Source organism: Camelus dromedarius, chromosome 1 (genome assembly GCF_036321535.1).
Source record: "Camelus dromedarius isolate mCamDro1 chromosome 1, mCamDro1.pat, whole genome shotgun sequence".
NCBI lineage: Eukaryota > Metazoa > Chordata > Mammalia > Artiodactyla > Camelidae > Camelus > Camelus dromedarius.
Window position 1 is genome coordinate 45,505,624 of NC_087436.1, and position 144,179 is coordinate 45,649,802.

The window sequence follows — 144,179 nt, forward strand, 5'->3', positions numbered from 1 at the left end:
TTTAACATAACCCCAAATCCATCTTAACCCATAACCTCCCAAAATAAACAGGTAAAAACAGACATTATTTGGATAAGAAACATAGTAAGCAGATGGTAATTTCTCATACTAGTTTAAGATTGGCATGATGACTAGTGAGAACAGTACTCAATTTAAAAATGGAATCCTTTTAAAGCAAATGTTGGACTTACCTTGAAAGTTATAGCAAAATGTTTGCTGGATTTTCTCACACTTGATTCCTCTCCCACTTCCCTCCCTTCTTTCACTTATTTAATCTCTTCACTTTACAAATATTTATTGATGACTCACAAGCCCAGGTAATCTGCTAACATCCCTACCGCTCATCAGGCCACACCCACCTTCCAGCCCGCCCAACCCTGCCAAGTCTTTTGACTGAGGTTTTACCTTCAAATTCAGACTTGTACTGCAGAAATCTCTAGAATTGAAGAGATGAGAAAAGGCCATACATGGAATGTTTGGGAGCATCAATTTATAAATTAACTTATAAATTAATTTGCTAAATATATAAATATTTGTACATATATGTATAATTGTATTGATTTTTAAAGCTCTTTATTTAACTTATTATACCACCCTCATTTACAGAGATGTTTCTCCCAGTCTCCCTTTTCTCTGGTTCTGGGCACCTGATTTTAAATGAAAATATCCTCTCTTTGGACGCCCAGGGAGGTGGGGAGCTGGGAAGAGAGAAAGAGAATGTTCTTCCTACTCCTAATGGCCACCTAATTTTTAAAGCATAAGTCCCTTACTATTATTACACTTTAACTTTACAATTACATGGACAGATTAGATGGTCAGATGTCGCCATGTCTCTTATTTCATTTTTCGTAACTTGTGGAGTGGAGGGACGTTCAGAATAAGAAAATACTTTTCCCTTGGAAAAAAGAAAGAGGAATGTATATGGAAGCTGAGGTTAAAACGTCACTGTGAGACTGGGGGCTCAGCAGGGGTCAACATTACATTGACCCCTCTCCTCAAACACGATTCTGTTGCATCTACTACCCTTAGCGAAATTTCTCGTGCAAACAAATAGTTTCTGCATTGGAGCAGTTGGTCCTGTTCTCCTATTTGCTAACTTCCATTCCCTCTTTGTCTCAGTTCATTAACTCCACACCTTCCCGTACCCAAACCCTCCACCTAACCTCCCCCGCTCTTGTGGCTACTAGTCAATCTGGACTGTCCACCCGCCTCCGCCTCCGTCTCCGCCTCCGCAGCTCCAGCTGGCACGTGATTGGGGAGCTCTGCGGGCTGGCAGGCCCCAGGTTGACTTAAGTCAAAGCCGAATCCCTGAGGTAAGTGACCCGGAGGGTACGGCTGGGGCGAGGAGGTAGGAAGTGCGTTCCTTTCACGTGGGATTTCAATGCAAATTTGCCTGGACTTCCTGCGAGAGCGCTGTCAGGTTTTACTATTTATCGTCTACTTGCCAAGCTCTCAGGTCCACGCGCTTTGGGGCTGCACTCTGTACGCCGAAACTTCATTCAAAGGCCAGGCTGGGCGGCCCATGAGGTCGGGATTGAGGGGTGCAGATGATCTCGAAGCCACTTCCTCCCTTTCCGCGCCCTTCCTCCACTCCCCCAGTCACCTTCGCGTAAACAAAACGGCCCCCAGGGCTAGGGAGGTCTCGGTTTCTCTTGCTCTTCCTCGCAAAGGGTTAATTTGTCAGATCGCACGAGGGGGAGGAGATTTCCCTGTAGACAAGTAAAAGGGTGATGGACAAACGTGCGGGCACTAAGACCGCAAGGCATTCATTTCCTCCTACGGTGGATGCGGACGCCGGGAGGAGGAGAGTCCCAGAGCGAGGAGCCGGGCGCGGAGGCACAGGCAATGCTCAACCCTCAATGTAGCTAAGAGAGGCTGGGAGAGACCGATTGCCGGAGACCAAGCAGCGAGGGGAAGACCTAGGGGGGTGGGTGGGGGAATCATACAGGAGAGCACTTGAAATCAAGCGCTTTACAGATAATTTTATTTTGTGTAGAGTACACGTAGCGATTCCGAAGATCAGCCCCAATGAACATGTCAGTGTTGACTTTACAAGAATATGAATTCGAAAAGCAGTTCAACGAGAGTGAAGCCATCCAATGGATGCAGGAAAACTGGTAGGTGATGCTTTCGCATGATACTATTCCTGGGAGCCCTGCGCGTCTTCCTGGTGTGCCTTAATGTCGGTACTCCCTTTCTGGGGAGTGAATGGAGCGAGGAATCGCGGGCAGCAGCGAGCGGGTCTCCCGGGTTCAGGAGACACTGAGGCTGCATGAAGCGCGTGGGTCTGTGGGTGCCCCTGTGTGAACCGTGGCTACACATGCATCTTTAATATAGATTATATAACATAGAACATATATGTGTACATAGAGTAGATGTCGCGCGGCAGGGAAGGCGGGAGAGATGTCACAGCCCCTACCTGTGCTACTCCTCTAGATTTGGCTTTTCTTGCTTGGCCTCCTGCAAGCAGAGTGAGGAAGGCAGTGGAGGGAGGACCCGGCCTCCTGCTCCCTTTAACCCTCTCCCGTCCGCCGTCCTCGGCTCTCTGGTCCTCGCCCTCTTCCCATCCCTCGTGTCCTTCCTTTCTCCTTGCAGCTCTCCTACTTCACTGCCCTCCTCTTTTCTGCTCCCCAGCCGGATTCCTCCTTTCCTGGACCTCTTTCCCCACGCGGATCTCTTTCCGGTTTCATAAAGAGACAGGGGCGGGGGGTGGGGGAGGAGGGGACAATGAAAACAGTAATAAAAATGAATGAACCCGAGCGAGTGGAGCCACGCCATTATTAAGTTTGTTTCACGGAAACGCCTTTTGGCCACACTCCTTTCTAATTTAGTGGGAAGCTGCTGACTGGAGTTGATACACTGATTAAAAACCCCTCGGTTCGCAGAGTCCTTGGGGGCTCCTCCCCAAACTTCTAATCCAGGAACGCATCTTTCTTGTTTACCGTGTTCCCTCCGCCAGTCCTTTTGAAAATCCCAATGTGGGAAGCGATCCTGTGTCACCTTGCAATATTTAACAGGGGAGGGTGTGTGTGGTCACCTCGCTTGTTTCTTGTAGACAGAGCTGCTGTGGCAGACATTCTCCTCCTCCCCTTAACCCTGGGTCTGGCGATTGGTAAAGAGCAAACCCCACGCACCCCCCGAGCTGGAAGGGAGGGTCGGGCCGAGAGGGCTCCGGGGCGCTGGGGGATCCTGCCCGCCGCGTGCACGAGCGCGTGCTCTGGCGCCCTCACGACCTGCCTTCCTCCTCCCACCTCATCAATGGGAAACCCGAGACGCCGGCACGCCGGGGGCTGGGGCGGGTGGGTGCAATAGGAGGGGGTTGCTGCGGGCAGGAGTGGGGGAATAGGGGTTCAACTTCTTTTTCTCCGGCCCCCAGGAGTCGCGACTGGTCTCGGGAGGTTCGGCTACCTCTCCCCCCTCCTCCCTCCCGGCCGGTCCGCCCTGGACCAGCTGGTCATTTGCGGCCGCAGCCGGGCGGAGCCCGCCCCCTGCGCCGTGCGCGCCGGCTGGGCCCGGCCTGTTGGTGGGGGAGCGCAGCCGGCCCCGCTCGGTCACACTCGCTGCGGCTTGGCTGTGGGCTTCTGAGGGCGCGGGGGCCGGAATGTGGCGGAGGGTCGGAGCCGGAAGCCAGGAGGGGAACGCGATCCGCTCGGAAGACTAGGAAGTGCGGCAGCAGACGGAGACAGGGCTGGGGTCCCTCCCTGGCCGCCGAGGCCGAAAGGGCCAAGGGTGGGTTCGGAAGATGATTGTGCACTGGGAAGCTCGATCCCGTGGGAGTTTAGACATTGAAAGGCCTTGGCGTTCCGGGGAAGCCTAGCCCCCTCGGGCTCCGCCGCTTGGGGACCTTCTCCAGATGCACTTCCTCCTCCCGCTTAGGGGGTGGCGCTGAAGGCGGGGTGGGGGCGGTGGCCAGCCGAGGGCCCGGGTCTTCTCTGCAGCTGTTTGTCCTATTTCCTTGCCGCGCAGCTCGGGCCCATCTTCCTAACCCCGGTGGCCTAGTGTGCTCTGTGTTCTCTGACGTCTACCGTGCCTCCAACTTGCTGCATCCTTGTCGAACCTGCCTCTAGAGCCGGCTTCCCCTCCCGCGGGCTGCCCGCGTTCACTGTCTGCCAGCCCTCTCTTGCACCATTGCGTTTGGTACTGCCTCTTAATCACTTGTTGCCTTTTCTCTGAGGCTGCTTTCTGTGCCTCCTCCACTTCCAGGTACCGTTTTCCCGCCTCTTTTCCCCATTCACTCAGCAAGTACACACTGAATCAGACAGGGCCTAGCCCTCTGGGGACTGAAAATGGGGAAAATGCGCCAATTTATCTTTGCCTATTGGGCTCTACCACTGTTTCCTCCTGGCTCTTTATCTGAACCTTATGTCTGGCAATATCTTTCCTGGCTTTTATTCATATACATGAATATTTACCTATATGTCTGTGCCTCTTACCAGACCACCATCTCTCAGGGCATGGTTCTTGTCTCATTCCACTATTGATTATGTAGAGCATCTTGAAGGATGCTTTGTACATGGCAGATGCTGGGGAAAATGCTTATCTAGTGAGCTAAAGTGACAATGGGTGCCCATTTTATTGCCAGCCCTACCTGTTAATACCTGAAGCTTAACTTACTTGGCTTCCTTCTGCATTTTGAGTGCTATGTCATAGTCACATACTAGAGTTTCCCCTTCCCGGCCTTTTCTCTTTTGTTTGTTCTTCGTGGCTTACCTACTACAGCACAAAACCCTGCTGTTACCCTTTCCTTGCAGGTCTTCTGGACCCTGATTGTCTTGCTTTCTTCTTTTACTCCAGAGTGTATGCATTTCTCCCAATATCCTTGGGGCCCAGTTTTATAAACCTCCTCCCCAAAACCCCTGATAATACAAAGTCTTGAGCCCGGTGTATAAGAAAATGAAGATTTCCTTTTCATTTCCCTTGTTAACAGGAGAAGGGACTCCATACCAAGGCTTATACCCTCTTGGGGTCAGGGGAAGTTTAGGAAATACAGGGTCTTGCCTTTCCCAGACTCATTAACTTAAAATGGCTTGAAATAGCTTCTGGAGGAAAAACACAATGTTGGGAAGCTTCTCTGTTTTTTGACAAATCATTTTCAGTTGTTCTTAAAAATCTGTATACATAGCCTCAAATGAAACTCCATTTAGAGAATTATAACTCATGTCTCAAAAATGAGCTACACCCACTGTCTTTTGAAGAATTGTAAGGAAGGCTAGGAGTGCTGTCTTGTCAGTATGCTGTCTGCACTACTTTTTGAGTATCATTTAAGAGGACCTTTATTAAACTTACCCTATAATCCATGTTCATTACCTTATTACATATTAATGTAAAGGGGCCCCCTTTTTGGAGTGATGTTTGTATAAACTCTATAAAGGGTTCAACTGAGGCAAGTTTATCAAGTTTATTGCTGTCTAAAGAGTAATTAACCCTGTATTCATTTGTTACAGACACGAGATAAATACCGCAGACCTTTTTACTTTTCTAGCAAATAGTTTCATATATAACAGATCAGCAAAGCTACAGAAATGCCAAGTAATAAATATTGTGCCTTGGAGGATCCTCCTGAGCCACATCTTGAAACTATATGTCAAATTAAAAATATCCTGAGTAATACTGTCTGGTATATGAGAGTGTGTTGCATGAGGCAGAGGAAAATGCCTGCTTTTAGCTCAATAGCATTTTTGAGTTCTGATTTTACACTGAAAAGCCCTTGTGATTTTACAGCGTCGAAAAGAGAGGCATTTTGTTCTTTTATGAGACATCTGGCCTTTACCTGTTATTTTCACTAAGAGCTGACTTATAAGGGCTGCTAGCAAGGGAGCAAAATCGCCTAGTGATTGGTAAGGTGACATAAAATTCATTGAGTGAGAAGGGCAGCTGGGCTCTGCGTTCTCTCTCAGCAGCCTGCCGGCTCTGTGCTAGCAGTGCTGTATGCTAGCTGCTCCAATTGTAATTGTCTGGCCAATGGTGATTATCTTCTGATGTCGGCTGACACGGTGTTCACCAATGAGAAAACAGGAGGCCTGTGAGGTGATGTCATCACAGGGCTTGCCTAGAACCTCAGGAAACCCTCCCCCGCTCCCCTCTGGCCTCTTCCATGTCCAGTCTTTGAGTGTTTTGTATGTTTTTCTGACTCCCCCCCCCCCCAGGCTGTGGTGATGGTTATAAGGGTTTTATTGTTTTTATATTTTTGTTCTGTATTTTGGGTCTATAAGATAGTGTAGGCATTTTCAGAATTAAATACTGTCTGGCTCAGGAAATGTTTTATCCACAGATTGTTTTTATGAAGGACAAAATTTAAAAGAAACAGTATTTAAAAGGGATTGTACATCTTTATGTTCTTTCTTATATGTGAGGTTTAGAAAGTAACATGTACAATTTCAGTAATAAAGAATATAAAAGTATTATAAGCCTGTGTTAGTTTTTTTACTCAAAATATAGCATCATAATGTCTATCAAACTTCAGAATGCAGGCTGTTGTTTTTCTTGTAGTGACAGTGGCTTTGCATTGATCTCTGAAATCCTCCCTGTGACCTGTTGTATACTTTTATTAGAAAAATAGTGCAGTCTGTGGTCATGGAACAGAAAAGGCCAAAGTCTCCTTTAATCAGCGACACTACAGCAAATGCAGATTTCGTCAGCCGTCTAGGAAACTACTGTGTCCACACTGTGCTCAGTATGTTGCTTGCCACTTATTTTAGAGAATCACAGTTCATATTAGCCTTAGGACTGAAAATCCTGAGTGTGAGGAACTTAACGTTTCATTCAATAAACCTTAGAAACTGCTGAGATGTTGGCCTGTTACGTACTAGGTTAAGAGTGAGAACACTGAGAAAATGTATACAGAAGAAAACTGATCTATGTTATGATCGTAGAAAATAATGAAATGTGTGGGAACTTTAACCTGAACTTTTATGTAGCTTTTAAAAAATGATGTGTATTCATGCAGCCTTTAGTTTTTAGGATTTCCAGGGAGAATGCGAGATTATTTTATGATTATACATCTCGATATTTGCATTTGTAATAGACAGTATGCATATGATGGTAAAATGTTTACATAGGCCTTTTGTTAAATTGGAAGTTGAATTTTGTGGTCTAGAAAAGACTCCTTGTTGCTTTTGATGTTAGATGATAATAATTCTGTCAGAATTACTTTGGAATTTAACTCCAAAGTCAACCCACTCCAGATCTAAGAGTTACTCTGCATACTTCCTTGAAAGAAGAATCTTTTGGTTTAGACAGTAGAAAAGCTGTGAGAGGGATGGAGGCTTAGAAATACTTAGGAGGGCATAGAATAACCATCTAGTCGGTCTTTAGCAAATGAAGTACAGTGAAGGACTATTCAGGCAAATCAAGAATTCACCTTTGCTCCAGTGATCTGGGTATTTCAGTTCTAGTATTTTTCTGAGATGAGTTATCCAAAAATTGTTGCAATGATTCACTGAATTTTTCATTTCTGGACACAGGTGAACTGCGCTGTCCTTTGTTAATAGAAATCAGACAACAGTCCACAAAATTTGCCTTAGCTTTCTTCCTTTATTCTTTGTTTTCTAGTCCTTGGCTTCAAATCCATCTTCTCCATTTACTTTCCATTTATGTTTGTTAGAAGAGCACAGGCATTTACCTAGGAAAGTTTGCCTAGAAAAATTAACCTATACCACATTATTTCTATTGATAACCCAAAGAAATTGGAATAAAAATATAACATGGCTTTATTGAAAGGTTAAAGTCTTGTAACTTCATTCCTTTATCTGTATTCTGATCATGTGTGTATCCAGACAAGCACAGATGTGTACTGTTGGCATAGTTACTCAGAACTTTAAAAAAAAAAGCATCCTTAATTAGATTTAACTTGACAATAATTTCATTTTAGAGGTAGATTAATCCTGTTTAAAAAAAAAAAAAAAACGATTGCCCTGGAGTCAAAAATGAATTTGTAATTTGAAGTTCATTGAGCAAAAACCATCCTAAAGTACAGATCCTTGTAAGACATCTCAGTTCAAGCTTATGATTTTATCATGATTCATTTCTGTACTGAGCACTTACGATTTTTAGTTTAAAGATTCTTTTTTTTTTTCCTTTTTTTAAAAAATTGAAGTATAATCAGTTTGCACTGTTGTGAGTTTCAAGGTTATCTTAGCATATTGGAATGACAAGTATTTTTAGGAACCCTTTTGTTTGGTCAGTCACCCTCTATGAACTTCTAAAAATTTAACTTTAAGCCTATCTGCACAAAGCAATGTACAGGTGAAAAAGATTTACACTTATCTTTGCTGAGATAAATAGACATGCTGATTAGAAGTAATTTTGCTGGATACTCATATAGTTTTCTAATACTTTTATTCTACTTCCTTCAGGATTTCATATTTTAGGTTTTTTCTTTCTAAAGCTTTTTTTGTGTCCCTGATTGTAATATAATGAGAACATCTAGTATACTGTATTATAGAGAGGGGGACCCCTACTGTTTTTAATCAAGTTCGTAATCGCATATTTTAAGTGAAATAAGTATAACTTAATTTTCTTAAAGATAAATTTCAGATATTTTAGCTCAACCCTTAATTTTATTGATACTCATCCTTGGACTTGTTTTTTTGCTTGTCTTATTTGTTTTGTTTTGTTTTTTAATGATCCTATGAATTCTGAGGCTGAATTTTTGAATTGACTATTTGTTAACACTTAATGGGCGGTATACAAGATCATTCTTTGAAGACTGGAAAAAAAATCAATGAAATGTATGTTTATCGTTTATCTTTGTTAGGAGAGTACAGGCATTCACTTAGAAAAGTATATGTTTATATATATATACACACACATATATATACATAAACATGGTAAAGTGACTTTTTTAATAAATGAAAACTGATACCACATTAAAGATCATTTTTTGTGTATTTCCTGCTGTTCAAGAAGCATCTTGCTGTACCAAATGTACTTTTCTAAAATTCTGTGCAAAGTAGGCCCTAACTGAATGAACTGTTTCATCAATTTTTTTAAAACTAGTTCAGTAATAAGATTTTAGTGTCTTAAAACTGCAAAATTTGAACATTTAGTACTTGGATTTACCCCCAATTATTAGTAATTTTTTGAAAATCTTCAATGTGGATAATAATAAGTGAAACCCTCAAGTTTTCCTATCTTTAGGCCAAGCTGCCCAGCTGCCCAGCTGCCCAGCTGCCCAGCTCCTTTTATTTATAAAGGTAGCATTAATACCATGTAAAAGTTTTTAAGACACTATGCCCACTCCCACTGGGGTAATTCACTTTTTCAGGTGAAGTGAGTTTAGTGGAAATGAGTCCTTTGAAGTTGAGAATTTCATGATCTTGTTTTGGGAGGCTCAATGTAGGGAAAAAGGGCCTGATGAAAAGGTTTGCTCCTGAAACTTTTTAATGTGTGAGTGTTCTCTTGAAGTCTGTGGGTGCCTTAAGCATTTAAAAGCTGGTCTAGCAGTGGGTATCATTACAATCAGAGGGCAGGAAGCTCAATAACAAGGTACTCTAAACATCAGTGTCTGTAGTTTCCTCTCAGTTTTATGACTTTTTGGCACGGATTTAATTTAAAGATCTTAGAAGGGAGGGTAGATTTTCTTCATTCTGGAGTAATGATAGTAATTGTTGATACATAGTTGTTTACTGGTCGCAGGCATTCTTTTAAAATGTTTTATATATGTTAATGGTTAAATCCTCCCAACCTTCCTTTGATGTATACAAAACAGGAAATGAGGCGCAGTGTGGTTAAACAAGTTGGCATTTGTATGTAGGGACAAAAAAAAAAGACATGGGCCCCAGGCTAAAGCTTAGTCACCCAGGCCCAAATCATCCCGCATTTGTGTAAGAATAAATATTCAGTCAGTAAAATAATGCACTTGGACACTGGGCAGCACTGTAAATGTGTAAGGTACCTGTGGTTTTAGTCTAGAATCTTACAGTGTCTTTTATCTTTCATTAAGCGTATCCTGAACGCTTCCGGCAGGAATAACGACAAAAGCACCTATTACTGTTACACTAAGCCTTGTGCTACGAAGAGATAAACACACTGGTCATTAGGATTAGTGTTTTCTGAATATTACTTGTTCAAAGTCTATCAATACTTTTATAATTATAAAAAGCCATGTCATCTTTACTAATGCTTCTATCATAAGAGATTTCAGTTTTTCTTAAACAAACTGTGACACACAGATTTGGAACATTTCTTATAAAGCATACTTTCTGTCTGTTTCTCCATGTCATGACCTTTGACCACTGAGCTTGGGTCTAGACCCTGGGAGCTTGTGTTTCTACCTAGTGCTGCGTGCAACCTAGCTTTCCTTCAGGCAGGTTTCAGTAGCTACTGGTAAATAGCCACCTGCTATTGATAGAAAAACAACAACAATAACAAACAAACAAATATATATGTATATGTGGGTTGGGGTTGTCTCTGTTTATAAAGATCATCTCCTATAATGTGAAGAATTTAAAGAGAACCTTTGTCGTTTTGTTTATTAGTTTTAAATCCTTCTCCTGATTTTAAAGTAAATATTTATTATTATAGAAAAAAGAAATGAAAACATTAAAAAAAAATAAAGATGCAGGAAAGAAAACACCTTTAATTCTTATTCAGAGGCCACATTTCCTTCAGCCTTATTTCCAAGATTTTTATATACTTTATTTACTTATTTATTTATTAGTATTCAGTGCATATCAACAAGGGATTGAGTTCCGTATGCTGTGCCAGGGACTGCCCTGGGCACTTCCATTCACCTACTATCGCATAACAACTTTTTATGTTGCTTTCTTCCCTCTTTGCATTATAAATGCTTTTCATGTCACTAAGACATCTCCCTAAGTATAGTTTTTAGTGGCTACTTAGTATTGTTTTGTCTAGACTTACTTTATGTCACTATTCCCTTACATGTTAAGTTGAACATGTTAAGTTTCTAATTTGCATTAGAAATAGTCCTCTGACCATTGTTGGAGGAGGCCATCAAGAGGTCGTGACCGCCCCCCCACCCAGTTGACCTGAGAGTAGGATGCAGGCAATCAAGTCTCCTCACCATCTTCCTGCCCTTGAAATGTACCTTCTGCCCACTGTTCCTACAGTCAGAGCCGTTTCAAGGACACAGCCTTGAAAGAGTAGATGTGTTGTTGAGACCATCTGGACGGTATACGTGACCTGTTAAGGCCACTATATCCTGTGGGTGGATGTGGAAATCTACTGGTCTTGCAGCCGCCAAGACAAGCCTCATAATTAAGTCCCCTTGCTCATTATACCTGCCACCTACCAACCTGGAGAGGCTGCCTCTTCAGCCTCCACCTGCGTTCCCGTGTAAGGGGGCCAGTTTCACATTTTACCCAGGAACTCCTGGGGTTACGAACCAACAGCTCTGTGCCCAGGCCTGGAGTTGGCATTTCACTGGGCGGCTTGCAACACTCTTCATGATGGGAACGCAGGTAAAGCATGCTGTGCTATTAGAGGTGTTCTATAGCTAGCCTGTAACTAGTAATATTAAGTCATAAATCTACTGACCCACTGGGCTCCAATCAACTGTAGAATGTTTTCCCTTTAAGACCTAGTGTTGCAGTTCTTTAGAATTTGTTGTTTTAACATTAGCAATTTTGACTTGGAGAATGACCCAATGGTCTAGAAAATGAAGCAACTTTTTTTTTTTTTTTAATTTTGCTGAAGTCAAATCTGAGAAGCATTCATTTGTCAGAACAGTGGATTTTTTTTTGTTTTTTGTTTTTTTCCTTTTATTGTCTGGTAGGTAGGAAATCTATGAAGAGGTATGCCCTTGTGAAAAATGACCCCACAAAGGAGTGTAAGACTAAGTACTGACTATGAGAGTAAGTGAAGATTAAGAGATCAAGAAACACTGTGAGGTTATAAGAAAAAAAAAAGGTGTTTGTATGGAATTTTCTAGAGTAAAGGAGTGTTCGTCAAACTTTTTTGCTGACATCCTCCTGAAAGAAATTTTTAAAACTATGTACTGCCTCACATGTTTAATATTTTTTCAATTATAAGTTGAAATAAATTAATTTTTAATATAGAATAAATGAGGATTGGCTTGTCATAATAAATACTTCATGACATGATAAGATAGATTTATCTGCTTAATTGAGTAATGCACAACGAATCTGTAATAAATGACATAACATTTTTATCCATGATTTTATTCATTGGTAGCTCCAGAAAACAGTCCACATTCCACACTGATAGATACATTTAAAAGACTCAGTTGCCCTAATCCTATATTGTTTCTGGTTGTTCTGAATTCAGAACATCTCAACATTCAGAATTGTAGGGTCTAATCAGCAGGAAAAGAAAATGAAGATTATCATTCTGCCTCACATCATTGTTTTTACTCTGTTTCAGGGGCTGGAAGGAGAGACCTGGGTGGGCTATCAAGTGTTTTAAACTGTGTTTTCTTGACTGTGGAGAAGGTTACCACTGTGTATGTGTGGTTTGTGTGCGTTATGGTCCCTAGGACTAGTCTCCTAACTGGGTGAAGCAGTTCTTTATTCTTTACTTAGTGATCCCTTGTCAGACCCTGGGAACTTCCTTAAGAAGCTCCTTTTAGTCCATTCCACTTGGGATGGCTCTGATTATTTGAAGACTGTTCTACATATTAAAGTGAAAGCTGTGGTCCTGCGCTGGCCCTAGGTCTGGCTCCAGCTGTATTTATTCTCACTTCTGCACAACTGTCTTGTATGCACCTGAAAATGACTATTCTATCCTCTCTAGGCTTTGTTTTTTAGAATAGCATCTACAGCCCACTGGTAATCCTCATGGACACTTCTGAAAAATAAAAAAATTAGGACTCCTACGCTTTTGAACAATTAAGTATTACCTACTAAAAAACTACTAAGAAATGTATTAAAGCTTACTAAAATTTGGCACTTACACATTAAAATGAGCAAGTCTATATTAGAAAGTATGGTGAGGGAGGGGGGAATTCTAATTTAATATTCTGCTAAGAAGTCTGCCACATGGTGCTTTGGAACATTACAAAGCTTTTATTGTACATGACATTCTGGAAATTTTAAGGACTCTGTTAGCACTGAACCACCAGGGTTGTCTTGAGTTGTAGCTGATTTTCAGTTACTGTTCCTGCATTCATTTCTGCAGAAATACTTTTTTTGAACTTATTTTTTGTGATTGCTGATGTTGTTTGATTGTACCGCTTTGGCTGGTACTTGGTTCTTCTCCAGTTCTCTGTAATTACTGAGTTTGTTTTCTACAGACAAGAGGGTAGTTTGGGGTAAGAACTTTGAGAAGCACAGGCTATGTCCTTGATCCTTAACCAGGTATTTAGGGCAGACTCACCTGGAGAGTTGATTTTCCTTAGAATGCAAGTGCACACGCTTCATCGCAGAGATTCAGAATTAGCAGGTCCATGGAGAGGCCCAGGGGCTGGGAAAGATTTTCCCAGGTAATTCTTGCCTAAGCGGAAGCGCTGCTCTGGCTGAGGCTGATTCCATCCCACATTCTTAGAGTCCGTCTTCTCAGACCGTCGATTTCACAAACTGAACACCTCTTCCTCTTCCAGCCTGCTCCACCTCCTTTGTCATCTACATGGGACAGGGACATCACTCTGCTCAGCACCTTCTCTCCCTCCTCACCTCTAATTCACAACCAAGGCTTGTGTGATCCAGCCTTCAATTCTGCTTCTCCTGGTTCATGTCGGTCGCCACTGGACTTCCTTCAGGCCCCCCTCACTACCTCTTGTCTCCTCACTCACTTGTCAGCATTATCTAAGTCACAGATCCCACTATGTCACTCCCATGGTAAAAACTTCCCATGGTTTTCCATTGTCTATAGTACAAATCCAAATTTTTTTTTTTAAGAAAAAAATTTTGTGGGGGAGGGGAGTTAGGTTTCTTTTTTTCTTTATTTTTAATAGAAGTACTGGGGATTGAATTTAGGACCTTGTGCATGCTAAGCACATACTCTACCATTGAGCTGTACCCTCCCCAATCATTCTTTTGATTGGTTTGAAAGACCATTCAAAATCTGGCTCCAGATTATCTTCCCAGTATTACCTATTGAAGTAACCCTCATCTCAGGCCTGTCTATTCAAATACAAATTCCAAATCCTTTCTCTTCTCCACCCACCAAAACCTGTTTCTCCTTTCTTTGTGGTTTGCTAGCACTTGGCTCATAGATGGATAAGTATTTTCTCTTCTGTCTTTGAAATCAGTGCCTATCCCAGAATTTGGCATACAGTTGCACTCAGTGTGTGTTGACTAGATGAATGCAGTTATGCATGAATACAGAAGGCTGTCAAATAAATGTATCTGATTTATTATCCAGTACCTCTTTATATGGTCCTTAAGTGAATTATGGGAGACTGTCTAGTGTCTTATTGAAACAATAATAAAATACTTCTTTTTTTCATCTAATTTTATTTTTAAGAGGAAAGATATTAATTTAGCATGACTGATTTTTAGTGAACTCATGTTAATTGTTGTATATGTTAATTATTACTCCTTTTCTAGGCACTCAAATCAACTACTCCAATCAGAAAGAAGTCAAAAGCTTGCCTAAAGTGAGGGGAAGGTGGGATTGTATGCACAAGGGAAAAAAAAATCAGGAAGAAAATAATACCAAAATGGCAGAAAGTAGCTATATAAAAGTGGTAAAAATGATGCTTATTATTTCTCCTTTTGCTCTTCCAGCTTTCCATAATCTTTTCCTATTACATTCTGGGTAGGCATAGGTGGTGTGATTTTGCATATGGTCTTATTTCTTCATTTTTTGCATTAACTGTAATGTACTTACTGTTTTTATAGTAAAAGATAAATTTCATTTTACAACACTGTATTATCTAGTATCAGCTAACAAGTGCTTTTAAAAAAAACTAATGCATATTTTAATGAACATTCAGCAACATAGTTAAACATAAAGGCAGTTTGTGAGGACATGAACCTGCACATTCTTAGTTCAGGTGAATCTGCTTTCTCAGATTGAGGGAGAGATGAACCATACTGTTGATGTCACAATACATTTCCTTCTCTTTCTCCAAATATAAATTATACAGTTAGATTATGTTTTAGTAGGAAAGGGTCCTGGTCCTTTAAGGGAAAGTGATAACAGACATCAATTTGACTTGAACGTGATAACTTCTACGTCTGGGTTTCAGGAATGTATCTAGGAGGGCAAAGGTTCCCCAGGGAGAGTAGTCCTCTAATCTAATAGCAATAAAAGATTAAACATAAACTTGTCTCTAGAGAGCAAAAAATGAATAGGATAATTAGCTCAGGGACCCTGTGGCACCTGGAAACAGATGCTGTGCACGTACCTGGAATACATCATTAACAAATAGTCCATTACTGCTGAATGTCTGGGAGATCAAGTCTGATTTCGAGGAGCTAGAAGGATTTTGGTACTCTCTGAAATGAAGGTTATAAAAGGTCAGTCGAGTCAGGAGGCCAGGCATTGTGGAGCCAGAGATCTTGATGTGTCTGGTCTGGTAGGAAGTCCCAGGGATCTGGTTGAGAACTGTGTCACAGAGCTTTTTCACAGGACTGCTTTGTGGAGGAGATCTTATCAGTCCTGGGCGCTGCCTTGAACTCTTGCTTCTTCTGAACTTCCTCTTAGAAGAGAAAGATGGAGGATTGCCATTAATGTTGCAGAAAGGTGTGTTACAGCTCAGTGTTACAGCTTAGTTGTGACAGCAACCTGGATCCGGGAGAGAGACCAAGCAGCACTCGGAGAGTTGGAGAACTCAGGTTTATTACCGCGGTGGGCCCAGAGGAGTTAACGTTCCAAGCTCTACACAGGCTTTTATAGGCCACCAGTCTAGACTTTGCAACATTTTGTAACATCATATGCAAATAAGGTATAACAAAGGTGACTAATTAGGAACAAGCTTTGTAGAAATGGACCAATCAGGAGTGAGGAAAATGGACCAATCAGGAGTGAGGAAAATGGGCCAATCAGGAGTGAGCTCCATGCAAATGAAGTGCTACAAATGGACCAATCAGAAGTTAGCTCAGGGAACCAATAGAATCTTAGGGGTAAATTCTGCTTTCCTAGAAGTAAGCCGTTTCAGAGTTTAAAAAGCGAAATAATGCTGCTGGGCCAGGGAGCCGAATGGTGCTGGCAGGAGGGTAGCGGCCTTGCCTGGGGGGTCCCGCCATCTTTTTCATGGGGCTTCCCACCTCATTAAGATCGTAAAAAGTAGTGTTTGTTTTTACGTTATCTGTGTCTAGGAAGACTTACATTCTCTGCTAGTCTTTGCATTGTCTCAGGCAGCAACCAACAGGGCACAGGAGCGGGAAAGGGAGGTTGGAGGAGAATGGTTCCAAATCATGTGGGATATAGTTTTTAAAATCTCTGTAATTGATTTAATGATGATCTTTTGGTTTATCCTTTCTATAAATCCGGAAAAAGATCCTCTCTTAAGCTACAGACAACTTAAATACGTATTCTTTCTGGGTGCAAGAAAATAAGCAATAGATTAGAAATATACTAAAGGAGCAAAAAAGAAAATATTGCATATTTAATATGTTTTAGTTACATTAGTTAGACTTGATTTTTCTAAAAGAGTGTTAAGGTACTATTTCCTCAAAAAATAATATTTTTTGAAGTAAATTAAGAAATGTAATCTGCGAAACATTTATTACCTTCTTCTGTAACAGCAGAAGAAAAGGTTCATTTATCTCTTTTCAGGTAATTTTTGAAGGGAAGTTTTTCCCTGTTATAGAATTTTTTTTTTTAATTTGAAAACTACCCTAAAATAGAGCATAAGAAATTATACATCATTTTATATTCTAGAGCAACGTGTTTATGAGTCCAATACCAAAATTACAACTTACCAAGTATAAAATGTTCTGACTAGCACAATCTCTGAATATGTGGATGCAATTCTGGCCAGTAGAGAGTCAGGGCTATCTGATTTTACTTGACTTTGTGAAACATTAAAACAGGAGTTTTCACATTATAAACTTCTGATAAATTTCTAAACATTCAAACAAATTTTCACATACCTTAAATGGTTTATAAATATTCACACTTCATTTATTTTGAAAATAGGCTTCAATTTCAATGCCATATAATATCAATATCGTGGTAATTAAAAAAAATAAGTCTTTATTAGTTATTGGGCTTACTTTGTTTTTTTCAGTTGAACAAATGTTGATGCTAATTCCTCCTTCAGTTCTGTTGAAGCAGGTAAGAAGTGGTCAACACCCTGTAACTGGTGTGTAGGCCCAGATTGTGGATATTTTATGTGAATAATGCAGGCAAACCACATGGCTGGCTTTTTGAACTTGCATTATTATTACACAGATGAAACAACACACTCACAATGGAAAACTACGTGGAGCAAAGGAAGACTCTGCCGTGTTTTTAAGAGTTATATCACGGCTAAGTTACTGAAAGCTTGATGTCAGATCTACTCCATCACCGGACTAGACTTTTTGCGGAGATTGTTTCTTCCCCACAAAGTGTTTGGTGTCCAGGGGCTCCTTTTTTCCCAGCAATGCTAGAGAGACAGGGTCTCGGGACCTTGAAGCTGGTTAATTCTGCTTGTCCTACCCTCTCACGGTGGAGTTAATGACTATAACCAAAACTGGTGCAGGTGGATGCCCCTTTCAGGATTGCATTTTGCTTAGTGGGAAGGATAGTAGGCTTTTTTACTTTTATGGTCTGTCATATCTAGATGTGCCGTAATACATTTAAACTGCTTTCCTTAGGTAGTTAAAGTATAGCAGCTCCAAATGTCTTGTTTATATGCAGAGTCTAGGACATCTGGGATGTAGCAGTTTTCCGAAGTATTACTATAAATTATGTTTTCATTGATCTTGGGCCAGACCATCAGTAGTTGCCAGTTGTCTTCAGTAGCTGGCTTAAATTGATTTTTCATGTGAAAATGAAAAGAAATACTCCTGTTTTCTCATAAGTTCAGCTGAGTGTAAAGATTTAATATTTCCACCCATTTTCAGAAATTTATGTATAGTTTTGACTCATCAAATAAACTGTATGCAACTGGAGGCCTCAAATTAGGCGATATGCATACAATCCTTACTTTTTTCTTCAGATTTTACTTGTGTAGAGAAGTATTAGGATTCATCTTGATAAAGCAAAGATGTGTACTATCACAGAAACATTTTTAAAAGGAATAAACTCCCATCATTTGTAGTTTCTTCATTCAGTGGATAGGCCTGGAACTTTAAGTTACGTGTTGTAGAAAATTTAGGAAACACAAATAAGCAAAATAAGAAAGTAAATGTTACCTTGAGAGCAACACTAACATTTTAGTGCAAATCTTTTAAAACATCCCTTTCTTTCTATCTACCCATCTCTATGTTTTTAACAAAAATATTTTCATAGAGTTCATACCATATTTTTCTGTAACTTGCCTTTTTTTCTTTATATAGAAAGGAACATTCTTCCATGTTCTTAAATACTTCCTTCACCAAACTGTAAATGGGAGAATTATGTTGCTTTAATGTAAGGTTCTAGCTGACAATAAAATTCATTTTGATACTTTATACATGACTCCAGACAAACAGAATGGTCTTGTTAAAAAGTGGAACGTTGACTTATTTATGGTAATATTAAATGTAAGTTATTCTGTGAGTTACTCCTTAATCTTTAAAGATAGAGCTTGAAATACTAACCTTCTAATGGAAGTGGAAGAATAACTCCTAAACAAAGTCCCAACACATGATTCAGAAAGAATAGTTCTACACACTGCATGGCACGAGAGTACTAAAATTTGACCGAGCATTGACAAAGTACTGGGCTCACTGACGTCAGGATGTATCATTCATGGTCACTCACTCAGGTACTCAGTTCATAACCTCAATGCAGATCTTACCTCCCCCTCCAAAACATGGCATTACTTTGGAATGAGTAGTCATTATTGTCTCTGTTGGATCGAATAACATGTGCTAGTGATACCATATAGAGGGATGGATGACAGTGACTCTAGGGCCAGACACTGCCTGGGTTGGAATCCTTATTCAGACACATACTAGCTCCTTGGGGAGGTTACATATCTTCTTTAAACCTTAGCTTCCCTATCTGTAAAATGTGGAAAACAATACTGACCTGATAGAGTTGTTGCTTTGATTAAGTAATTCACTTAATGTACGTGAAGTGTTCACGAACGCTATATGCTATGTAAGTTTTAGGTGTGCTATCATGATTGACGTTCAGTGTGTCAATATTGAACAGTTTTATGCAGTACATTAACACTGTCTCGTGGTCCCCTCACTGCAACCCTGTGAGTCAGGAATTTTCATGCCCACTTTATAGATGAGAACATTATATATACTTTTATGTCCCAGTCATGTATTGAGCCCAACCATGGTTCTGTCTCTTATTAGTTTCTTAATTATAAATTTTATTTATAGTGTAAGCAGAAATTATGATATAAGTGGAACTTACACATTCTCAGATTGTATAGGCCATAAGATTACTTTAGAAAGTATGAAGAAGAGAAAAGAATGATTGGTTAATAGACAACAAGTAGCCTAGGAGTTAACTGTATGCAATAGAAATAATTATGTTCATTCACTGCATTAAATTCTTGGGATTGATTTAGGTGCATAGAGGTACCAACTCTAGAGTGAAATAAAAATACAGGTAAAGCTCATGGTATATTATATGACAGCTTCCTGTGCTTTAAATATATTCTGTACCTATGGATGTTGCATCCACGACTAAAAGGTCTAACAGGGGAAAGCACATCCCATCTGATGAAGATGTGTTGTCACTAGTAAAATCCAGCTCAGTGCAGGAGAGAACCCAGTGTCAGTAGAAAACTCTCAGTAAGTCCAATCTGATTCAGTAGGACCACAAGCAAAAAAAGAGATACCATCTGAACTTTCAATTTTTTTCTTTTGATTGACGTTCAGAGGTAACAGCATTTGTCATTAAGAAGATAATATATTTTTAAAAAGCTGAGTGGCTCTACATCCTGATATTTGAGATGGCTTTTAATTTTTAGTTTGCAGTGAAAGTAATGTCATTTCACTGTATTTTTTGCCAAAGCATCTTGCAGGAGGACCAACTAGTTAATCAAGAAATTTCTTACAGTTTACCAAGTTGTTTTGTGAGACTGCAGCCATGGACTATTTAATAACAGCAGGGTGAACTACATTCAAATGGTTTCCTGCAGATCTAGAAATCAGATAATGAATCTGTTCTCATCAAATCTAATAGTTTTTTTCTCTTTCTTTCTTTCTCTCTCTCTCTCTTTCTCTCTCTTTCTTTCTTTCTTAAAGGGAAATTTTTTTCTAAATTCAAAAGATACATCCATTGAAGAAAAAAGTGGAATTAGAGTATGAGCTATTGTCCCTTCTTACTGAAAATATTTTTAAAATCCCATTTTGTAAAGGTAGTTTGCTCCATCAACCAAGTTCACCTGCCTAATAGAAGTTTGGATGATGGTCAGGAGTGTTTTGAAGTGTTTCAAATGTGGATGCTGTAGCACGAGAAAATGCCTGGTTGTAGGTATCGTTCAGGGCACTAACGGAACTTAGAGCAGTTATTGCCATCCTGGGACTAGCGCTCGGAGAGCAAATTGGTCTGCTGGGATCACATTCTGCCTGCTTCTGTTACTGCCTGCTCCTGGGCCTTGACAGCCTGAGTTTACATTTCTCTGCTTGTGTTCATTCTCACGCTTGACTAATTCACACCCAGCAATTTGTGTTGTCTGGGTGGAGAAGCAGGTCAGAGGTGCCATCTGAATATATAGATAAGCAGGTGTTGTAACGGATGAAATTGCATACTATTATGGTGATGCATGGTGTGCTTTTTGTACTTTTTTACACAGACCTATAGGTTCAGTCTGCACAGGGCTGCTGGGAGGTGTCAGCTGGACGTATGCATTGTGAAAAGTCACTGTGGCTCCAGATTCTGCTTTCCCTCTTGTGCGTGGGACCTGAAGAAAAAGCAGGTTTGGGCGACCCGGGGAGTGTTCTTAGTTTTCATGCATTTCCCCTGCACTATATAGCAGAAGGTTCAGATTTAAAAATCCCCATATTCCAGGGAACATAATGTCCATTTTCTCACTGTACAAGACTTAAAAGCTCTTCGTAGAATCCGCAATTGAAAAAAAAAATCATCACGAATTTTAAATACTTCAGGATAATGCAACTATTTATTTTTGCAAGGATGTATTTTAAATTAAGCAAAGTCAGATCACATTTCTCAGGAGGAAAGGTAATCACTCACCTAAGCAGCCAGTAGGAAGTACGTGTGATACTTCAGCAGGGTCTTCCTTCACAGGGTCTAATCCATTACCTGGATGGATTAGTACTGTCTACCTCTAACGCACACTCCTTATAGGAAGCACAGTTGATTCTCATTACTTGACTAGTTATGTTCTATAAAGTCACTGGAAACACCGAATTAGCAAATTCTGAACCATTGCTCTTAGAGGAAATGATAGGGTTAGGTTCCTGCAAGCCTCTGGTCACAACATTTTCATCAGCCAGTCAATGTATAACCTTGCTTTATGTGTGTTTCTGTTTAAAGACACCTTATGTAATGCATAGTTGATTCATTAACATTGAACTCACAACCAACAGGACCATAACCCGTGCCTGGATGAAGCTTATCCAACACATGTATTTCTCTGTAAGACACAACACAGCCTTCTTGTAATTAGGTACACTCGATGGCATTTCAGCACTGGGGTGGGGAGGGGCATTTTAAACAGTGAAATCACCTACAAAAAGCACAAAAGTGCAAAAAATGTGACACTAAGTAGACTGAAAAAGGACACCGTTTACAGGATGAGTTGAAACAAGAAGGCAAAGTGTTACCTTGTTTGACCTCAGCCTGGAACGCAGGCATTGGGCAACTCAAATTATCCACCGCTGTGTGAATGACCACGAACGACTGTGAAAGCCCTGTATGTTTAGATTTGGGGGTGAGAAACAAATTTTAGTGAGTAGGTGAATTTGCAATAATGAGGATCAACTGTATTCCGTTGTAGGAAGTAGCATCCGAAGTTCAAGTCCTGGATAACACTAATTCATACTGTCCTGAACGACCCTAATTTATAATGGCAGCCCTCACCTATGCTTAGCAGTGAAAATACTTCTTCACAGAACGCTAAGAAGGCAAGGCTCTCTTTGTACAGAGAAATTGTCTTTTCAGATTTATATCACAAAGCATGCCTTTGAAGCTAGAGATATAAAATTTTATTAAAGGAGATAATAAGGGGGGAAAAAAAACCTGTTGTGGTTTCCTAAGGGAGAATCCAGAGAGAACTGGAGGGAGAAGGATGGGTAATTGAAAACAGCCCACACACGCGCTCACACACGTACACAGTGAATCTTGTGTTGCATTGATGAAGGTGGAAGGGGACTGAATCATGTTTGCTAGAAATAGTGAGCAATCCTTATGTGAAGACTTCTACTGGGCATTTGATAAGGATATTAACTAACAGTTAATGAGCATCTATCCTGGGCCTAAGAAGAGTTTTATGAACATTGACTCATATAAGCCCCTGTTTTACAAAATATGCTTTGTGACTGGGTCTGTTTTGCAAGCTGAGGAACCTCAGGCACAGACAGGATAAGTAACTTGCCAACTGTCACGCGACTGGTAATCAACAGAGCTGAGCTTCTAACCCAGGCAGGCTGGCTCCAGCCACCGTGCTGTCCTCTGTCTCTCACTTTGGCCTATGACATCAGACCTTAGTGGGAAAATCACAGAAACCATTTTCAAAGACATTGTATTAAAAGGGTAGGGTTGGGTGGGAGAGTGGGCTTCATTTTGTTAAGGCAGGTCCCAGACCAATGGAAATCTACCATATGAAATAGCAGTCTTTGAAAAAATTCTGATTGTAACTTTTGAATTAGACTCTTACACTGATAATTTACAGCAATGTAATGCTCACATAACAAAGCTAAAAGTGCAGCTCAAAAATGCCGATTCACTCTTGAAAGGTTTTGTTTTGTTTTTCTTTGAGTCACCCTTCTATGTTCACTTATATTCTGGGCTCTAGACATAAGGTGAAGTGAAGGCAGAATTTCTCCTGAAACATTAATCTTAACTAATAAGCACTCCCTAACGAGACCTGCCAGGTGGAATCAAGCACTGAATCTCAACCTTTGTACCAAAAATACAAGAGGGAACTTCCTTAATTGGCCTGATACTTGTTAGCACCTAAAGGCCTCAAAAAGTTCTACACGAACCATTAAAACAGCCTTAAACATTGAGGTGGGTATTCTATTCTTCTGCCTCTAAGAAAATAAGAATTCTACGTATATATTCAGAAAAATAATGATGTCAATGAGCTACCTGTGTGTTCTTCACAAAAATCAACTCTAGTCAAGAATGCTCAGATGGAAAGATCCTCCCCCACCAAAAAACCCAGGAAAATCTTTAATAGACACTTATATGCCCATTAAAATGGCTTTACTGAGGCATATGTCTTCACAGAATACGTACATCATATATTGCTACAGGGAAAAAAATACCTGCCTAGAAAACAGCCTGGCCAGTTTGTAAAACACACATTGTTTACACCCATATGTACAAACATGTCCAGTTAGTACAGTTTTAACTGGGAATGTACCCAAATTCTAATCATAATTATCTTTTGAAGATGGGATTAAGTTTTTACTCCAGGAAACCAAAATTATGTCTCAGTGCACCTAATATTTTGCTAGTGGAGAGACTTCCAGATGCCTCGGTCTTCAGCAGCTGTGTGCATCCAAGCTGATCAGTCTGTTCTTGGGTCAAACTAGCTGGTAATGACTGAAAGATCAGAGTGTGCCTGCCATACAGGAGACAGGTGAGAAGACAGAGGGGGAAGGCAGACAGACCCTCTATAGATATCTCAATCCATTGGAATTACAGTCCAGTCAGGAAGGCAAATAAATGTCCATAGAAAATACAGATACATGCCAGATGGCAGACCAAACATTCAAGTGCCAGCATATAGGAATTAGAGTAAAGGAGAAAGGAACGTCACAGCAGTGGATGTAGAGACAGACTTCATTAGGAGGCAGCGAACTTGAGAGCTTTTAATATGGTTGGATTGACAAAGGAGAACTGGGAGTTTGCTTTTAAGGTGGTAGCAAGAGAAAAGTGCATGTTCTCTGATATGCCAGCCATGACTGAGTACCAAGTGCTGAGATTGAGTTGTTCAGTTGCTTTCTGTTAGCCAGGGCAAAAGTAGAAACACAAGAATTTAAGAGAGTTCTTATCTGGAAAGAAAGGTGGGCATCCTAGCATCTAATTATTGCTCAAGAGAGTGAGCTGATCTTTTTGGCAGGAAGTTAAGGACAAGCCAAGGTCCTAGACCAAAGACTTAGAGCAATCTTTGGAGGAAAGTCAGTGATGTAATGTCGAAGAACACTACAGCCCAGGGGCTGTAATTCTTGTGGCCCCAGCCACTTCCTGATCTCACCAGACAGCAGGCTGGAATTCACAGTACCCAAGGGAATGGGTAACGCTGACACTGTCTTCTGTGAGAACCCGCTCTGAGTTGTGCTTTGTCGATGAACTGGCCCAGGAGCGCTGGGGCTCAGTGCCATGGACAGGGCAGGTGGCCAGGTGTGTTGAAAGCAGGATCACTGGTTGGTAATTTGTTAGGAACTGGTCTTTTTGCTGAGAGAAGACCACCCTTCCTTGGGTGGTCTTCCCTGGTAGATCACAGGCTACAGGCAAAGGATGGTGGTTGTCCTTGGGAATTCATCTTGGATTCTCTGCAATGCATGGGTAAATGTTTGGTTTTTTGAAGCAGGTGTTACCTGTCAACCTCTATATACCTTATTTCAGAAATCCTCCTGGTAATCCCGACAGGAATGCATAATAATAATGGTTGTTTGAGAGCTGAGGAAACTGAGTCTCAGAGGGGTGATTGTTAACTCACCTCTGCCCCATAGCAAGTATGTGATGTGGAATTACACCTTCAACAGGCCCAGCTCCCGAGACCAGAACCCTGGCTCCTCCCAGCCCACGTCAGCCCCATGTGTGGAGGACGACAGCTGAAGCGTGGCTCTGCTGTGACTCTGTGAGCTGGGCCAGCCAAGCTCATTTCCTACCCACTCTGTTTCTTGCAGGGCTATTAAAACACAGGATTTGATCAGCAATAGTGGCTGAGAGGAGACTCGACCCTGCCTGAGTGAGGCTTACTGGGGTTGTTGTGAGGAATGATGTTGGGCACGTGAGGGTGGACCAGCAACTTGGAAGCCAGCCTGAGGAACTGGGGTTGCTCCAGGAGGCAGGAGAAAACCACAGTAAATCAAGTGGGAACATAGCAGTGGAAGCGCCCTCTTCTTTCACAAACCCAGATAGTCTTTAGGATGCGCTATATGAAACGGCCAGTACTTAAATATTTTGACCTATGAAATGACAATAGGATATGGTTCATCTAAAACAGGTTCCCTGGTATTTTAATCACACTCTTATTTCACATCTACTTTCACCTGAGAGGGTATTGGAGAGGGTTGCTGTTTTGAATTTACTATTGTTTGCAGACATTAAGCAAACCATCTGTATTGCTTGTCTGACTAGTTAGAAGCCAAGTTCTCTTTTTGCAGAATAAAAGTCAAACCTGCTGCACAAGCTTATATGTGTGCCATAATTTGGATAAACATTATAAAAATTAAATGTACAGAAAGGCCGCTCGTTGTGTTACTTTTCAGAAATCCTTCCTTTCCTCAGAAAGGAGCAGCCTACCTTCCTGCCTTCCATTGTGTTTTCAGTCTTTCAGCAAACCTTCATGGCATCTCTCTGGCAGACTTGGTATAGTTGAATAATCTAGAACCACTTACCTAGTGCCTGGGTCATAATAGCCATGTTATCAACACAATTTTCCTTTTTCCTTTTTAAAACCATGGCTTCAACTCCCTTTCCCTGAACGGGGCATTAGATAAGCAGCAGGTGAGAGCCTGGCACCTGCGGGTGCAGACACACTGAGCTCCAGATTCACCTTGGCCACCTGAGGGTTTGATAAACTTGGGCATTCACTAACCTCCCTGGGCCTTCATTTCTTAGTGTGAAATTGGAGTAATCAAATGAGGTTCTGGCAAGAATTAAACTAGATAAGGTGTGTAAATTGCTTACAATAGTCTCACACTTTAGAAGTTCTTCTTAAAAGGTAGCTTCTACTGGCATGTCTATGAGCCACCGTTTTGTTTTTGCCTAGCTTTCCACACAAGGGAGTTCCTAATCCAACAATGCTTTTTTAGCTTCTCAGTGAGCGTTCAGAAACATTATGCTGCAACATTGCCTAAAACATTTTCTTCACTCCCGCGTTGCCATTGAGTCAAATTTCCCAACCTGATAAATAAGATTCTTTGCAGTATGACCTCACCTCACCATTCCTGTCTGAGTTAGTGCTGCCTTTTTTCTGTAGAAAGCTTATGACCATTGCAGACTGAAACACTTTTTGGTTTCCCATGTGTTTCCATCCTATCCTCTTCCTCTTGTTTCTGTCACCTGGAATATCTATCCCCTTTCCTGCTTTGAACACTTATTCAGAAAGCCCAACTTGATAAGACCTTTAAAGATCTTCTAAATAGTTTTGATCTTTGCCCTCAAAACCCCTAATTCTTCCATTTGGTATCTGCCTTTAAAACCCCTAAATTCATATTTAGCTCTGGTGGATTTCCTCATAATAAAGTTAATTGTGACTTATGTTATCACCCTTAAAACATTTTATACTAATTGATAAGACGACTTTCAATCAAGCCCGCTACAATATACAGGAAGTTCAAGAACTGTTTGCACAATTTCATTTACTCAAATCAATGAATGTTCAAGAAGGGCTTGGTGTCTGTCAAACACTGTTTCAGGGCAAGACCCCTGCTTTCATGACTATACATGCCGCTGGGACAGAGAGGCATTAAACATGTAAGCAAATACATAAAATAATGATGGATGTTGATAAGTGGGGCCAGAGGGAGCCGTTTTAGCTAGAGGTTGAGGGAAGTACTTTATAAAGGAATCATCTGAGATGAACCAAATGAGGAGAGCAGGCTAGTTCTGGGAGCATCTGGGAGGAGAGGGTCCCCGACAGGACACGACAAATAGAAAGCCCTCATCAGATGAACTGTGACTTTGCACCAGAACAGGCTTCTGCTTTCTCTTTTGTTTTTGAAGATACTGATTGAACATTTGAGCCCTAGCTGATAGTTGGGAGTTCATTATATTCTCAGTGTGATTCTAAATGATTTGGTTCATTTGCATTCACAGGGAGCTTGTTTTTTCCTAGCCTTGGACCTGTAACATTTAGTTCAAATCCTAGCTCTTCCACTTTACCTGAATAACCTTAAGTAAATTATTCACCCCTTGAAGACTCAGGATCCTGTCTTGAATGAGTATCACAGTGACTGCCTTTCAGAGTTGTGAGGGTCCAGTTAATGTCTCTCAAGTGCCTGGCAAGTACTAGAAGTTCCGTAAAGGGTAGACTTTGTTAATACAATGCATTATGCTTTGGGTATTTTAAAATATATTATTAATATGGTATGTAAATCTAGGTTCTGCCCTTGTGTTTCTATATCATTGCAATTAATCCCAGTGGTTAAATGTTCATTGTTGTTTTATTTTAGTTTAAAAAAAAAAAAAAAGGAGCTTCTACATTGTATACTGTTGTTGAGGTTGGGTATCATTCCAGTGCGTGAGCATTTGTGTTGTTGCCAATCCTTTATTATCAGCAATACTGTATATCTCGGGTATATGTGGATCAAACTGCACTGGAAATGCTGATAGATATTGTCCAATTGCTTCCATGTTGGTGTACACTACTCCTTACTATCACTATTACAAGCCAGGATGGCATTCTCTCACGTAGCAGCATCCTTTGCTGGCTGTACTGGATAATGACTTGAATTATATATTTTAATACTAGTCTCCTGTCGGAGCAACCAGCTTACTAAGTTTTCCAATAAGAATCTCCTCAGTAGGAAAGCAAGTTAAAACCTCAAAGGAGTCAGTGTGTGAGGTACTCACATTCCTTCCCTCTCTGTTTGCCTATTTCCTAACCTTTTTATTTGGTGCATGACTGTACTTAGTGTTTCCCATGAAGCAGTTTATTTCCCATTCTAGTTACACTTCCTACCGAAAATAACATGTTTCAAAAATCTGCACACACTGTAGCAACATGTGCACAATATGCATGATTATTTTTGTTACAACAGCCTCCAGTAGATAATTTGAATAAATTTAAAATATCTGAAGCTCTATTACCATGATGTTGGTATGCATAAAAGCTAGTAAAATGGCACAGCTGTGCAAATTATTTAATAAGATACCATTTTTAATCCCTGCCTTCATGAAGTTTATATTTTAGTAGCAAGGGATAGATCTTAAAGAAATAAGTTAACCATATGGTATGTATTTATGGTTTATATATATAGCATGTCTAATGGTGATATGTGCTGTGGCAAAAAGCAAAGCAGGAAGGCCAGGACGGAGTTGGAAGGTCTGGTTTTGCAGGGATGCTGGGAAAGACAACATTTGAGGAAAGACTCTAAGATAGTCAGGGTGAGCTATGCAGCTTTTGAAGTAGCAGACTGAGGAAAGGGCCGGAGATGAAGCCCTATTTGGCTGTAAAATAGCGTATCAACAAGGAGCCAGGGTGGCAGAAGCAGATGAGATGGGGGACTAGTAAAAGGAGACGACTCCAGGTAAAGAGTCGAGAAGGAGCTAGATTTTAAAATTTGGTCAGTATCAGTGTCTTGAGCGTACAGGAGAGCCGGCAGTCATGTGTACTGTTGGGGGACTAGCAGTGGCTACAACCTTGCAATAACTGTCAAGATTTTTAAACTGTATGTACATTTTGCCCATGACTTCCCCCCTTTACGTATATGTACAGAAAGATGCATGTGCAAGCATGTCTTTGGAACATTGTTTGTAATAGCAAATAATTAAAGGCAATCTGAACGCTTTCCAGGAGAGAACTGGTATAATACAAAGTGAAACGCTACATAACTGCAAAAACAATGAGGTCAAGCTCCAAGTGCTGTGATGGGAAGATCCACAAGATACATTGTTTAAGAAAAATCAAGTGGGCACCTGTGTGTGTGTGTGTGTGTGTGTGTGTGTGTGTGTGTGTGTGTTGTCTAATAGTGGAACAGGTGATAAACACTTATTGTATTGTTTAAGAAAAGGACTTAAATTTTCTTTAAGTGTTTGCTTTGGGTGCCAATTTCTCTCACAGTAAAAGAAGTCTTACAAATCAGTAAGAAAGATAAATAGTTCAGTGGTAAGATAGATACTAACAGCATAAGTAGAAAGTTCACAGCAGAGGAAATGTTTCTTAGCAGGTAACGTTGCATTCTCTATAAGCTATTAAAAAGACTGAGGTAGAGTCTCTTGCTGATGTGAAAAGATCTCAAAGGCACTCACTGTGAGTAAAAAACATCAAGGCATACAATAGTATTTAAAATATGATTAAAATATATATATATATGCCTATACTAATACACAGAAATATGCATAAAATCTGATGAGTGGAATTGAGAGTCAGTGGGAGAGGGAAGGAGACCTGGCTTGAGTTTTCCACTCTTCCTATATTATTTGACTTTTTTTTATCATGCGCATTTCTTGTTTTTATAGTAAAAATCTAAATGTCACTAATTTAAATTGAAAACATTTATTTTTCTTCATATGATTAAGCAAAATAACTTTAGTCATCAAATTTTTCTATTGCCCTCATATATATTATTGACTAGCAGTCCCCCTATATTACAAATCCCATGACAGTAAAAGATTTTGTCTGTCTCGTTCCCCTGGGTGCTATAGGGAGCCTGGCAAAACTGGTAAAAGATGCCCCCAGATGCTCTGGTATCTTGGCACATGGTAGGCACTCCATACAAGTCTGTTGACTAAATGAATAAAGGAAAAATTTAATAAAGCATCCAGTATTGCAGCACTACCATAATTCTATTGGGTACATGATTGCCTCCATTTTATAGATAAAGGAAAGAAAAAAACTGCAAATAACAAAGTAAGTCTGGAAGTGATTAGAATAGATAAAATAAAGCAACAACATAAGTAAGTTTAGTATTAGAGCTGAAGCTAAGGTTTTGTGAGTCATGACTATTTGTTTAACTTAGTGTATTATCCAACTTCTTGGTCACTAACTGCAGAATGGTTGTTATATTTTGCCCTGGTTCTTGACAAGGAGCGCTCCAGGGTTACAGAAAGATGTTAATAAGAGTGGAAGTGTTCTATCAGAGCTGAGTTTTTATCTCAGTAAATAGGTTATGATGGGACAAAATGTGTAGGTTGATCCCTTAGGTGGCTTGAAATAAATTACATCATCTTTGGTTTAAAATTTTTGTGATATTCAAAATGAGGTTACTTGAATTATGGCCCATCTGTACAGTGGTCACTAGGTAGCCCTACATCTGTTTCTGTGGAGACAGATGAATATGTGGTGACATGGAGAGATGCACCCTTATATAACATTGAGTAAAGCAGGAAGGTGTACTATGATTAGATTTTTAAGTAATTTATGTTAATAAATGCACCAGCTTATAAGTAAGTACAAGAAGATAGTGTAATGGTTTGCTTAAACTATGTATGAAAGCATAATTAACTGACTTGGTAAACTTAGTTTTCAGTGGTACTACATCCATCAACTCTGGATTATCATTGTGTTCATATACAAAGTAACTGAGTATCTAATCACTATTTAAATGTATTTGTTTAATCCTTACTGTTCCTAGAAAAGGATTTGTGGTTAGATGTCAAAATATTAAGCACTGGTCTCTAGTTCATTCTTCGCTTCATGGGTACATATTTCCTACTTCTCCTTTAAAAAAACTGTACTTAACATAATGAAACAAAGTGTCATTAGGCTAATTCAACATGTATAACCCCAGTGAGGGCATTTTTATATCCCCCATACAGACAGGTAATTCCTTGAGGTACTCAGTAAATGTTTACTGAACTGCTGTTGGTTTTCTTTCTAAAGTTAAAATAGCTTTATGAAATATTTTACAGGTTATTCGTTCAGTCACCCCCACCAATACTGTGTAATATTATTTGGCATCTGGCTCTTTTTGCTTTACGTTGCATTTTCCAAATGATTTTCCTATTATGCTTCAGTCAGCAGTAACCTGTGGAGGGAACAAGGGAGGTTAGTGGTTATTTGAAAGTAGGGGTGAATAAAATGTTTGAGCCTTTCCCTCATGAACATCTAACTCCTCCTGGGCTTTGGTCTTGCTACAAGGAAACCAAGGAGACCCAGGCCTTTTACTCTTGGACCGTCCCCCTCTCCAAATCTTTGCAAAAAACAGGTCCGAAAGAGGATAAACCCCTTTGCACAGGTTGTTACAAATTGGTTAAGTGAGTGAGGGAAGGGGCATCCAGTTTTGCCGTGGCTTGCGATAGCCGTAAATATCCGGCCATGGGCAACCATAGGAACATTTTTTTGAGGAATAATTTTATGCTTTCAGTGTGGATGCTGTTTTTAGTTTTGTGCTACATTTTCCTCCAAGACAGATATTTATTAATCAAGTGTTTATTTGTTTAACCAAGGAAGTACAAAACTAACTGCTTAGAGGAACTAATTCAATCCTTCTGTCCTTTCCCTCCTGAAAAGAAAGCATGTGTTTCATCACAAAGGGAGCCCTTTTCTTCCTGTTCATGAACAGTAGTAAGATTTTAGACTGAGCACAGTCAGGCATGGAAGCGTCTTTGAAACGCCCTTACTTTCGCTACGCCCTCTGCATGGTTCTCTCCTGCGGGGAGCATCACATCCTAATTCCAGGTCACTTGTCACCTAATCCTCTTTCCTGACACATCTCCCACTCTAACAGCATTTTAACTTCCTGAATATTTAGATTGTACCCACTGTGATAACAACTATTTGTCTCTTGCATTTTCATAGTGGCTCTGATGGAATCTTCCTTTTTCAGTAGGCTCTGGTTTTCTTTTGTCTCCTTAGTGTTCTGTCCTTTTTTGGTTGTTGTTTCTTGTGGAATAAGTATTTAAAGAAAAGACAGCAGACACGTTTGGAGGTATGCCCACTAAGGCACTATTCTTAACAGAACGTGTATTCAGTGTCTTTCTTTCTTTCTATTTTTTTTTTTTAATGCTTTTGTGCTTTACCATTCCTGCACTGCATTGTAGCCATTCTCATTATTTAGGATAGTTGGTTCTTAATTTGACTTGCATTTCCCACATTAGAATCACCTGGGAGGCTTTTACTGTCACCAATGCAAAATCACCTTAACATCTCTGGAAGTGGGGATTAGGAGGTTTAAAAACTCCCCCTGGAGATGAGGTAATGAGAACCTGTGGTTTAGAAAGATAAAAGAGCCTCGGGTCTGTTTATCTGCCCAAGTGATTCTGATTATTTAAAATATACCTGGAAAATGTAGGCATTCTGCCATGGCTTTTTGAGCTACCTCTGGGTCTAGATATGAATATATGACCAGGACAACATGGATCTCTCTGACTGTCTGAAAAGAATGAAATTGTATTAGAATAAAAATCATGTATATTCCAACATGCATCTAGAGCATAGTCAAATCCTGATACTTGTACAGATTTTTAAACTTTGATTTTGTAAAATATTATCCAGTTTATAATAAAATACACTTAAATATTTTCAGTAGATTTTATAGCCATCATTTTTTGTTTTTGTTTTGGCTATAGGTAAGAAAGGTTTCTAAACACTAAGGTCTCGGGGCAAATCATTATTTGTGCCTGCATTTTTAAATACATTTTTAATGATGTGTCAGTACTATTAGCACACGAATAAATATGTGTGACTAAATATAAGAGGGTTTCTAACACCACGAAGTCATTAAAAAATACATTCGGATCATGGTTTAATTTTAAGCAAGCAATGAAAATAATTTATCATCTGAAAACTTTGAAGAAGTAAAAGTTTTTGTCTAGGTGAGTGTATACATGCAACAGTCAATATAGACTTTAAAATTCTATTTTCATGGACTTTTAAAAATATATTATCAGTTGTGCCCCAAATTTGCTAGAAATTTATTGGGGTTAATAAAGGATATTAAGTGCCCATCATGTGCTTTAAATGTATTACTCATTTAATTCTCAGAATAATGCTGCCATGAAGATATTCTGTCCATTTGACAGGTGAGAACCTGGGGCTCAGTCACCAGATTCATAACTGTCAAAAGGGTAGGATTTTGAGTCAGATCTCTCCCCCTCTCCCTCTCTCAAAGCCCTTGTCTTTTCTACTTCTACCACATTTTTGGCCTCCCAGCAGCCAGAATAGCATTTCTCCTCCAAGGTAATTACAAGTAAGAGATGGAGCTTCATTGTTAGAGACGGCATGGCATGAAGGCCCCTATCTTGGTCATTCCATTGCTGCTTCCTTTGCATTTCTGTGCAGCACAGGCCACCTCTTCCACCCAGCAGTGACGGCACAGGACGGAAGCTGGCGGCTGATAAGAAATTCAGACAGTTTGGGTCTGTGGAAGAGATAGACTAAAAAAATAACTGGAGAGAGGCAAGTCAGAGGTTAAACTTCACATTAAAAATTGCTATTGATGACACAACACTGATACTCTTTACATCCCTTAGCTTTTCTAAATAAAAGAGGAATTGGTGTTTTTCATAAAGTCTGGGCCTTGGTGTAAAATCGTGGTTGGAGAAAAAACTATTTCTGTTTCACTGTAAATGAAGTAAAGAATGCTGTTAGGTCAGCGGAGACAGCTAAGCCCTGTAAAGCTGCTTACTTTGCATTAAGAAACTACAAAGTAAGAAACAGCCCATTATTCCATCTCTAGAGTTATTTCAGGAATGGCATTGGAAAGTGCAGGGGATCCCGTTTTAGACAAAGATCTGCTAGTTTTGTTTACATCTGTAAAACCATACTGAAAATTTTTAAGATTATAATGCTTTCCAATTCCTTTTTCACTTGGGAGCGTAAGATTTAAAGGTTTAATTTTCAAAACATCAGAAAGAAAACTTTCTTTTTTAAGAATGAGATTTACACGGAGAATAAAATTTGTCAACATTTTATGAATCTTAAAGGAGCATTTCTTACACTTTATTTTCTTTCCATGGCACCATCCACCCAACCACTCTTGTGGATTTTAGATCAACAAATGAGTTCTTTAAGAATTGCCATGCTTACAGAGGATATTTCTCATCTTGTTCCACTATCAATTAAGTTTTGGCCCACTGTCTAATAATCATGTATTAAATTATCCCAGTATCTCTCAAGAGAGATAGCTAAGTGGTAAATGCTGTCATTCTGTTTCAAAGATAAATATGTTGTATGAGCAATTAAGTAAGTTCTTACATAAGGTTTCAAAAGGCCACTTATTTTCTACAAAATGGTATTGTTTCCACAAATTTACTGACTATTACAGCTGACTATTATTATTATTAAATTGGAAAAGTCTTATCTATAACTCCAGGAAATTTTCCCAGTGTACATGCATTCTGTTTGTAATTTTCTGCAGAGATGTCAGTGCCCTTACAAGCTAACACAGACTGATTATGACATATGAAGGTGACAAAGAGTATGTCAGAGAAGTAGTTCATCAGCTGCTGTGTCCTTCCTGCTGCCTAAAAGGCTAAGGTCTTTATTCAGGGAGGAGGTCACGTAGGTTTGACATCCTCATTTTGAGAGACAAAAAATTGTCTTTGCCAGTTTGAAAAAGCAAAATTTGGAAGAACCAAATGCTCATTTTGAAATAAGGTTTCTAGGACAGTGCAGTAAGTGCCTCCTCCTTCTTCATCTAAAAATGTCTGAAATATTTTTAGCCACCCAACACACACACACACACACACACACACTATAGTGACCTAGTTGTCATAATCCTCACTACTTAGAGTTTGATTTATGTGTGGACTGGCAGCATCACGGGGGAGCCTGCTAGAAATGCAGCATCTCAGGTCCCACCTAAGACCAACTGAATCAAAATCTGCATTTTGACACGATCTCCAGATGTTTCATTTGTTCAAATATGTTCAAACTTAAGAAGCTGGCACTCCCTGGCAAAAAGGCCAAACATGGCGCTATCTGTATTTTCACTGACTAAATGGTCTTTCTGTGCTTGAGAGAATTCTGCTGTTTTCTAGACGTGTGTGATCCAGAACTGGGTGGTAGAGAGCTGAAGTTTAGGCAGATAAAGATTTTATAACCGTAATAATGTGACAATCGCAGCTGTAAAATAATGTCTGGGAAATAACTGATGAGAATCCGTTGTGACAGGTGAATTTTTTGCTCAGCAGTTTCCTCTTTGATGGTGTCTTCAGTTAAAGATCAGCAAAGAGAAAGGTCCACAATAGGGACTGGGATGATGTAAGATGTGATCTTTCAGGAATCTCTAAGGAAAACTGTTTCTTATTATAGTAATCCAACCAGTATTAAGCTGTAAAAATGTTTTAGGGGGGTGAGGGTGTGCCAAGAACTAAATCAAGAGGAGTCCACTATTTAGAACTGAATACATCTCATGTGAATATTCATTTTGCTGTTATCCTGTATTAGGTTAAGTTTCCTTTTTACTGCTAGGATTTCTATACAGTTTAGACTTTAGAGATGTTCATATTTTCAGGTAATGACTTCTTATTGTTGACTGCTACAACTTCTCTAATAAGATTAGTATTCATTAGCTGATTATCATATGCATCTAGCGCAATCCATGAAGTTAATCTTCACAATATTCCTAGGCAACCAGGGGCTCATTATTTCCTATTTACTGATGAGGAAACTGAGAAGCTAAGTAATTTGCCACAAAATTGTACCACTAGTAAGTGGCAGAAGCAGGTATTAAGTCCAGGATCTCTCATTCCAAAGTCCCTCTTCTTAATGATGACAATATATTGCCTTCTCGACTTCTTTATGGCCCCAGAGTGCTGGCTCTTATGAATGGAAAGCATACCAAATCTCATATTGCTCTAATTAGTAAAAAAACTTCTGGTAAATAATTACATATAAATCTCCTGACATACCCAAACACCTGTCTTATCATTCACACCCAAATACTGGCCTCATGGTGACTCATTACTATAATAATGGTATTAGAAGACCTCAGAATCTCTCTTGTAATGTGGAACTTACTGCAATTAAGAGGTATAGAAATTTGGCTAAGAATTTCAGTTTCATTTTAAAGTTCTGTTTTTATTTTTAAATTGTCAATATATATTATTACCCAATAATAAGATTAAAGTGTCAAAATAAAAGGATCACCCAGTGAAAGAGTATCCAAAATCATTTAAATTATGTCAGGGAAGATGTTTTAAGTATTCTGCTTTTAAAAAATTTTTTCCCACATTTTTAGCTTTTTAAAGTGCAGAATGGAGGATTTTTGAAAATGGTTGCTTAACTTTCCTTAATTGTTGAGAAATCATCAGTTTTAGATATTGGCTATTGACAAGTGGTCCTGTGTGAGATTCCCTTTTGTCAGACAATATAGTGACATGCAATAAAATGGAAATTACCAGTATCTTTGGGTATTTATAGAGAACCATCAAAAAAAATCTAGATCAATCTACATAAGCAAAGAACACAAATCTTATGAGTTTAATTTTTGCAGCCTCTGTGATCAAGGTTGGCAATTCAAGCAGTGAGAATGTTACGTGAACTTGATTATATGGATTTTCCAGTTATTTTTGAAAGTGTATGGAGCATAATGCAGAAATGAAATAGTTTCCACTCAGATTTTTACTTTTTCACAATTGTTCACTCACTTTATGATGTGCTTGTTTTAAAGAAAAAAATAAGGACTCAACTAAGAATATGATTAGAAAGTTATTAACCTCTCTAAAATCCATAGGGAAAAATTTATCAATTTTGGGGTGCTTATAACATATTTTTCTATGGAGGTCTTTTCTAAGTGGAGATTTTTCTATGTCGGCAGGTAAATATCAGTCTGAGAAAGACACTTTAACAGGAAAATAGCAGAAAAATGGTCCAGATACAATTCAAAACCCTATCTGTTTTATTCCAAAATCTTTTTCTGCCTCTAATAATTGTCTTTTTCTGTCTCATCTTTATCCTGATTTGTGGTCACCTAGATGTAGATAGACTGATTCACTTCTTTTCTAGAACCAAATCAGCAGCCTTTACTGTGGTAAACTGCTCAGTTTAGGAATGGCTTTGGTGACATTCTTCACATCAGCATCTTGAGTAGGGGGCTGCTGGCCAGGACCCCATCTGCCTGGATATCCTGTATGTTTATTTGGGTTTCTCACCTTGCACAGTGGGCACTGGAAATGGGTAGCTGGGAAATAATCCTTTCTTGGTCCCAAGAGGCTGTTGTGGTTTTGTTTTCCCTCTTTATCTCTCTTTATTTCTTGGGATGGATTTTTTTTTTATTTGTTTGTTTTCCATGTTTGTTTGTTTGTTTTTTAATGGAGGTACTGGGGATTGAACCCAGGACCTCGTGCATGCTGAGCATGTGCTGTACCACTGAGCTATACCCTTCCTGCCATGGAATGGATTATTTTTATACCCTGCTCTAAATATCGTTCTTCTGAACCTGATTTGCATTTACTCTATAAATACAAAACATGAAATCAGTGTGAAACTTTTGACCTTATCCACAGATTCAGGAGTGCCATTAAAGAATAATTGAACTAATGAAGGATTTGGGAAACTTGTATTATACTGTGTATAAGTATAATATAATATGATATATTTATAGAAAAAAATGTACTGTAAAGATAAACGGAAAACACCACTGCAGCCTAGTTGGAACCACCTCGCACTGCTTCTCTGTCTCTCCTTTGTTCTTCGGTCTGCCTGGTCTGCTGCCCAGTCCCCCTTTCCCTCTGCCTTGAACCACCCCAAGTTCCTCCTCCAGCTGACATGGACTCTCTTACACTGTGGCCTGCTGGGCACCAGCCTTCTCAGATAAGCATTTTAATACACTTCGGGTAGCTTGTGTTGAAAGTGAGAGTACAAGTCAGACCAAAACGAATGAGGCAGTGCCTCATGACAACATGAGAGAGAAAAGTTTCAACAATTGATGGATTCTGGCACCTAAAATTAGCTCTTTTGAAGTGCTAGAATTTCCATCTTTACCGATGTGTTTCTTGGCAGAGGTCCTTTTCATAGTGATTGCAGTTGTTCCATTTGGAATTAGTTCAGGTCTTCAAAGCAAGGAGAATCTGTTTAAGGACTTAACTACAAACGGTGCTTATGTTGGCCATGACTCTTGTGCAACACCCAAGCAGGGAGACAGTAACTACATCCATCCTGGCTCATTATGTGTCATTAAGATCCTTTCTGCAGATTAGGTACCTGTGTAAGTTTGGAAAGAGCAGCACCATAGCTGACTTCTGATAAATGGCTTCTTGAGTCACCTGTACTCTCGGGCTCATCACCCCACTGATGATGATGCAAGTTCTCTTGGGGGAAAGTGATATTAATATAAAGTGTTCACATTTGTCATCAATAAATTGGAAAAGGACGTCAACAAATACAGTCTTAATGCCATTATAGTACTATGTGAATATACTATAAGCTTTGTGCCAATTTTATTGGTTTATAGTGGAAGATAGCCTTTCCAATATCTGAAATATTCATAACTACTCCCTATGGCCCTCATTTCTTGTAAAAGTATCTACATAAGGATTGTGGGTTGGGGTGGAATCAAAGTGCAGGGAACTACCTTTGTTTTTTTTAGTTGCATCTTTTCATTTAATTTAATTTTTATTTAACTTTTAACCTTTTTTAAATTGAAGTATAGTCAATTTCTGGTGTACAGTTTAATGTTTCAGTCATACATATACATACGTGATATTCCCTTTCATATTCTTTTTCATTATAGGTTACTATAAGATACTGAATATAGTTCCCTGTACTATACAGTTAGTATAAACGTGTTGTTTATTTTATATATAGTAGTTAGTATCTGCAAATCTTGAACTCCCAGTTTTCTTGATAGAGAACTAAACTTTCTACTACACTGTTGCTCAAACTTTAATGTGCATCCAAATCACCGGAGGAATCCTAATAAATGAGAACTCTTTTTCAGGAAGTCAGTATTTAGAAATACAGATTCTTAATCTTAGATGATGCTGGTTGTCACTACCCTTTGAGGAGCAAAGCTCTTTGTCCTCCTAAGAAATGGCTGAGATTTCTTGGGATGGGTTATTTCTATACAACCCTTCCCTTTTCTTCTGAACCTGGTTTGCATTTACTCTACAAATGTATAACATGAAATCAGAACATGAAATTTTTGACCTTATCCACAGATTTAGAAGTCCCATTAAAGAATAATTGAGCGAATGAAGTAATTGGAAAACTTGTGTCATATATATTGTATTATATTCATAGAAAGAAATATTGTAAAGGTAAATGAAAAACAGCACTGGAGTCTAGTCTGCATGAAAATTTCACTTCTATTTATTTGAGCTGACATTGGTGAGATTTGCCACGTCTAGCAATGTCAAAAGAGGTTGTTTGTTTTGTTTTTTAATGATGCACCAGATCCTGGAATTAGAAGTTTGATGTCCTGATATAATATTATGGTCCAGCCTACAGTAAATACCAACTTGACAGGTACATGGTACAGAGATAGGCTATTAATTAGCTTATAATTAATTTAAGGGTCTAGGAACTTGACAAAGGGACAGGCCATTCTGTGCAGGCAGAAAGGTGGAGGGGAATGTCAAGGAAGGATAATCAGCAAGTCATAATAATATGTTTAGAAGATTGAGCATTGGTATAATTAATAACTTCTTCAAAGTGTAAAAATCACAATTTAAAGATGAGTTATACTGAAGAATCGGTATGCTATAGTATTGGTGAAAAATGGAAAAAATGGCAACACAGCCAAAACACTCCCAGCCAAGTAATATGAAAAAGAATTAACTAGAAGGCAGTCATTATGTCGTTTACCTATTCAGTATGAGAAAAATGCCATGATCTACCTGAAGGAGGAAGGACTAGTTGGACTCTCAAGAGCACAAGAGTTCATTCTTACTGTTGGAGATTTGAACTCCATGGTTATTAACTCATGTAACTGTGTGTCCAAAAAAAGTCTTAGGCAGACTAAATGAGTAGGCTGATTACATCAAACGTCAGGCATTCCACAGCTTAGACAGTCATAGCTGGGAATGTAAGCAATGTTCATAAATTCTAGTTAGAATGAGAGCAAGATTAACCCTGTTAAATCCTGTTAAACAGGTCAGGTGAATTTCTATAACCCAAGACAGTACTGACAGTTAGTGAAGGGCAGGATGTCCAGGGTGAAGTTCTCGGACTGCAAAGATCCCAGAAATGAATGACATTTCTGCAGCTGGAAGACGGGCTGACAGTCAGATATGAGACCACCCACCCATGTGTCTGATGCATTGTTGAGTTCTAGTTCATGAGAGGAATGGAATGTCAAATATGTGCCACCAAATTGATAGGGAAATTACAGTGGCTTCCCCTCATCTGCAGGGGATATGTCCTAAAACTCCCGGTGGGTGCCTGAAAACTCGGATAGTACCATATCCTACATATACTATGTTTTTTCTTATACATACTTACCTATGATAAAGCTCAATTGATAAATTAAGCACAATAACTAATAATAAAAGAGAACAGTCTACAATGTACTTTAAAGAAGTTACGTGAATGTGGTCTCTCTCTGTCTCTCAAATATCTCACTGTACCGTACTTACCCTTCTTGTGGTGATGTGATGTGACACGATGCCCACGTGATGAGAGGCAATGAAGTGAATGACACAGGCATCGTGAGGTAGCGCTGGGCTGCCACAGTAGTGATGCTAAGTCAGAGGGAGGGTCTTCTGCTTCAGTTGATCCTCGGTCATGGGGCCATAACAATGCTGATGACTGGATGTCAGGGGCAGATGATGTGGATGGTTGGGGGTCTTGGGCAGGATGGAATGAGATGGTGCTGAGATTTCATCATGCCAGCTCAGAATGGCACACACAATTTAAAACTTATGAATTGTTTATTTCTGGAATTTTCTATTTAACAGTTTTGTAAAAAATATTTGTTGACCACAGTTAACTGAAACCTTAGAAAGCAAAACTGCAGGTAAGGGAGGATTACTGTTTTTTCACAGTGAGAGTCACCCGTAGAATTTACTACGCAGTCTGCATGACAGAGGACTTTATTTAAAAAGCAAAAACAAACAAAAAGCAAAAAAACAAACAAAAAAAAAACCTGGAGTGAAAACTAGAAATGAAGTCAATAGTCTTAAAACATACACATGATGGGGGTGAGGGTATAGCTCAGTGGTAGAGCACATGCTTAGCATACACGAGGTCCTGGGTTCAATCCCCAGTACTGCCACTTAAAAAAAAACAAAACAAAACACACATGGAAATCGAAAGCTTTTGGTTTTGAAGTCAAGTTCCATGCTGTTAAACACAAGCCTGGGAAAAAGTAAGAAGAGAGTAACTCAACAGTGAATTCTAGCAGCATCACCTCCAATTTATACACCACATGGGTCCAGTAAGCACTGAGCCCGTTTCCTCATCCTCATCGATGTTCCTGATTTGATAACATCAATACAGTAGATTATGTGGAAGCTCCTTTCACTCAGTGATAAATTTTTTTAAAAAGATACAATACCCATACAAGAAACTTGCAGAAAATAGGTAAATTCACAGCTTAAACTGTTTGTATCCAACAACTGACTGTTTCTCTGGGATGAAATTCTCCAGACTGAGTAAGCTGTTTCCCAGGTGAGTGAGTATAGGCAGCTCTGTGATGCTGCGTCACAGCCAACTGAGACATGCATTCCCCACTTGCCATGGCAGAAGTAGCAATTCTGGGAATGTGATAACTTATTTTGTGATTAAAAAGTTAAAAAAAAAAGCTGTTAGTATGGGAATGATAATACCCATTTTGAGAATTCAATCAGGAAGTATCTTTGAGTATCGAAACTTCCTTCTATTTCTGTTAGAGATCAGGACAACTCATTTTAGAATCGGTAAGTTTATGATATCTGAATGAAAAAGGAAGGAAATGTATAGGGAACAAAGTGCTTCTCTAATCTTATCGAGTTTCTGTTTTGGTTGTCTGCCAACTCTACTGGGCTGCGAAGAACAAAGGGTGTTGGCATGTGATAAAAGCTGGAAAGAGACCATCGTACCACCAATAATAAGTGATCGGACACAGACAGGTGACAATCGTGGCTTACAAGGCACTTTCCCAGAGCCCTTGCCACAGCTGCTGGGAGGTGAGCCACTGGAAAAAATGTTGGTCATTTGGGGGCATGTTGCTAGTTCAGAAGTGGACAAAAGGAAGATGATCAGAAGTGCAGGACCAGCTTATGGATAATTTGGGACATGAAGATACCACAGCAGAGCTAAGCTACCTATATTCTAGTCGTTCTGTTGCAAAGTATATTCTCCCATGCCAGCTGAGTTTCTTGTAGTTTTAAAATTTCTGCCTGAAATTCCAAAGCACTGCAAGGTTATTTTATATTACTAAAACACTAATTCATACTGTACTAGTAAAATCCAAATACTTCTGTAAGGATCACAGTGACTCCAGATAAGGGCTACTCCCGCCCATGTGGGTACTTACCAGTCATCTATAGTACTTCTTCGGATCCTCCACTCCCCCACCTCCAGATCATCTGATAGACCCTTTTCTGAGTATGTGGTCCCAGGGAAACACTGTTTTTATTGGATTCTTCAGATACATCATGGATATCCGTCAGATGTGCTGGGCAGCTTTTTTAAAATACCAGTTTCCCTTACCCCAGACAAATAGGAGTGTCTAGGAGGCAGCTCTCAAATATTGTATTTCTTAAAGCTGGCTAGGCGATTTTAATGTGCCCCCAGGGCTCAGAACCCTGCAGCTTTAGAGAATTAAAAGTGAGAACTGAGTCAATCATTCTCATAGCAGGGCGAATCAGCTTCCATGGACTGAGTTTTTCCAAAACTAAGAGGTATGAAAATGACTTGAATGAGAAATTTTCATTGTGGCGATGAGCCATCAAAAAAGCAAACATTTTAATAATCTGTAAATTTGGGGATAATAGAACTTAGTAGTTTAAGTCAGTGTTTTGTTCAGTCAAAATTGTAAGCTCTTCAACTGGTCTCAAACCATTTGCAGAAAAGAATCTAAGGCTTTGCATTCTTCATAGGGCCTGGAGCGTGGGCTACTGCTGTTACCGACTCTCAGTAAGTTGTTGTGGAATGTCCCTTTACATGTTAACTGTTAAAATTATAATCAAAGAGGTTATCTAGGAAACATTAGAACAACTAGTCATTATAGAAGAATTTACTGTGGTATTTTTATGGTGTCCAAGAGGTGACCTTTATGCATAGAGTTATTCATATTTTGTTAAACTGTAAGTACTTCTTGAAGACTTTAATATATTCATTAAAAAGTATTCTACTTGGTTGCAATTAAGTAGAATTATGGAAGGCATGGAAGTAGTCATGGAAGGCACTTGGCCACAAGGACATGCTCAGTGTCATTCAGATATTGCTAAAACTTTGAGTATCTGTTGATAACTGTAGTAATTCATAATAAATATTGTCTCTGGGTTGCAATTAAAAAGTGCACAGAACTGAAGGCAGAAAACCATCTAGACAGTTGAAAAGCTCTAGACCCTCAGACTTGACGTTTGTTCTCTTTAGCAGAGTAAGTGGTAGAGATTGGTCCAGATTTGATACTTCAGTGCACAAAAGCTTAGAAGTGAGGAGCGGGAAGCAGCTGATCAATTGCAGAAATAAAGACTGAGTGCAAGTACAGGCTTCCTCTGGCTTCATCTTCTGCTGGAGAGAAAAAGGTAGGAGGGGCAGGGCGGGGTGGGGAGACACAACTTCTCCACTTTTCTGTGAAACGCAAAATCAAGTTTGGAGCTTCTAGAAAAGGGCTAGCCCTGTCTATCTCCAAAGTTGCATGGGGAATAAAGGACACAGGAGAAGTACTCCCCAAGGGAGAGGGCAAGTGAGTCAGCCCCATCCATGGCAGCCAGGGACTAGGGAAGTCACAGATGATTACCCCACGTTAGTATAGGGAACACCACAGGGTGACAGAACCATCCTCCATCCCCGAAGGTGTTTAATAAGTACTTAAAGGGGCAGGTTAAGTAAACTGTTCTGCCACAGAAGGGAAGGGACGGGACAAAGCCCTATCATATACTCAGATGTGACAAAACAGTTTGTAACCACTTGGTAAATGTTGAGATTCTTTGCTATGAAAATTCAGCCAGGATAGAAATTGTTGCATATTGTTAGTGTTACCAGCTGAATGACAGGTTTCATTGACTTGGGAAGGCGACTAGAGTTAAAGAACCTGAAAAATACTTAGACAAATAAAGTTCAGTTCCACTTAAAACTTACAAGTTAAAGCACTTTATTGGTAGGAAGAGTTGAATCAACTATATAGCCTTTCTCTTCTTTGCTTCCAAATCACTTCCAAAAAGAGACAGAGAGTAGACATATAAGAGAAAAAGTCCAGATCCAGCAGAACAAAAGGAAAAAATTTTATGTGCATGGTTATTCTCTAAAAAATGTGTCTGTAAGCCAAAATAAAGGTCATCTTTAACAGGCAAAAATACTTTGGAAAGACGATAGATTTAAATCAGGGAAGCAGTGATACTGAGGTCACTGTGACTGTCTACACATGTCTGTCTGTCTCTGAAAAGTACAATATTGACAGCCCAGAGCCCAAAGGGATAAAAATGTATATCCAATTCTCATTCAAATAAAAATGCATTAGGCTCAGGTCCAGAGAACATTCTTGGATTCGACTTTTTTTTTTTCAGCTTCCTAAATTTAACCAGCTGAAATTCTTCTTAAAACCAGGCTTTCATAAAAACAAAAATTGTTTTTTTCATTTTGTCTACTTTCTTAATTGAAAAAGTATACAGTTAAAGTCCCCATAATCTCACTTTTTTTTCTTAAAATTTACAAGTTGAATTTCCCTACCCTCCCACCTTGAAAGATAATACTTTTTGCTTGAGAGAATACTTTCTAGAATCTTAGAAATATGTATCTGTATCTATCTATCCATCCTTGTATCTGTATCAATATCTATAATTATAATTATACTGATGGAACAATGCAAACTTCATTAAAAAGATGGAAACTTGTGTCCTTGGTTTAAGTAGTCTATTGATATTATTTTTAGCTTAATGTCCTTAACCTGTGATAGTTTCTGGATTACAATGCAGTTACTCAAGTGGAAGTTGATCGAAGTCAGGTGGTGGGGAAGCAGGTGCCTGGGGGCAGTTAAGAGCACCTATGCTCAGTTTCAGACTCTGTTCTTATCTTGAACCTTCCTCCACCTGACTGGTCCTACCTACACAATGACCATTAATCACCCCTTATACAAACCAAAACCTACTTTTCAAACTTCTCAGTATGCAATTCCTTCTCTCTGGAATGTTCTTCCATTGTTGTCAAGGCCAGCTCTTTCTCATTTTTGTGATCTCGATTTATGTGCCAACCCTCCTGATTATACTCATTCTCCATCTAAAAGAACTCCCCACCATCGAACATCATCTCTCCCAGTACTTTTTAGTTTTCTTTCAAAACACACTACAGTGGGTTGTTTTTACCTATTTGTTGGTCTGTCTTCCCCTACTCAACAGAACAAGCTCTGTGAGGCTTACCGCAGTGACCATTTTTTTCAGTACTGTGTATCCATCATTTAGCATAAGGTCTGGCAGGTGACAGGTTCCAGTGAGTATTGTGGAATTAGCAAGATGTTTATATCATTCGCACAAATCCACAAGCATTATATAAATAGCTTGCTTTACAATCATGAGGCCATGAAGAAAGAGAAGGTTGCTGTTTGACTTTTATTATTGGGTATGTTTTACCAAATTAAAATTTACTAGTCAATTTCTAGTAGCAGTTTTCTCAGTAGTAAATTACAGAGCATGTTGTATTACTAAAATGGGCTACCACTCTTGAGAAACCCAAGCGACAAGGGGTAAGAATCACTCCATGCATTTTTGTAATGACTTGGCAGAAGCTATGGGATGAAGGAAAGAATTGTACTCACTCTAATTGTAGATCTGCTATTTTTAGTCATTTATTAGTAACTTCTTTTCTTAAGAGCCTCTAAGGGCCTCCATTTTATTTTATTTTATTTTATTTTTTTACCTAGAAAAGGCAATAATTTCTTGTCATTGGAATAATGTTGGTGATACGTGGCATGCAGTTAAAACCTACCATAGTTATATAAATGAGTCTGCAGTCTTGTTATTTTGAAATTAATGAAAAGGGAGCACATGCAGCTGGCTGCCTGGGAATTCTAGGCATCTGTGAGCCCACTGCCAATTGTGTTTGTTCCACAGATTTGTTATTGTCTCAGAGTGGGTTACCGAGGAATCTATGTAATGTTAGTAAAAGTGTTCTGTGAATTGCAAAGCACCAAATTTATGGTCTCATTACTATTATTACTGTACAGTTAAAAAATAGATTCTGTTGATAAATGAGAGAAATCTATTCATAATGACTATTAGCTTTTAACAATTTAATTTAGGTAGACTTACTAGAAGCATAAGCCTAACTGACATGGATATAATAAGATCTTCAGTAAAGTCAAAATAACTTCTAAAAAACCTTGGACAACGCTAATGCTTCATAATGTAACTCAGCAGGACCCTATGTGGCCTTCCTGGGACAGACCCCTCCCCCATATCCTTAGCACCTCTCTGAAGTACCTGCATAATAGAATCTGATGCGCATTTCCTGAGTTTTACAAATGCTAAAACCGCTACCAAGTGGAAGAAATTAACTGCTTGATGACAGTGAGCACATAAACCCCAGACCTAGTCTGATGATTAATATTGTTAACTCCTGTTACCTGACCATTAACCAGAGAATTGTGCACGAGCTCCTGGGACGCCCCACCTCAGTTTGCCTTTAAAAGTGCTTTGCTGCACGCTGTCAGGCTTTTCGAGCATTAGCTGCCTCGGACGCCCTTCCTCCTACAGCATCCTTCAGTAAGTGCTGCCCTTTCCTTCGCCACAACCCAGTGTCAGTGGGTTGGCTTCACTGCGCACAGGTCAGCGGACCCAAGTTTAGTTTGGAAACTGAAAACGTCCTTCTCACCAGGTAGTAGAATGTGAGTTTGTTTGCTCCTTCAGATTGACTTTAACCTCTGCTTTCCAACTTTGCCCCAGAGAATGTTAGTCACAGTGGCAAACTTCTTAACAGGAAGCCATAGAGTGCAAAATCGCTAAAGGCAACCAGTCAGTAATCCAGGCTTATATTCAACCAAGATGGATTTAATCCAGGCTCAGAGTCAAAGAATCACCGAATTCTAGTGCTGGAAGGAACTAAAATTGACTCATATTAACCCAAAAGTCTAGTCTAAAGTTCTGCTGATTTCAAGCCTTCTAAGAAAACCAAAGAAATTAGTTTTACTATATTTCTTGACCTATAACACCAGATCATAAAACTTCCAAAGGTACCATTCTTCCTGCCAGGCTTTGACGTGTGTACTTATTACCATGGTGCCCTTGGCTTTCCAAGCAGGCAAGAAGAAAGGGAGGAATTCTGCATTTATGTGAATTCCACAGCTCTTTAAATGACAGTCCCAAAGAACTGGAGGTTTCTGCGATAAAGTTTTCTTTTCAGGCCTCTGTTTCTTCTTTTCTACTGTTCCCATCTTCCCCTACCCCTATTTATCTCTGCTGTCTATTAGGATAGAGGTGGACATGGTGTGGTTGTCATTTAGCTGCTGATTTTGTTAGTCAATTTAGCCTCAAACAGCAGCTTTGCAAATAAACATTTGAGGATCTGAAACCACAGAGGTAAAACTCAAAACTACAGCTGACCATCAGCCAGCTATTCAGAGGATAAAATGCTGTTCAGAGAGTAAATTGTTGTTCGTGTGGTTATTGGGTGCAGCTGGTATAATTAGGGGTCACTGGCCGATCCTACAGAATTATTCTGGGTAAAGAAAAAAAATATTCACCAACTGGTGGGAAGACTGCCTCTCCAGTCTTTAATTCAATTTATGAGGAAGTGCTGATTGGTCTAATTTAGGTGACTATCAGTCAGTGGAATAAATAATCAGTCCTAGCTTGGTTTATGGTAGGACAAATTTTCCTTATTCCTACTTACACATTTCTAATGTCTTCAATAAGGCATTCAGTATAAAGTGAACATTTACTAAAGGCAAACCTACTGTTACGGGAATTCTACCCAGAACTATCAGCACAGCCTTGAACTTTACCATCAATTCAACTTAAATATGAAACTTGAAGTATTACATTTATGTATCTATTCCTAATGCAGGATTCCCAGCTCCAGGGAAAACATCTGAGGTCATTCATGGCCTGCCAAAAAGTGGAATGGGAATTTGAGATACTCGTCTAGAAAGCTGAGACCAAAATAACACTTAGAATTTCAGATACCTAGAATCCTATGAGACAGCATTAACAGAAACAAGAAAGCGCTGAGCTACATTTTCTGAAGGGGTGCATGCGGTTTGTGAATGTGCGTCTCTGCGGTCACTACTTTGAAGAGCGTGCTGTAGGTATCTTTCATGTTAACCCAGACTTAATCATTCTTATTATCATTGGTCAACAGATTGATTAAATGAACATCCTAACCACCTATCCAAGTTCAGAAGAAAAGTTCATTTTCCATCTATACTCACTGTTTTACATCTAATTGAAGTTCTTCTTGTGAGACTAAAGAAGGCAGCGGTTAATTCTTAGAAAAAACCTCAGATAAAATTATGGTCCACCTTCTCTCTTTCTGGTTGCCTTTGATAATGCTTCACAGATCTAATGTGTTGACCCTTTGTTCATCTTTGTGGCTCTTCTCTAAATTTTAAGTTGTCTCTGGTACCTGGTGTGGACCAGACCCTCGGCGGGGGATGGACGATTACTGTTCTTTTCTGGCACCCTTGATGGAGGTGGGTTGTTAGCGGAGGAGGAAGGGAAGAGATCGCTCTAGGGCGGTCCCTCCATAGCTTGGCTTCTTTGCCAATCAGGCCTTGACCTGCTGCCCAGCTTATCCATTTTAAAATTTTGAATTTTCAGTGCCTTCCCTCCTTCCCTGGGCCACTACCTGCTACCCCAAACTGCACTTATATTCAGCTTCCTTACCTGTGTTTCTGCCTCCTCATCAGATTTGCCAGTTCAGTTACGGTTTCGGTCCTGCGTGATGCTGACCTTGGCTCTGGACTGAGGCCAGTTTGGTCGCTTACCTGTCGGGCGGCCTTGGGCAAGTGATTTCACCTTGCATAGTTTCCCCATCTGGAAATGAGGGTGGGGCACACGCCTAGTGTAGCTGGTGTGAACACTGACGGAGAAATCCGCGTCTCATTCTTAGCACCACCCCTGAAGAGTCCTAAGTCACCTGGACTCTGCAGAATTAAAACATCTCATTTGTTAGGCAGATTATTTTCAGCGACTTCCTTGATAGCCTTAAGGTGATTCTCTTACCTTCACCTGGTCATACATCCGCAAAATGAAGGAGTGTCCTGGGTTCTATTTTCCAGCTGTATTAGTGAATATAAGTAAAAGGAAGGACCTCATGTTTTTTTAGCCTGCATTCAAAGCCCTGCTCTGTTCTGTCCCCAAACTCCCTCTTCTGCCCTATTGTTAAACACAACACTTATGCCAAACTGGACTAATCCTCTGTTTCTGGATGAGCACCGTCTAGCCTGTGTTTCACACCCTTCCTTCATTCTGGATGTCCCATGCCTGATCCCCACCCTTCCCAACCCTGACACAGTGCAAATCCTACCAGACCCCAAATCCTACAGGAGGCCATGTTCTCTTACGGCCTCATAATCCCTCCCTCCGCTGACTTAGCACAATCTTTTAAATGACTATTAACGACTGATCGTGTTCTTTCATGTGTGGTAGTTACTGCTAGTTAGTAGAAGCTGAGTGCAAGAAAGGGTTTATTTGATGCTTCTGTCCCCAAATGTGCTTCAGATGGGGCTTGGCACATGGGAGGTCTCAGCGATGGAGTACCAGAGGAAGGAAAATACCGTGAGGACCAGAACCAGACAGCAGTTGTGAAGTCAAATTTATTCTCTCTCACCATCCTATGTTCCTACTCACTGTGGGGGAGGCCTTCCCTGCCCACCGCACCTGATGGAGCCCTGTCACTCCTGGACCACCTGTTGTGCTTGGCTTTTGTGCGTTAACATCCTACTGCTTGGATGGTGGTGGAGAGCCTCTGGTGACTAGCTCCTTCTCTCTCTGGAACGTGGGTTTCATGAGCTTAAGGACGTCATCTTTTTGATGCTTAAAACCTTTAGCAAGAATTCAGTCAGCATTCCTGATTCCTGAACAAGTAAATGAATAACTGAAGTAATTATAGGATTTACTCTGCTAAAGAATGGATATTACCAGTTCTTTTCTACTAAAGCTATATAAACAGGTTTTCTGATCACTTATTTTGGAGGTTTAGAGGTTACATTTTTAGACTAATTTTAAGAAATGGAAGCCCTTCCAGGAATGGGGTCTAGAGGCGTTCAGCATGGTCCCGAGCCTGATGCACCCTCACAGGCTGCCCTGCAATCCAGCCTCTAACACAACCAGGCTGTCTCAAACCCCTTGTAATAGAATTGTTTGCTTTTGTACCAAGAAGGTCGAGAAAAGCACCAAAATCCATCTGTGGCATGTGCCAAGGAGATGTAACATGTGCTGTGAGAGATGCTAAGTCCTTAGGCAGTTATTATCTAAAATGAATAAACGTGTCCGTGGGGCTTGTGGCGGGTTCACGTGTGCTAAATGGGCCTGTTACAGGGTCGAGCTCACTTTCCTTACTGAGGAGCAGAAAATCTGGTGAAGTTGTTGAAGGCACAAGCACAGAGTCCGGAAGCTAAGAAGAAAAACTTTGAGTACTAAAAAAAAAAAAAAAAAAAACCTGCAAAAGACTTGTTCTATTTAAAAAGAAAGAAAAGAAACTAACTATACCAAATAACTGTGAGATGAGGTTTCAAAAGTGTAGTCAGAGCCAAGAAACGTTTTATTTTAATTTGGTGAGTTTAACTTTTTCTTTCCTATCTTAATTACCTACTTTCGATACCAAAGGAGTATATTGGCAAGTAACAACTACTTTTTAACTCTTATTTTTTAGTGAAGTGTAGTCAGTTTACAGTGTTAGTTTCTGGTGTACAGCAAAGTGATTCCGTTATTCATATACACATATATTTCCAGATTCTTTTCCATCACAGCTCATTACAAGAAGTTGAATATAGTTCCCTGTGCTATACAGTAGGTCCTTGTTTATCTGTTTTATATATAGTAGCGTGTATCTGTTAATCCCAAACTCTTTGGGACTTTGCTCCCTAAGCAGATGTTGGAGTGAAGTAAAAGGTTAAACAGAATAACAGGCGAGAGGCTGAGGAGGTGGCCCTGCCCTGCCTTTCTCTCAGGCTCTGGTGCTCCTCTAAGCCCCGTCCTCCCGAAGCATCTCACTTCACCTCTTTCACTGTGTGCCCACGTGTGATGTATCACTCAGTGCTTTGCATACAAACTCAATTCCTGTGTATATCTTAGAGTGTACCATTTTAAGGAAATGGAAATGCTTTTGCTATGTTTTCAAAGTAGGATGAGGCTGTCCTTGAAGTTTGAGTTTTATCTGCACAGCACCAGGCGCCCAGGGGACTTTAGTAAATATTTGAAGTGTTGAATGAACCCTGCACAGAGGGGGAACCCTTAGGCCACTTCAGGTCACAATGGGACACTCTTTATCAGTACTTGTCTGACTTGATTGCTCAGTGACCCTCTCTTTTCTTTGACCTTTTTTCCCTGTCACTCCTTGGTTTTCTTCTAACCTTTTGGCTGTCTCTTACTCTTTCCTGCTTGTTTCTTTTCCACCTCGCCCTTAAATGGTGTTGCCTCCCTCGCACTTCGGCTCTACCTTGACCTTCAGAGTATTCCTCTTGGATGACCTCATTCACATCCACAGCTTAAACCACCTCCACGCAGATGTGGATGACTCCCAAATAGATATCAGACAGGCCCAGATATTTCCAAGTCCCACACCCAATGGATTTCTTTCAGTCTCTGCCAGTAAGTCCTGTATTCCTATTAACTGTGTTTATTAGTAAATACTAGGAATGCCACTACTCCCCACCCACAAAACTAACACCAGCTACCAGGTCAGACAAACCCAAAACCTCCCCTCTTTGGCCTTTCTCCCCACGTTAAATTAGTTGTTAGGACCTGCCTATTCTACCTCCTCTGTTGAATTCATTTCAGGTAACATAGGGGATGGTTACTCTGATGGGTCACCATCTTCCAAATGGCACTCACTGTCTATCTTCCCCTCACAAGAGAGGTCCAGGCATCTTCTCTTGAGAATTGCAGTTACCGGCCTCTCCACTTCCATCAAGTTACATTCCCCCCAGATGTCCCCCACATTCCTCTGGCCTAGTGAGCTTTCTAAAAATTGAGTCTAACTCTGCCCCTCCTGCCTCAACCCTCAGTGGCCCCCTGTGCCTTCAGGGTCAAAGGTTCAAATGTAGACAGAAGTCATTAGTCCCCTGTAGACGGAAAAGTCATTCAAGTCATACCTCTTCCCAACTCTCCAACCTCATTTCCTCCTCCTTGGGTTTCTGGTTCTTCCAAACTCTTGTTCAGTCTCCGACATGCCCCACCAGATGCTTGTCCCACCGTGCTCCCTGCCTAAGCACTGTTCTCCTGTTCTTCTCCAGCTGTTCTAGTATTCTTTTAAAACTGGTTCGTTCTGCAGGAAAGTTTGACTTCTGCCCTCCTTTTTATGCCTTCTTTTCCCCTCCGTACCTCTGAATATTTGGAAGACGTTGTAAAATTGTTGACTTGTCCATGTCACTAGACTGAGCACTTTGAGATTTGTCTCTGCGGCATCTGAAACAGCATAGACTGGTGTTTCTCAGAGGGGTCTTCAGGCCTTCCTATGTCACAATCATTTAGCCATTAACATTCATATTCCTGGGCCCTCTCCACCCCTGTGGGATCTAGAGAATCTGAATTTCTGGTTTTTTTTTTAAATGAACTCTCCAGGTAATTTTTATGAATATATGTATTCAATAAATAGTTTTGAATAAATAAATCAGCGGGAGCCTTTGATCCTATTTTTTATATTCATATACGTTGTAGTAACTTGGGCTTGTGGCTGATAAATAACTTATCCTGTTTATAAAATATAATTTAATATTCTAGAGAAGAGATTGTCTGTGTCATAAGATGAACTGGGGATTTAGAAGTCCTGTAGCCAGTTCTAATCAGTTTAAACATACAATTTGAACTCAGTTCAGATTAAAAAATAATCCACACAACTAGATTTAAGCAGCCCAGACTCTTCTCCTATGTCTTCTGGTGAGCACGTGACATCGCTTTTCTGGAACTCGGTTTCTCTCCGTGCAAATTCAAATCATAGCTCCAGGGGTCTTGTAGGAATTTGAAAACCATTGGGGCAGATATTTTATGTGTTTCCATTCATTATCCATTCAGTATTCAAGGTGCAGCCCCTAAACATGATATAAGAATTAGTGATTTAGGAGGCTTCCTTAACTATAAAAGATTCTGTTACATACAAAACTAAAAAACAGCGCAGCCAGAGCTTCCATATACAAGTGGGAGTATCTAGAGATCTTTATACTGCCTTAAACTTGCATACTATCTCCTTGAACAGAAATATGTATTTACCGATGTTTATAGGCATTTAAATGCTAATACAAGTACACACTCATAAACATAAATTTGCTGTCTTTGATATGGTTTATGGAATGGTTTATCGTTCTGTACATATAAACCAAGCTGAAAATCCCGGAGCCTGCCAGACAGGTTGTACCTTTGAGTAAGTATGGCTGTTGCAAATTTCAGCCCATGTGTTTGCTTACAGTGAACTATCCAGTCCCTGGTGGCTGATGCTTTTGGCTGGGTTGTGCAGTGCTTATTATTGTGTAACTTTGATTTGCCCCAAATTATCCACAAAACATTTTGTCCTTCTGATTTTCTTGGAAGTTACTCCATTGGGCCAGTGTGTCGCTTCTGCTGTAGCATCTGGGGCTCAATCATTTTTAATACTTGACCAATCACACTCAACTAGTTGTGAGAGTAGTTGTGGCCAGAATCCCTGGGCAGGGTGTAGAGAGTTTTTTGGGTTTTGTTTTCCTGCTGTTTTTTTTTGTTTTTTGTTTTTAACAACACAGTAGATGAGGTAGATCAGCATCTTTACAGAAGGAGGCTCTGCGAATGTCACTGGGTAAACATTTACATTTTGGAAGTAGTGGCTGGCTAGTTTCCACCCATGTTGTTACATTGCTGCAGAAATCCACATTACTGTCAGCAGCAACAGAACTTGATATATTCTATTCGGAGAAGTTTCAGTAGAAATTCAGTGTGTTGATTAGGAGTATGTTGGGCTGGAATGAATAGAAAAATCAACAAACAGAACCTTAATTATTATGGGGATTTCCTTGTTGCATTCAACAAAATTCCAGAGCACACAATCTAGAGCTGATAAAGTAGCTGGAGGAACCAAGCTCATTTCATCTTTCTGCGCCCCTGGCTTTCTCATACCTGTAAGATAGCTGCCACTAGGCATCAGGTCTGTGACAAGGCAGGAAAGAGAAGTGCAAAGGAGCAAAACTCCAAGGGGGCATGTCAGCCAAATCAAGCCTTCCCAGAAGTCCCAGCTGGCCACTTGGGTTTACTCATCACTGCCGGAACTCCATAGGTGGCTGTTCCTAGACCATTCGCTGGAAGGGAGCTGGGGAAAAGGGTATTGTGATTGGCAGTTCAGTCACACCACCATCCACAGACAGCTTCCCTAAGGATCTCTGTCATTGAAACTTGGGTTCCAATCAAAGGACATCTGTGGAGCACAGCCCTTGCTATAATGTTTGCCTAGTGGTATGGCATCTCTTGAGAGACTCAAGGACTTTCCAGGAGATGACACCTGGGGACATTCTCTCCTCTCAGCTGGTGAGGAGCGAGAGCAATCCAGTATAGATGTGCCTCACTTGAGAAAACATATACCACAATAACAAGATTCAATTTTTATAAGTAATCAAGAAATTTCTCTTAAGGAGGGAAGCTCCCCACATGTTCTCAAAATACACTTTAGTTTTAAAACAATTCATACACAATTTTCCGAGAGTAAATCTGTTTCATAAAGCAAGATAAACCTGTACTTTAAAAAGGTTTCTTTTCACCTTCGAGGCATGAATAAAAAATTCATAAAATATAAAATCTTGGTGATTCAGTCACATACTTATTTATCCTCATCAGCAGTCTTTTGGGATCTTCAAAAATGTATTCCACACAAACTTAGAAATTTCCTTTACAAGTTATGCCTTGTTGGTCAGGAACAGGGATGAATGTTTTCTTGGTCCCAAAGAGGACATTACTACACACTACTGGTTGACACATGGTAGGAAGGAGTGTAATTTTACAGCCAAGAACATGATTGATAAGCACCAAAACCAATGAGGAAATAATTACACTTGTTACGTTCTCTATGCTCACAGGTTAAGTAGAGGGAAATAATTTGCAGAAGGCATCTGACTAACCTCATACTCCCATACATTGAGCATTAGACCATGTGATGAGTTCCTGTGAAATGACTCCCCAGCTGAGAATGTTCAGCCTTGGGACTTCTGTGACCCCACTGCACATGCATGCCATGTCCTCAGGTCCAGGCCTGCTCTTATCTAAAACCTGTGCCACTCATTTACTCAAGACTTCAGCTCCCGCTTGAGTGAGCAATTGAGTGAGCAATCTTTATATAACACAAATAAAAGCATGTTGATTTCATCCATTTAAATTTCTCAATGGCTTCCTACTGCTCTTAGGATTAAAAAGAAACCTTTTAACATGGTCTGTAAGAGCCCTCATAATCATGCTTCCACCTGTTTCTTGGACCTTCAGCTCAAAACTCGTCAACCTACTCTTGGGATTTGAAGGTCAAGCACACTAAATCCCTTAGAGAGTTCGAATGTGCTTTCTCTCTCTTGCTTCTGTCTCTGCCCGTGCAATTCCCATTCACTCGTCTAAATCTGGCTTAGAGTGCATCCTTATTGGAGTGTTTCCTTATTATCTATTCCTTCACTTTCCCATTTCCCTATTACCCTCAAAAGATTTTAAAGTCTCCAAGGGGCCAGGGAGTGTGTCTGCTTTGTTGACTTCCCTCCATGCCTTGCACAGTCAGTGCTTAATATTTGCTGACCAGCAATATGAAAGAATGAATGAATCAAAACCCTCCTTACTTGCAGCCCAGATGAACTCTTAGCAATATAAATTCAGCAAAACTGTGTACTGTAAGCCAAAAGGCTTTGAAGATTTTTATTAATTAGGGTGTAAGTAAATATCTTTGATCTCTGTTGTTAGACTTAACTGTCCTCCTTCGAGCAATTCCTGAAAAAGTATCTCTTTCAACTGAAATAGCTCATTACTTATGAAGAAAAGTAAATATAAAGGGATAAATTGGGAATTTGAGATTTGCAGATACTAACCACTATATATAAATGGATAAACGAGTTTCTTTATTGTACAGGGAACTTTTTTCAATATCTTATAACCTATAATGAAAAAGAACATGAAAATGAATATATATGTATGTATGACTGAACTACTATGCTGTAGAGCAAAAATTGGCACAATGTTGTAAACTGACTATACTTCAATTTTTTAAAAAAAGGTAAAGTAAATACGTTATTGATTGGTTTCGGTTTTCTGTTTAAAGGGCAAGGAATTTTAGATTCACGTGTTTGTTAAATTCTCACACAGATGAGAAGCTTAGGAGATAAAGACTTGCCTTCTCATCATCAGTCCTAGCGCAGCTGCATTGCAATGTCTTGTTTCTGCATGGTTAACACAGTACAAGAGCCTGTCTGCCACATTTCCTTCCTTTTAGTTTTTCTTTCTTGTCAAAGTCTTTGCTGGTTGTAATGTACTGAATTTTTTTTTTTTTTGGTAAATATATTAACCAGAAGTTTTTTAAATTGAAGTATGCTGATGTACAATATTTTATAAGCTACAGGTGTACAACATAGTAGTTCACAAGTTTTGGAGGTTATACTCCATTTATTGTTATAGAATATTGGTTATATTCCCTGTGCTGTATAGCATATCCTTGTAGCTTACTTTACGCATAATAGTTTATACCTCTTAACCCACTGTCCTATTTGCCCCTCTCCCCACTGGTAATCACTAGTTTGTTCTGTCTATCTGAGTCTGCTGCTTTTTCATTAAATTCACTAGTTTGTTGTATTTTTTAGATTTCCACATTTAAGTGATATCATACAGTATTTCTTTCTCTGACTTACTTCACTTAGCATAATACTCTCCAAATCCATCCATGTTGTTGCAAATGGCAAAATTTTGTTCTTTTTTTATGGATGAGTAGTAGTCCATTGTGTGTATGTACCACATTTCTTTATCCATTGATGGACAGTTAGGTTGCTTCCATATCTTGGCTGTTGTTAATACTGCTATGAACATTGGGGTGCATGTATCTTTTTGAATTAGTGTTCTTGTTTCTTTCAGATGTGTACCCAGGAGTGGAATTGCTGGGTCATATGGTAGTTCCATTTTTAGTTTTTTGAGAAACCTGGGTACTGTTTTCCACAGTGGCTGCACCAATTTACATTCTCACCAGCAGTGTACAAGGGTTCCCTTTTCTCCACATCCTTAGCAACATTTGTTATTTGTGGTCTTTTCAATGATAGCCATTCTGATAGATGTGAGGTGGTATCTCATTCTGGTTTTGATTTTCATTTCCTCAATGATTAACAATGTCAAACATCTTTTCATATGCCTTGTTGACCATCTGCATTTCCTCTTTGGAAAAATGTCTATTCAGATCTTCTGCCCATTTTAAAAAATTTGGTTGTTGGATATAATTGATTTTAGTGTGCATTACAATTGTGTTATCTTTGAGGCAGGAAATCAAAGAACCCAGAGGGATGGTAGTGGTTGTAGACATGAAGCTCAATAATCATCATGATCTTGGCATAGCTCAAGCTCAGGTCTGAAAGTCTCCTAAGAGTCATATTGAAGTACACACTTTCAGGGTTACTTTTTGTTCTTAGTCTGTTCAGGCTGCTAGAACAAGATACCATAGACTGATCACTTAAGTAAAGGAAAGTTTTCTCAAAATTCTGGAGGCTGGGAAGTCCAAGATCAAGACATCGGTACATTCAGTATCTGGAATGAGCCTGCTTCCTAAGTGACCCTCTTTTCTCTTTAACCTCACGTGGAGTTTTGTGGGATGTTTTCTGGTTTTGGTTTTTTTGTTTTGTTTTAGGGGAAGGTAATTAGGTTTGTGTATTTATTTTGGTGGAGGTAGTGGGGATTGAACCCAGGACCTTGTGCATGCTAGGCATGTGCTCCACCACTGAGCTTTACCCTCCCCCTGGAGCTTTCTTTTATAAGGGCACTAATTCCACTCAGGAGGGCTGTGCCCTCTTGACCTAATCACCTCCCAAAGGTCCTACCTCCTAACACTATATCACATGGGAGGTTAGGGTTTCAACATGAATTTTAAAGAGAACACACATTCAGACCATAGCACTCTCCTAGATTCAGAAGGTTTGGGAGGGGAGAATCTGCAGCCATAACAAGCACACCAGGAGGTTCTAATACAAATAGTCCATGGACCATATTGAGAAACACTGAAGATCTGCTGGTGAAAGTTTTTAGTTAGAAAATGCAAGCTTGCATACAGATGTTAGAAGACCAGCACCTCCAAGTCCTCTTCAATTCTTTCCATGTTACCAGGGATCAAGTTAGAAGGTCAGAGAAAATTGGCATCTAATCTACCACCACCATCCATAGAAACACTTCTTCCAGAGGCCTCCCAAGCCACCAAGGGGGCAAAATTAAGTTACTGGTTTGCCACTACTGGGAATTCCAAGCCTCGCTCCCTTTTTGGAGTGTGCCTCCCTCCCTCCCAACTGAGACTAGGACCTGACATTTTTTTGTTTCAGACTTTCACTTGGGCCAGTTTTTCTCAGTCTCTGATTCTCACTCCCAATCTTTAGCTCTCTTCTCTCACCCAAATTTTGTTTTGTTACAAAAGTAATAAATATATCTTTTTAAATGTTGCATAAACACCAGTAGAAAATAAAAATTACCCATAAACCAAACCATCTCAATGTATCTTTTTAATAAAGAGTAAATTAAGAAAATTAATTTTATCCACCCCTTTATATATATTAACATAGTTTTGGCCTTTCACTTCACAGACAGACAGATCTGAGTTCTGTAAGGATGTAAAGATACCTTTTGTGACATTAGAAAGGATGAACTGGGGATATAGAGTTTTTATTAAAAGTCTTTGGCCTTTAAAGAAAACAGCTATATCTTATATTGGAAGTGTTACCATGACTTCCTAAAATGGAGATTAGGTTATAGTGTATATAGTGTTATTACTTGGTTGAAAACTAAAAACTTCGCTGCAACTCACTTAAGCTCTGGAATAAAAGGTCTATTTTTTTTAAATGGAAATACAGTTATTGCAGTACATTTTAAAAGAAGTTCACTTAGTTCCTTTTTCAGTTTAAAAGTCAGGTTTTATTAATTATATTTGCCTTTTCCCCTGAAGTTTTGATTTCCACAGTACCATTGGGCTTTGCTTCTTAATATGTACATTTAGAGAAATATTCATTAAAAAGTCACTTGTGTCCTACACTCTCCTGCTGACTCAGGAAGAAAACTGAAAACTTATTTCTTTGTCCTTGTCAGGAATTATTATCCCTTATTTTGCAACTTGGACCTAAAACCAGTTTGCCAGTGAAGCAGAATTAATGTGCTTGTAGAAAATCGAATTCTGTCTCTAGTTGGGAAATAATCCTGGCAATTTTTTGAAGGAACAGCCTTTGGTTTTGTATATTCAGGTTTGGGTTTGCAGGGAGAAATCCTGAAAGAACAACATACATCTTTATGAGAAAGATTAAATTCATCCCTAGTGTCAAGCTACTTAAGATGTATCTTAATTTAAAACTCTAACATGGTGACTCAATTTTCTGTCTGTAGACCAACTTAATTCACCATAGGTGGTGTCAAAAACTCAGATATTTATGACGTTTCTTAGTAACTCAGATTTATAATTATCCCCTAAATAAAATGTTGGTTACTTATGCAAATTAATAAGCTTTCTTTAACCATAATCTAGATACTTTCATGCTCATTCTTCCTAAATGATATTTTGACTGCAAATATTGCTGTATTTATATGAAAAGTTACTGTAAGCAGCAGAGTGACTGCCTAGACACACACAGATTCATGCTCAAAGGATATTTCAGTCTACTGAAATTTCCAAAGGCAAAATTGGCAGAACCTGGTAAATATAAACACTGAAGACAGTTCTTGCCCTGGTTATTTTTCTCTGCCTTACATAGCTTTTCCCAGAGTAGTTCACTGCCTCACTTGAAGACTTTTGTTCAAATTCATCTTCTCAGTGTGTCTGCCCTGGCCATCCTGTCTTTAATTGTGGTCTGTCCCTCACTTCCCACCTCATTTTCCCTTTCCACTGCTTTACTTTTTCTTCCTTCCATCGTATGTATACTCTTGTAACATATCTTATTATTTGTTTTCTTATTTATTGTCTGTCTCTAGACACGCAACCTCCATGAGCACAGGCTTTTTTGTCTGTTCTGTTCACTGGTGTCTTCCCAGAGGCTGGAACTGTGCTAGGCACACAGTAGGTGTTTGATGAGTACTTCCTGAATGAATAATCAGGAGTTCCAACTGGAGTGGGAAAGGAATATGGAAAACTTATTTTTCTATGTGGTTATTTGTGCTGTCAAAATGCACAACTTTTCTTCCTTGGGGAAGCGATGGAGACTAGACGTAAGATTGCAGTGAATGTATGTCATATACATTTCAGTAAATATATATGACATAAATGGTTGGGTTCAGTCCATTTCCCCCCACACCTCCAAATTCATCAATTTAATGAGAAAAAGGAGTCATTGTTTTGGTGTCATTTAGGTAAAACTCCTGCTTTTTGGTTCATCACCTGCAGTTATGGATGAGAATTCTTGGCCTCAGGGCCCATGTACAGTCAGGCTGGGCTGCCTCCAACTGCAGTCGTACCTATACCGCATCTTTGATGAGCATTTTATAGACTGATAGACCTCATGATGGACCTAGTCAAAGAGTTTGGGAGAAGGATTTACCTCTGAATATTGAGATTAGATTTTTGGCTTCACATGCCACTCGAGATGAAAACCTTCCTTACTGATGCTACTTTGTTCTGAGAATTGCCACACCGATCTCTGCCCCTTGACTGCTTTGGTGAGTGGAGTTGTAGCCTGGCTGCCCACTTCTCTACCCCAAGCAGCCAGTAGGAGTCAAGTGAGGAGGGTATCAATGAGAAGAGGAGCCTTCCCAAGCCCTTTCATAATTTCAGCCCTTTTTGACCCGTGCGTAGACTCCCTTGGACGTTCCCTTTTTGTGTAAAGCTCAAAGGAGAGTCATGGGCGAGAGGCAAGACTAGAAGTTGAAAAAACAATTACCTAAGATCATCAGCTGTTGTCAGCCCAAAGTGAAAAGTGCACTAAAGATCAAACAGCTGATATTTGCTCATGATGGGTCAGGGTTACCCAATGCCAGGTAGACAGAATTGAGGGCAGATTCTAGGCCAGTAACTGGTTTGACATAATCAGATTGTGCCACATCTGTGTTCTGCAGATACCCTATGAATGCTGCTCACGTCAAAGAAATGACACCAGTTTCACAAATCTGGGTAAGAGCAGACCTTTACCTCGCCACCAGGCAGAGGGCAACTTCACAATATAGCAGTCTTGTTACCTACACCCATGTGGCTGCATGGCCAACCTGATCTCGGCTCAGACTTGCTGTAATTTAGCATTTCTGATTGTAAAAATATTGAAAGTTGTGAAAAGAATGAGCATTGGTCAATGTTAACATCATAACATTCCATGAGCCTTTTAACTTTTAACTGCAGCGTAAATCGGCCGACTGATCAAATTCAATTCCTTTCTTTACTGGTAGCCTAGTAATTAAAAGACTATATAAGGGACCTTTTTTTTTTTTTTTTATCTCCAACCATAAATAAGTCAGAAAAGAAGGGTATCTACCCATAACATTTTTGTTTTTATTTTCTTTTAGAAATATTTAAAAGGCTTATTTATAATCGTTTTAAATTGTTACTATTTCTAAACATACTCCTTTAGGGGGACCAGTACTTAGCTCAGTTTAGGAGTGACCTATGTGTGTCATCTAAGAAACTTATGCCCCGCGTTCAGGAATTTTTATAAGAATAAAGGGTTCAGATCATTGTTTCACAATGTTACCTCTCTCCATACTCCAGCTGAGCTATCTAAATGACTTGTTTTCATAAAAGCTCTTGTTTAGTACAAACTTGGATTGTGCAACTTTGCTTGTTTGTTGTTTTTAAAGTACTTATAAGAGGCTAGAATCAAATGCACAGAAGTTCTGGTGTCATGTATACCTTTAAGATGACTGAACAGGACTTAAGATGCTTTCGGCTCCAGAGGCCCATCTAGCCTGATTTTTGGCATTTGATTCTATCCTTAAAGTGTTTATTTCCCCCTGATAATAAGCATCTGTATTAGGTACCATGTGTCAGATGCTGCCAGGGTCACGATTTTGATGATTTACAACAAGGGGAATCCTTCCTTGGGAAGGAAGTATGATTTTCCTAGTTTTTTTTTTTTTTTTTTTTTTTTTTTTTTGATAGGACAATGAGGCAGATAAAATGTAATTTTCTCAAGATCACAGAGCCAATATGTGACAGCCAGGATTGAAACCCAGGTCTTTGTGATTCCAGTAGATATGATGGTAAGCGACTGCCCTAGTGTCTTCCAGGAAGACATGTGCAGAAGTATGTGGAATAAAATGTGTGTGGTATCATATAATATTCCTGCAACCACTACCAAAATGCTTGGTGTGTTGCCTAGCATTTTGTACTTTTAAATTGAAAAACATTTCTTAAAAGTTTATTACATAAAATTTTTATTTTCATTATTAAACTAGTTTAGAAAACATTCAGTACATAAAAGTAAATTGGGGAAAACACCATATGTAATCTTGCCACCCAGTAATAACCACTGTAAATTTGGAATGAGGGGTATTTCTTCTTCTAATAAGTAATTATACCAAGCAATATACAATTATATATTTATTATATTATATATATATATTGTATTATACCAATACAATTATAATAAGCAATTATTCTGCTTTTTTCATCCATAGTTATTAAAATCATAGACATTTTATGTAACTCTAACGGCTGTTAATAGTCTTTTGGGTGGATATACTGTAATACATCCCTGACTCTTAGAGATTTAGTCTTTTCACTGTTGTAGTAATGCAGTGATTGTCTTTCCTTGACCGTATTGAAGATTGTGTCAAAAAGACTCCTTGAAGTAGAACTGCAGGATTAAAAGCTACTCATATTTTAAGGTTCTTGATAAATTGTTTTTTTCAAGAGCTTTGTCATTTTGCCTTCTGACTAGCAAAACTTATAAGTCATTGCATCCTCACCAGATTCAGGCATTAATCACTTTCCTCTTTACCCATTGATAGCATTCAGTAGTATCTTATAGCTTTCTGTAATTATGTAATAAACTTGATCAAAATAAATATTTACTTATCAGAATATTATAATGTTGGCATTATTTTGATTTTAGATTAAGCTTGGCCTTTCACAGTCTATCTGGAAGTGCATCAGTGAATAATAGATTCTGTTGATTGCAGGTGAGGGTATGGTTGTCAGGTGGCAAGGGGTCCCATCACAGCACCAGTCTCACTTCGGAGCTGTGTGTGCTGTCTTTTGCTTCCTTTATGCAGACAATTACACTGAGAAAGCAATGCGTTGGTCTCCGGGCAGCAAGAACTTAAGAAATGGGATGGTGCTTTCCCACCATTCCTGAGCAGGTGTTTGTCACACTGTGCTACTCCCGGAGCAGCGTGCCTCAGTAGAAACATAATCATATTTCCAAAGAGAGGTTTAAAAAAAGCCAAGAGAATGGAATTTAGATTAATTTGTAGGATTCTTTCAGCTCCCAAGGAAAACAAAGCTATAATAAAAGGATTTTTGTTATTTAGGCTTAGAATCAAGTGGATTTGAAGCATCAGATTCATAGATGACTTCAGTATTGGTTTTCCTATTGTCTCCCAGGAAAGTATTTTTTCTTTTCCCTTGAAGTATTTCCAAAATGCAGGATTTTTAAAAATATCCAGTATATTCATATGTCAGGAGTTCAGTTAAGGCGCCCACACTGTGGTATAAGACCTTGGGCATTCAAAGTGGAATAAGACACAGTTCCTACTCAGGAACTGCCAGGATTAGAGAGTGTAACCTTATGTGTGAAATATAAGGAGTTAAGTTCAGTAATAGGTATGCGAAAGGTATCTAGAAAGCACAGAGGTGATGAAGGAAGGGATGCTCCACTTGACCTAGAAGCAGTCAGGGAATATCCTCACAGAGACCAACAAAATAACGAGGATGGGTAGGAAGAGCATTCAAGGCAGTGGGGATGGCGTGTGTGAGGAAAGACAAGGCGGCACAAAAAGGGGTTGATGTCATTTGAAGATCACAGTGTAACTGCAGCATAGGATGTTCTAGGGGACGTTATAAGACGATTTCAGAGAAGACAGAGGTAAAACCATTTGAATTATGTGAAAGCATTTGGACATAGTCTGAGAGAGAATGTCAAATTTCCTTTAGAGCCTATAACCCACATTATGACATCAATAACACTTCTGTTTAAAGAAGGTGGTTGGAAAACATGAAGGACTTGCCTTTGTATGATTTAATGTTTACATGTCCTTATAGTCTTGACCATGTGTCCTCAATAAGTTCTCAACACTAGATTTTAGGTTCCAAAAGCACAAAAGGGAAATGGCGTGTGCTTTTGGACAGCTAGAACTTCAGAACAGATCAGTGTAAGTGGGTAGACACAAAGGCAGAAAAGCGTGTCATATGACAAAGAAATTACAAGGAAAAATTATGTAATATGTCAGAGTACCTCCAACCAATAAATAATCCAGGGAATATGACAGTCAGCATGTGGGAAAAAAAAAGTAGGCAAACATCAAATTAGAAAAAGAGTCAGCAACTCTTTGGAAAGTATTCTCTGGAGACTTTGACCTCTTAAGCAAGGGTATTGTTTTTTAGTTCATCTTCAAGTTATTTCTCCCTGTTAAAATCAACAGCCTTATGAATACAATTTAAAGAAAGGAATACTTTCTTGAATAAGTGGATTTTAAGTGTAAATCATTATTTACATTCATGAATGTCAGAAAGAGTGATGGTGTGTGAGAGGGAGGTAGAAAAAGTGATGATACACCACTATTGAAAGGCCCAGCTGGGAAGTAATAAACATTCCACATAAGAACACAATGTGGTGGTTAAGGGCACAGGGGCTGATACTTGGCTAAAACCCAGCACTGTCATTTAAAAGCTTTGAGTTCTTGTACGAGGTATTTAACTTTGTTCTTAGTTTCTTTGTCTGCAAAATGGGCATGATGGTGGGTTCTCTGAAACGTGAGACAGCATATGTATGAAGTGCTTGGAACACTAAGGACAGTGCCTGGAATATAGTAAGTGCTCAGTTAAACAAGTTGTTATTACTTTAACCAAACTAAAAAACATTTTGGGAGTAGTGCATTCCAAGCCAGCCTTCAACTTTGTGTCTTTTGTAGAGCAGTAAATTCTTACACTAGAGATTTACTGTGGATGTCCAGTAAACACTTCTGAATGTTGTTATAGCACATAGGCAACTAGAGTTTCTCAAATTGGTTCAAAAATACTGACAGGCATATGTAGAATAGATAAACAAGATTATACTTGTATAGCACAGGGAAATATATACAAGATCTTGTAACTCACAGTGAAAGAAAATGTGACAATGAATATATGTATGTTCATGTATAACTGAAAAATTGTGCTCTACACTGGAATTTGACACAACCTTGTAAAATGACTATAACTCAATAAAAAATGTTTAAAAATGCTTTAGACGGAAGGGTGCATCTTGAATAAACATTTGTCAATTCCTTTATTTTTTTACTTTTTTTTTGGAGAGAAACCTTTCCATGTAAGCATAGCTAAGAAAGGAATATTCTTACTGTCAAATCTTTTTGCTTAGTAAATTGGTCTTGACAGATAAGAAAGGAATAAATAATAGTAAAAAAAAAAAAAAAAAAGAAAATAAATAAATGCTCAGGTTTACTGCAGAGTGATGGCTGTCTGTTGACATAGCATGTGCGTGCCACCGTGAGTCGTCTCAGGGACACGTTCCCAAGGGGAGTGCTCTTGGGAATACAGGAAGACACATTAACCTGGCTTTCAAAGAAACTGTGAGTCAGGTACACGCACTTCTCCTTAAGCATTTCTTTACTTCCTTCTGAAACTGTTTGAAGAAAAGTATGTTCAGGGCATTGCTATTTTGAGACTCTTTTCTCAGCACCCGGGCTTGATAAATCCCAGCCGTACCTTCGTCATGTCTCAGGATTCACCTGACATTCACGTGAAGAAGAAATTATTCTTGTCAGACAACCTAATAGTAAAAAGAAACTTTAGAAGCAAAAAACAAAAGCCCCCTTTCATTTTCTAAAGAAATGGGAGCTGTGCTCTTAATTTTTGTGGGTTTTTTTTTAATAGACCTTGAGATATTTCTATTAAACATTTTCCTCAAAAGGAATTTTTGTCATTTTTCCTGGCTTTGAGCCTACAATTGACAGGGGAGAAACAGCCTCGGTGGGAAATGATGTAAACAGATAGAAAGATAAAAAGCTCCTAAACTGGCCTTGGCGTCTCTCCGGCAGGTTTTATTCTGGTTCCCTCTGTAGAAACTGATGCAGGACATGTATATAGTACAGAGCAGCTTCCTGTTGAACTCATTCAGCTGGGTCCACGATCATCAGAGGAGAATCAATGTGTCCCAACATGGCACAAGCGCAGGGGAGCAAAGTCCTGACCATCGCTAATAATAATGTGTGTTAAGATTTAGAAAACAGTGCAGTTAATTTTGTTCATTGCAGTTGGCATACTTCAGCATATGATAGCGCCTACTTTTCTTATAAGACTCTTAAGATGTTAAGTTTAGAAAGTTTGTGTCACAGAAACTTTTATAATCAAACTGTCACACTGTAGTGATTTAGAAGAGATTAGGGAAGAAAGTGTAAGATCAGTGTTAGAGTTATAAGTCCTGATAGCCGAAGGTACTTCTGCAGTGTTGCCCCTATCCAGGGCTTCGTTAGGGTAGGCAGTCATGGAATGATCTTACACTAAAGGGGTGACTGGAAATAATTGGAATTCGACTTCAAGAGGGGGTGGTCTTGGCAAGTGACTATTCTTCATTCCAGGTTACTCCTTTCCCTTGCCTGGAGAGATACTGGAAAGTACATTTCTGGATATTGTCATGGCAGGGGAAGCATTGGGAACTGTGGACAGTTTGTAAGAAAGAATTGATCACTGGCAACTGGACTGTGGTTCCACTGAAGGCAGAAGTGAACCTAATTCTAGAAAAGTGAAGGGAAATATTGCTCTGAATTGGTTGTTTGGTCTTGTTTTCAATTTTAAATGGAACTGCTGATTGGAAATAAGGGGTTACTCTATTTACTATGTGCTTGAAATTCGATTTTGAAGCAATTCAGCCTGACTATATCTGAAGCGTAAGTGATGTAACCAGTGAACATGTTTTTAGAAGCTGTATCATAACACACACTCTGTTGAGTTTTCTGACTTCTCTTTTCTTAATCTCTTTTCTTTATATTTCTCTCATCTGGGGTTTCTCAATCTTGGCATTGTTGACGTCTGGGGTGGATAATTCTGTGTTGAGAGTTGCCTTGTGCAGCATTCAGGCCTTCTATATACTAGCTGCCAATAGCCGACCTTCCAGTTGTGACAACCTCTCCAGACGTTGACAGATAGCTTCTGAGGGGCAAAATCATACACTTTGAGAACCACTAGAGTAAATAAGATAAGAGGTCCGCAGGTTGAGACCCTGTAGCTCTCCAAAATTTAAAGACTGGGGAGATGAAGAGGAAGCCAACAAAGGAAAATGAACAAAGAACAGATGGCGAAGCTGGAGAAGAAATAAGAGAATATAGTGTCCCAGAAACTGAGGGAAGAAAGTGTCACAAAAAAGAGGGGGTTACCATCTGTGTCAAATGCTGTAATTCATTAGGCCTCTGAGATGAAGACGCATTCCTAATGGATTTAACATAAGAGTGATAAAGTCTGAAACAATGGGATTGCTGCAAATAGGAAAATGTGCTTGATGTAGCCCATAGCAGGCATTTTAAGATTGAAATTCAGAGGATGGTCATAGGCCAAATAATCTTTGTTGCAAAAGAGTGTAAGATGGCACTTTAGAACCTGCAACAGTTGAGATAAATTGAATACATATTAATAATTTCTAACAAGCAGTATATTTTAGAAGAAATTCTAAGCTTTGGTGCCTAGTCCATTGTAAGGTAGGATGTGATAAGTCATATGTTACTAGTAAGAATTTTAAGTACTGATCTTTGAGTTATTTATTTTTTTTAAATTGACAGAGTCATTTACAATGTTGTGTCAGTTTCTGGTGTACAGAATAATAGTTCAGTCATATATATACATACATATATTCCTTTTCATATTCTTTTTCATTATAGGTTACTACAAGATACTGGATATAGTTCCCTGTGCTATACAGTAGGACCTTGTTTATCTATTTAACGTATAGTAGTTAGTATCTGCAAATCCCAAACTCCCAATTTATCCCTCTCTACCCGCTTTCCTCTCTGGTAAGCGTAAGTTTGTTTTTTATGTCTGTGAGTCTGTTTCTGTTTTAAGTACTGATCTTTGTGAGTTTATGTATTTATGAGTGGCTTCAGGACAGTCCGTGACCGTGTGACTCTCAGCCCCTTGCATTCTAAAATGCTTTCTTGAGTCAGAGGGAAGAGACTGGCTTTGGACCTACCTAGCAAACTGAGAATAAAGATGAAAGGTTTGCCCCACGGCTTTAGACTTTACTATTGTTCGGGGTAATCCATGCGATGAGATGAATAATGAATAACAAAGATGTCCATGTCTTAATCCCTGGAATTTGTGAATGTTACTTTACAGCACTAAAGAGACTTTGCAGATATGATTAGGTTAAGGAATTTGAGATGAGGAGATCATTCTGGAATATCTGGGTGGGCCCCAAAAGGAAAGGAAACAAATTTTCCGCAGAACTTCCAGAAGGAATGCATCCTTGGGGACACCCTGATTTTAGCCCCATAAGACTCATTTCAGACTTCTGACCTCCAGAACCATAATACAATAAATTCATGTTGTTTTACACCACTGAACTTGTGGGAATTTGTGACTTTAGCAGTAGAAAAGTAACAATTCATGCAGTAAGTTTTCCTCGTTATCAGCCTTCTCAAAGCTAGTGTCTACGGGCCTTTTCTTATGTCACTGAATGAGCGTCAGATTCTGAAGGAGCACTGTGAATACCCTAATCAGAATCTTGCCATATGGTTATTTTCAAGAGCAAAATGGAATCGATAGTCTTCTCTTGGCTAATGGGGTGATAACTCAAGTGAAAAAACCTATCTCCTTGGGCATTTTTACTACATTGCTAATGTGTTTCTTTTTGTCATTGCTAGTTTTTACTCAGGCTTAATTTTTTTTTTTTTATGTAAACTTGATTCTGATGACAAAAAAGTATCCATGAGTTACACCAGGAAATAATGTTCGTCACTGCTGAGCTCTTTTCTCCCTAATCCAGAAATAGCATTTGGGGCGTGTTTTCACATTGCTTCCCCAATGCCCTTTCAAAATATATATCCAGGGGAAACTGAGGACAACAGTACATTTAATTACCCAGTAGTTAAATGAAAACATGTAATGTTTCCCTTGATAGTATTTTCCAACTTCTTTATAGTTGTCTGAAGCAATGAGCATCAACTAAAATTTTTTATAAATTTGAGCAGGTAGTTGACTGCAACAAAAAAGGATCATCTTTCAGTTTAAAAAGCCCTTGAGTATAGAGAAAGTGCTCTCAGATTTGGGTATGTTTATGCTTATTTATATAGCTATCCGTGCAGATGTCATTTTGATTTAAATCTGGGAAAATTTTATGTCTGAATTGGATTTAATCTTGTAAACCTGAAATCCAGTTTCCATTCCATTGTGAATAATCATATGCTTTTTATAGTGTTTTTTTCACTTCTGATTTTAGTCTCCAGGTCTCAGATAAATCTATTATGCACAGAACATTCAAAGCTTCTTCAGGATAAAGACAAAGAGGAAACAGGATTTTTGTCTTTGACTCTAATTTTTATTTGTATATTTTTAAAATTTTATATTCTATTAAACTTTTAATTTTATATTTCTATGGTCAGCTGACCATTTGAGTGGATGATAAGATCTTTTTTAAAAACTTGCATCCTTGACACAAGCCCATAATTATATGCTGTACAACTTCTGGTCCAAGAAAATTTCATATTCAGTAAAAAAAAAAAAAATTAACTAATAGCTCACTTATATTACATAGTAGATTTTAAGACTGTCAGAGGCAAAGTTTACCCTGGGGACAGGAGAATCCCTCATCTACTCTTATTTAATAGAAGCCATTTCAGAATTATATTATGCTTTCTGTATTATATTTATTATATTTTAAAATAACCTTAGCAAGTGAGCATTTCTTCATTGGCAATTCAGATGGAAGCTTTCTATTGCTTAGAACAAAGGGCATTTCTTTAAGGGAATTAACACAATGAAACTGAATTGCTGATGAAACTACTTTCTGGATTCTATTTCTGCATATTGTCTTTCTATTCAGAACTTTGTCTTTTAAATGACCACTAGACTTCAGTGTTTTACCATGACTAGTTATCAGTGGCTGATGTATTATATAAGACAGTTACCTGAAAATTCTAACTTGAAGTGACAATCAAGACCAAAGAATCAAGGTGAGAATATTGAGAGCGATACTCTCAAAACAGAAACTGAATTATTTTGTCAGTGCAGAGCTCATTAAGAGTTTGCTTTGAGATGGGAAGAGGTTTATCTAATGAAGACCAGTGATACATTTTTGGCTAAATTTTTATTCAGAGGTTGTGGAAGCTTTACTCTTTCTTAGGAGGTAAGAAACGTTCCTCAAGGAGAGAATTCTTTCTTTGATTTACCATCCTCAAATCTTTGAGTCTACCTTTTGAGACTGATTCTTTCTGATCAGTGTTATTTAAACCACGTCTTTGAAAACAAAGAAAAATATTCTTGTCTCTGTCTCAGATGCAATACTGTAGGATTAAAATTGACCTTTGCACCATATGGTTATAACAATTCAGGACACAGCTTTACTGAAATTATGCCATGATTAGCCTCCTTATTTGCAATACTTAGAACAGGAAACTATTCATTCTTTTTTTTTTTTAACATTTTTTTATTGAGTTGTAGTCATTTTACAATGTGTCAAATTCCAGCGTACAGCACAATTTTTCAGTTATACATGAACATACATATGTTCATTGTCACATTTTTTTTCACTGTGAGCTACCACAAGATCTTGTGTATATTTCCCTGTGCTGTACAGTATACTCTGTTATAATGTCCATCAACAGATAACTGGATAAAGAAGATGTGGTATATTTATACAATGGAATACTATTCAGCCATAAAAACAACAATATAACGCCATTTGCAGCAACATGGATGTCCCTGGAGAACATCATTCTAAGTGAAGTAAGCCAGAAAGAGAAAGAAAAATACCATATGAGATCACTCATGTGTGGAATCTTAAAAAAAAAAAAAAAGAACATAAATACAAAACAGAAACAGACTCATAGACATAAAATACAAACTTGTGGTTGCCAAGGGGGCGGGGCATGGGAAGGGACAGACTGAGATTTCAAAATTTGTAGATAATGACTGGCATATGCAAAAACTATTCATTCTTAAATGAATGAAACGTAGAGGAGGTGCCATCTGGTCAGTCCTGTGAAGAACAGCAACTTACAAAAGAACTTGCTTCAGTAAACACATGCACTTCAGTGATTCCTGCCCTACGGCTGCTGGCAGTGTAGGTCATGGGGAATATGCCAAAGTGTATTGACTTAGAGAAGCAGAGTCAAACTTCAGCCATATCTGCCCTCGAGAATAGAAGTAATTAATGCTGTTTCCCTGTGAGCTTATCTCTTTATTCTGCCCCTTCTCGGCTCCAGGATTTTCGGTGCTCTCCATGGCTTACACCAGCATTCTCCACCTATCTTTCTGGAATCACTGTCCATCATTCTTCCCCCTTCTTGCATCCAAGGCTCATAATGATGTACCCATGTGTGAATCTATTTTTTTTTAAGAAGGAAAGACAACAAAGTAAGCAACAAGTGTGTGTACTATATTTTAATTATTAGTAGTAACAAATTACTGGCCACCTGCCTTACAACCTACTGCACTCTTGAGCTGAGGATGCAGTCCTAACTTTGCTGCAGCTTTCAGGATGCCACATACCCTGACTTTACCCTACACTTCCAAATGGGCTTCCCCTACTCCAATGCACCTGGTCTGATAAACTCCCAATTCAGCTCATGCTTATACCATGGCTTCTCCCCAGCCCAAATCACTTGCCTCTGTCCATCCATCCATAGCCTTAAGGATCCACCTCAAAGCTAGCCTTTTTTTTTTTTTTTCATTCAGTGGCATACTAACCACACTGCAAGTGAAAAAGATCATTTTGAGTGGAAGGATGGATGGATGTCAGCATTTTTCATCAACTAAAAACATCTAAGGAAACAAGGAATTAATTGGTATCTTGCCAATTTAAGTATGAGCGAGATGGCATGTTTTAAATGGGGCTGCATGTGTTTGTGTGTTCTTACACATTTTGAAAGTTTTCCCTTCAAAGGTCTTATTTCCAATCGTAAAAAGAAAACCAACAAGAGAATAGTTTATCAAGATTTTTTAAAAGGTGGGGAGAAAGGATAGGTTGGTAGGTATGTACAAGCAGCATTACATAGGTCTGTCCTAAGAGGAGAGTACTTTTCCTGGAGAGGGGTATGTAGCTGTGTCACTGAATCCATTGCATGCATGTAACTCTACTTTGATCATGACCTACTTTGACAGTAGAAATACTGAATTACAAAAGAATGGCTTTCTCTACTTAAATAAGAACCTGTGATCTTTAAATTAGCATCTGAGGGAAAAGCAGCATGAGAAGCAGAAGTGTTTGCAACTCAGACTCAAAAGATCACACATTATTTGGTTTGCTGGGTCAAACACAACAGGTTAGAATAACACTTCTTTCCTCATGGCTTGAGTGGCAATTATAAAGTCACCGTTTGTATTAATTATGGACATATTTCCATTATTCCCAGAATTATTCTTTGTCAGAATTTCTGGGCACAGAGTTAATTCCTAGTTATAATTTACTAGTGAATAAAAACTGCTGGAAATTTTCCATAATTTTTAATATAGAAAAATGCCTCTATGAAGTCCTGAGGGAATTCTCAAAGTGACACGATCCAGCCCTGGCTAGAGCTCCAGGAGCGTACTTTTCAGAATCTCTCTCAAGAAAACCTTCCTTTATACTCTTGTAAAACGTCCCTCTATACTCTTATAACCACCATACACATCCACTAAATGTCTTATTTGCAAAAAGAAGTGTATTTCCTTCCTTCTCTGGGTCTTGTTGACTTCAAACAAATAGATGACCAGATTTTTCTCCAGCAAAATGAGTTTCTTTGGGATTAGCCGAGAATTGTAAATTCAGGGTCTGCAACCATGATAAGCCAAGTGCAAGTACCCCACAGGCAAGGGAAGGAGAGCCCTCTTGTAGAGGGGAAGGGGGGAAAGGAAATTGGGAGAGCTAAACAGACTCCAAGGCTTTTCATTGGTCGAGTTCTTGTCAGGAAAGGAGACTTTCTTCTTCCTGTTAAGCTCTGCCATGGTCACAGGGCAGGAGAGCACCGCCTCTAGTCTCCAGACTCACTTAATTGAGGTTTGTGTGTATTAATTTCTCACAGTCTCCAATTCATATGTGGCCTAAAATTACTTTCAGACCGTTGACTTATTTGCTGACTTGAATCAGCAACTGAACTAAAGGAGAAATCTTAAGAATTGCAGCCTCACTGATTAGGATTCTTTCTCAGTTTCTCACTCTACGACTTAGAATGTGAAAACTTTCCATGCACCAGGCAGACCAGCCAAAGCGAGAGATGCTTTTAGGTCTCCTTTTCTTTTCTTTCCTTTTCTCCCTCACAGCTTATTTCCCTTTCACAACTCCTCATGCCTCACACATGTACAGTCACCATGAAAACAAGGTTACTGACATAAAGAGCTCAGGCCATCTCCCCGGGGTGTTCATTAGCAATTATCCTATGTTGAAACGCTACCCACATGAAAGTTTTGCCTGCCATTCACAAATAAATTTGACTCCCAAAGGATTACAAGTCATTTGGCAGAGATTCGATGTGTTAAAAAGTTTCCAGCTACTAAGTATTGGTTTCAATAGAATCCCAGGGGGAAAAAAAACCCCATTTGAATATATACACACTCTTTGAAAAGTGTTATTGGAACAATAAATACAAATCATAAGCAGCTGTTTGGGTCAGAATGGAAAAAAAAATCTAGGAACATTGTGGAATAAGGCAGCATGATAAAGAAATCCAGTTTTCCAAGGATAAAGAATAAGACCATTATTTTTATTAATTATGGACTAATTTTCATTTTTTACATTGACAAATGAAAGGTGGGGGAAAGGGTAAATGCAAGCATGACAAGCTCAAAGCACATCAGTATCTCATTTGGTTGGGAATGATCATTGGTTGGGTAATTTATATACATAGCTATGGAATCACCATCCTGAAAAGTATTTATTAAGCACCTACAGTTAAAGGTTATGCTATAAGGTGTGCACTTAAGGCTAATTAAATAGGAAGAGTCGATACAATCTAAAAATTATCTGGTGATAAACAATGGGTTACCATTATACCCAGCTATGGAGGCCTGCCAGAATGTGAAGTATTATTGGATTCCTGTTGAAGCTTTAGGGAAGTCATCTGTCCACATTAAACAGTAAGTGGACCAGCAGCAAGTCATTATTCATCTTGACTGTAACTGAACCTTTACCAAAGAGATAGCAGAATGGAAAGACAGTTTTAATCCACTTAAATTGCCCACTTTGCTAAAGAAAAATTTATCTTCTGAGCAACATGGAAAAATTGTAACATTCAACTATAATAGAAAAATTTTGGTTGCTCAATTGAAGAGTTGAGAGTTAATGCCTTGTTAGATGACTCCCTCTTTTAGGAGAAGCCTAAGTGTGATTTTAAATTAACCCAAAGCATTGTTTAAATTTCACTGCAGTGAAAGATTTATATAGTCTATAATCAACTTATTTTATAGCATTTATACTTAAATATCAGTTCCCTTTATTGACTGCCTGTCAGATGTAACCTAGACAATTGATTTATGTTTACCCACCTGCTCGAGCCATTGCAATTTTTGCTGGTTTTGACCAACATGCAGTATGCATCTGTGTGACCGTGAGCAACCACTGTCATCAGCACACTCACACAAACCCACACCCCACCCCCCCCACTCCTTTTCCTCTCTGTAGAACAAGGAGATTGGTCCCTCGGGACTCTCAAATTCTGCGTGTTTATATTGATTGACTTTGTTGCCCTAGCTGTGGAACTGAAGATGAGATCTTTAGAAAACATGTGAAAAAGAGAATCGTCCTTGCCAGGAAGCTAGCAGTCCATGAGGATGAATTCTCATTCCAGAACTAAAGAAATAGAGGGAAGATTTTTATTCTTTTTTTTTTTTTGGTTCTTCAGGAGACATTATTTTTCCCTTAGGCTAGAATGAGAGGATCATATAGACATTCATAATTACAAGCAACGTAATCTATCACTAAAGTCAGAACTGGATTGAATGAGTAAGAGAATGATACATAATTGTAAGGGAAAGTTTTCAGTAGTACATACAATGAACTTGTTCTCCAGGAGATGAAGAAGGTTTGGATCTAAGTGTACCATGCCCAGAAAGTATGACAGACTGCTGTAGTGATTCCTTTTTATCTTCTCAGAGTTAAATAATGTGCTGCACAATGGCCTTGCAATTCAGTAGGAGGGCTTAAGGCATGCTTACATGCTTAGAAGAGAACATACCAGCTACACCCTTCTTTCCTCCAAAAGTTTACCACAGGAGAGCAGGGAGAGCTGAGGCTACTTAACCTCTAAGCCAGATTCCTTACTCAGAACATGAAGATAATGTTTTATTTACGTTAAGGCTGATTAGGAGGATTAAATGATAAAGCTTTTTAGCACTATGTCTGTGCATAGAAATCATTCCTTAAATCATAACACTATGATTATTGTCACTTATTGTTACCTTTGTAATTCAGAAAAGGACGTATACTATTTCATATTACTGTTGTCCACATTAACTTCATAGACTTGTTTTTCTTCAGTGAGTCCTTGCTTATATGCATGTAAATACAGATAGTGATTCTGACTCTTAATTTTGTGCCATACACGTGCAGAATTCAAAGAAGTAAAGCAATAAATATATTTATGGCTAAAAGTACTTTCTTCTTGAAATGTTCTATAGGTATAATAAATTGTCTCACTTTGCCACTTCTTGAAATATAGGAATAGTCTTTCTTTCTGGAGGAAGAAAATGAATTGTATGTTTTGTCTGAAAAGTTTTTTCTTTAGTTATTAAGACAGTACTGGGAAGGTTCAACTGTTCATTCAGAGTGTTTGCTGAGCCCCCACATGCATTGGAAAATCTGATATCAGATCATGATCATTCGACAAATATTTATTAAGCACTTACTACTGTGTCCCAGCCAGGTCTTGTGTTTCCAAGAAAAGAGCCTGCAAAACTCATTAGAAGTGGTTTATTTGGCCCTGACTTACCAGTTGATTTCAGAATCGCTGTTTTATTTGGCAGTGTTTATCAAATAGGTCACTCGCACTCAGCGAAGGAGTGTTGCTTGTGTGAATAAGATCCGTCGTGAGTCAGCAATACATGTCAGCAGTCAGGGAAAAAAACTGGAAGCCTTTTACAATAATGCTCATCAGGTTTCAACTTTCTGATTTCATTAAAGGTGTTTGGTTTGTTTTTTGGGTTTTTTTACAATTCATTTGTTCAAATAAGGATCCAAAAAATTTCTACACAGTATATTTGATACATCTCTCAACTCACTTTTAATCTAGAACAGATTTTTATTTCTTACCACTGATGTTTTGAAGAAATAAATTCAGCCGCCCTACAGAATGTCCCACAGTTTGGCTTTATCCCCTGTATTTCCTATAAGCAGGTAGTAAAATCACATATTCAATAGATTCAAGCTCAAGGGTTTTGGCATGTACTGTAGGCGGTTCTGTGTTCTTCCTGTTACATTGTATGATATCTGACAATTATGCCTGTTATTAATGATAATACTAACACCTTTAATACCTGCCTTCTTTGGAGAAGATGTCAGGAATCCATCTTGGGGCAGTCATAAATCAAGTAGCTTGGTTTTAGTGTTTTAAATCATCAAATAGTCCTCTAAAATCATTTTTTAGTATCATTAGCCTGTTAGGATAAAGAAAGCCTCCAAGACACAACTCTGTCACCAACTATTTTGTGTCCAATAAAAATAATTCTTTTTAAACATTCATCTAAGTTGTCCAACAAACTCAGAAAACTGAAATGAATTCCGTAAGTGAAACGTTTTCTTTTGGGACCTCAGTGCTATGTTGTTGAAATGTTTAGAGTTACAGAGTTCAAAAAGTAAAACGCGCCTATCCTGATGTGTGTTGGTAAATCTAGGTGACCTAATTTGTCAAGGGAGGGTTTGACAGGTGCCATATTGTCAAATGGCCTGAGCATTCTCTCTTCAGTGATTGAGGCACATTCCCAAGAATGTCTTCAGTGCTTACAAAGAGGAGAATGGTACACAAGTTGATGAATAATGAGTAAATATAAGTTTCTACTGAATAAAAATAAATTCCTTAAAGAGTTTGATCTCATAAGATTTTGGTCTTCTGTTTGTTCACAGGAAGAAATCTTTCCTGTTTTCCGCTCTGTATGCTGCCTTTATCTTTGGTGGTCGGCACCTAATGAACAAACGGGCAAAGTTTGAACTGAGGAAGCCATTAGTGCTGTGGTCTCTGACCCTTGCAGTCTTCAGGTAGGTTTGTTTTTCCATTTCCAAATAAAATCCATCCATTTCATCAGACTCAGCTGAAAGAAGCAACCACTGAACTTTTTATCTTACATCTCATATTTTTGATTATTAAGGACATAAAGTCATGCCCACAGAGAAGACCTTCATTGCATCCAAACTTACTGCACTACACTCAGACTCTTTATTTTGAGAGCTCACAGGCCATCTCCTTTCTTCTCTGAACTGTTGATGCAGTAATTCAGTTTATGCCTTAGGACTAGAAGCAGTGCATCAATTCCATTATTTCTGTTGTATAAATATAGATGGAGGGCTTAATGGAAAGCCATAGCAGTAAACTGTAGAAGTCTATGGAAGAGTAGGGTTCAAATGTGATGGGTGTGCTTTTACTGACTAGGACCTAATCAAAAATGGCATGTGGGCATATGACCAGACACTGAATACCTGTCTGTGTCAGTATCACTAGTCCAGAGAACGCTTTTGTTCTGCATCCCCTGAAGCATCCTCCTCCTGCATTGCCCGACTTCACTCTCAGACCTGTGCTCGTGCAGCCAGTTTTTACTTTGCCCCTGGTAAAACTCATTATGGCAGCTGTCAGGACCAGGCCTGATCTCTCCGGGGACATCTGCCAGCCAACATCCAGGCACACTCCTGGAAGCTGGAAGGAGCATTTCTAGTTTTGTAATATTAGGGGATTTGGCAATCAGAAGACTAATGAGCACACAGCTGGTGTCCACACAGGTACCAGAATTTACCTACAGTGCTGACAAAGGCACCTGTTCTATTTGTGTTTTGCTTGTCAAAACCAGAAGTTGGTAACTAGGCTTGGCATGGGGGTAGGGGAGCAGATGTAGATATCCTACGGAATAAAAAACCCTTTGTTTCAATGTTTAGGAGTATTTCTTTTTATTTTTTCATGTTGCATAGTAATTCTGCCACTAAGGAGAAATAGATGGTCCTATAAAAAGCCTCATTAGTCACTTAAGGTGGGTTAAAGATGAGGGTTTTCACAAACTCTGATGATCTGCACATTCCCATTACACTGGCTCCTGCGTCTGATGCACTCATCTGCTTGCTGCGACTGAATATGCTCTTTATTTTGGTGCATTTTGTAAGGCACTACATTTGAGGTTCTCATGATTTGGATCTGTCACTGTAAAGACTCCTTCCATGTCACTAAGTATCAGGTCATAATTCTCTACCACAAAGCAGCATTTTCATTTTTACTTACATTGAAGGTTCACAGAGTATGCATCACCTGAAGTATTTTGATATTTGAGGGGGAAATTACCTTCTTCTAATGATGCCTTTCAGCATTTTACAGAATTTTCAACATTTTCTGAGCCTTTTTCCTCTTTTTTTAAACCTTAGCACTTATAAACAGAGAAGAGAGTACAAGGACCCCCGTGTACCTGTTACCCTACTTAATCATTAACACTATTAATCTTGTTTCATCTACATCCCTACCAACTTCTCCCTTGCCCCCAGATTACTTGGAATTAATACAAACTCAAATACTTTTGAATGAAATGATACCATTTCTTTTGCTTAAATGATACCATTTCTAAAAGTTAAACAGTCTTATTAAAAAGTTGTCATTATCTCACCTAAATTAGTACTAATTCTTTATGATGAAAAGTTCTAGTTTCCTCAGTTGTCTCATAAATGATAGTTTTTTTAATAATTTATTTTTAAGAATCTTGATCAAAATAGATCCTACACATTTTCATTGGTTGAGTTCTTTTAACTTGGAAGTTTCTTCCTTCCTCTCTGTGTCCCTCCTCCCACTCCCAACCCATCCTTTGAAGAAACCAGATCATTTTCCTTTTAGAGTTTCTCTCAGAGTGGATTTTGCTGATTGTATTCTTCTGTCTTCTGTATTCCTTGTTAGTTGGTAGTTAGATCTAGAAATTTTATTATATTTAAGTTTAACATTTGATAGGACTTTTTAATAAGAACTTATTGTAGCAAAGCCAGGATAAATGCTTGGTTCTTTGGTAGTATTTAGCAGTTTCAGAAAAAAACGATTACTTAGCCTGCGATGATAATGTTTTTAAAAAAATCATTATGAACTCATAGGTGTATACTTTTTTATGTGTCAGTGATTTTGAGGTGAATTTGGAATTACTGTGTTATAGTCTATTGCTATTATTCTTTTTGATACTGAATTATCCCATGTTTGGGCAGTGGGAGTTTCTTCAAGTTGGCTCCTGAATCCTTTTCACATACACTGAGTAGTGCTCATACACACAAACAGTAGAATATTACTTAGCCATGAAAAAGAATGAAATAATGCCATTGGCAACAACGTGGATGGACCTAGAGATTACCATATTAAGTGAAGTAAGACACACAAACACAAATCATATATCACTTATATGTGGAATCTGAAAAATAGTACAAGTGAACTTATTTACAAAACAAACAGATTCACAGGTTAGAAAACAAATTTATGGTTACCAAAGGGGAAAGGAGGGGGTGGGGAGAGATAAATTAGGAGTTTGGGATTAGCAGATACAAACTACTATATATAAAGTAGATTAACAACATGGTGCTACTGTGGAGCATAAAGTTCAAATCAATTACTTGAAAAACATTATAATGGAATTTTGTGGTTGTATTAACTGAACATGGCTCCACGTTAGGAAGAGCTTACTGAGATTTCTCTGTACTTAAAGAATTCTTGTAATAACATATAATGGAAAGGGATATGAAAAAGAATATATATGTATAACTGTATCACTATGCTATATACCAGAAACTAGTACCACATTGCAAATCAAGTGTATCTCAATGAAAATAAATAACATCAATTTTTTTAAAAATTAGCTCTTCTCACAGATGTTTTACTGGGCATTAATAAAAATTCCCCTATTTTGGTCATATAATTTCATTATTACAAGGATATGTTTTTATAGAATATTTTGACTGGCTCTCACCTCACTGTAATTCACAAATTTTCAAATCCACCAGTAAATGGCATCTAATATAGAAGTATGGGAAGTCTTTGCTCAAGAGACATTCTTACATTAGTTGATCTGCGATTCAGTAGGACCCTAAGGAACAATTATCTGCTCCACTCTTTGTTCCTTATCACTAATGGGATATGATATCATATTTGGAAAAAGAAGGAAAGAGAAGGAGAACCAAACCAAACTTTAGAGGAATTTGAAATGAAGGAGAGGAGGGGTGAGGAATAGTAAGATTTTTCTTTTGAAAAATCGCTGAAAAGACTTTTTTTGTATATTTTACTGCTTGGAAATAATGTCCTTCCCCAACTTTTCAAGCTTGCTTGTTAGCCTTTTACAGTAGCCAGAGACCCACCCATCTGTGACTTATTTCCGGATGCCCCAAACTGTGTTTACCCGTGAACTAAGAAAATTGGGGTGGAAATTAAATTGGATAGGTAGGCTCTTTAAGCAAAACGAAAAACCCTCTCTTCTTACTGGTCTACTTCAGCAAGAGGTGGGAGGGTAGTTGTATAGTCTGGCAAGAATTACCTGTAGAATGTTTTCCTTCTTTCTCTTTACATTTGGATGTTGACTGAATATGATAGCAGTCTTCATACAGGCCAAATAAAGTGTAGTTTATTGAAAGCTGCCATAAGTTTTGATGGAATAGATAGAATATAATCTAGTCAGTTGTTCCTCAGATACTCCATGAATTTATTTCATTTGAGAATGACTTCTCTGGGGTTTGCTTGACAGTTTGTCCCCATTATCTGCAACCCTGCCCTCCCCTTTTAGATTCAAGCCATCAACTTCTAGAGTCAGTTGGTCTGTACAGATATGACTGGGACACAACAGCTTACTTCTAACCTACATCCCACCCAACCCAAGGAAAAGCATTTCTTTATTTGATGAGGTAATTCCAGGTGGTGTTTTGCCCTAGATGTTTAAATATTTCCTTAGGATAAACATGGAGAAAAATTCTGGTAATTTGACTTAGTAAATCTTTTAGACGAGTTTGTTCTTCCTGGCAAACAACATCAAGCCCTTCAAGGTGTCTACCATCCATTCTTCTCAGAAAGTGCTGAGTCATTAAATCATGTTGCTATGCTATCTCACCTGGGTTGGTACAGGTGATTTATAAAGGACTTTCTATGTATTTATTTAATAACTGCAAATCCCTCTAGATTGGGTACAAATGCGTGTGCTTCTGATTCAAGCAGCCTTTACCAGTTATCTGTCTGGCAGAGTTTTCTTCTCATTGGCAGCATAAGGAGCCTTCTGACCCAGAACAGGTCAAAGTAGGGTATCTAGTCAATGCACATTAGAATAAGATAATTACTTTGTGCTGCATATTTATAGATGCCAGGATCACACCTGCTTCAAATTTGCTTACTCATATTTCCTGGTGACTCACTCTGGCCTCAATTGTTTTATGCTTTATTTGTACAAAGCCAGACAGCCTTACTTTGCAGTTTGACTTTTCACCTTGTTACTAACCAGCACTTTTCCCTGTTGAAACTCATTTTTATTTCCTGGCCATATTTTTATTTTGTCATTGAATTTCATCTTGGTTTAATTATAAATTTTTTTTTCTTTTTTATATATATTTTTATTGAAGTATAGTCAGTTTACAATGTTGTGTTAATTTTTGGTGTACAGCGTAATGCTTCAGTCATACATGAACATACATATATTCATTTTCATATTACTTTTCACCATAAGTTACTACAAGATATTGAATATAGTTCCTTGTGCTATAAAATATGAACTTGTTCTTTACATCTACTTTATATATATTAGTATCTGTAAATCTCAAACTCCCAATTTATCCCTTTCCATTCCCTTTCCCCCTGGTAACCATAAGTTTGTTTTCTATGTCTGTGAGTCTGTTTCTGTTTTGTAAATAAGTTCGTTTATCTTTTTTTTTTTTAGATTCCACATATAAGTGATATCATATGATATTTTTCTTTCTCTTTCTGGCTTAGTTCACTTAGAATGATAATCTCCAGGTCCATCCATGTTGCTGCAAATGACATTTTTTATGGCTGAGTGGTATTCTATTGTGTAAATATACCACAATTTCTTTATCCAGTCATCTGTCAGTGGACATTTAGGTTGTTTCCATGTCTTGGCTATTGTAAATAGTGCTGCTATGAACACTGGGGTGCAGGTATCTTTGAGAATTAGAGTTCCCTCTGGATATATGCCCTGGAGTGGGATTGCTGGATCATATGAAAAGTCTATTTTTAGTCTATTGAGGAATCTCCATACTGTTTTTCATCACAACTGCACCAAACTACATTCCAACAAACAATGTAGGAGGGTTCCCTTTTCTCCACACCATCTCCAGCATTTATCATTTGTGGACTTTTTAATGATGGCCATTCTGACTGGTGTGAGGTGATACCTCACTGTAGTTTTGATTTGCTTTTCTCTGATAATTAGTGATTTGAGCATTTTTTCATGTGCCTATTGGCCATTTGTATGTCTTTATTGGAGAATTGCTTGTTTAGGACTTCTGCCCATTTTTGGATTGGGTTGTTTGTTTTTTTCTTATTAAGTTGTATGGGTTGTTTATAAATTCTGGAAATTAAGCCCTTGTCAGTTTCATCTTTTGCAAATATTTTCTCCAAATTCCATAGGTTGTCTTTGTTTTGCTTATGGTTTCCTTTGCTGTGCAAAAGCTTGTAAGTCTAATTAGGCCCCATTTGTTCATTTTTGCTTTTATTTCTATTGCCTGGGTAGACTGCCCTAGGAGAATATTGCTGAGATTTATCTTAGATAATGCTTTGCCTGTGTTTTCTTCTAAGAGGTTTATAGTGTCTTGTCTTATGTTTAAGTCTTTAAGCCATTTTGAGTTTATTTTTCTGTATGGTGTGAGGGAGTATTCTAACTTCATTGATTTACATGCAGCTGACCAGTTTTCCCAACACCATTTGCTGAAGAGATTGTCTTTACTCCATTTTATCTTCTTGCCTTCTTTGTCAAAGATTTATTGACTGTAGGTTGGTGGGTTTATTTCTGGGCCTCTATTCTGTTTCATTGATCCATATGTCTGCATTTGTACCGATACCATGCTGTTTTGATTACTGTAGCTCTGTACTCTCTGAAGTCTGGGAGGGTTATTCCTCCAGCTTCATTCTTTTTCTTCAGTAAAGCTTTGGCAATTCTGGGTCTTTTGTGATTCCATATAAATTTTAGGATTATTTGTTCTAGTTCTGTGAAAACTGTCCTGGGTAATTTGATAGGGATCACATTAAATCTCTAGATTGCTTTGGGTAGTATGGCCATTTTAATAACATTAATTCTTCTAATCCAAGAACACAGGACATCTTTCCATTTCTTTAAGTCATCTTTTAATTTCCTTGGTCAATGTTTTGTGGTTCTCTTAAGTGTAAAATAGATTCAAGATTAACTGAAAATTTTTCTTTTTTTTTGTAAGATTTTTATGAACAAAGGGTATATGTATAGCACAGAACACATTCAAAAAAGTAGGTTTAACAGTGCAGAGCAACAGATGAATGATATTTAATGTATCTACTTGTGGTTTTATACACATATGCATCAGTATTTAATATTGGAAGGATTACTGGCAAGTGCCTTATTTTTAAAGAAACACATATAATAAAAACAGCTAAAACTGTTCAGATGAGACAAAATATGACATTTTAAAACCCCATATTGAAAGAGTTAAGTACATCATTGATCTGTAAGATGATCAAACATTGAAAATGACAACTTTCAGAACTTAATTTATACCCACGCACCTTGTATCTAGAACTTTGTTATATGGTTGCCAGAAGTGGTCCCTGTTAATCCACAGAGAACAGCAGGACACACGGTAATTCCAGTGATGTTAATGATATAAAGGAGATGGATGTATAAACCATAAACATCATAGGAGAAAAGCTCCTCTTTTATCAATAAGTTTATGTATTTCACATTTTAAGATGTAGCACCAAAAGGGCAAGAGTAACAAAGCAACAAGTACCTCTAGAAAGTGGTTGCTGAGTAATAGAAAAAACAAGCTGATGAATAATTGTGGAAATGTGATACCACAAATGAAAAGTTTAATGACCCATAAATTAACATTGCATTTTATTTCTTAGATGTGTGTAGTAAAAGCATAGTAGCAATGTTTTAAAAGTTCAGGCTAGTGATTTTCTCTGTTTCTGGGGAGGCAGGGAGGGTGGTATGAGAGAGGTTGGTCCAAAGGAGGCTTCCACTCCTTTTGTATGATTTCATGTCACTACAAAAAAGTCAAACAAAAAAGATAACTGTGTTTGATATAAGTATGGGTAGCAAATTTTTTAAGTTGATAGCAAATAACTTTTTTTAGTTTTTCAAAAGAAAAGCTAGCAATTGTAGTCATTATAAAATGACTAGTATACACTAAATAAAGCAAGTTTTTATCAAAACACAAACTTTTGCCCTGTTGCTCCTCACACACTCCCCAGTAATAGCAGATTTATAGTTTGAATTTAAAATGCTATTTTGTTTTCTCTTTTCTGACAATGACTCTGCATTCAGTGTGTATGTGTATGCATAGCTGAACGGATAATTTGGGGACCTTTTCCTGCTGTTTGTTGTGATACTAATTGAAACACTTGACTCTTTCTGAAAAACTCAAGAGCAATAATAAAAATAAGAAATGGCAACTTCACCATTTAAAGCAAGATAGAACTTGATACATCCTGGTTTGCTCTGGGTAGCCTCAGTTTTACACCAATTGCCTCAGTGTAATTATTAATAGCTCCCCGCTTCACTCTCGAAAATGGCTCATTTTGAATGGTAAATGGTATAGTTCATCTGTCTATAACCCACTGAGGAATTGTGTTGGCTCAATAAAACAGCAAAAGGGAAAATTCCAACCATCATTTGCCAAATTATCCCTAACAAATCTTTATTTTTAGTATTGATCTCTTCTCTGAAACTCGTTTTCCTAAGATTTCCAAACATTTGACATATCACTCAAATTTAAAATATTTAAACCAGGTCCCTTTTCAACAATTCTTTAACATTTATCACTGTTTTCCTAGTGAACCCCTTTAAGGCATTCCAAATATAAAAATACCTGGTCACAGAGTTGCATAATTCTTCTTAAATATTTTGAGAAGCTGTCTGCTCCTCTCTATTTCCATGCCAGACACTCCAGACATGGCCTTCATCACTTCACGTCTTGAGTATTGCAGCCCCCAACTGCTGTCTCCCATGTGTCTTCTCCATCCAAGCTACCTTATGTATCACATCAGTCTCTGTTTAAACCTAAATTGAGACCCCTTTGCCTTTAGGTTAAAACTTCAGCCTGTCCATAAAGAATTACAGTCTCCCTGATGGACCTTTCACCACTGCCCTATACAAACTTCCCATTCAGGCCAACATATGTCTGCTCATTGCCCACAAAACAAATGCACTTTGCCCATGCTAATTTCGTGTCTTTGCATATACTATCCCTCCTCTTTCTCCACTTTTTTTCTTGAAATTTTACATTTTAACTTAGAATGTCTTCTTTGTAAAGGCTTCTCTGATCATTTCAGCTCTTATCTCGGCTTCTACCGAACATGCTGCTTATCATTACTGAATACAGCCTTACCCATGTACCTCCCGGGAGACCACATGAGTCCCTCGGGGCCAGAATTGTGTCCGGCTGTTCCTTGAACACCTTAGCACAGACACCGTTTCTGAGTTTATGAATAAAATTCTCACACTTGGCCACTTCTCCAATCACATGTAATTGACTTTATTCATTTCACTTGTTTGCCCTTTATATTTCCTGTACCATGTGCTACAGACATACCCCGGTACATTCTTCACTTGGTATCATCAGGCTTCCCCTGTGAAAGTACGGGCGTGCTTCAGAAAATCTGGGGTTGATGTCATGGAGTCGGAGGAGCCTTCCACTTTTCCTCCCTCCTCTCCCCTCTCCCACCTCCGCCCTCTCCCCTCTCTCAGGCCATAGTGGCTGACTTGCTATTCCTCAAACATACAAGGCTGCTCCTTCGGGACTCAAACTTGCCCAACTTCTGTACAGAGCAGTCCTTGCCCACTGTTCTAATCCACCTTATTCCTCATCTCCTTCAGACCTTTGCTCACATTTCACCTTCCTGCCTCCCAGTCTAAAATCGCAGTAATCCCCACCCACACCCCTTACTGTCCTTACCTGATTCAGTTTTCTCTGACACAGATCACCTTCGAGCCCACTGTATGTATTATTAATCTTGTCCATTCTCTCTCTCCTGCTCAACTCTTGAGTTCCAGGAGGGCAGGGATTTTTGTCTGATTTTTTTTTTACTGTGTCTCTAGTGTCTAAATAGGTGCTTAGTAAATATCTTTTAAAAATTAAAAAGAAATGAACAGAGGAGGCTTGTAAACAGTTATTAGGTCTCCTTTCCTTTTTTGGAAAGTCTGTCTTTCCAAAGGGGGAAATAGGACATTTTTTTTTTTTCTGCTTTGCCCTTGAATCCAAGAATTACCTGGATTTTCAAGTATTTCCAAAAATAATTAGATTAAGTACATGCATGATATTTTACTTTAAAAAAATTTTTAAACGTCCATTATGATGGAGAATTCGGAGCTACTTTAAAAGGGGCTTACTGAGGAGAAGCCAGGAAAACAAACATCACCCTGCTTTGCACGTGGCGGTCTGGGCTCTAGCCAGCATGGGCAGGCGGCCCCTCCTTACGTGACTTTGACACTGACCTGCAGGTCACTCTGCTGCTCCAGATTTGCCTGCTTTATCTATTACCTTCCAAGTTAAGGGGGAAAAAATCCACTCACAGTGTAATGATCTAGTCCAAATAAGACAAAAGTATCCAGTTTGTTATAAATGTAATAAGTTTTTAGAGGGCCCAGACCACCCCCAGCGCAGTGCACAATGGAGGCTGCAGGCTGTGTAAGCCAGGGTGGGCAGTGGCCTCGGCTTCTCCCCGACTACAGTCCACTTGACAACTTCTGCTTCTTTACAGCTGGAAATGCTATCCAGTAGTCCTCGTTCTATTAGATAATTTTTTTTTCTAGTCATAAGAGAGAATTCTCTGTTCATAAAGCTGAAAATGACAGAAAAGCACAAACATGAAACCTTTCACCTCACTACCCACAAATATTTACTATTAATATTTTGGTGAGTCCCCTTTAAATAATTTAATGTTAAGCTTGAGACTCTTTCATTGTAGTCTTATTCTCTGTAATCCAGTTAGTATATTTGAGTTTGAACAAAAATAGGAGTTCTGTAATACACTTGCATTACAGGTGCTGTAACGGCTTAAAACAGCTGACACATAGGACATTTAAAATCCTTTTGCCAAAAGGAATTAGTATTTCAGTAGCTGGGATACTATAGCTTTTCTGAAACTTGGATGAGAAATAACGTGAGCATTCTTGAAGAGATTGCATGGTAATTTAGGATATAGATAGGTATAGTAAACCCCCTGAAGCATTTGTTAAGAATTATTTTGAGTTAAGGCTGAATTAAGGATTACTGTACTTTTAAACTTCCTGTGCTACCTCACAAATCCTTAAAAGATCCTTCTTGTGTAACAGGGTTTAAAAAAAAAACAACTACACAATTTTGAACAAAAAAAATTGAATCCTTAAAAAAATCTTTAGACCTAACTTTTTATGAAATTGCCTAATTGCACAATCTGGAATGCATCAGATGGTGTGACATCCATTATGAAGATGAAGTCACCACAGTTGTCGATTGGCTGAAGAAAATATGAAAATGAATAATGTGGGTACTAGAAGTTTATTCTGGAGAGGACTGTTTGTAAGCACAGAATTAACTGACATATTGAGAGAGAAAGCTTCCCCTCCTGGTCCACGTGTCCTCAAGGCAGGAACGTGAGTAGAAGACTGTAGAAAAGACATGAGATCAGGGTTCAATAAAGAAACATCAGTAACTCACCCTAGGGTTAGCCACTGCTGTTAGATCAGTGGAAATCATCCTTCTAAATATAATGCCTTTTCCATGTGAAACAACTATTGCCGGCCACTTCTGACCTCAGTCTTGAAAGTATCGGCAGTTCTTTCATGAAAGCTATCAATTTTTATTCTCTGTATTTCAACCAAGAACTCCAAATAGGAACTGCTCATCAATTTTTGATGATGCTGTAAAATTGACAGGGTGCCTAGCTCCCGCTTGATTTTTGCAAGTGAATGAGGGCCCCAGTTTTCTCCCTTACAACCATCAATTCTTTTACCCAGTGCTACCGGTACATGGATTAATCAATAGCTGGTTCTTTTTGAAACTCATCTCCTACCATTTGTTTCAGAAAATTTGTGAGGGGAAATGGGTGGGGGCTGTTTAATTCCTTCTTGACATCACTTACACTGTCCTGCGTGGTGGAGGCTGTGGTGCCCAACCCATCCTCACTGTATTCGTTGCTACCCGCGATAGTTCTACACTTTTCATAGCCCTGGGATTTAGAATCAAATCTGTGTAATTTAAAATGATTGATTTGGGGCATAAGACTTCATTGCTCTCACACTGCATTTTCCTAACAGGGTAATAAAGCAATGATTTTCTTTTATCCTTTACATTTCATTTCTAATGGTACAATGATGGACAGAGAGGTGGTTCCAGTATTTTTTTGTTCTGAGAAGTAGATGAGCATGGTGATTAAAGCAGCCAGGAGAGATTGCCCATCGGTTCTAGGTGTTTATGTTAGCCCACAGCTGGAGCAGAAATCTTGAGTACAGCTTATAGAATTGACTATCATTTGAAGAAATTATGAATAATTATCTACTCAGTGTTCTCTTATGCAGGAGGCAGGGACTTGGTTCCCTGAAAGGGTTTAGCTTTAAATTGGAGTTTATACTAGCTTCATGCAAAAAAAAAAAAAAAAAAATCAATAGTGTCCAGCTGAAGACCGCAGAGATAGGAGAGAAGAGCTGAAAAGAAAATTTGAATTTCTGCCTTTAAAAAGAACATGGTTAAAACTCTAGAATTTTTCCAGTCTTGAGTGGACAGCCTGGCAGGAAGTTGCATCTTAACTTCTCCAGCTGTTCCTGCTACCTCTTAGATTTTTGCTCTGACCAAACTCATCATTTGTCCCACCTGAGAGTGAGGAATCACACTTGAGTGTTCTCTAATCCACCGATTGACACCTCTAGGGTGTGTATGAAATTTCCTGTGCTCCTTAAGGACTTAGCCCTAAATACATAGAGGAAAACCAGGTTAAAGTTTGAAGTCATTAAAAGTGAAGGCAGTACAGGAATCATACTACAATAAAGGTGTTTAAAAAAAAAAAAAAGTGACGGCAAAGGCACGTTTTCCTGCCTTGCGTATTTCTTATCTTAAATTAATAGTGTCCATTTCCTTTCATCTTTGCCTGACCTGTGACTATTTTATTAACCTGTCTGCCATTTCTTTATAATACATTCTATAATTCTCCCTTCCCATTTACTCACACAATCTAAGACTACAAATGGAATTGAACCTGAAGTTAGTAGTGAAGAAGGAAAGTCAGATTTTCTTTGGCGTTTCAGAAGGACTGCCTCCTGAGGCCCTGTGGGGGTACCGTGCTGCTCTTCTTCTCCTGCGTCACTAGCCTTAGCACAAAGTGTGACTCACAGTTGTGTCTCAGACCAATAAATGTGGATGTGGATGATGACTGGATGGATGATACATCTCACAAGCAATATGTGGCACCCTTCTGTGCAGAATGCTATTGGTGATGGGCACAAACTGCATCTTTTTCAGAGTTCTGGTCCACAGAAATATGAATAGAGGGCACCCTGCTTCTGTCCCTACTGTACAGAGGTTCCCATGTAGATAAATGATCAATGATAATTCTTAACTGCTCAAAACAAGCCTGCAGAGAATGTGTCCCTGTTCCAAACACAGTCTAAACCCCCTCTCCACCTAGACACACTAGATTTCAGCAATGTTATATAAAATTAAGGAAAAAAGGTTTAAGAGAATTTTGGTTTTGTAATGCTAACACCAATGATCGACATCGTTCCCTGGGTTTTTATTAGACACCTGTTACTCCCATAGTCCCAGTTTATCCCTCCCCCTTCCCCTTCGGTAACCATAAGTTTATTTTCTGTCTGTGAGTCTGTTTTGTGAATAAGTTTATTTGTACTATTTTTCAGATTCCACATAGAAGCGATATTGTATAATATTTGTCTTTCTCTGTCTGACTTATTTCACTCAGTGTGATAATCTCTAGGTCCATCCATGTTGCTGCAAATGGCATTATTTCATTCTTTTTCATGGCTGAGTAATACTCCAATACATATATATATATATATATATATATATATATATTGTGTGTGTGTGTGTATGCATGCCACATCTTTATCCAGTCATCTGTTGATAGACACTTAGGTTGCTTCCATTTCTGGCTATTATAAATAGTGCTGCTATGAGCATTGGGGTGCATGTGTCTTTTCAAATTAGAGCTTTCATTTTTTCCAGATGTATGCTCAGGAGTGGGATTGCTGGATCATATGATAACTCTTTTAAGTTTTCTAAGGAACCTCCATACTGTTTTCCATAATGGCTGCACCAGTATCCATTCCCACCTACATTGAAGAGGGTTCCCTTTCCTCCACACCCTCTCCAGCATTTATTATTTGTAGACTTTTTGATGACGGCCATTCTGACTGGTATGAGGTGATACCTCATTGTAGTTTTGATTTGCATTTCTCTGATAATTAGCAATGTTGACCATCTTTCCATGTGCAATCTGTGTGTCTTCTTTGGAGAAATACCTATTTAAGCTATTTTGGTCTTCTGCCCACTTTTTGATTGGGTTGTTTGGGGTTTTTTGTTTGTTATTGAGTTGTATGAGCTGGTTGTATATTTTGGAAATTAAGCCCTTGTTGGTCTCATTATTTGCAGATATTTTTCTCCCAGTCCGTAGGTTTCCTTTTCATTTTGTTTATGGTTTCTTCTGCTGTGCAAAAGCTTTTACGTTTGATTAGGTCCCATTTGTTTATTTTTGCTTTTATTTCTATTATCTTCGGAGACTGACCTAAGAGAACCAAATGCATGTTTTCATACAGCACTGTGTCCACATTTCTTCATGTGGAGAAGACTGAACTTCTATTTCCCTATTCATTTTACCTTTTTAAGCATTTTATCCTAATTAAATATATGGTTCTCTCTTGAAATGGTTAGCAAAGTACCATTTGCTAGAAGGGGAAAATATTGAATAACCCAAATAAAAAGAGAACCTTTCTTTTTTTTTGAGGAAAAAAATCTGTTGCAAAAGTTATGGCTAAATTAAATTGTAGAGTCCCTACTTTAAAACACCAATATACCCGTCAGTCCTGATGTTTTCACTTGCTCTTGCTGCACCCAGCATCTTGATAGAAAGTAGTATTTGTTCTCATTTTGACTGCCCTAAAATACACAAGCTGTAACACCCTGCTGTTGGCTTTGGTGAAAACAAACTTCGAGCTTAGTTCCACTGAACCCTTTGAGGAGGAATAACTAGAGGGCTTGGTGGCTTCTGGACAGTTTCCTCTTGTTTCCTTAAAGCTTCCGGGCAAAACCCTGAGAGAGATTCTATAAACTCTAAATAGATTTATAATTTAAAACACTCTTCAAAGATTAATAAAACCATGTATCTGTAACCTTTATTCAAAAAAGCAGGAATTTTTTTTTTTAAAAGGAAAGAACCAAAGTGCCTAATTTTTTAGGACAAAATGAGCAATCTCTTGACTAAAAGAAGCTACTAGAAATCACTTTGATTAGAAGTATTTTATACTGGAAACCAACCAGGAAATAGGAGCTACTTAAAAAAAAATTAACTCCTTTATCCCACTGTAAGTTTTAAATTATTGTTTCTTGATGCAGTTTAAGTAACTACACAAAGGTAAGGGCGATTGTCTCTGCTGTGACATTGATGACAGGTGCACTAAGAAATGCATTCAAGTATTTTTACAGAATGGGGAGTGTCAGAGACAGCTGGGCTTGCAAACCTTACGGAAGTCTTTTATTGTTTCCTGTACTGGATCAAGTCCAAAAGTGAGAAAAATTACCCCGTAGAACTGCCAAGTTTTCAGGCTGCTCAGATAACCCTGGTCTTGTAGTAGGAAAGAAATGTGAGCCAAAGTACAAGAATAGTGACAATTTTATAAGAAAAAAAAAAATATTTCTCAGGGAACAGTTTTCTCAGAAGTGGTCCTTTTGCTTAGACTAATAGAATGCAAAGTGGAGAACCATCCACTCAAAACAAGAAAGAAAATCAGACTGATTATCCACTCCTAGGCTGCTGTAGGAATCCAAGAAGTGAAGATTTCAACCAGGCTTCCTTGGGGCTTTTAGGGAATCCACGAGAGCCTTTGCCAGGGGAGGGGGCACAGGAGGTAGGTGTCAGTGTTGAATGGGAAATTTTTATTGTTTGAAAATTGTGTTTTCCAAAAATTTTTAGGATTACCCTGATTTAAAGTGAACAAGTACCCTCTTTGAAGAATAGAAAAGAAATGACAGCTTTTGCTCCAAATTTTCAAACCTAATAACCAGTGTAGACAGTATATGCCCAGGGCTTTATCTATACTATCTCACTCATCCTCACAACTGAAGAAAATACCATTAGAGGGAGGTCACATTTTTTTTCAAGATGGATGAGTTGTTTGAATATTTCAGTGTGCCCAGATATTTCAGAACCTTCATAATTCAAAAACATTTTCTCATAGGAATAGTTGTTTTTACTTTTTTATTGGAGTATAGTTGGTTTACAATGTTGTGTTAGGTTCTGGTATACAGCATAGTGATTGGTTATACATACATGTATTCTTTTTCCGTACTTTTCATTATAGGTTATTACAAGATATTGACTCATAGGAATAATTTTAAACACAACAAATAAATACATACCTAATAGTTACTTTCATCATTTCTAACTTTTGCTCCTTCATTTGAAAGTTCTTGGTGTCTGAAACATGTTTCTCTGTTCTCTTGGCACCCCCACTTAATGAACACTTGGATGGCACTGTTATAATTTACCAACAGCAACTTTTTAAAAATGAAAGTATAGTTGATATACAATGTTGTGTTACTTGCTTGTGTAGAGCAAAGTGATCCAGTTTATTTATATATATATATTCTTTTTCATATTTTTTCCATTATGGTTTATTACAAGATATTGAATATAGTTCCTTGTGCTATACAGTATAAACTTATTTTTTATCTGCTTTATATATAGTTTGTATCCGCTAATCCCAAACTCCTAATTTATCCCTCCCTCCCCCCTCCCCCCATTCTTCCCTTTTGTAACCATAAATTTGTTTTCTTTTTCTGTGAGTCTGTTTTGTAAATAAGTTCATTTGTAGCATATTTTAGATTCCACATATAAGTGAAATCATATGATATTTATCTTTATCTGACCTCACTTAATATGATAATCTCATCTGTGTTACTGCAAATGGCACTATTTCATTCTTTTTTATGGCTGAGTAGTATTCTGTTGTGTATGTATGTGTGTGTGTGTGTGTGTGTATATATATGGCTGAGTAGTATTCTGTTGTGTATGTGTGAGTGTGTATATATATATATATATATATATATACACACACACACCTACGTACAACATCCTCATCCATTCACCTGTTGGTGGACATTTAGGTTGCTTCCATGTCTTGGCTATTGTGAATAATGCTGCTATGAACATTAGGGTGCATGTATCTTTTCAGATTAGTTTTCTCTTGATATATGCCCAGGAATGGGAGTGCTGGGTCATATGGTAACTATTTTTCCTGTTTTAAGGAATCTGCATGCTGTTCTCCATTGTGGCTGCACCAATTTACATTCCCACCAGCAATGTAGGAGGGTTCCTTTTTCTCCACATCCTCTCCAGCATTTATTATTTGTGAACTTTTTTATGATGGCCATTCTGACTGGGTGAGGTGATACCTCATTGTAGTTTTGATTTGCATTTCTCTAACAATTAGTGATGTTGAGCATCTTTTCATGTGCCATTGGCCATCCGGATGTCTTCTTTGGAGAAATGTCTATTTAGAAATACCTACTTAAACGTCTATAGACATTTAGGTCTTCTGCTCACTTTTGATTGGGTTGTTTTTTGTTGTTGACCAACAGTGATTGTTAAAGTAACAGTAGTCACCAAAATGACCTTTAAAACTTCTGAGGCACCTAAACAACAGAGTGGTTCAGAAGATAATGACCAAAGATGTGGGTATTTTTCTGTTCCCCACTAATGTGGTGCTCCCACGTGGCAGCATTATAAATGTATTTTAAATCAGTTGGGCCATTAGCTTTGAAATTATGTGATTCTTGAGTATATTTTAGATGTAGAGAATTCATATTCCTTCAAATTTTGCATATTAGGTACATCCTGATTAATATTTTGTGTGTATGTGTATATATGTGTGTGTGTATGTATGTATGTGTGTATATATATGTGTGTGTATGGGTGTGTATATCTCGATATTTCACAATGTCATGCTCCAGATCCATATAAAATGCAACTGTGTCCCTATTTTGAAGGAACTGATGCTTAGAGTGATGAAGACATACCTATGGACATACAGCTTATAAGTGGCAGCATCACATTTAGTTGCCCTACTTCAGAAGCTCCCGCTCTTTGCCATGCTGCTCATATGACCGGGAAAATCAAAAATAAAAGTGCTAATTCCAGAAAGATTTTGTGAGTAGCTTACAAAAGAGGGGAATATGATTTTATGAGCCAGGGAAGGAGGAGAAACTTTGCTGAGTTTCTCCAACTGTAACTTGTGGACCATGTGCATCTGGAATGTTTAAAAATTCCCATATCTGGGTCTTCCCCCAAAGCACAGCTTGGAAATCTGCATTTTTACTAACCTCCAGGGTTCACTGTCATTAAAATCTGTGTAATTTCAGGGTGCTCATATGCCCCTTAGACATCACCCTCTTCCCCACCCCCAAGTCCAGGGACATCCCCCCATCCACACTGGCAATTCCTACTGAACAACTAAAGATTTCCAGACGTTCCGTGGATGAGAAGTCCAGTGCATGGTGAGCTGCTTTGCAGAGGTATCAGACTGTGGCTCTGGGGCCAACTGTGGCATACTTGATCCTTACTCATGCATTTCTTACTGTGCCTCTGACCTTTCTACAGACATTTCACACACACCACACCCCCCTGCACCATGGACTGTTAACTGGGTGCTTGCACCTGAGATAACATCAGTGTTCTGGTAAGCTTTTACTCAGCTTCCTGGTGAATCCGCTTCCCGACTGGCCTAATGCCAGCTCGGCACAGTCAAGGGAGGCAGAGCAGCCCCAGGGCAGGGTCTCTGAAATCCCTCTGCTTGTGACCTCCTAGGAGGGAAATGCCTCCATGATGCTGGCCTCTGCGCCCCACCTCCCTCCACCCCCCCCCCCCCCCCCGCACATGGCATTTACCAAATCTGCTCCTGTTTCACATCAGTTGGCATTTTCTCTTTTGGATGTCCCATCTTGCCTCTCTCTCAACATTGTCTGAACTAGTTTTATAAAAAAAAATGTTTTTAGCGTATACTTTAACTCAGTTCCTCCGCCGGGAATTTATCTCAAGGAAATAACACCAAACAAGGAAAGGCTTCATGGATAATGATATTTATGGCAGCATTATTTATACTTGAAAGAAATGAGAAGCAGTATGGAGAGGAGTGGTAATTACCGTGCAAGCATCCAATGAAACAGTGACGCAGACTTATTAAATAGGGGGTTCGTGAAGACCAGGTAGCAGCATGGAAAGATTGCTCGTGGTAAGAGATGTCGCTAAGTAGGCTGCTCTGCTTAGTACGCTCAGCTCCACCATGAATGGAAAACGAGCAAGACTGGAAGGTAATACAAATTATAATCACTGTGTTGTGTTGATAGGATCATGACTAGTTCTTCCTCTCTATTTCCTGAATTTTCTGAAGTATACTGTAATTAAATTATGCTTTTAATAAAGCTCAGCAGACTCTGCAATCAGGATGGCCCGAGTACCTCCTACGTGCCAGGCCCCACAGGTGGAAGGAAGCTTTGACTTCACCCTCACCTGCTCAGGCCACCTCTCCACTCGGGTTACCTCTAATGGGCCTGACAGCAGTTGCCTCATGCTTCTTCTGCAACAGTTCCCCTCCTCTACTCTGACCTACAAAAGTTGAAGCGCCCTAGGGCTCAGTTAGGTGCTCCCATCTCTCCTTTATTTCAGTTCTCTCCCTAAATGATCTCATCTCATTAAGCCATGTTTAAATATCAGATGACTCTCAAATTGAAGTTTCCAGCCCGCACCTCCTTCCTAAACTCCAAAGTCCCCATTAAAGCTACTTCATCTTTACGTGGATGTGCTTATGACAGACATCTCATATCTAAAATATCTCAACAGCACTGGATTTCCTCTCCACCCACTCCCCACTAGACTTAATAATTCAATTCATTCCTCTCTATCTGGGTACCTGGCCTCATTATCCACCCTTGTTAAGCAGGCCAGAAGTCTTTGTCATCTTCTTTGCTATTTGGCACCACCACACAGTGTTCAGGATGTCTTCTCAGGTATGGAGGTTTGTCTACTTGTTTCTGTTTATATCCGCTGTCACCCCATACCAGCCACCACCATCTCTCATTTAGAAATGAGAGATATAAGGCCTGTTTAAATGTTCTCCCAGATGGATTTCTTATATAATGATAAATTATTGTCATTTAATATTATGAATAATTATACATTAGTTTTAATTATATATTAACTATTAATGGTATATTACTTTTTGTAGCGTATCTCATTGTCTTACAGTCCATTCTTCACACAGCAGCCTGAGTTATCATTATCAAACAGAAATCACAGTGGGGAGAGTAGAGCTCAGTGGTAGAGTGCGAGCTTAACATGCACGAGGTCCTGGTTCAATCCCCAGTACCTCCATTAAAAAAAAAAAAACCATAAATCACATATCATTCCCCTGCTTAAAACCCACCAATGCCTATGCAGTACAGTTAGAATAAAATAAATATTATTATTATTTTTATTAATATTACTATCACTATAACCATATAAAATCCTCAGAGGCCCTCCAAGTGCGAGTCCCTGCCCACCTGCTGAACTGAGTTTCCCTCCAGCCCCTGTCACTGGCGGCCTCCCTGGCCTGGCCCCACCAGCACACCCAGCTCACTCCTGCTCTGCCATTGTCTGTCCCTCCGCTTGCTGTGTTCCACTTGCTGTGTTGGCCAGACTGGCTCACGTGTCACCACCTCTGAGAGGACTTCTCTGATCTCAGCAGATGATCCTGTCCCCAACTCCTAACCATTATCACCTCACCCAGTTTAATTATCATCATGGCACTTGCCACTATTTGAAATCTTTAAGCTATTTTTATGTATTTGTTATCCCCTCCCACTAGAATGTAGACTCCATGACAACTGGCTCCTTGTCTTTTTCTCTTTTTTTAAATCCCTTGAACCTAAAAAGAACTTAGTATGTGGTAGGCATAGAATAAGTTTCTTTTTTCTCATAAGCCTTTTTATTTGCCATATATCATATATACAGAAAACTGTCTGAATAGGAAGCATAGAACTCAATGACCTTTTAGCAAAGGGAACTCCCTGGTGTAATCCCCGCCCAGATTAAGCCCTAGAACACTGCCAGTACCAAGCTTCTCTCTGCACACCTTCCCAAGTAGCCTCTCCCCAAAAGTAACTACTACTCTGACATCCATCATCAGATTAATTTTGCCTATATTTGAACTTTGTATGAACAGACTCATACAGTATATACTCTTGAGTGTCTGAGTTCTTTCATTCAGCATTCTGTTTCTGAGAATTATCCATGTTTTTGCATGCAGCAGTAATTCCTTTGTTCTTATTGCTGTATAGTGCTTCATTTATTCATTTTATTTTACTCTACTGTAGGTAGACATTTGGGTTGTTTTACTGTGGAGATAACTATGATAATGCTGCTGGGAACATTTGTTTACCTGTCTTTTAATGTGCATTATGCTGGCATTTCTGTTGAGTTTTTTTTTAAACAGTTTTATTGAGTTATAATCATTTTACAATGTTGTGTCAAATTCTAGTGTAGAGCACAATTTTTCAGTTATACATGAACACATATATATTCATTGTCACATTTTTTTCTCTGTGAGCTACCATAAGATCTTGTATATATTTCCCTGTGCTATACAGTATAATCTTGTTTATCTATCCTACATTTTGAAATCCCAGTCTGTCCATTCCCAGCCCCCACCCCCTTGGCAACCACAAGTTTGGGTTCTATGTCTATGAGTCTGCTTCTGTTTTGTATTTATGTTTTGTTTGTTTTTTTAGATTCCTCATATAAGCGATCTGATACGGTATTTTTCTTTCTCTTTCTGGCTTACTTCACTTTGAATGACATTCTCCAGGAATATCCGTGTTGCTGCAAATGGCATTATGTTGTTGGTTTTTATGGCTGAAGAGTATTCCATTGTATAAATATACCACATCTTCTTTATCCAGTCATCTATTGATGGACATCTAGGCTTCTTCCATCTCTTGGCTATTGTAAATAGTGCTGCTATGAACATTTGGGTGCAGGTGTCATTTGAAGTAGGGTTCCTTCTGGATATATGCCCAGGAGCGGGATTACAGGGTCATATGGTAAGTCTATGCCTAGTCTTTTAAGGAATCTCCATACTGTTTTCCACAGTGGCTGCACCAAATCGCACTCCCACCAGAGTGTAGGAGGGTTCCCTTTTCTCCACAGCCTCTCCAGCATTTGTCATTTATGGATTTTTGAATGATGGCCATTCTGACTGGTGAGAGGTGATACCTCATTGTAGTTTTGATTTGCATTTCTCTGATAATTAGTGATATTGAGCATATTTTCATGTGCCTATTGGCCATTTGTATTTCTTCCTTGGAGAAGTGCTTGTTTAGGTCTTCTGCCCATTTTTGGATTGGGTTGTTTGCTTTTTTCATATTAAGTCGTATGAGCTGCTTATGTATTCTGGAGATCAAGCCTTTGTTGGTTTCATTTACAAAAATTTTCTCCCATTCCGTAGGTTGTCATTTTGCTTTACTTATGGTTTCCTTTGCTGTTCATAAGCTTGTAAGTTTTATTAGGTCCCATTTGTTTGTTCTTGCTTTTATTTCTATTGCTTGGGTAGACTGCCCTAGGAGAACATTTTTGAGATATATGTCAGATAATGTTTTGCCTATATTTTCCTCTAGAAGGTTTACTGTATCTTTCTTATGTTTAAGTCTTTGATCCATTTGGAGTTTATTTTTGTGTATGGTTTAAGGGAGTGTTCTAGCTTCATTGATTTACTTGCTGCTGTCCAGTTTTCCCAACACCATTTGCTGAAGAGACTGTCTTTATTCCATTGTATATTCTTGCCTCCTTTGTCGAAGATTAGTTGACCAAAAGTTTGTGGGTTCATTTCTGGGCTCTATTCTGTTCCATTGGTCTGTATGTCTGTTTTTGTACCAATACCATGCTGTCTTGATGACTGTAGCTCTATAGTATTGTCTGAAGTCTGGGAGAGTTATTCCTCCGGCCTCTTTCTTTTTTGTCAGTAATGCTTTGGCAATTCTAGGTCTTTTGTGGTTCCATATAAATTTTATTATGATTTTTTCTAGTTCTGTGAAATATGTCCTGGGTAATTTGATAGGGATTGCATTAAATCTGTAGATTACCTTGGACAGTGACCATTTTAATAATATTGATTCTTCCAATCCAGGAGCATGGGATATCTTTCCAGTTTCTAAAGTCTTCTTTAATTTCCTTCATCAATGGTTTATAGTTTTCTATGTATAATTCTTTCACCTCCTTGGTTAGATTTATTCCTAGCTATTTTATTACTTTGGGTGCTATTTTAAAGGGGATTGTTTCTTTACTTTCTTTTTCTGTTGATTCATCGTTAGTATAAAGAAATGCAACTGATTTTTGAACGTTAATCTTGTAACCTGCTACCTTGCTGAATTCTTCAATCAGCTCTAGTAGTTTTTGTGTGGACCTTTTAGGATTTTCTATGTATAGTAACATGTCGTCGGCATATAGTGACACTTTTACCTCTTCTTTTCCAATTTGGATCCCTTTTATTTCTCTCACTTGCCTGATTGCTGTGGCTAGCACTTCCAAGACTATGTTGAATAGGAGTGGTGATAGTGGGCATCCTTGTCTTGGCCCAGATTTTAGTGGGATGGTTTTGAGTTTTTCACCGTTGAGTACTATGCTGGCTATAGGTTTGTCATATATAGCTTTTATTATGTTGAGATATGTTCCCTTTATACCCACTGTGGTGAGAGTTTTTATCATTAAATGGGTGCTTAATTTTATCAAATGCCTTTTCTGCATCTATTGAGATGATCATGTGGTTTTTGTCCTTTCTCTTGTTGATGTGATGTATTACATTGATTGATTTGTGTATGTTGAACCACCCTTGTGTCCCTGGGATGAACCCCACTTGGTCATGATGTATAATCTTTTTTATGTGCTGTTGGATCCTATTTGCTAATATTTTGGTGAGGATTTTTGCATCTATGTTCATCAGTGATACTGACCTATAATTCTCTTTTTTGGTAGTGTCTTTGCCTGGTTTTGGTATCAGGGTCATGGTGGCTTCATAGAATGAGTTTGGGAGTATTCCCTCCTTTTCCATCTTCTGGAAGAGTTTGAGAAGGACTGGTATGAGTTCTTCTTTGTATGTTTGGTAGAATTCCCCAGTGAAGCTGTCCAGTCCTGGACTTTTATTTGCAGGGAGGTTGTTTTATTGCTAATTCAATTTCATTTCTAGTGATCAGCTTGTTCAAGTGGTCAGTTTCTTCTTGGTTCAGTCTTGGTGGACTGTATGTTTCCAGAAACTTGTCCATCTCCTCTAGGTTATCCATTTTGGTTCCATATACTTTTTCATAATATTCTCATATGATATTCTGTATTTCTATGTTATTTGTTGTAATGTCTCCATTTTCCTGTCTTATTTTGCTTATTTGTGCTCTTTTTTCTTTTTTGTGAGTTTGGCCAGAGGTTGTCGATTTTACTTACTTTTTCAAAAAACCAGCTTTTGGGGTTTTTTTTGTTTTGTTTTGTTTTGTTTTAGTCTCTTTAATTTGTTTCCCCCTTGATCTTTATTATTTCCTTCCTTCTGCTGCCTTTTGGGGTTTTTTGCTCTTCTTTTTCTAATTCTTTTAGCTGGTGGGTTAGATTATTTATTTGAGATTGTTCTTTTTTGAGGAAGGCCTGTATCACTATAAACTTCTCTCTTAGCACTGCCTTTGCTGTGTCCCATAAATTTTGTGTGGTTGTGTTTTCATTTTCATTTGTCTCAAGGTAGTTTTTAATTTCAACTTCGATTTCATCATTGACCCATTGGTTTTTTAATAGCATGTTGTTTAATCTCCACACTATCCTTTTTTTTCTCCTTTGTTTCTCTGTAGTTGATTTCTAGTTTCATGGTCTTTTGAGTTTTTACCCAAGAGAGGAATTGCTCAGTCAGAGGGTTTAGCTTTAGCAGATTCTGCCAAACAGTTTTCCAAAGGGTTTATACCAATTTATGTTCTCATGAACAGCATGTGAAAATTCCAGTTACTCCCCATTCTTACCTACCATCAATATTGACAGTTTTTCTTCATTTTAGCAATTCTGATGGGTGACTTAGTACTTTCTTCTGCCTGGATGGACGAAGCCTCTGAGCCCATCCTTTTTCCTGTTGCTATTGTGTGTCTGTGAACAGAACCCAGGGATATTCACACCATGAGGAATGAAATGGTAGCTGTAGTTAGAATAAATGAATTTTTAAATGAATAAACCCAGACAGAAACCATCTGTTAAAATCTAAAGGGATATCTGTGCTCTGATTTTGCTCACGTTGGGTGCCAGAGTCTTGTCTCAATATTCAAGTAAGGCTTACTCATACTGATACTTAGATGTTAACGGTGCCTGAAGGGGTTCCTTACTCTGAAATTTCTTTGGAGCTGCTAGAGGGGTTTGTGGATAACATCGAGTTCATTATGCTTCTATAATGAAAACTTGGATACTGCTTATCTATAGAGAATAGCTCTGATTTCATCCTCATCCTCTTGTGCTTTGTAGCATTCTTGTCCCAAGACATTTGGACTAATGTTTATCTCTCTTTCCTTCAGCACTCATCAGTAACTCTTCATCTTTACTTAAAGGTGGATTCAATTTATAGCTTCAAACGCTGAGTCAGTATCAGGCGATTTCTTCAGCTCTGCTGGTGTTGATGCTGGCTGGGACTGTGTGAGACTGGAGCTCAGTTTTCTGCTCTGCTTGCTCTAGATTACCACCTCTATGCTAACTCTTCATGACACAGCACTACTATGCCTGTCATACTTTTGATCATGTTGGTTTCATTCTATTATCCCTTCATGATTGGAAACTTCAGTTTAATTTCAGGAAGTTATTTTAAGTATTTTTATCAAAGGTATATGTCACTCACATTTGGACTTTTTGATTTGCCTTCATTTCCAGTATTTTAAAAGTCATTAACTGGGAAATCTGCCTAACTGGTGTTACTGAAGTGAGTGCCCAAGGTATAGGAGTTTGGACTGGGAGCACATAAGGCCCCTTCCAGTACTCTTTTGATTTGGGTAAAATATTCTCCCAGAATAACAAATTTTCCTGACGTACTATCTTTCTCCTTGCTTTAAAGTGTCAAGCTCCAAGAAATTTAAGCTCTCAATAGATAGAATCCTAGCTATTGAGTTTACTGTTGTATGCCCAATACGTAATTTCTTTCTAAATGTTCTAATCCTTTTCTTGACTTCTCCAGGCCCTAAAATTTCAGGATTCTCCTTCACACATAATATTGCCTGGCACATATAAAACACTCAAGAAATAACTGGTTGAGTGAATGAATGATTAAAAACTCATGCTCCTCCCCTGTCTAGAATTCTTTAGGGACCTGGGCTATCTGCAATTCTATCAGCTGAAAATTCACCTAACACCCCAGAAAGAGGAAGGGAGTTTCAGTCATTCCCTCCTCCAGTCACATTTGTCTTTAACATCGAATTGAGAAATTATGGGAATTTCCAGTAGAGATGGAGGAGCAGAAGCCCCTGTATTTTGAAACTCAGAGTGTGAAGGGCTGTGGGTTATAGGAAAGGAAGGGTGTCAGGACAGGGGAGAAGGCCAGATAGCCAGCTTGGAAATGCCAAACACAAACGCATTACCTCCCACTTGTGTTGTAGGCTGTATCTTTTCATTTTTCTTCTCAAACATCAGATGGAAACTGGCTTCTCCAGAAGAGAGAAAAGCCCTAAAAGCCTCGGGCCCATCCTCTTTGCCGGGATGGCTGGGAATTCGGGGGCAGAGGTGGAGGGTTTCCCCGTGTTCCTCAGGCTCACACTTGATCATGAAGTGAGAAGACCTTCTCCCCCGAGGAAATGTACAGTGGCCTGGAGAGTTCAACTATGCCTGACAAGGTCATGTAGAAAGTTCAGCAGCCTGGTGATCTGTGAAGCAAGAGAAAGCAAAGTCCCCTGACTTTTGAAAGCCTTTGTTTTAATTACCCAATCCTAGTCATAATAAGTACCATAGCACACAAATACCCATTGAGTTCCTATTCTTAGATGCCTAAGGGCCCGGGATAATTCACAGACCCAAACCACTTCCAGCCTTATGTCCTAAAGACTTTTAGGATAATTTGTGAAAGTACAACTAATGACACTTTATGCTTTTTCTGCCTTGAGGGAAGGAAAGAGGAATACACCTAGGATAGGACTGGTGGAATGCCAAAGCCGTCCAGGTACAAAGTGTGCCAACTATCAGCTCCCATGAGGTGTGCAAGCATTAGAGATGGAGATATTTCCGTGACTTTGTGGGCCCAACCAACTGATTGAATGGGCTTGAGATTTTTTTTCCAGTATTAAAACAAGGGATCAAAACTTTAATGCTCTCTGTATTTTTGTGGTTGACATGGTTGTTGCTTTCAGTTGTTAATTTGTTAGTCAGACATGATTCCTTAACTAAGAGACAAAAAGATACATATATGTCTTTTCTTGAAAGTCAACCAGAATACTGTTTCATTCTAAGAGACTGACCTTAAAATTTTTTTTGTGTTTGAGGAAGAAAGGAAAGCACCAAAATAAGCAGAATCAGTAGAAGAGTGTAAACATGTTCTGAGCGCTTACAAATTCACAGAACACTGTTACTATGTGTGTTTGCTTTGAGAGAAATTGGAGAGATTATAAATGAAAATGACGTATGGGGGGAGAAGACAGGTAGGTGAGAGAGATTTAAGAGCTACAGACTTCCAGTTGCAAAAATAAATGAGTCATAGGTATGAAACATAACAGTATGGGGAATATGGTCAATAATTATGTAATATCTGTACGGTGACAGATGGTAACCAGACTTGTTGGGGTGATCATTTTGAAATGTATAGAAATAACGAATCATCGTACTGTGTAACAGGAACTAACACAATGTAGTAGGTCAATTATACTTCACAACAAACTCATAGAAAAAGAGATCAGATTTGTGGTCACCAGAGATGAGGGAAGAGGATTAGATGAAGGCAGTCAAAAAGTACAAACTTCCGGTTATAAGGATGTAATGTACAGCATGATAACTAACACTGCTGTGTGTTAGATATGAAAGTAATAAGAGAGTAGATTCTAAGAGTTCTCATCACAAGTAGAAAATTTTTTTCTATTTCTTTAATTTTGCATCTATATGAGATGATGGATGTTCAGTAAACTTACTGTGGTCATCATTTCATGATGCAGGTAAGTCAAATCATTATGTTGTACATTTTAAACTTATACATTATCTCTTATTAAAACTAGAAGAAAAAAAAGATATAGTCAGGAAAAGATTTGTGGATGAGAGAGATTATAGTAATACCAATAAGAACGTTCTACTGTTGTCTAAATAATAGTGATGAATAATGAATAATAATGATAATAATTTGAACATCCATCAACTTATGTGATCAACTTGTGATGTAGGCAGAATATTGGACAATGCCATTTCCATTTTACAAAGGAAGTGAAAAGATTTATGAGACATGCCCTAATGCAGTCAATAGATGGAGGAATCTGATTATTGATTTCCCCTCCTAACACCAGGGTGCCTCTCTGATAACACCTTAAACTTCTAGAGGATGCCTTAGTTATTAGAAATATTTTCATCTATATTATCTCAATGGATATATTTTTATTAGTGATTGTTATTCTATTAAGTCCTGCCTACATGAATAGTCTTCTTGAGGGATGTGCGTGTCTTGTTTAATTGGGTCAAGAGAGATGAAAATAATTTTTTTTTTTTATTGAAATGTAGTTGATTTACAATGTTGGGTTAGTTTCTGTGTATAGCATAGTGAGTCAGTTATATATTCTCTTTCATAATATTACAAGCTATTGAATATTGTTCTCTGTGCTATACAGTAGGACCTTTTTGTTTATCTGTTTTGTATATAGTAGTTAGTATCTGCTAATCCAAAACTTCCAATTTATCCCTTCCCCCCACCTTTCCTCTTAGGTAACCATGGGTTTGTTTTCTATGTTAAGTCTGTTCCTGTTTTGTATATAAGTTCATTTGTATCATTTTTAAGATTCCACATATAAGCAATATCATATATTTGTCTTTCTCTGTCTGACTTACTTCATTTAATGTGATAATCTCTAGGTCCGTCCATGTTTGCAGCCAGTGGCATGATTTCATTCTTTTTATGGCTGAGTATTCCATTGTATACATATGCACCAAAATTTCTTAAAATTTTATATGTAAAGCTTTTTATAGGCATAATAATTAAAAGCAGTCATCTTGGTCATCTCCACTGTTTGCTGCTAGAATATAACAGACTTGTCTCATTTGAATCCTCTATTCAAAAATCTGGATTAATAGGAAAACGAAACAGACAGGAAATAGGCCAAGCATCCATAGAAGAGTTAAGGCAGAGTGAACTTTTCTTCTTTAATGAGACCTGATATACAAATGTATCAGAATGTGCTTGTCTATGATTTTTGTTTTCAAAATTGTTTTGTGATGAAATTGTGGCCACGGGTTCCTGCAGCCTCATTGTGCAGGGGGCTATGGGAGGCTTTGATTTGGGCCTCGAGGGGAAGGACTAGGAAGATTCTCAGGCTTCCTTCAAGCCACAGGAAGTTCTTGAAATGGAGGTGAGAGGATCCTAGAGCAGACCAGTTGGGTATTCACAGAGGTCAGAGTAGCCATACCAGCATAGTGGCATTTTTAAGATAAGAGATTCAGAATTGGCCACAAGTTCAGAGACTGTAAGTGCTGCTTAGGGTTTGTTGCTGGGGTTTCTTTTGGAGGACCTGGTGAACTGTGCCGTGTAGTCCCTGCCAACTGCTGCCAGTGAGACACTTTTGAAGAGTGACCCATCTGGGTGCCATCTATAAACACCTTGCAGTTGAAGAGCAGTACTTAATGTTTGTGAAATGAGTATTGTTTACATTTACTTTCTTTGGTATGTCTTGTGATTATAGGAATTCAATTAATCTGAGCAACTATGAAAATTCCAAAAAATAGTAAGTGTGCTACTTAACGAGATTAAAAATTTATCTAACAGACCTTTAGATTAACACACCCAAAGAAGGGAATCAGGCACATAAATAGCAGAAAATTGTGACTTATGTTTCCTCCCGTTCTTAGAGTTATAATGTGATCTCACAGAAGTTTTGGGCTGGAATCCTAAATGACATTCCCTGTTCCGCAGTGTTAAGGACATGGCAAACTGAGGGTCATGGTGACATTTTCTCCTTCCTCCCTCCCCTCTTTTATTTTCTTTTGTTTCAGTTTTTGGGCTGAGTTGGGTTGGGTTAGAGACTATTTATACAGATAATGTATATATCTCATCATCCAGGTACTCTCCCAATGAAATTTTCATTAATCATCCCTCAGGAAAAAAAAATTTGGTTTCCTGTTGCAGTTGGGGAGCCTAGTGAAGACTGTGTAATGGTGTTTAACAGGTCAGTGCTATTAATCCTGGCACTGGAATTACTGCTGTCCTAGCAATTTGGCAGTATTCCAAAAGAGATTAAGAGTTCTCAAAGTAACCCAGTTTTCTGTAGAAACAAGATGATTGGCAACTTTTGTGGTTCTGGTGAGTTTTGGGCTTCAATATTAATCTCGCCTACCATCCACATTTATTTTCAGGTTCTTTTTAGTCCATACAAGTCTCTTATTTTAATTTTCTGCCATACTTAATTGGGGTCACTAATGTTAAGACTTTTATCTCTTCGTTCCCGTTGTGTAAGTCCAGAAACCAGTACATTGTTCTTCCATGTGTAGGTGAAAGCCAATAATCCCTAGTCATGGGCAAGTCTCCACTTGTCCAGGAATGAATTAGATGGCATCCTATCAGTGGCTGAAAACAGGGGGAAGGGTTCTTATCAAGTATATCGGTGATGCAGAGATAGGCAACTTTCTTCATCAGCTACCTGAGCAGCTTGATCCAAAGTTTCACGGAGTGGGGAGTAGAGGCAGTCTGGGAGGCATCTTGGAGGGTGAAACCTCCGGGGTGTCCCTAACCCGGAGCTAGGACTCAGAGGTGCTTCCACATCCAGGATGCTGAGTGAATTGATATGAGATGGGTCTTTGGCATAAGAATTGTTTTAGCATGCATCTTGGCGACTGTAAAGTCCAATCAGGTTGAGAACCACTGTCCTAAATGGAAGCCTGGTGGGAGTTCAGGGTCAGTGCTGGGTGAAGAAATAAAGTGCAAGAGCTGTAGACAGAAGATTCTGGTACTCAGTAACTGTGTGACCTTGGGCCAGTCCCCTGCCCTCCCCGTGTCTATGTTTCTCTTTGTCTGTTTAACCAGGATAATGGTGCCCCATGATGCTGTTGTGATGACCAGATTTCATCATGTAGGATCTCGATAAAGTTCTTTAAATGTGAAATCCCTGCCAGCACCTAGTGAAGTGCTTGTCAGCCAGAAGTGAAGCTGGCATCACGTAGTCTGAGAGCTGTGGGGAAGGAGCAGAGGCCACCTGCCACTCTAGCCCCAGTGGGGCAGAGGATACTTGTCCTAACCAAGAAGATGAAATTCCTGTATCTCAGATTAAGACATAGTAATAGTAGCTCAAGTAACAGAAAAGAATATCCTGCCTATTTTATGAAACAGTGTGCAATCAATCAAAATTCCAAATAACTAAAAATGTTACAATTCTATAGCCAGGTATTATATTTCTTTTGGGAAATCCTCATTAAGATCCATTACGGTACCAGTTGTCTTCATCATTGTTATTTTTAATCTTGCCATTCCTCCTTACTCCCCACTCTGCCAGGCTGATTTTTGTCAAGTTATTTTTTCAAACTTAGTATTTCTGTGCTTGTCAGAAACCTAGGGTAAATGTGTTACATCCAAATTGCACACCCCAGATGCAAGGACTACGCCCTGAAGTATTTATTATCTAAGGAACATTCGGATCCTTAAGACAACTACTTCTTTTTTAATGCTTCGACTTACAAATAAAGGAAATAAACAGATGCATCAGAAAGTGCATTGATATGAACCCATCTTACCAAACATTTCATAAGAACACCTGTTTCAGGCTGAAGTTTTTTCTGACTTACCCAGGGGATTTGTGGTAAGTGGAGAGAGCAGTCATAGCGCGCATGCCTGCATTCTGTCTGTCCGTCAGGGGACCAAATGATCCACTAAGGCAGCTCTGTCTGTGCTGTGGGACCCTCCTCACTTCAGCTCCTTCCATGAAGACTTCAGCTCTGATAGACTCCACGCGCAACATACGGCATTTAATTTATCTAGGAGCTGGTGAATATCATCGTATGTGATATTTAACAGTAGAGACCATTACAAGAAATGCACTGGAAGCTACTCCATGCCTCAGGGTTTAAATAATATTTCTCCAGAGGCCTTATCTATCCTTCCATTCCTGTTCTAAACTAGATTCAGCTTTTCTACTCAGCACTTTTCTAGCTTACCATGTATCTCAGGTTTAACTGATTATTTCTGTTCCTTGTCATGGTTGTTGCTGGCTGTCTGATTCCCCTGCAAACTAAAAGCTCCGTCTAACATATCTGATCTCTGAAAAGCAAAGGAGTTACTAATCTAAGTAAGTCAGACCTTTAAGGTAACATTTTTATTAACAAAAAAATCCCAAGGATTATTTGACATCAGCTTACAAATATTACAAAATGATTTAAATTTAGGTTTCTAGTAGTGTCTGGAAAACAAGTGATACATGGATGTTGTAAAAATTCCACTAGGAATGATTATTAACAGTTTGAGGGATTTTACTTTATAAATGCTTTATAACTATCAGTATGTGTGTGTGTTACCTTTTTAAAATGTACAAAAATTGGATCATACTATACAGAATGTTCTGCTCCTTATCTTCTTCACTTAATCATCATGTATCCAGGAGCCTTTCAGTGTCAGCACCTAAGGCAAATGTACCAGGTACATTTTATTGCTGTATTGTGTTCATGGTCATTTTTAACCAATCTCATGTCAATTATTTTAGGACATTTACATTATGTCCTAACCATCTCACTGATATTGTGAAACACAAGACTTGCTGTACTTTTGCTAGTATACCTAAAGGGTATGTTGTATTTCCAACAATAGAATTATTAGGTCAAAGAAATGTATTTTTTCTTTCTTCTCTTTTAAAATCATTTTTTTACATCAGAGTAACATTGGGTTATAACATATAAGTTTCACGTGCACATTTCTGTATACCCTATAGCCCACCCACCACGAAAATTTTAGTTTCTGTTCGTGACATACAGTTGTTCCCGTTTACTCATTTCACCCTCCCCCTCTGGTAACCACTACTCTGTTCTCTGCATCCACATGCTTTTCTTTGGTTTGGTTCCTCATGTATTTTGCTGTTAGTTTATTAGGTTTTTTTTATTATTATTCTACATATGAGTGAAATCATATGCTGTCTTTCTCAGTTTGACTTAGCATAATACCGTCAAGGTCCGTCCATGTTGTCACAAACGGCGAGATTTCAAAGGAAGTGTGTGTTTTCAGCTTTGGTATGTATAATGTGCAGTTTTAGCCTCATGTGTCTTGATCCACAAGGGATTTTTCAAACTTTTTAATGGAGAGATCCTATTAAAGATTCCAATCAAGATAAATGAGTCAAATCTAGAAATGATCACTCAGTAAAAAGTGAAATTGTACACTCTGAGTTGTTGAGGAGTAGAGGAAGTAAATTTTAAACAACTACAATGCATATGTATCCCCATTTAACTGCTGGTTCATTGCCCGCCTCCCCCCCCCCCCAAAAGTGCTGTTATTCCCCATTGTAAGCGGTGGTCACTCTGTACCACCTCCCAAGTGCAGAGTCCTTACGCTGGGTTTTTTTTGGTGGTGGTTAATTTGCTTTAACCTGTTCTGGGATCTGAGTATTCCTACTCTGGGAACTGTCGGATTCAAACCAGCGGCCTCTCCCATGTTTATAAAGGGTTGCTACTGTTGGGTCAGCCGTTGCCATATTTTGACCACTGACAAAACCTCACATTTTTTTTTTTCTGATTATAGGATACAAGTGTAATACAGCATTTTTATTGCCCAATCCTGGAAATGATAGCACCTTTGGTTATTGAGTTAGTGAGGGCAGAAGGAGGAGGGGTCGGGGTGGTTGGCACTACAGAATAAAAAGTCCTTTAGAAACCTTGTTTTGATTCCAAAGTACCTTAACGTGTAAGTCAGGGGCCAACAAGGGAGCAATGCAAGAGTGGTTTTACCAACTATTCCTGTTCGTGCAGAAACAATGGGAAGTATTGCTGATGACATACACCCAAGGCTCCTTCTCCCCAGGCGGAATTCCCGAGTGCTTATCGTCATTACTGGGGTATCCTCTTTGACACCCAGATGGCGCTAAAATTGCAAGGCTGGAGTACAGAGTTATTCAACTCTTTCTCAAGTAAATACATGGTCAGACCTCACGGTCAGAGCCTTGGTTTGAAGGAAGAATTGTTTTAGTATGCATCTCAAACTTTTTTAGAAAGGACCTCAGTGCTTATTACCATGAATTGTTTCTGTCAGAATTTGAAACCTGTTCACATGATACATTCATATTTGGCACCTCCTTGAGTACATGCTGCGGCAAATGGCTAATGATGAAGAAGCAGGCTTCTTCTGAACTAGGAACTCCAGACTCTGCGACAGAGAAGAAACACCTTGTTAATCAGGGCTGTGGCTTCCTCCAGCGCTCCTTGCTGCGTTGTGCCTACCGTTGCTGAAGGAGTTTAGAAACGTCCACTGCTCTCTCCACAGCCCCTCTCCTGTTCCATTAACTGTTATCATTGAAACTAGACTTTGGTGAGAAAAATGATACATTTTTTTAAAAAACCAAGATGCTAGAGTGACCTTACAGCTGGGAAGAGGTGCATGAGGCCTCAGTCACCTGCCCTCGCTAAACACGATGGCCCCAACTCTTGGCCTCTTTGAGGCCCTAGATTGAATAATCTTTATCATCTGATAGAAAGATGAATTTCACACGAACCAGAAACTTCTATACCAACAATCTCTCCTTCAAGCTGTTCTATGGAAAATGCTCATTTCACATCCTGTTGTGAACTTGCTAATAGGCACTTATTTTGTGAAAAGGTGGCTCATGAAATAAAATATTTAACAATAAACACTTAACTACAAAACACTTTAATAATAGTAATAATAGTATAAAAACTGTCTTATTCAGCACCTGTATATTAGAGACTCCAGGCTAACTAAATATCTTAGTTAATTTGTCCTACAAAATTCACAGAACTAGAACTAATTTACAAGTTAGATATTATTACCATTTCAGACAAATAAAGACTTAGGTTAAGTAACCTGTTGTGAAACTAGTGAGAGCTGTGATGGGAATTTGCAACTCTCCTCCATGGGTGGTGTCTTACAGTGGTTGGCGCAGGGTACAGGCACAGCCAGAAGTGTGTCAGGATTGATTAGTGATGTCTGCCATGAGCATCAGTCAGGACTAGGGGCAGCAGAACAGAAGCTGCATATCTGTTTTTTTGCATCACATCAAGATGATGTAACTTAGGAAAAAAACAAGTCTCCTCCCTTCAGGTGTATTTTGGTGAAGTGCCACAGTCTGAGGGCCCTGTGCCCAGTCATCCTAAAAAGCCACATGGTTCCAAAGTGTACAGTGGCTGAGACGTGGCAGGGACAGAGCTACTGGCTTCCCACAGATAACAATCAGCCCGCTGGCCAAGCAGCTCCCCGCTGGCTCCCAGCAGTAGCATTGTCACATCCTAACAAAGCCCCTTTGCCTTCAGACACGTCGGCCCAATGGCTGGCACTGAGGGTTTCCCTGAAAAACTGCACTGTCCTCTGTTCTGAGTCAGCCTCATTGTTCAGAGCTTAGGGAGTGGGGCTTGTGTCCAGATATGGGACAACAACATGTGCTCTGTACTTGTTACCAGCAATATTGTGGGTCACTGTGATACCTGAACGTTCTATTCTGCCGTACTCTGAAATGACCTCCTCATGCCCTCATCCTCACTAGTGGAGGTACGTTTATGGACGGGGTAGCCTACTGGAATGACTTATCTGGAGCAACACTTAGGACATTTTAAATAAAAGTGCCTCTGAAAGAAAGCAAGCTCCCATTTCCCTATTGGCTGAGGCTGCTGCTTACTTCAGTAGTTGTTCAATAGTTTATTTCCTAACTGACTTTTAGAACCTAAAAGGGTTTCTAAAGAAGAAAAAGGAAGGGCAGGCACATCTCCTGCCTGATCAGCTGTCTGTCCTTTCAGTCACGCGTGCAGTTGGCGAACCCTGGGACCTACGCCCATGGGGTTCACTCCGTAAGGGAAGCTGCGTGTTCCAGCTGCCAGGTGCTCTCATACTTCATGTTACATCATCTCACAGCTCTCCTGTTTCCTTAGCAGTTCCTTGATAAAAATTCCATGTGTCAGTTTACTGTTAAACAATCTCTCAGTTTTCCAGCAATCTCTGCGCCCCTATGCCTGTGTAAAGACAAACACGTAACAGGGCACTGAAGAACAGCATTTGAGTCATGTTAGTCCATGGCTGTGGGGCTCGGAGGACTGAACCTGGATGGGCTTCTGGGGGGATGACAGTAGAGCTAAGCCTTCTTCCTCTGGCTTCTGTGAGAAAGACAGATTAGAGAGAGGTTTAGGGACCAGAGCCAGGGGATTTGGAGAATGATTGGACACAGGAACTGAGATAATTCCAAGAGTTTTCAGCCAACTCCATTTCATCCCCAAGGAATAGTTCTCAAGCCGAAACCCAGAGGTCATCAGAGCTCTTGAGATATTACCTTGGATCTGTTCCCTTTTTCCATGACTTCTTTTTGGAACATTGATGAAGAATGAGTGGCATATGTATGGCCTTCAGGATACAGCACTGAGAAGTTTTATTCCTCTTGTTTACAAAACATTTTTAAATGCTCTGGGTACATGCAAGTGCTTGTGATTCACCTCCTCGCGTCTCCTGCCCATGACAGTCTTCTAGGAACGGTTAATGTCAGAAGTGAAATTATTCTCCTGAATGTTGTTTCTTTTCTCTTTTCATTATGAAGTATATTCGGTGCTCTTCGAACTGGTGCTTATATGGTGTACATTTTGATGACCAAAGGCCTGAAGCATTCAGTTTGTGACCAGAGTTTTTACAATGGACCTGTCAGCAAATTCTGGGCTTATGCATTTGTGCTAAGCAAAGCACCCGAACTAGGTGAGTGTCTTCTCCCCTTCCGTTTTCTCCCCTAACCCCTCACCCCTATGTAGCTAAACCCCCACAATGTTTATTTAAAGGCAAACGATTTGAAGGTCCCATTTTATTGGTTGCAGGAAAGTTACAATGAATGAATGAGAGTTCCTGACTAACCTCCATGATTTTTTTCTCCTCCCTCCTTCCCTCCTTTTAAATAATAGTACTTTGTGTATCTGAAGAGTAGAATAGTATACACAGAGCATGCTGGTGCCCAAGCTGTCCTGAAAACACGCTTCCGGGGCCTTATGACACCCCTCAGGCCCCTCAGGCCGTGAACAGCTGAGCTAGCGTAGAATGCGGGGTAAAGGAGCAGCACGGCTGTCTCCTGGCCCCACATCGGAGCACAGGTTCAGCTCCGGAGGGAGGATGCAGACTAGGAAATTCCGCTTGTTTGGGTATCCTCGTGTTCTCATTAACAAGCGTGAAGGGTAGTTTCTGGTGTCCTAAAGAAACTGGCCTTAGCAAGCTGCAGTTCACCTTCAAGAAATTAACCCCAAATCCTATGTGTAGATTCCTAAGGTTTCTCCTTTAACTTGTTAATAGTCTTGAATGTAAGTGGGCCACAGGTTAGCAGAAACAGTGAAAAACTAAGTGGCAAGGATTTGACATGGGCACAGTTTTACAGGAAAAGATCTTTATTGCCAGAAAAAGGGATCTGCTGGTGACAAGCTCTGAGTTCACCCATGCGCAGTGCTGGCTGTCAACTCACAAACTGGTTTCTGTCCTTAGGGGCACCTGATCATCCTCTGGGCTTCTTAATTTTTTTTTTATTGGGAATTAAGAATTGGCTTATTTAGTTCAAATTTTTTTTATTTATAGATTGTGTTCCCTGTCCTGTTTCTCCTAAAAGTGAGGTGAGAGGTTGTAATTTCATTATGAGCCACCTGCAGTATTCGCTATCAACGGTCTTTCTGAAAGGTGCGCCTCTAGTTCGTGTCTGTTCACAAAGGATGTAAGGTGTCTCCGGTGTGTGCATCCCAACTGCACTTTCCACCGGGGGCTGTACCCCTGCTGCCTCCAGGTGTTGGCATTTGGTTTGAACTATTGATTTGACCCCTGTCTTCCAAGGTCAAAGACTAGGGAAGAGCAGCAGGAGAAAACTTGTGTGTGTGCATGTGCACCCGTGCATGCACGCGCGCGCGCACACACACACACACACACACACACACAATGAAAACGGTGAGTGAGACACATTAGAATGGATTTATTCATTTAATAAATTTATATTGAGCACCTACTGTGGACCAAGCATTTCAACAGCTGGCATGGAATGGCGACTTTAGATAAAAAGTTTATAATATGAATTTCATGAACCAAACCACAGACAGCTATTTTTTATACATGAATTGGGACCACTAAGCTGCAAGCTCTTGGGCCAAAGAAGCATTTTTCAGACTTGGAGCTACAGACAAGGTCTAGAAGTCTAGGAGTTTTAGGCATTTCAGAATTCTATGAGAATATTTTAATTTTGTGTTTTCATGTATAGATGAGAGATTGTCTTGCCAGATTAATTTTTCATAGTGATTCTTTTTAATTTAGAGTCACAGAGTCTGAGTCAGATCACTTTTCCTCAAACTGGTGGTGGTCTGAGAGTGAGCATATATATTTCTCTTGGGGTTTTGTGATGTTTTCCTTCAAAGTAAATTCATATATTAAGTTAGAGAATTATTCAAATTGAGAAATATCCTATCCCCCTGACTTTTACTTTATTCTGTATAATAAGTATCCTTAAGACTCTCCTCTATCTTTTTCGGTAAAGACTTGACCACAGATACGTGACACAGTAAATGCATGAAATGGGACTCCCCCAGCACACCACCCCTGAATACCTTCCTAATTTTTACCTCCCTCCCCTCAACAAGGATTTTTTTTTTAATCAGAAAAGGTGCCTCTATGCTTCTGACCCTTAAGCCTCAAATTACAAAGGAGCAAATTCAGTCTTTGCTTCTAGAAGTGCCTTTCCCTGTCAGGGCTGCCTGTCTGTGTCCTGAGTTGTACCTGGTTGTGTTTGAGGGACTTGAAGGAATGACTTATGGCTGAGCCACCCCAGCCCGTCACACTGGTCATCTTCCCTTGCAGCCCTGTGCTGCCTGTCCCCATGGCTTCTACTCCAGCTTGACACCGACGTCCTTAACATAGGGTTCCCGGATGAGAACTGTTAGTGCGGCTGTCAGAGGTACTTGTGCTCAGATGCTCTGTCCTGTTACAGTGCTGGTCCTGAGGATGCTAATGAATCACCTGCCTTGTTTTAATCTAGGCCCCAACATGCCACTCCCTACTGCCCTCCTGCAGACGTTATAACTGGACTCAGTTCTCTTCCCTCTTGAGCCCAGAAGGAGCTGTCATTTAGTCCCTTGTGCCCCTGGCTTGATCATCGCTTTCCCTGGAGAGGCCTCACTCGCCACAATAGTTTATATGTTGGACATCAAACGATCCATTCCTTCCCAGTTAAAACACAAGATTGAGGTGTTGACAATGGGCTGAAGAGTTGAAAACAAACTAAATCCTAAACCTGACATCGCTCTTTAATGAGGCTAGTATCTGACACAATTTCATGTGGTGCCAGACCCCTTAGACAGATATATTACAGTCTGAGTTTTCAGTTTTAAAATATGACTTATTTTCTTTCAAATATCCTGGAGCTTACTTGATAGCGACCTTCCCCGGGTAAACTGCTGAAGCAAATAGATCCAAAGATCAGTGCCAGTGGTGGTGTCTCTCCGGCCCTCATTTAGTGAATATGGACGCCTTTTTGTTCGTTTGGGAAGTCAAATTCCTTCCCCATTTTTCACTCTTAGGAAACCTTGTCTCTACTATTTAATTAAGAAAGCTTAATGCATTTTGATTATTTAGAATTCTTGTTTTCAGGTCCCAAATTCTACTTTTTAATTCTCTAAGACTCTGGACTCCTCCTGGGCACCAGAAAGGAAAGGACTCGTGAGAAAAAAGAACAGGTTCTTCCGTGTTCAATACTGAACCTGTTTTCTCCCCAACACCTGCATGCCTGCAGTTCTCACTAAACAATGTTTTTATTGCGGCAAAATATACGTAACATCCAGTTTGCCACTTCTGAGCGTACAGGGCTGCAACGTTCCGAACATCGGCCTTGTCGCACAACTGTCAGCACCATCCATCTCCAGCACTTTTCATCCTCCCTAGCTGAAACTCTACCCACTCAACGCTACCTCCCTACTCCCCCTTTGTTCAACTCACACCAGCAAGAAGGGCTCTCTGCTTCAGCAGAGAACCAGTGAGCTCATTTCGGTGAATGACAGGGCCGCAATCTGCTAGAGCAAGCTGAGGGGAAGAGAGCGACCAGCCTGCTTGGTGTGCCAGAAATTGTTGAGCGACTACCGTTTGAATTATATGAAAAGCTGCTGAGATTTCTGTTTTGTTAAAACTTGGAAGCATCTACTCTGAGTCTGGGTCCTTGCTCAGTTGAGCTTGTCATTGTTTTTGAAACTCTGACTCAGCAGCGCTCCAGCTAACTCTGCGGAGGGGGCGTGGCCATCTGTGACAAACTGGCCACAGTGGGCACTCGGTGCTCGGCGGCCGGGCGCACCCTGGGTCTTCTGGATGCTCACTGACTTCTCTAGAGCTGCATGGAGAGCTGCTCTTAACAGCACACAGGCAGAAGATACAGCTCAGGGGGGACACTTAAGTAGGAGATCACCGGGGCCAGGCTGGCTCTCGACTGAAAATAGCTGAATCAAAGGTTAGAGAGACCAAGGTACAGAACACAAGCCCCAGGGGAGCCGAGAGACGTGACACGGTGGAAACGTTCCAGAGTCCCAGGTCCCCCTGCTTCTACGTAGCCAAAATGCTTTCCATGATGCCAGTAGGACCTTTGGCCAAGAAAGGCTGGTTGGCCAACATCACATTCACAGTCCCTATCTATCTTTAGTTTGCATTTTAGGTCACTCTAGCCGGGAAATGCCACGTCGTGGCATGACTGGCTCATAACAAATTAAGTGGGTTATTATGTGGTTTCCCCAGAGGAAAAATAATTCATAACTGCTGGAATCCTGTGACTGTTACATCTCAGCCCAGGGGAAGCACGCATTCTCTGGGTCGGTGGCCTCTCTGGGGATAATAACCTCGATATGGCGTTGGGGTGGTACTTCCAAGAGGTTCAGGGCCCTTACTGGACAGCCCTCATCTTTACCTCGCCATCTACCATCCTCAGAACAGTTCTTAAGTGTTTTCAAATTAATTCTGTTTTGAAGATCTCATGACATGTCCTTCAACCCCTCCTCCCCAAGGTACATGGAAACACCTAGTGTGTCTCAGATCAGGCCTCCACTCTGACAGGAAACACACAAAGCAATGTTCAATTCCAGATTTATAGCTTCCTCTTTCCACTCGGTGTTAGCCCACCAGTTTGAATACAGTCCATGTTTTGTCCGCACTCTCTCTTCCTACCCTGAAATCGTTCTCTAGACAATAAAGTTATAATATAAAAGTGATGATAGAGTTCAAATTTAATTGAAAGAATTTGAAAGGATGAAATGCTCATTACTTGATGGCCCATAACTTATTACAATATGTTTGAATGTTGTGCAGGACTTATATTTTAGTTAATACTTAGAGACTCATAAAGAAAATCTCGATTATAAATGACTAAGTTTGTTTTTCACGTGCAATTCCTTGGTCTACCTTCATTCCACTGTGAACAAAGGAAGCCTAGAATTAACTGTGTCTACGTTGTAGTCCAGAGGGAAGGGAGCCACAGAGTAGTAATTACACAGAAATAGTGGATCTTTGACAGGCCCACAAAAAGAGCACAGTTTAACCCTAATAAGTGGACCCCGGGGCCCCTGACACCAGTCGTGCCCTAAGTACACACGTGAGCGTTACCATCACCATCCATCATCAGTCTGTCTGACCGTTACAGGCTTAACATGTCGGCATCTCACAAAAGAGAAAAGGACTTGAAGGAAAATTTTGTAATAGGTTCAGAAATGGAGCAAGTGGCAACTTTCCTTTTCTGCTCTAAGCAAATAAGAAGTAATCATGTTTAACAATTCAGTAGGGAAATAAACGAGTAGCTCCTGCTGAATGGAATAGGGTACCACCTGTCTAGTCCAACCACATCCATCAGAACCTTGAAGTTCCTTCCAGGACCCAGCATCTTACATGAGCACAATTCTTGCTACTAAAAGAAATTCTCTGCCTTAGAAACAGTGGTCTTTTTCTTCAAGGGGATAATGTTGGTAAACTTTTTGACAGATCCTGGAAAACTTTTTCAAAGTTAATTGCATAAAAGCATGTGTCATTCTCCATTTTTTTATCACTTGATTCAGAGGCCTCAAATATTCCTACTACCGTCTTCAGGAACTATGATGATGGGAGGTAACTTTTTGTTGTTTTTCTGCCTTTGCCTTTTAAGTTTTACTTTTCTCACGGCCATATGTCAAGGCTTCACACTTTACAGGGAGCTTACAAAGATGTTTTTTAGGGGGTACCTTTGTCATATACCAAAGAAAAATGGTTTTACTCCTCCAGAGAGGCCTACGAGCATTGCACCGTACACTTGGATTCCTGTTCGTTTCTCTTGATTGCTGAATGATCTGAGACAAGTCACTTGCCTCTTCCAAGTGATATTTCCTAAAATGCACGGTTCAGGTGGAAATGGGCCACATAATTACTAATATCCCTTCCAACTTAAATATATGATTTGAGTGCAAAACAGTTTTCTGAAAGTAGCATTTACTGAGTGCGCACCACGTGCCAGGAGGGCATGCTGAGTATCCTGTTTAACCCCCAGACAATGCCACGCTTCTCTCCTCGTCCCCACGTTACAGATGAGGAAACTGGAAATAGGATTAGTAACTCACCCAGGGTCACAGTCAAGGCTCCTAACCCGGTCCCTCTCACTCTCAAGTACTAGTTCAAGAAATCCACCTTCTTGCGGAAATATATGAATGATGATGGTGATGTTCTGGTCGAGAGGCTCACGGACGTTCTTTCCCTCCTTCGTCTTTCAGGAGATACAATATTCATCATTCTGAGGAAGCAGAAGCTGATCTTCCTGCACTGGTACCACCACATCACTGTGCTCCTGTACTCCTGGTACTCCTACAAGGACATGGTTGCCGGGGGCGGCTGGTTCATGACGATGAACTACGGCGTGCACTCCGTGATGTACTCCTACTATGCCTTGCGAGCAGCGGGTTTCCGGGTCTCCCGGAAGTTTGCCATGTTCATCACCTTGTCCCAGATCACTCAGATGCTGATGGGCTGTGTCGTTAACTACCTGGTCTTTCACTGGATGCAGCCGGACCAGTGTCACTCTCACTTTCAGAACGTCTTCTGGTCCTCACTCATGTACCTCAGCTACCTTGTGCTCTTCTGCCACTTCTTCTTTGAGGCCTACATCGGCAAGATGAGGAAAGCAACGAAGGCTGACTAGTGTTGGAACTGAGGAGGAAGCCACAGCTCAGGGTCATCAAGAAAAATAACAGACAAAAGAAAATGGCACAAGGAATCACATATGGTGCAGCTAAAACAAGACATATGAGCAAACACAAAACCCAAGGCAGCTTAGGGATAATTAGGTTGACTTTGCCCAGTAAGTTTATGATCCTTTTCGGGTGAGGACTCACTGAGTCACCTCCATCTCAAAGGACTGCTGCTGGAAGACCCGCATTCCCTCTTTATCTGTCAACTCTAGGACAAGTGAGAAAGAAAGTGGGCGAGAGGCAGAGAGAAACAGAGGACAGACAAAAGCTCTTAACACTATGAAAAGAAGAAGTATTTACTAAGTGTTATATTTCTCTAAGGATCAAAGGCGTTTACTCTAAAAACCGTGTGAGCACACACACACACAATCCTTTCTAAATCTTTTTTGACACTAAAATGGAGTCAGTAGAAGAGATCAAAATGGAAGCGACACAGGGTGTAGATCTAGAACAGTAATGCTTTTGCAGAATTTAAAGCGTTTTTAAGAAAGGTTAGGAATTGTAGCCCCCGTGAGAAAAGATGTCTTAATCACCTCCTGAGAAAATGGATGTGAACAATTCGATGTCCACTGAGAGAAAGACTTGTTTCCCTTCAGAGCACAGCCTCAGGCTAGCAAGTTTGCCAAAACCAAGCGGGCACGCTGTTTTTCCCAGGTCCTTCCTGGGAAGAAGGAAACCATGCAGCCCCACTCCTGAAAGGGCAGCTCCACCTCAGAGCATTTCTGACAGTTTAACTCTAATTTCGACTCTTAAATAAGACAGGATGCATTAGCCTTGGTTCCATCGCCTTGGGCTTTTTAAACAGAAGAGTAAATGCAGAATAGGAAAGAGAAAACTCAGCTGAATGATTTTGAAAAGTGGACTCTGTACTACCTGTAAAAAGGTGCAGCCCAGGACCATCCTTGAGCTGGGAAGGGGGAAAAAAAACAGTGGGAAGGTAAGTGGGCAGTGCAGTGCAGTGCAGTGCAGAAGAGCTTCAGGGCCGTGTAGTAGGCAGACACTAAGTCGGTCTAGCCCTCCCTATTTGACTTCACGTGTACTCATTACTTTCCAAATGGAACCCTGTGGTATAGTCCATATTTTATATATTTTTGTGAATTTCAAAGAATTCTGCAGGGCTCTTCCTGATCCTGGGCGAACACTGTGTTTCAGCATCATCTGCATTTGCTCCCAGAGCAGTGCAGAGGTGTTTAAAGTGCCCTCTGCTGGCCAAGTAGAGATACTTTGACAAACACACTTCATGGCAAGTTTGGCTGGAACAGTTGACAACAAAGGGCCCCTTATAGACTTATGCTTCAAATTTTCAATGATACAAAATACTCGTATTTTTGGCCAAATCAGAAGACATTCTTCCGGCTTCAAGTCAGCTTCAGAAATTTTTTAAAAGGGACTTTAGCTCTGGAACTCAGAAAATCAATTTATTAAGAGCCATATTCTTAAAAAAAAAAAAAGCTAGATAATATCTGTAATATTTCAGTCCTTTACAAGCCAAATAAATGTGTAAAACGTTCCTAGTATTTCAAAGATGCAATTATGTAAAATTGTTCAATGTGATATAATAGTATTCTAATTGGTTAAGTAGCTTAATGATTAGACACTAGATGAAAAGGTTAGGGGCTACCCTGCATAGATTATATACACAGAACCACACATATGCACACCCATGTGGGGCACACTGAACTTCAAAGCCCAAATGAATAGAAACATTTTCTGGCTAGCAGAAAAAGAAGCTGTTGTTTATCTTTCTTGCTTTACTTGAGAGTGTACAGAAAAGGGATTTTTTTCAAATTATTTTTATATTATTTTAGCTTTAATTGTGCTGTCATTCATGAAACAGAGCTGCTCTGCTTCTGTCAGAGATGACAAGGGCTTTCTCAGCATCTCGTTTATGTGTGGAATTTAAAAGAATAAAGTTTTATTCCATTCGGTGTGAATGGTCTGAACAATGAACAAAGAATCCATGCAAACCAAGTCGTGACTAATAGATGGGTGGGGCGGGGGGGAAGGTACGCAGCAGGGGTGGGAGGAGCTGTTACATCTGTGCTAGATCGGTGTGAACAGTCCGATGTCTTGACGTTGGTTCACAGATGGGAACCATTGATGGAGGAATGTATCATTAGGGCAAAAACTGACATGCGCTGGAAAGAAAGGTCCCGCTATAACAACTAATAGATCCTTAGAATGCAAATGATGTTATTTTGAGCTTTGAAAAGACATGATATTGTGCAATAAGCTTTTTTTCTTATGACAGAAAATGAGCAAAATAAGTAAAATGCGGAAAAGGCCAAATAACAGCTGACTTGAGTTTAACTTGAAAGACCAGTTAGAGCTTATCTGGTTGATTTAATTATTTAGTCCATTGGTTTATCGGTGATCCTTTAATGCAGGTTAGAATAAGGAAATGCACACAGACCTTAGCAGACGCTAAGTGATGCTTCCAAAGCACTTTCGTCTTGATACAGGTTTGTACTTGTGTTCACTTATGAGATAATTTAGAATCTTTGTTTACAGGCTGAATGTCTAATAAATAGTTTTTAAATTAGCTGATTATATCTAAAGGCATTTCTGATGTGTGTCATGGGAGGGGGGAAAAACACACCTTTAAAAAAAACCTGAAATTCTGGTGTTACAGGCTCAGTACAGTGTTCTTCATATCTCAGCTTAGCTGCTTAATTGTATCAAGATACAAGGCTGGACCACCAGCCCCTGGCAAATCTGAATCCTATCAGAGAACTGACTGCCACACAGATAATCCTGCTATCAATTAATATTCCAGAAAAACCTGGGCAGGCAAGTTTTTATAGCTGCCCCACTATGCTACAACAGATTATCTTTCTATTGAAAATATTCCACTACATTCCAATACCAGGATGGTAAAAACATTCCTGGATTTAAAAAAAAATTTTTTTTAACCGAATCTTCATTTCATACATAAATACATGTAATTTGATATACTGGGCCCAAGTATCAACCCAAGTCCACAAGTTTGCCATGGAAATCATTCTAGTGAGAGATGCTCTATTTATAGGGCAGGAGCTTTTATCTGGACATTCTAGTTTTGCTCGTGAGAAAAGCCACTACTATATTCGTATTCGTTGTCAGGCCCAAAGTACCCAGTAAGCATCACGGCTTGAGACGATCATTCCAGGTAATGCTCATCCTTCTCATCACACTCCACTACAAAAACAAGGGGCAGAGATAATAATACATCTGAATAATACGCTGAAGTAGAAAGACAGACTTATGCCCTTTCCCTTCCCCTCGGTATTAATGTAGCTCTGACTGAGTCAGAAACCTCACCTGAGTGGGGTTTTTGTAGACCCGAATGGAAGAACCTTACTTCTAAGAAAGAGACCCACAGAATTTTTTTTTTAAGGTCAGATGTAGTATCTTTACAATAAAGATAAAACCTGTCACATAAAAATAACAAAGCACCTGACGTCATCTACACTGGAGTATAATGTTCCAGAAATCTGGCCTGCTTCCCAGGCTGCTGGGTTATGTGGGAGAGACGCGCCCAGGTTGCTCGCTCTTCCTCATTGTGATAGAACAGCCTCTCAGAGAACGCTATGCGTCCCACACTAAGTCAGCCTCAGCACATTCTGAGGGCCTCTTCCCAGGCTGGTTAATTACTGACTCTTGAACCCAGGTATTGGGTTGGCTGTGTGCTGACTCAAGAGGGCTGTTGGGAAAATTGGGAAAGTCAAACAGACCTCCCAGCGTTCAGTCCTTGAGTTGTCTGTGCATGGTCCACGTCTGTCTCTTTTAGATGCTTCTTTCCCTGAAAAAGTTTCCATCCTGAGAAGTACAGTTGTGTGAGAGTTTTATGATGAAAATCCAGTTCGCCAATCTTTGTTTTCAATAATAAATATTTTGCTATCAATTCGGGATCGGTAGGAGAGCCTGTTTTCATGCTGTGAGTCATTGTCTCTTGTAGCTTCTTTAAGTTCTGTCCCTTTTCTATTTACATACAAGACTTGATTCTTTGTGCCTCAGACCCATTGCCATCAAGAAGACATTTTGCTAAGAATGCATCACAGGGTTTGGCCTGTAGTGTGTACACATTAGAGTGAGAGCTAGTAAAGCAATGATACTCAAATTTTGTGCCAACCATCAATATGACACGTTAGGTCCCAATCTTCAGTGAACCGACCGCCTCTATGCTGGTACCCAAGACTTAAGCAAAGCAAGTGTCAGTGCAGTGACAGCATGTTCTTTCAAGGCCAGCTGTGACCTGCCAACTATAAACATCCTCAAGCCACAAGGCAGAACCCAGAAGGGGAGAGACCAGTTAGGGACACCGTGCAGAGCATCAAAGAATAGTCACAAGCCTGTTGAATCACCAAAGTTACGAGCTTCATTCTCAAACTGAAAATTCAGGGCTCACAGAAGGGGGGAAAATAATCTCCAGGTTTCCCTTCCTCCTGAATTACATTTTTCTAAAAAAGGGAAACAAGATGTTCTAGCCCTAAAGAGAGACAGCGGGAGCACACCCCTTGGGAGGAGGTTTGGGGGGGGTCTTAATAGCATTGTAATTTTATGCTGGGTAGGCAACTCTTAGACATACATCACTGGAAATTCAAACCCGAACCTACATTGTAGTAAATGTCTCCTAAAGCAACTAGTTAAAGAAACTGGTCCTGTAAATCAGGGTCAAGCAACATTTGTATCACACTTAGGCAGGATCGAGAGGTCCTGGCTCACGTTGGTTATTTAAACACTTATTTTCCCATTGCTTGGCGGCCCTTGTGACATTTTCCTCCCAGTGGACAGAAGTCTAGAACATACCAGCAAGAGCCTCAGAGTGCAGCCCCAGCCTGTCAGATTCAGACAGGCCTGCCTGTCAGGGCGTGTTCAGGCAAGGCCAACTTGTTAGCCACTGGAAGATTCGGCCTCTTAGGGCCGGGGCGCCTGTGTTCAGAGAGAAGCCCGCCCAGATGAGCCTCGCAGAGCAAATCACAGCAGTGTCAGAACTGTTACTTTCAAGTGCTATTTCACGACATTAAAAGAAATATTTTTTTCTGGTGTAGTAAAATTAAAAATAAACTCGTAACTTTTGATTTAAAACCAGACTATGTTTCCAGTTTCCTTTCCCTCTTGTTCTGGGCAGTTCTAAAGGGGCGTTCCTTAAAAATTGCAGAAAGTCCACTCCACACTTCACACCAAGTGCTCACGGACTGTAGGTGAGTCACCGAAACTCCCCAGTTCTTGAGCAGACCCCGAGAATGATACAGCCCCAGATACTGCTGATCAAAACCCCACACGTGTCTAGCCCTCCAATGGTGTTTCACGGGTCTAACACTTCGAAATGTACGTGTTGTCCAGACCCGAGGGCTCAACAGAGCTGTCCTCAGGGGGCAGACAGGCCAAGAAACATAGTCTCAAACAACGCACGCTTCAGAAACGAACACAGCATGCATTAAAACATACAAGCATTTTATATCACTGTCAAGATAACAAAAATGCTATGCAGATGTAACTTCAGGACCAAGAAATAGGCCGCAGTGGGCTTCCTAGGAATGAAAAAATAAGAATGACATCTAAATAACACTATTTCAGCAACATAACTACTTTTGGCTGTTTTTGTTTTTCTTCAAAATGAATAAAATTAATTGGAGCCACAGTGAGCACCCTACATCAATGGTCAGGACTGTTAAAGTAATTCAGAGGGCTCCCCACTGGTTGGTCTGTAGCTGATTAATCTCCAGCCCTGGCAGGTTTGGGGCAGGCTCTCAGTTACTGACAAATACCTGCCCTGAAACTAAATAGGGAGGGCCACTGAGAAGCAAGGTGACCACAGGGATTTCCACAGTCGGGCGAGGGGAGGGGCTGCACTGAGTAACCCCCTCAACCCGACCAAACTTGACACACACACCCCTACAGAATCGCCCAGCCCATGACACCTGCAACCTTGCATCACCATGAAGGACTCCGGGCAAAAGGAGAAGCTCTGGATCAGATCAGATCAGATCAAATTCACTATTCCATTTCACCCTGTAACCTTTTACATTTTCTTCCACTTTTCTTTGTTCTTCATCTATATACTAGTTGAAGGCTATAACCACTGGCATTCCACCTTATTTATACATGCATTATAGAATACGTATTTATATGGAAAAGATTATATACATACACTCTCGGAAAATAATGTTGCAGCCTAAGGGTTAAGCACGTGGGACAGCCCCCTCCTGACACACCCCCTGCGATCTCACTACTGGATTTTGCCATCTTTGATGTTTTTGGCCCCCCCAGAGCTAAAACCCTGAGCTACAGTGTGGGGTTTTATACACAGTTTCCTTTTCTATCGACTACACTAATTCCTTTCATACTAGAGGGAAAAACTGCCCCCGGGTGCTTCTCTGCTATGTTTTATTTATGAAAACTCCAGAGAGTGTTTCTCAAGGCAGCCAATATCTCTACAAGGAGAAGGCAAGCAGTGTTTGCTATTCCTGCATCCTGCACAGCTCACAGCCATACGTGAGTTACTGTAAAATACCAGATCATTTTTGCAAAATGAGCACTTTATTTCCAAATTAGAAGCAGTTTTGATTTCAACTTTGTTTTAGAATCATGAAATCAATACAACAGAAATAAAACTACTGAGCTTCCAAACTGACTTAGGTGGCCACGCCAAATCATTTTGTTCATTGACACGAAACTCAAATTTCCCTAGGACCCTCCAGCCTGTAGAGGCAAATTGTTTGCTGGTTTGTAGCTCCCGCTGATGCAGGACCTCTGACTTCCTGCCAAGTCCCTTGCCTCCAATTCCGGAAATTGCCAAAGGGAGTCTCACAGCCTCCATCAAGCACCTCTGTTATGTGGTCACTCTCACCCCACCTCCCTCCCATCCCCACCCGACCCAGCTGCAATTGCATGTCTCCACTGGGCCCTGAAATCTCTATGCCTGGCCAAGTCCAGCAGCTCTTAGCAGGCACCACCACCCCTCCGAGAGGCAGGGCACCCTCTGCTCTGTGGTGGGGCAAGATGCCTCATTTCCCCATGGTTAGATGTGCTGTGTGAGAAAACTGGCTCCCTTCTCTACTTAGGAACCAGATCTGCATCCAGGGGCCAGGGGACTGATTAGGGAAACCATCACCCTGCATCAGAATGTTTATTTCCTCCCCAACCCTAGGCAAAGCTTGCCACTGGGTGAGCTCACTGGATCTAGTTTCTTCTTTTACTTGGATAAGTTTGTCCCTGGAAGGTCCTCAGCCCCACTGTAAACGGACCCCTGTGGCCACCACATCCCCCCAGACTTGCCCTGATATGTCTGATCATTGCAGAGGACACAGGTGGAGTTCCTTTTCTAGAAGCCCCCGAGGTCTCCTTCAGGCTCCCCATTACCTGCCCCACCACAGGTCCAGACATCTCCAAGACACACTTAAATTCAACCCAGGCATCCTGCCACATAAATAAATAGTGAAATGCAAACATACTGAAACCCAGTCCTTTCCTTTCCAGTGAAAACTGGCTTTTTGAATTAAACAGGCAAACTGCAGAAAGTCACGATAATTTCTTAGGTTTGCTCTGTTTATTCCTGACTCCGAGCCTTCCCATGTGCCCACTTCCTCTGCCTGGGAAACAGAGGTCAGGGAACCCATGCTACAGTCTCATGGCTCTGAGCGTGTCTACCTTATGTGGCGTCTCACCACAGGAAATACACGATTAGTGATTTGTGGACTGTTGAAAAATCGTCTCCAGTAGACTACAAGCTTTGTAGGATGAAGAATTACGTTTGCCTGTTCTCCTTGCAAATTCCAGGATCTGGGAGAGGGCTACCTGTTTGTTGAAGGGATGAATAGTTGTTAGTGTGTAGTTGTGGATGTAAACTACAGCATTTTAGATCTCTGTCTTCTTTCTCCTCTGTGTATGTTTAGTGTGTGGTTGTAAATGTTTGTGTGCATTGGGAAGGCCCCTGTCCTTTTTCATTGTATAATTACAAAACAGGCAGAACTGTGTTTGAGCCATTGGATTCATTGCTTAAATTCCACTGGAAATTTTAAAATACTGTGCAACATAGTGGTTGGATTAGCAAAAGTTCTTGTCTAGGACTTCAGAAAACAGGCTCTGGAATCAGACTGCCCAGCTTTGCCATCTGCTCGAGGGTAGTTATTTGACTATCCTGTGCCTCAGTTTCCTCATCTGTGCAAAGGGTATAAGAATGGTACCTACCACATAAAGTGACTGTGAGGAATTAATGAGCTAATCCCTGTAAAGCTGTTAGCATAGTACTTGGTACACAGTAATAAACGTTAGCTAATATTACTGTTATTTCTTATTTTCTCTTTCCTGCGTGAGAGAGCCTCTGTTTATGCTTCCCTGTGATCCTCCAGAAGTTTGTCTATAGAACTTCACTGTCTTATTATTATGGCACATTCTGTAAACAACAAAAATATCTTCTCCAGGCTAAGAGAGAGCAAGAGGCTGGATAAATTTAGGGGGAATCTAAAGTTCTTTCTGACATTTTTCTTGTGATTTTTTTTTTCTTTGGGGGGTGGAGAGAGATAATTAGGTTTATTTCTTCGTGGAGGAGGTGCTGGGGGTTGAACCCAGGACTTCGTGCATGCTAAGCATGCACTCTACCACTGCACTCCATGGTTTGTTTTTTGTTTGCTGCTTTTGATACTCATTCGTGATCAGCCAAGACCCTTGGGAGGAAGAAAAAAAATCTTTCAGCTGAGCATGCACTATTCAGGCTCAGATATTATTACAACCCATCCTAAAAGATCTTTTTTTCTCCACAGCTGACTTCAAGTATGAATACTGTAATAAAAAAAATTCTTGAGAAGACAGAGGTGAATTCTTGTACTTAGTTCAGTATCAGGATTTTGGCATAACGCAATTATGATGCAATCTGAAAATCGATCAGGGTCCTGTCAGGATCCAGGAACCACACAGTAATTTGAATAGGCACAGTTTTAACATGGAGAATTATTTCCAAGCAATGAGAGATTAACTTACACAAGGGTAAAGAAAACTCTAAGGAATACCCTAGGGCTGAAGTGAATGTACCCAAGGAGGGAACAAACTTGGAAAGGAGGCTTCCCTTCCGGGCTGGGCTGCAGGCTTCATTGGACAAGGAGTGATTCCAGTGATTAGATGGAGGAGAAGTTCTCTGGGATGCTTCAGGCCAGGGCTGATCCATAGCTGCCAGGCTGGCAGGCAGGGAAAGGTGGGATGGACAGGCAGGCTGGACGCCTGTTGCTAGAGCACCAGTGAGGTGAAGCTGGGGGGTCAGAAACCCCAGGGACCAGTAAGTAGGAACCCCCAGCAGCATGAATGCAACTCAAGGTTGGTAGATAAGGAACCATGGCCAGGACTGAAAAGAAAAAAAAAAAAAAAAAAAGACCCTGACAGGACCCTCACTGACAAGCATCTGACTTTCAAACAGAATAGCTTTTCTACACCATGGTTCTGACAGGTAAGCCTGTCAAGAACAAACACATGTGTGTGTTTTTATGAGGCTTTCTAGTAAAAGAAACTTGACTCCAGAAACAGACGGCTCCCAGAGGATTTTTATATTCAAAAGTGCTCTGGAGATTACATATAAAATTCTAAGCTAATTAAATATGCACTTGTCATTCAAAAGTACTGAATGAAATATTGATCACTAGAGCATCATTAAATGTAGACCTGTTTTGTCCCTTGACCTTTCAATTCACAAATAAAACTTCAATTTGAAAATGTCTGTCATGAGGTCATGTGAATAAAACTGTCCCTGTGCTGAGGAAGCACATTTGCTTGTGTGTCTATTCGAACTAGAGTAAATGCATTTTGAGGTTTTAGACTATGGATTTTGCTTTTACTATGGGAATTACATAAATCTCATTTAATTTAGGTTTAATGCCACTAAGAAGGGCTCTCCTTATCTAGAATTTTGTGTACTTTGCACTTCTGTATTACTCTGCAGTTATGTTACAGTAACTGTAGTTTATTATAGCAGCCTGTTTTCTTCTAAATTGCAGTTCTAGTTGGTATACTTATCCAGTGTCCAGCTCTGAAACTAGAATCAAGTCAGTGTCCCTAACAAATAGGATGCTAGAGCCTGTTTACATCTCCTTTTTTTCTTTTTGTTACATAAAGGTTGTTTATCAAGAAAAATCCTTTTTGCATCTGAAAAGCTATTTTAGTTCTTAATTATCAAAATTAATCTTAATTATCAAAATGTCCCACAATGACATACACATATGTGTGTGTATTAAACAATTTGCAGGGTTTTTTCCTATGTTTTGGACTGCTCCTCAGAGCTTAATTCATAAGGAATTTTATTGCACCTAACTGCCCATTAAACTTTTTATTATGAGAACTTTTAAACATACATAAAAGTAGAGAGAACAGTATAATGAGCTCCCATATTCTCAGCACTTAGATTTTTAATATTTATTAACAGCCTGCCATATTCACCTTTTTTGTTTTAAAGCAAATCTCAGGCATTATGACATTTTATTCTTAAATATTTCAAGAAGCACTGCTTTAAAAAAAAAAAAAAGGTATTTTCTTACATAACCACAGTATTAATACTGTGATACGTAGCAAAATTACCAATAGTTTCTTATTACCATCTAATATCCTGACCATTTTTTCAGCTTTCCCTGGCTATCTCCAAAATGTCTTTTTACAGAGAGCTCCTCCTTGCTTTTTTCTCCCCATGCCTAGTGATTTATCAAAGAAACAGAGTCAATGGTCCTGTGAAATGTCCCACATTCTAGATTTTTCTGATTGTTAACTTGTGGTATCATTTAACGTATTCCTCTGCTCCTGGTATTGCCTATAAAGAAGTTTGATCTTAAAGCCTGATTAGATTCAAGCTAAAATTTTTGGCAAGAACATTTTAGGTGCTACTGTGTATTTCATATTGCTTCTCAAAGAAAGCACACAGTGCCTGCCTGCATGTCCCACTTTTAGGAAGATTGACCAGGTAGCTCAAATGGCAATCTGCTCATTATAATGTCAACTTTCCCCCTTATACTGTAGGCTAGTGCTTTGACATCTTTCAAATATCCAGTTCCCTATAAACCCATCACTTAATCCTTTTGGCATCCATTCTGATAATAGTTGCCTGAGTCATTTATTTCATCAGGGGATTTTAAAAATGAGATTGTATAATTCTGTTATTGTTTACACATTTGTTAACTAAAATTTTTTAGCTTAAAGAATCTCTCCTTAAAATTCAACTTCCATTGATGATAAAAAAAAAAATTCTTACCAAAACAGGTATAGAGCCAACATAATATTCAACATTGAAAGGCTGAAAGCCTTCCTGTTAAAATTAGGAATAAAGCGAGAACGCCCACCATTTCCATTCAGCATAGTATTGAAAGTCCCAGTCACAGCAATCAGACTAGAAAAAGAAATAAAATTATCCAAATTGGAAAGGAAGAGGTAAAATTGTCATTATAGGCAGCTGATATACTATATAGAGAAAACCCTGAAGACTCCATACAAAAACTACTAGAGCTGATAAAGGAATTCAGCAAGGTAGCACAATGCAAGATTAACATACAGAAATCTGTTGCATTTCTTTACACTAGCAATGAAATATTAGAAAGAAAAAGTTAAAAAAAAACCCTTTTAAAAATGCATCAATAAAAAAAAATTTAGGAATAAACCTGACCAAGTGAGTGAAAGACTTTTACACTGAGAACTATAAAACATTAATAAAGGAAATTAAAGATGATTCAAAGAAATGGAAAGCTATCCCATGCTCTTGGATTGGAAGAATTAATATTGTTTAAATGGCCATACTACCCAAAGCAATCTAGAGATTTAATGTAGTCTCTATCAAATTACCCAGGATATTTTTCACAGAACTAAAATAATCCTAAAAATGTATATGGAACCACAAAAGACCTAAAATTGCCAAAGCAATTCTGAGGATAAAGAACAAAGTGGAGGCATAATCCTTCCAGACAGACCTCAGACAATACTACAAAGCTACAATAACCAAAACAGCATAGTATTGGTACAAAAACAGACATATGGATCAATGAAACAGAATAGAAAGCCCCAAAATAAATCCACAGACCTACGGTCAATTAATCTTCCACAAAGGAGGCAAAAATATACAATGGATAAAAGGCAGTCCCTTCAGCAAGTCATGTTGGGAAAGCTGGACAGCTGCATGTAAATCAAAGTTAGAACACTCCCTCACTCAATACACAAAAATAAACTCAAAATGGCTTAGAGACTTAAATATAAGACATGACAACACAAAACTCCCAGAAGAGAGCATAGGTAAAACATTCTTGACATAAACTGCAGCAATGTTTCATTAGGTCAGCCTCCCAAGGTGATAGAAATAAAAGCAAAAATAAACAAATGGGACCTAATCAAACTTATAAGATTTTGCTCAGCAAAGGAAACCATAAACAAAATTAAAAGACAATCTACTGACTAGGAGAAAATATTTGCAAACAATGCAACCAACAAGGGCTTAATTTCCAAAATATACAAACAGTTCATACAATTCAATTAAAACAACAACAACAACAACAACAACAACAACTCAATCAAAAAAAAATGGGCAGAAGACCTAAACAGACATTTCTCCAAATAAGACCTCCAGATGGCCAACAGACGCATGAAAAGATGCTCAACATCGCTAATTATTAGAGAAATGCAAATCAAAACTACAATGAGGTATCACCTCACATCAGTCACAATGACCATCATAAAAAAAGTCCACAAATAATAAATGCTGGAGAGGGTGCAGAGAAAAGGGAACCCTCCCACATTGCTGGTGGGAATGTAAATTGGTGCAGCCACTATAGAGAACAGCATGGAGGCTCCTTAAAACACTAAAAATAGAGTTACCGTATGATCCAGCACTCCTCCTCCTGGACATGTATCCAGAAAAGATTAAAACTCTAATTCAGAAAGACACATTAACCTCAATTTTCACAGCAGAATTATTTACAATAGTCAAGACATGGAAGCAACGTAAATGTCCATTGACAGATGAATGGATAAAGAAGACATGGTCTATACACACAATGGAATACTACTCAGTCATAGAAAATAATGAAATAATGCCACTTACAGCAACGTGGATGGACCTAGAGATTATCATATAACTAAAGTAAGTCAGCCAGAGAAAGACAAATATATGAAATCACTTACATGTGGAATCTAAAAAATTATACAAATGAACTTATTTACAAAACAGAAACAGACTTGCAGACATAGAAAACAAGCTGATGGTTACCAAAAGAGAAAGGTTGTGGGGAGGAATAAATTGGGAGTTTGCAATGAACAGATACAAACTACCACATATAAAATAGATAAAAAAACAAGTTTCTTTTTTTGTTATCTTTATGAACTCACAGACTTTTGTATTTTCTGTATGTTTCAACCAATTGTAGTCATTATTCTTTTTTGGCTGCCCAAGTCATCCCATCTTAGGCAGCAGACACCCTTCAGAATGGCTGCTATGTCCCTTTGGCATCATCAGAAATCTTTGATAGCTTCCTCTCCTTTGGGCACAATATGAAGCCCCAAGCTCACCTGTACTTTTCCTGACCCAGACTCAGACACAACCACTTCTCCAAGGAGTCACAATTTTTTTTTTTAAGTGGGGGAAATTACCAATTTTTTTCTACTCTAAAATACTTACTTTTCAAAATGAATCTGAGTTTAACTTCACTGTCAAGTTGAAAATCAACTTATTTCAAACACTAAAAACCCACTTATGTGCTGCTCACAAAAGACATTTTAATTAATATAATCACCAGGCACACACAAGTAAGATTATCGAAGCACTCTGGGCATTTCCTCACTGGTTCTGCGATATTCCCATTAAGTTGGGACAAGAATTTTATCCCCATTTAACAAGGTGAGCAGAATAGAAAAGCAGAAATTTAATTGCACAGGATATTAGATGCATGTAAACCTTAAGACATCCATCGTGTTTCTCTCACTGTTAACAAAAAGCTTGTCAAGACTTGAAAGAAATTATACAAAGCAGTCCAAAAAGTATTATGCAAATGATACTAACTGGCAGTTATTTAATTAAAGTTTAGTCAAGTAACTTAAAAGGATTGTTTTGATCATAATTTTAAAAATTTATTCTGCATAAAAATAGGTAAGAATTGGCCAAGGATGGAATGTACTGGCTGGAGCAGACGCTCATTTATTTATTCAGTCGATAAATATTTATGTGCCTAGAAATACGAGACATGAACATGCAGGCCTTGGAGCTATGATGGTTTAAATTAATTTCTAGAGACAGGATATTTTTTCTGTGACTTTCAATCAGTCACAACTGAACTATTCCACAACTGTCAAAGGTAGGATTACAGTATCATGCTATACTCCAAAGACTCAGTCAGTGAAGAAGAAATTGGCCTAATTTCCTGAGATATCAAATCCCTTGAGGCCCCTGGCATTCGGCAATTGATTGTCCCTGTTTTACACTGTGGTTTGGGTTAGATTTTCAAGCAATAAATCTGCTATATTCTCATTTTGGTTGCCAACTTCTCATTATCACCATCCCAACCAGCCCCAGCCACCTCATTGTCTGGCATCTGTTGTACCAAAGAATAAATCTGAGCCAAACAGATTCTTCCCCAGAGGACTCCCCGGCCAAATGACCCAGGAGACGTCCAACAGGACAATTTCACCATTGGATTCTGCCTGTCAATGAACACCTCGTCACTAGAGCTGTTCCTTTTCAAGGATACTTCTCAAGTGTTGCCTGACAGTTTGCTTCTTCAATTCACTGGGCACCATTGTGGAAAGAGCTCTGCTCTAGGAAGCAGACATCCTAGGCTCCCTTGAAGCTTCTTTCTGAACTACTGTGTATGATCTTGTACAAGTCACCGACCTTCAGTGATCCTCATCTCTGGACAATCTCTGAGGGTCATGTTGACTCCAACTTTTTCCCAACTAAAGTTACACACATCTCTCCAAAATCCTTCTACAACTCCACACTGGCAAAGGGAAGCATGCTCGAGGTCAGATCCAGGCTACTTCACTTACATCACTGTGCTTTGGTTCTTGATAGCTGGTACAAACTCAACCAATAAAATGAAGTGGGGAGTTTAGGAAAATAGGCTTAAAAACAGTCACTGAGGACTTAGCACCATCAACAACCTGAGTTTTTCAAAATAGATGGGTTGCCCAATAGGATTGACTGAATTCATCAGAAAACACTCCAATTCCTCACTTAACTGTTTTGCTGGGATACTGTCTTGCTTCAGAGTGACTTGGGTGATATGAGCTTACAAATTCCTCCTCCTGATTATGGTTATATCCTTGGAGTCTGTGTAGCAAACAGTAAAGAGCATGCGCTCTGGAGTCAGACTATCTAGGGTTAAATTTTACTCCATCACTAATCAACTTTGGAACTACAGGCTACTTAACATTCCTCTGCCTCAATTTCCTTATCTATCAAATGTGGTTAGTAATAGTACCTCCCTCTTAAGTAAATACATTTAAGTTCTTAGATAGTGCTTGGCACAGCCTGAGTCCTCAGTAAATATTAGCTATTATGCATTAAACCAAGCTACCATTTCTGATGAGAAAAAGAGAATTTTGATTCCTTTCAACATGTCACCATCACCCTTCATCACCTACTTCCAAAAGCTCACGAGTCACTACATTTTTCACAGATCACACCACACCTGTGGGGACTGTTAAATTTTCAAGGCAGTTCAACAGAGAAACCATAACTTCCAAATATTTCTAGAACACTTTCTTCAAGTTAGTAGACTATCCGTTTGCAAATCAATCAGACCCATGCTGGGCCGTTATTGCTCCCCTGAGAGCTGTTCAAAACTTCTGTCTCCTGGCAAGGGAAGCAATCTACCTCTTTGGCATTTTTTTCCCTGAAAGGTCATATCTACTTGTGGTCTTAGACTTACGCACTTCAGTGTAAGTCTCCCTCTTAACCAGATGCTTCAGCCCACTACTCCTATCCACAGACCTTAGAAGTTTCACTTCGAATACTCAAACCGATGGCGTGAACAAAGATTGAGCACTTCCTGTCCCTAGGACTACCACAATCGTTAACAATATTTTTATAAAAAAAAAAGTATAAATGGGTTTCACTAAATGCAAAATTTCCCCTCAATTCCTTCACATATGCAGAAAGTGTGAGGAAAATGAGAGTTACCTTCAGAAAAGTACCTTTTTTTCCTCTTCTGCTGTGAGGACTGGCCAGAGTAGCTTGAACCTCTCAGAACATGCCTGAGACTCATGTGCTTGTAAATTATAAACAGATCCACATTTATAGCTCAGTGGATCACTCTGGATGTTTCCCAGCAGCTTTCAGAAAATCAATGTCTCAGGTGCTTCCATGAAGTGATTGAGACACAACGGATTTTTCTGCACAAGATGTTAATTATTCTGGTTCACATATGGAAGCATGTGTTTTTGTAAATATATAATGTGATACTGTATCCTTTTCTGCTGGCTGTAAGCAAGAGACAGTGGATTAATTCACCAACTTGGAAAACTTTGCCTGGATTACAGCTGACCAAGAAAAAAAAAAAAGGCGTTCTTACCTCAGAAACCAGCAGGCAGACATGCTTAGGAGAGCGATGTGGGGGAGGTATCAGGAGGCCTGTGGAGAATGAGAAGAGAAAATTATTACATGTTTTTATTAACACTATACTTAAATAAATTCACTTGTTTTTCCCCTTCAAATTAATAGGCTTTTCCACTTAGACACAGTTTAACATTAAGGAAAACATAGTGTTTAGTAGGAGGCAAAAACTTGCCTGTTTCACAACAACCGTGAAAGGGAAACTTTTTCTAAGTGGTAAAACTACAAACTGCTTTTACAATAGAATTATCCATCACAATCATGATGATGATGATGATGTTGGCCCCCTGACTCTCTTCACCACCTGGAGCACCCATCCCCTAGCTGCTGCGTTAAAAGGTGATCAGGGAAAACCATCCAGATGAGACCAACCACGTCATGAAGCCGACATCTCCATTCAAAGAAATGCAAAATGGGCCTGAAGTTGGGAAACTTTCAGAGGATAAAAAATAATGAACAACGGAGAGAACAATAGAAAACATCTGATTGGCTGGGGCTGTCCAGTCAACCTTGTGTAGGGTGAGAAAGAAGAAGGAAATAAGTAGAGATCAGAGGTGGCTTGGCGTTTGGGGATTGGCTGACCAGATAGATTCCCTCTGGTCAAGCAGAGTGTTTACAGGGACACATGAGCTAAGTTTCTGTTTGCTGATGTGGCCCTCCAGGCAGGAATGGCTCTATCCTGGGCCTAGATATTCAACTCAACAGCTGATAACAACTCAATGGAGAGCTGCCCACTCTTTCTGGGTGTCCACTGGGGCAACTCCGCAGTGCAATTTCAGCCCCTGATCTCCCATAAGGGAATGCTGGTCTCTAGCTTATATCACACCCTTGCTGAGGTTTTCCTCTCTGCTTCAGAGATAGCCCTGCTTCTTTTACTCCTCTTCTCCAGAAAGCATTCTTCTAATAAATAGCCTGAACAAGAAACCCCACATCAAGCTCCTTCCAGAGAATCCAACCTAAGAGGGTCAGTATTGCATTGGATCCTAGGAAGCAAAGCTGAGGATGGGACTCTCTGCATTACTACCTGGCTTGTTGGAAAGGAGGGTCACATCACTGGTAGGGGGGTGGAGGGCTGCTAGCTCGTGGCACGGTGATTACTAAGACATTAACCTGTGGAGCACTGGGATGGGATACAGGTGGAAAGAGCTCATTAACTGGTACAATGAGGTAGGCAGTTAAAGTATGTGGGAAGTAGTAACTCTAAGGACTGGGGAATTTAATAAGAAGAGAAAATGACTGGCAGATCTATTCATCAACAAGTTAAAGCAAAGTATGAGAGTGAAAAAGAAAACTGGCCGCTTTCACAGCGACCCTCATCTCCTGCAGCTGGAAGACTTAATTGTAAGAATGACAGAAGTTGAGAGAAGATTGGATTCCCAGCAAAGGCCCAAGTCAGGGGCTTGACGGGGAAGAAGTGGGACCCTGAGAATTGGGATGGGGCTATCTGGATAGATGCACTTGACCCTCCCTCCCTTCCCTTGAACTCCCGGGATCTGCAGTGGAGACCCACTCCCCATTTCTTTGCAAGGTAGAGCCCCCTTCCCAAACCCACATATCCTTACTTGAAGAAATTTCACCTTCTCAGCTGCTTCGCTGGCACGCTTGCCTTTCTCAGCATCGCCTCCCACCTCCACGATTCCCTCCTGGCCATCACACCCAGAATTAGGGTCCAAACTCAGCATAACCCAACTGGGAAACTGCTGGCTGTGCCGGGGTAAAGCGAGATCTTCCCAAGCACCAGAGGACCAGGCTAACAAGGCTTAATAGGAGCCAGGTGGATGTTGGGGGTGGGTCAGGAGACAGAAGGGTGCGGAACCTGAAGTACATCATAGAAAGGACTTGCTCAGGGTTTCCACTGCTATTTTCTGTTCATTTGAGGAATTTATCACTTTATTCCTGGAGTGGCAAACTGTTGGGTCAGCATGATTTTTCTTATATACAGGGTTTTTAATTTCAATGTTTTTATGCACAACTCCCCAGTCATTATATGCGGTGGCTTTCTATATTCCCCTGACTTCCCTGGCCCTTGAAGAGTCTTGTCAGCTGTCCTGCTCTTCTCTCTGCCCCTTTGCTTTCAAGCATCCATTGAAATTCTCTCTTTTGCTTTTTGAACCTTCTGAAAAGACTCTTTGCCTTTTCTTTTCACATTTCTGTTCATGTACCCATTTAAACTTGACTGTCTTTTTGTATTTAAATTCTATCACAGTTTAATTTTAATTACTTCCTTGTTTATTTATTCTTATCCAAATTTCCAATCCTTCAGATCACCTCCCACAAGTTCTATGTATTACCTACTTGTTTGTGTGTGAAATTAGTTTTCCAATATTTGTCACATGTGTATTCATAAAATGTTATATATAGCCAATAAACATGAAATTTTACACAATCTATTTTAGTGGGAAAAGATAATTTTCCACTAAAATTTTTGTTAATTAATGACTGATTGATCATATGCTATTTACCAGATACTTAAATGCATTATTTCATAGTCCTCACAACTCTTTAAAATAGTGAATATTATCATCTCTGTTTTACAGGTAAGAGGAAATAAAAGTTAAACAATAGAATCAATGTCACCCATCTAGCGACTGAAAAAGCTGCACTTGAACTTGATTCACCAGAGCCCAGAGCTCATGCTTTGAATCACCACATTGTTCTTCCAGTTACTAACCTTATAAATATCAGCATATTCTAGAATAGACTTAAATCTCACAATCAGTTATAGCCTTAATATTTCAACAAAGTTTGGAAAGACAACTAATTCACAAAATGGTTTGACAGCTTTTGTTTGTTATTTTCCAAAACATGCAAATAGGAGGGGAAAAAAATACTTCTAAAATGATATAATGGAACAAAGGAAATTCCCAACTCCTTTCTTTTAAGCTCTCTGTCCTTAGCCTACTTATTAATTCTTTTGCCTCTGATAAATTCCTCTGCCTCACTTTTACTTACAGTGATTAAAACTAGAGCATAAAACAAAAAGAATCTCCTGTGTATCTAGCACTAGGTAAATGCTAATCATAAGAACATTTACAATTTTCCATGAAACCTGTCAGTGTTGTGACACTGCCAGCTTTTAAAGTCCAGCCTCCAACACATGACCGAGAAAGTCTTACCTGTCCAGCTCCAGCCCACAGCTCCGGCTACGCTGCCTTGTTCACTCTCCTCCAACCTTTCTGGTATGTTTTCAGTTCTTCCAGGGAACCAGCTGCTCCTCATCCCAGGGCCAACAGTTCGTTCACCTGCTTTTGTGGTCAGAGGGGTCTTTCTTCTGCTTGCCTCCTCCTAATTAACTCTTCCCTCTCCTCCTTCCTGTCTCGGCTTCAGTGTCGGGTCTTCAGGGACATCTGTCTGGACCCTTGCAGAGGAGGTTAGATTCCAGCATCTCACACTGTAACTGGGTATCATCACCATTCTAGTCCCCAGTTGGACTGTATGCTCTGAGGGCACCCTCATTTTATACCCAGCTCTCTGTGCCAGCCCTGCAACTAAGCAGAGTCTGTATATTTTTTTAAATGAATTAAACATAAAAATAAATGATAAATGAAGAGAGAATGGGCCCAAGCCAGAAAACTCTTGCCGATCATCCCAGGTTACTTTTACTGGCGCTTGCCCCTCCCCCACCCCCCTCTGCTGAACCCACTTCTTTAAGCACCACTCCTCTTCATTTTCCTGAGTGATTGGGGGTTCCATAATTGAGGCCTGTGTGGAGTGGCGAAGCATGGACCATGAAGAGCTCACACCACATCTCCTTCAGCTGTGCACCAGCCGGCAGTTTCAGCCCTAGGTGATTAATCTCTATGACACCTTTCAAGCACCCTTCATTTGTCACTCAACAATATGCACAATGCTTGGAACCTAAATCTTCTCATTATCTGTAATTACTCTTTGAAGCACATGAGATGTTAACAAGAATAAGTGCAAGTATCCAGCTTTGCAATGAGAAGCCATATTTGTCAATACTGTGATGAGAAAGTCACTAAATATAGATGTGGTCATCTTAGGCTTAGCGCCAGTGCAGGAGATGACTGAATGGCACCTTTTTCCAGACTGCTGGGCCAATTGACATCAGACAATTACATCATGTTTTTATGAGTCTTCCTCCAGGAAGATCAGGGAGTATTGTTAACAGAATGTTATCAAAAAGTGATGAGGACTGGAGGTCTAGTATCTCTCTAGTAACTATTGAGAGAGGCAGACTGAGAAAAAGAGAAGGAAAGTAAAACAGAAGATCTCTTATCTCCCCATCCAATTGGCAGGGTCAGGGTAATATCTACAGAGCAGAGATTTCCCCAAGAATCCTATCCTCCCCCACCCCCATCCCGCTGCACTCCTTCTCACGCAGCCCGTGGAATCCAAATTACGCTGGGATCTCACAGCTGCTCCACAGTAAACTGATTGGCACCATTTCTCTTCACACCTGTCTCCTTATCTGCTGGGGGATTTCATAAACCTGGCTCTGCCAGTGTCTCCTCATAATTTATGCAAAACACCTGCGGAAGTTTCAGCAGAGAAAGATATTTACATAAACATGGCAAAGCCCCTTTAACTCAAGGAAATTATCTTGCAAAAATGTGCCCCGATTATAAAAGATGTATTCATCAGGATTCTCATTTACAAATAACAGAAACTAAACTCAAGATGGCCTAGGTTAAAAAAGGTACTGATGTCCATAGCTGGCAAGGTCAGATCAATATAGCTGGAGCTAGTTGCTAAAATGATGTCAGTGATCCACACCACACCACCCCCACCCCCGCTTTCTCTCCCTCCTCCTCTCTCTCTCTCCCTTCCTCTTCCTCCCTCTCCCTCTCTCACTTTTACTCCCTAAGTGCTGCATTTCTCTGTGGGATTCCATTCTGGCAGGCTATCCCCAAGGAGTGGCACAATGACACTCAGTCGCACCATCATTATGTCTTATCAGCTTAGCATCTCTAGCAAAAAGAAATAGGAGTAACTCTTTCTCAGAGTCCCAGCAGAAAGCCCAGGATTCAGTATTATTATTCTGATGGAGATCAAGGGCCCATCTCTGGACTGGCCCTTGTAAATGGGGATGGAAATGCTGCTTGGCCAGGCCTGGATCACACGGCCAAGAAATGGGCTCAGCCTCCCCTACGGTGAGAACTGGGAAAGGCTGTTGCCCAAAGGAAGAGCAAGTCGCTCTTCCAGAAGAAGGAGAAAGGACCCCCAGGCTGACAACAAGGCCGTGCCCATTCCAGAAGGCACAGATCCTTCTGCTTTCTAGAGGTATTTACTCACCTGCCTCACTCCTCATTTGAATTTGTGGGCCTACAGGAATCTTCCCCTTTATCAGGCTGACTGGTTCTCCTTCAACAGTAGTAACAGTAGCTCCCCCTTATATGATACTGTGTGCTGTTTACATGGTTTTACTCATACATTCCTGACAGCCTCATGTGAAGTTGTTGCTGTTCTTACCCACATTTTATAGATGAGGAAACTGAAATGCAGAGAAGTAAATAATTTGCCAAGTTTACACAGCTAGTAAGTGGGGGAACGGAGGGGCAAATTCAGCAGGCTGGCTCCAATGGGTGCTAATATTCACCTTGCTGTTTTGCCTTTGTAATACAGTTTTCTTTGTTGCCATTTTATACAATTAGACTGTTTCAAGCATTGTTTCAAAAGCATGGGTGATGCCTGGAATCTTTTTCACCCCAGGTTTATACAGAATTCTAATCTCAGAGCTCAGTGACTCTGTAGTGGGTAATGGTCATTAGGATTTCTTAAAGATTTTTACATGTTGATTTTTTGACTTGATCCAAAAAAAAAAAAAAAAAACCCCATGGAAATACAGGACATCTGAAAAAAGGACCTCCTCTATAACAGTATTTCTCAAACTTATTCACGAATCACTTCACAGATTTTCTATATCCATATACCACCTCAATTATTATTTACTTGATATTTTTATTTAACTTGATCTTAAGTTGACTCGCTTTTTATTTGGCCCTGACTCCAGCCTGGAATACCTGCAATCATGGACTTGATGTCATAACTGTCCTTTCCTTAAAACATAAAAAATAAACACCTGGGAAATCAAATTAAAATTACAATGAGATACCACTCATATCAACAGAAAGGGTAAAATTAAAAAGACTGACAGTAGGACAACCAAACCACTCTCTGCATTATTGGTGGAAATATAAAATGGTACAACCACTTTAGAAAAAAAAATGTTTTTTTATAAACCTAAAAAATACACCTATCCTATGACCCGACAGAATCCTACCTGAGAGAAATGAAAGTATCTTTTACACAAAAAAGACTTTCATAAGAATATTCATAGAGGCTTTATTCATAATGGCTAAAAACTGAAAATAGACAAGAAGAGAATGGATAAACAAACTGCGATCTATTCACATAATGACTATTAATCAGCAACATAAAGGAATAAACTACCAATGTATACAGAACAACAGAAATGAAGAAAAATTAGGCTGAGTGAAAGAAGTCTTACACAAAAGAGTGCACACCATGTGATTCCATTAATTGAGGTTCTAGAACAATTAAACTTATCTATGGTGAAAAAAATCAGAACAGTGGTGTCTTGGGGATGAGACGAGGACAGAAAGTAAGGATGAACAGGCATATGGGAGCTTTCTGGGGTAATAGTAATGATCAATGTTTTTACAGGAGTTTGGGTTACACAGGTGTATGTATTCATTTTGTTAAACTCAGTCAATTTTACACAGAAAAATAACTATAAACAAATATTTAATTTTCATTA

General features: G+C 39.5%; 1 protein-coding gene and 1 long non-coding RNA gene across 4 annotated transcripts; one reads left to right on the forward strand and one right to left on the reverse strand.

Annotated features, from left to right (window-relative positions):
- Nucleotides 1–810: 810 nt before the first annotated feature.
- On the forward strand, nucleotides 811–120,887 carry ELOVL6 (ELOVL fatty acid elongase 6). 3 transcript variants are annotated; one of them, XM_010981089.3, is made up of 5 exons: nucleotides 811–1,313; nucleotides 1,997–2,117; nucleotides 77,763–77,894; nucleotides 114,243–114,394; nucleotides 120,421–120,887. In XM_010981089.3, the coding sequence occupies exons 2-5, from the start codon at nucleotides 2,029–2,031 to the stop codon at nucleotides 120,843–120,845; spliced, it is 798 nt and encodes a 265-aa protein (XP_010979391.1). In that variant the 5' UTR covers nucleotides 811–1,313; nucleotides 1,997–2,028; the 3' UTR covers nucleotides 120,846–120,887. The 3 variants fall into 3 exon arrangements, with proteins under 3 accessions (XP_010979391.1, XP_031323536.1, XP_010979390.1); XM_031467676.2 differs by lacking the exon at nucleotides 811–1,313 and adding an exon at nucleotides 1,385–1,527; XM_010981088.3 differs by lacking the exon at nucleotides 811–1,313 and adding an exon at nucleotides 1,616–1,842.
- On the reverse strand, nucleotides 96,168–110,965 carry LOC135320171 (uncharacterized). Its single transcript, XR_010379414.1, has 3 exons — nucleotides 109,294–110,965; nucleotides 103,920–104,201; nucleotides 96,168–102,450 (listed from the first exon to the last, which is right to left on the reverse strand). It is a non-coding gene; the product is annotated as an uncharacterized LOC135320171 (long non-coding RNA).
- Nucleotides 120,888–144,179: the final 23,292 nt, after the last annotated feature.

Excerpts from the sequence above, each read along its gene's own strand:
- ELOVL6 (XM_010981089.3), top strand. The coding sequence starts at position 2,029 with ATGAACATGTCAGTGTTGACTTTACAAGAATATGAATTCGAAAAGCAG. Across the intron at positions 2,118-77,762 it reads CAATGGATGCAGGAAAACTG|GAAGAAATCTTTCCTGTTTT; the intron begins GTAGGTGATGCT and ends GTTTGTTCACAG. Across the intron at positions 77,895-114,242 it reads CTGACCCTTGCAGTCTTCAG|TATATTCGGTGCTCTTCGAA; the intron begins GTAGGTTTGTTT and ends TTCATTATGAAG.